Genomic DNA, 118,948 nt, shown 5'->3' on the forward strand with positions numbered 1-118,948 from the left:
GTGGGAAAGGCAGCAGGGCCACCTTAAAATAGGGCATAATTACAGCAAATGCCACCTCGCAGGTTGATGGCAGCTGCAGTTTGTTTAGCGTGCGGGAGAGGCGGTGCCAGGCTGTCTTAGACAGTCCTCTCTGTGCCCTGTTTGCAGGAGGAAGAATGCCGCTTGGAGCCTTGCCCGCAAGCACTCCTGTTCCAGACGACTCCAAGGGCACAGGCGGCGTCACACACAGTCTCAAGGCCCTCCCTGCCTCCTGTGCCACACCGCAGAGCCAAGCACCAAGGCCGGCCCAAGACCTATCCAAAGAGGACAGACTGGGGTCATTGAGGAAACTAAACTCTCTTAATTGGCAGCAAATACACCACTTCCTTTCATGCTAGAGGGTGGGATAAGGCCCAGAAAAGGGCAAATACGTGTCCTTTTACCATAGAAAGCAATGATGGAAGATGGGGGGGGGGGAGAACACACCTTGGCAGTATGAATGAAGATGACAGTACTGGAGCCCGTACCGAGTCCTGTAGCACCCCCTACTCACCTTCCTCCAGTGTGATGACAAACCATGGACAACTACTCATTAGGTGCAGCTTTCTAACCAGTTCCCTATCCACCTAACCATCTGAAAATCCAGTCTGCAGTCCTCCAGTTTACCCATCCGAACATCATGGAGAACCTTGTCAAAAGCCTTACTGAAATCCAGGTAAACAACATCAACTGAGTTTCCACGATCTAGTAGGCCCATCACTCGATCAAATGATCAATTCTGTGCTGCTGCTGAGGTCATAACTTCTGTTTCCGCTGCTGCTCCCCTCACCTTGGTTACTGGCACGTAAAGCAGACAAAGTAAAGGGGAACAGGTTTGCAGAGATCTATGGTGCATCTGCTTCTGCCCCAGCTGGCCTGCATGGTCCTGGTGTAGGAAAGCATGGAAACTATGAAGATACTCCCTCACATTGTTGTTGTATGACAGGGAGAAGCTCAGAGCAGCATACATGGTCCCGAGAAGAGCAGGATGAAAATGTGCCAAACATAAAAAGCCTGTCTTTTTGGCCAACTGGAGATTAAAGTGGATGGGTGGGGCAGGGCAGGAGGGGATTGCAGTGCAGCAGCTTGGCAGGTGAAGGAAACTTTAACTCTTTCTTCAGCGCTGTGGAGCAAGCAGGATTTCACAAGGACCCCCCACAGCTGCCTTTAAGGATCACCTGACACCCCCCACCCTGAGTTCCCCAGATGAAATGCCTGCATCATTTGTCACTTTGGCTCTTGAATGCAGATGTTCAGATCCCGCGTTAAAGCCCTGACATTCAACGAGCGCAGCCTACTGATGCTGCCAAAATAAATGATGCAGAGACCCAACTGCCTGCACTGGCTACACAAGCTCTTTGGAAAGCTTTCCTGTCAGGATGATGCATGTCCTTTTTGAGGAGGCAAGCCTCTGTGCTGGTGGTCATGCTGTGTGTCGGGGGGGGGGGGAGGCTCTGCACTTCTGAGCTCCAACTCCTGGTCGAAGCAGGGCTCAGTGGTAAGAAAACCCAGGGGACCATCCTCATTCCCTCCCCACCCCCTGCTGCAGGTAGGCAGCACTCACCTCCCTTCCCCACTGTCAGGATCAGTGCCTGTTCCTGCCATAAGTTGACATGGGTTTCTCCATGTTTGTTTGCTTTGCCTTTTGCCTTTCCTTTCCTGGGGCCGCTTTGTAACCCAAGGCCCATATATTATGCTTGCATGCCTGAAATCGAAACTGTTTGTTGCATCCTGCTATCTCAGGGAGCTGTGAATTATTTGTCTTTTGAACCTGCTGGCTGGGTCTGCCTTTTGTAACCATAACATCTTATCTTGTCCGGAGACGACCAAGGAAGTGCGAGAAGTAACACTATGGTTTATGGCACCTGGTGCCCCCTCTCCCCCTTCCCTGGGAACTTTCAAGTTTTGGGCAGGAGAACACTATTGAAAAGGGGAGGCAAATGTGGTCTCAGGCAGATTTGACTTTTTTAGCTTAGGTGTATGAAGCAACTTCTCAATAAACGCTTTCTTTATTAAAGAAGCTTGTTGTGAGTTCTTGCAACGCTTGACACCCACCTGTGTTGAGAAGCCCTGACTTGCTCCTCACCCCAGGGGTGGCCAAACCGTGTCTCTTCATATGTCCATATACTGGCAGGGGCTCAAGGGAATTGTAGTCCATGGAGATCTGGAGAGCCACAGTTTGGCCATCCCTGCATAGAAGGAGGAGGCCTGGGCCGCTCTGCCTCCCTGATGGAGGAAACAAGTTTCCTGCCAGTCAAAGCTGGGGATGCCTCCTGAGGCAGATCAGAACATCTTGATGCTTTTGGTGGGCAGCTAAGTATGTGCATGTGTTTGGAGGGGGACAAAGCTTGGTGTAGTGGTTAGGAACACGGACTTCTAATTTGGTGAGCCAGGTTTGATTTCACGCTTCCCTACATGCAGCCAGCTGGGTGACCTTGGGCTTGCCACAGCATTGATAAAGCTGTTCTGACTGAGCAGGAATATCAGGGCTCTCTCAGCCTTGCCTACCTCACAGGGGAGAGGAAAGGGAAGGTGATTGTGAGCCACTTGGAGACTCCTTTGAGCAGTGAAAAGCGGCATCTAAGAACCAACTATTCTTCACTAGGATAATCTAGTGGATGGGCCACCCCTGTTCATGGTTACTGCAAAGGTTCTCCCATGCAAGCAAGAGGATGTAGGGCTGTGCAGTTCAACATCCAGTGGGATGCACAGAGGCCTTGACAAATCAGCCTGAAAGAAGCATCACTTTATCTCCCAGCATTTCTGGGTTTAAGGCTCCTGGCTGATCGTCCTTTTTTTTTCCTGCCACTTTGGCAGGTCTTAATAAAAAGCATTCTGTAGCCTTTTTTTGTTTTGTTTTGTTTTAGGGGGGAGGTCAATCAAACAAAACAAAGACATTGAGCTGATGCATAGTATGGAGGCCCTGCCAGGCATGCATCACCAGGGGAAATATGATCCTGAACCATGCAACTTCTGCTTCCAAAGAGGCCCCCACCCTCTCTCCAACCATATAGCCATCAGTACAAACCACATGTGTGTGATGGACCCTCAGAAGGCATCCATTGCTGGAAGTGGAGACTGGCCAAATTTGGGTTGAAGAATTTACTGTGCTTCTTTTCACAACTCCTCCCCCCCCCCCCCAGAACATGGTCCATTCCATTCCCTTGACACTTGCAGTCATGGGTGAAACCTATTCCTATTTATAGCCTCGCAAAGCAGCAACGGCACAGAAAAATGTGCAAACAGTTCCCATTTTACCCTTTGGGCCTGACTGCCATTTTGTCATTAGCGGATCAAGCATCTTAATAGGAGTTGAAGACAGTACAGCGCAGGGGTCCCCAACATGGCGCTTGTGGGTGCTTGCCTTCCATGTTGCTCGCCATTTTTAGAAAATGGATAGGGTCAAGTGACACTTTTGCCCAGCAAGGCTTCTGACTGGCTACACGGATTTTAAAAAAGCTGCGACCACTATAGCAGGAGGCTCTTCGTTGTGTGAATGCAGGCAAGCTGCAGCAGCCATTTTGTGGCTGGGTCTAGCAAATTGTGTCAGAATTCCAAAGGTGACCGCAGGCTTCAAAAGGTTGAGGACCCTGGTGAAGTGCCTGATTTCTTCAAGAATTTTGTTCCGCTATTAAGCCTGTTTCTACAGATGCCGGCCTCCTGGTGGGACCTGGGATTACTGCTCATCTCCAGACTACAGAGATCAATTTCCTGGGAGGAAACGGAGGCTTTGGAGGGGTGGACTGTATAGCATTGTACCATACTGAGGTTCCTGTCCTCCCCAAGCTCCATAACTAAATCTCTAGCCAATTTCCAGTCTTGATCGAGCAACCCTGCAGCCCCATGCCCTGCCAAAGGCCAATGGACTGAGCAGCTTCAGACTGCAGGTGTAGGATCCCAATGAGGAGGACCCTGTTAAGAACTGCCTGCAAGAGCTGTACGTCTCTGTGTAGGGAACAAAATGGTGAGGAGGGTTACTTCCTGCTGTATTCAGCCTTTATTTGCATGTGTCCTCTTCCCCCCTCCCCCTCGCTCCCCTGGAAGGAACATTCAGAGGTGGAAACAAAAGCTTGTAATCATTTAATCCAGCCAGCCAGCCAGCCACCCCTGTTCTCTGGAAGCAGGGAATTGCTCAAGCTGTGGTCTCCTCATCAGCTTCCTTTCTGGCTGAGTCAAGAAGACTTAAACCCCTGTCATCCACACTAAGTCACATGGGCTGCCCACCATGCTGATGATGTACCCGTTCGGCAAAGGAAGCTCTGACAACACCACTAAGAATCACTTATTCTTGGCCAAGAAGGTGCTACTTGCTCAGTTCTTAATCATCTTTCCTAGCAGCTCCGCCCACCCTCCCTGAAAAGGAATTCACTTAGTAGAGTGGGCACGACTTCAGCTTTAGGGTGGGGGAGTACTTCTCCTGCCCCCCCTCCGCCTTTGCCAGCGCGACAGGATCTAACAGCTGGTGCCAGCTACAAAATAGGTCCCTCAGAGGGCGGAGTCAACCTTTCATAGGGTGGAGCCATATGGTCGGGTAGCTGACAGCACAACTATAAATTCTGCTCTGGACATTTTGGAGATTCCAGCACTAAAGTGATTCCGGAAATGGCGTTATGATCTTACAGGTGAGAAATGGTGAGGCTGAGTGATAAGTGCTTATCCGCCATTTCCTTACCAGGAATGACAATTAGCCTCCTTCCTATAGAGGAGTGGGTTCCCTAAGGACAACCAGACCGGTTGCTATAGAAACGGGCCTGCGCTCACTGGGGAGGGCTCACGGACTCTTAAAGCAGTTTACTACCACTTGAGTTTTGGGCTTTGTTTCAAATGCCCATGGTTGATCTGACAAGCTGGCTCCAATGAGCAAGGTGGCTTCCTTCCTTTCCCTAAAAGTAGCAACCATTTTCTCCCAATGGCACTCATAATCTAGGAGAGCTCAGCATGGAGAATTCCCGACATGGGATGCATGTTCATGTATATATTTTAAGGCAGGAGTAAGTCAACCTGTGGTCCTCCAGATGTCCATGGACTACAATCCCCATGAGCCCCTGCCAGCATTTGCTGGCAGGGGCTCATGGGAATTGTAGTCCATAGACATCTGGAGGACCACAGGTTGACTACTGCTGTTTTAAGGCAGTCTTCTTGACATGCCTACAGCCCAAAGCATCTCATTTTCGACAGGAAGGTACTTATCTCTGCCCCGTCCCGAAAAAGAAGCGCTAAACGTGGAGGCAATCTTTTTCTGAAGGACTTGCCTAAGTGGTAGGATAAAACTCATCCAACCTGCCTCAGACATCACGAACTATATTCTTAACGTATGAAGTGGTCTTGAGCCTAGAACTACAACAATGTTCATACTTCACCAGACTCGGTTGAAATCTTGAGAATCTCTTGTCTTCTGTTTCCACACGACACGGCCAGATCTTGCAACCTTTAAAAGCAGCGTACAGGTTAGCGTTGGAGCAGAGAGGCAGGGGTTCAAATCCCCATTTAGCTGTGAAACTCACCGTACTATCTGGAGCTAGCCTGCCTGATTCCTAATGGTGCCTGGCTGCGGTCTTGTTTTTCTAGAAGCACTGTACAAAGCGGTCCTCGACTCTTTCTGCCCTCCGCAGGACATTTCTTTCCTCTGTGGTCTCCGAAATGACGTTGACTGAGGTGAAATAATTAGTCTGAGGCCTGATTAAGAGGTGATGCTGGTGGAACAGGAGTTACCCATGTGACTTTGTATGAACCTATTAATTCATTTAATGGGCCATCGGTCCACTATGTGGGCAATATTTGCACATTAGAAAGCTGCAGAGCTAGGGTTGCCAATCTCCAGGTGGAATCTGGAGGTCTCTCGCTTTTACAACTGATCTCCAGACTTCAGAGATGGGTTCCCCTGGAGGAAATGGCTGCTTTGAGAGGGGGACTCGATGACATTGTACTATGCTGAGGTCCCTCCCCTCCCTTAACCTCCCCTTCCCCTGGCTCGAACCCCAAAATCTTCAGGTATTCCACATCCCAAAGTAGGCAGCCCTAGGTAAAGCCCAGCAGGGTACCAGACTGGAGTGCAAATACTGTATGCAAAGCAGTCCATCTTGGGGAAAGGAAACCAATCCTTTTGTTTTACATGTTTAAGCCACACCTGGCACATGAAGGGTCTTTTGGTACCCTTTTGGTGAATAATGTTGTAAAGCTCAAAAGCTTGCTACCTCTTGAAAGTACCTTTGGGCCGATTCTCACCTTTGGACTAACGTTTTGCTGCCATCTAGTGGTGTCTGACAAAACAGTAAGAAAAATCCATCTCTTAATTGTCTGGAGGTACATTACTTTAAGATTTTGGGCATCTCACCTGCCCCCAAAGCTTTTTGTTTACAGAAAAGGGCTTTCAGGAAACTTGAAAGATAATTATGTGATATAAGGGAAGTGATCTTTTACTTATACAGATCTCAAGTCCTTTCAAGTGCTTATGTGGGTCACAGGGTTTCCAGCTCTGGGTTGGAAAATATCAGATTTGGGGGATTGAGTTGGGTGTGTGTGGAGCCGGGGTGGTGGTGGAGCCTGGGGAAGGTGGGGCTTGGGGAGGGGACTTCAGCAGGGTACTGTTCAATACAGTCCATTCTCCAAAGTAGCCATTTTATTTATTTTATTAATTATATCTTCTCTGGGGAAACAGATCTTTATAGTCTGGAAATCAATTGTAATACTCGAAGACTGCTTGGTCCCACCTGAAGGTTGGCAACCCTAGAATGCTGCAAGTTTTCTCTGCTTAGATGGCAGAATTGCTGGGCAATTATTATATTCTGCCAGAGCCAGTTTTACCAGAAAGCAGCTACAGCTTGTGAATGCTTGACATATATTTAGTTGCAGTGTGCGGGAACACCACAGGGACATAAATTTAGATTTGAATACCCAAGCTTATGCCAGCAGAGAGTACCCTGGTAAAACCCACGCAGAATGTATTACAGTGCCTTAGCTCTAAGACGGCATGAATGATCAAGCAGATCTGAAATGTCCGGGTCTCGTTCTCTTTGTTCTATATCCTGACCTATCCTGGCATGCCGATCAGGGGGGAATTCATGCTTACTTTCCCTCCAAACAAGCCCCTCCGTCTACTTCTATCTTAAGTAGTAAAATAATTCATTCCTGTACTATTTGTCCTGCTAGTGAAATGGCAATTAAGTCTCAGCTGCTGTTTTGTTCCAGAACAGAGAACAAGATAATGACTCTCTTTCCCTCTTTGCACTCTCTCTCTCTCTCATACAGATTTTAAAAAGGGCACCCTGCTCATTGTGAACAGACCAATTTCAGAATCATGTGCCTTGCATCCTATGGGATGACTGTTGCTACCAGCTAGCTAATAACCTCTGCAGTCTGTCCAACAACCCTGTAAGCAAGGCCAGTACTGTTGCTCTCATATTGCAGGTGGAAGGATTCAGCTGATAGGATGGCTTAAAGAGAGCCACCTATTAAGGCAAAAGCCTTCAATGAGCCTTCTCCCTACAACAGCTAGGGGTCCTTCCAAAAGGAAAGTGTTAGTCTGATCACTGCATGGCAACCACCAGTGTTTCCTGGTTTGCTTCCCTAAGGGAAAGAGCTAATTATAGTTTCCCTCCCTGGAATAGGAGTTGCTTGATTCACCTTTGGGCTGAAGGGAGTGCCCATGCAGAAGCACCTATCTCCATTATAGGAGAGGGCAAAGTATGGAACCTCTTCACATTTGGATGGACCCCGTTGCCTCCATGGCGGCCATTTTGGGATGGGTTGAACGTACCCCAGGGCAGCAGCAACTTGTGGCGTCGACTGCCACCTGTTCTCAAAATCCCCCCAAAAGCTGTGTAAGGCTGGGGCTCCCTTGGCTACACCCTGGTCCTGGTCAGAACTGTACTGAGGAATCTGTTTAATATTACGATTTGGATCAGACCAAAAAGGTGCTGCAGATTTGCTCTCTATAATCTCCACCAAGGAGACTCCTGTACTATTCAGTTACCCTCCAGTCCCATTGTCTTGAGGCTGTGGAATAATACGTGTCGAAATATTGGCACTAAAGTAGGCCTTTGTAACCAAGAGTTAGGGTTGCCAACCTCCAGGTGGAGCCGAACAGAGACTGTTGACCCAAGCCGAAAAGAGAATGGACAATGGCTGTCCGATAAACAGATTATCGATTCTCATTTCAGCTTGCAACCTCCAGGTGGAGCCTGGCCATCTCCCAGTATCACAACTCATTTCTAGACTAGAGATCGGCTCCTGTGGAAAAAAACTGCTTCCTTGGAGGGTGGGCTCTAGGGCTCGAGTCTCTTTCCAGGCTCTGTCCTCCCCAAATCTCCAAGTATTTCCCAACTCAGTCTAAGAGCCCTCATAAACAGCTAAGATTCTTGACTGGGAACTGCCATCAAACGGTTCCCTCAATAGCAATTTTTGTTGTGGCGCTCCTGCTTTTCATGTAAAACTCAAGCCCCTTTCTTGGCTTGCCTGTTGCAAAGAAAGCCTTACACAAGAGTTGCCCTGCTTTTATCCAGTGCCCTGTTTCACAAAGGCCAGATGTCCCGGAAAGCCAGGGCATCTTCCTGCTGTTCCCTTCTAGCTTTCAGGTTTACTGCCTCTGGCTACGGAGGTTCCCTTTAGTCATCATGGCACATAGTCATTCATAGGCCTAAATGCCTTTTAAAACTATTACAGGGCTTGCAAAGCATGGAATGTTATCCTAGATGCTTGTTAGCCAAAGGGCACCGAGAGAGAAACTTAAAAGCAGTTTCCTTGAGCCGGGTGTAGACTGCCATAAGCAAGCAAGGCCAAATTAAGCTGCCGTGGAGAGGCTGGTGGTGTGGTGCGCTGGCGTGCTTACCTGGCAATTTCTCTTGCTGGAATTTCTAAACAGGACATTTGCAACCAAAGCCCACAGACCTTCTGAAAAGACTCCTAGGGCTAAAAGCTACACTGGGCTTTTAAAGCTGATTGGGTTCAGTTAAACAAAAGCCATCCACGCCTGGCCCCAATTTCCATTCTACCCCTGGTTGCTTTTTCTCCAACCCGCAATGCTGAGGATTGACTTTGCAGTCACATAGCTTATTTGCTGGCATATCATCCAAGAGTGGATTTTATCCGCTTCATCAAAGAAATGCAGGCCCAGGGCGTTCTGTTCCAGGTGCAGATGCCTTTTCCTCTTGCAGTTTCTTTCCCCATCCACACCCTGGACATTATCTCTGCTAATTGGTTGGCTTCAAAGAACAAAGGTGCTGCCTAAAATCTGTCTGTTTCCCCTAATGCCCTCTTTAAGTAATGTGAGAAGCACTCATACAAGGTAGATTCAAGTGGATAGCATATCTAGGATGCTGTGACTCTGTTTACTAATTTGCTACTAATTTACCTTCTCCATATCTGTACTCTTAGGATCCTGTTGTCTGAGGAGGAGAGCATGCACACGAAAGCTCACAACTTGGTCTTAAAGGTGCCATTGGACTCAAATTTTGTAGTCATACAAAAATTAAAGATCAGCCCACACCTGCTTCAGGGCAGCAAGGGGGGAGGGGTTGCTCTCTCTTTCCAAGCTTGGCAATTTGCTTCTTAAAGTGAGGAGACATCACCTGTCTTCCTTTGGAAGAAAAGTGACAGAAAACCTGGCATAGAGACTCTGAATCCAGTATATCTATGGTGGTTCACCATAGACTTTGGACCATGTCCCCCCCCCCCCCCTTGCACACATACCCATTACAATAGTTTTTTAAAAGTATTATGCATCCCCTTAACTTTAAAACAAGAAGCACCGAAATGCAAAGCTTGAAGAGAAAGCCCAGTTCTTGCCTGAAACCAATCAACAATTAGCTCAAAGGAGGAGAAAATTTGGATATTTGGAATCCCAGAGACCACCAAGGCAATCTTTTCACTCTGAGGATAAAGCTGCAGAACCATCTTGCAAAGCCCCATCTTCATGGGAAATTCAAAAAGGTTCTGATATACCCTTGGCAGAGATGCTGTCTGGAGGAGGAGGGTATTGCTTACTGTGAATTAGCGAGCCAAGTGACTTGTTACAAGCATAGGCACTGCTCAAGCCATTGTTCCAAAATATTGTCAGCGTCGCATGCTAAGCTGTGAGCTGAACGAAACAGAAGACCGGCTTGTTGTCAGCCAGACTGTGTTGTGGAACCAAAATAAAGAAGTCTGTATGTGTTTGCGGCATGCCCTTCAGGTGGTGTGCTGTCTCAGAATAGGCATGTCCCCTCTCCTACCGGCCCCTGGCTTTGGCCAAGGTTGGACACCAAAAAGACATCAGCAACCACTGGGGGGTCACCAATAAAGCTCCAGTTTACAACAACTCTTCCGGCGGGCACCCTGTTCCAAGCATGTTGTTCCCTCGGCTGAACCAGCAGAGATGCAAATATTATAGAAAAATCTTTATTCACAAGATGGCACACACTTTTTGTATGGCTGGCAGCACACACGGAAGAAAGCTGGGGGACCAAAAGGAACTGGCACTTCTCCCATCAATACCTGGAAGCTGGGCAGATTCAGAGATGGACTTTTTCGATTTTTCTGGGAGAGACAAGCCTCCAGGATGGGCAAGGGGCACGAACAGGCCTCATCCAGAAGGCCAGGAGATGGACACAGAACGGACGCAGGCTTACTGAGACAGGCATGCATCTCTGTATGTGCTGTGCTCTAGTGCAGGGGGAGTCAACCTGTGGTCCTCCAGATGTCCATGGACTACAACTCCCATGAGCCCCTGCCATCTGGAGGACCACAGGTTGACTACCCCTACTCTAGTGGGTGTGGGGACCAATCTCAAGTCACTGCTGCAGCCATCCCTGTCCACCATTCAGTGCAAGGGGGAGAGCCCAAGTGCATTCTCAGGTTGCTACCCGAAGATTACCGAGTAACTCCTGTGATTAGAAGTCACTGCCAGCAACAGGAAAAAGAAGCCAGGCACTTTGTCTGGCACAAAAGCCCAAAAGTTTGGGACTGTTGCTGTATCTGAGCCGATGGATTTGGGGGGGGGGGCGTATGTGGGGTATCAACAGCGCACTGCTAAGGTCGGGAAATCTATTCCGGTGGGCATAGGAGCAGCCATGCAGAAACACGGAGCCGCATTAGGGCTAGAGGACTTGGGGTCGAGACACGACCGACTTGGAACCTTGGCCAGAAAAATGACCAGGAATTCTCTTGGTGCAGCAAAAAGGCCATCACTCCCTGGCAAACCTCAAAGAGCCAACTTGAAGGGCCCACGGAAAGGACGACGTTTGGAGCCGCTCTTCTTAAAACCGCAGTAGTGTATGATCTCTTTTGATAATCAGCGTCAGGCTACTCAGAGCTGTGTGTCTGAATTTGTGCAAACTGGGGAGGAAGCCACTGAAGAGGCATTCCTGCAATCAAACTGGGCACACAGCCCTGCTTCCCCCTTGCTATCTGAGCAGTGAGTTGCCCTTCTACCTAGCAACAGAGGAGGTGCCTGGATAGAAAGCTATGCACAGGTCAGGGGCACTGAGGCACCAGTTAACTGTGGATCCACAGTCTGTGGAAATGCTGGCTCTGCAATGTGGTGAGGAAGGGGGACTTGGGACAAGCCTTTTTCTCTCTGTTGCCTCGCCCAGGAGCCAGAATGCCAAGTGCTCTTTCTTACCTTGCTCCACAGAGCCATTTGCTGGGAAGTGTTAAAAAAAACCCACCCAGAGAACAAGGAAGGTGCCCCAGCTCCAGCAACAGGGCGAGGTATGCCCTCGTGAAGCAGCCCTTACAGAGATACCAGTATGGGGACAGAAAGTGGACCTTCGGCTAGTTAGAAACCTAAGTCCATGTGTGCAAATGTTCCTCCAAAGTACGGCTGATCTAGTGAAATGTAAGTAAACATTATGGAAGGAAGACAGTGAGCGGGACAAAGTTGGAAGCATCTGCCTGGTGGTCAGCAAACAAAATGTGCAACCAGACCATACATAATTTTTTTAAAGGCTGCCCCTTAAGGTAGCCAAACGAGGCAGTTGGCCCTGATGTGGAATTACAATCAAGGACAGAGGCAAATCTAAGTGTCTTAGTTTCTTTGCAGATGATATTGACTGGTGGAAACCCAATGAATTTTCATAATTACTAAGGGTGACAATGACCTTGCCCACAGCACTGGGGAACGGCAGCCAAACACAACCAAAGGGCCCTTTTTAGATAGGGCTGTGATGGCTGCCAGCAGGTTCCAAGGCAAGGTGTGATGCTGTCGATCCGCCAAGGGAGGCAGCTTTTAGAAAACAAGACAGAAGGTCAGTGTCTGGAGTGAGGACAGCCCATCCGTTTCACCGAAGCATCCTTTGTGGAAGAATGCCTGGCTTTGAGGGGCGCATGAATCTCTCTAAGGGCAATGCAAGGCCTCATTGAACAGGGGAGGTGATTGAGAGTGCCAGGCCAGGATTGTCAGTGGTGCTTAAGGAAAGGGAATGGTGTCTCTCACCCTCCCATTGAAGTCCTGTGCTGCTCGAGGATTTGACCAAGAAACAGGAATGCAAAGAACATACCTCTTTCCCTTCAAATCAAATTGGGGATTCAAAAGCAATGTCTGCTTTCCAGCATAAATCTCAGGCTAGAAATGACACGTGCTTTCCCCGGAACCATCAGTCTCAGACAGAAAGGCATTTGGAAGGAAAGGACCAGTCCGTCCGAGGCCCTCGACGCTGAAGGAGTGGAGATGGTGGGGTGGGGCTCGGGAAGGATGTTAAACGTATGCTGGAGTGACATGACATTGTTCCTAAGGCCTGAGCTTGCCAGCATGTGGAAGGAAACGCCAGCATCCTGGAGGAGGGCGATTTACGAGGCAGTTCCTCAGGAGCAAAACGAGAAGTTAATAACAGGGGCCTTAAGTTAGGATGACAAGTTAAGGACAGAGAGAGGAAGTGAGCAGACACACAGACAGACACACACACACACACACGCAGTGTGCTGCAGGACCATTTCCAGGTGTATCTAAGACAAGCCCTTGAAGGAGTCGAGGTTGAAGGCAGTGTCCAACAAGCGCTGCAGTTCCGTCAGGTGATTCTTCTTGTTGCCTGTGGCCGGGGCAGCAGCAGGTTCACGTCCGGCATACCTGGAAGCGGGGATGGAAGGGAGCAGGGGATTCAGCGTCGGCCCAGTCCTCCACCCACCGACCACCAGGAGGACTAGACTGGACTAGATGGGCTTACCAGACTGGCTTTGCACGGTCGATGGTTGTGCGGAGTCTTGGCTTCACGTAGTCATAATATCCTTGGTTTTTGTGCTCCTCCTGACACCAGACCAGGTCGGCATTCGGGTATTTGTGGAATTCTTTTAGCAGGAGGTCAAAAGGGAACGGAGAGAGCTGCAAGCAACGGAGAAGACTTCTGGTTAGGAAACGGTCAGCTGTGGGACCAGCAGGCACCAGACGGACAAAATGCAGTGGGGGAGAATGCTAACTTTGGTCTTTTGGTCCGTGTGGTGAGAAACAGGCACATCCTAGGAGAACTATTTTGTTCTCAGCATTATGATCCAATCTGCAGACTGCAAAACTTTGCGGGGGTGGGGTTGTATCTTGGGGGCTGAACATGTGATGTGCATGCAAACAGTCCCCGCTTCACCCTCTGGTATCAAAGACCTTGGGTTGCAGGTGTTGTGTCTGCATGGAGAGCCGCTTTCAGGGCAGACAGAGCTGAATCAGATGGACAAATGGCCTCTCATTAGGTCTGCATGTGTCTCTAAACCCCTTTCCCAAGCCCCAAAGAGGCTTTCGGTTGGCACAGCGAGCATCCAATTCTCCTGGAGGGAAAGGTGAACTGCAGGCCTTTAACAATCCTGCTGCGTGTATGATCAAAGATGCCGGCAGACCTGTGAAGCTCAAAGGGAATCGTTCATAGCTGCAAAAAATCTCTGCTGACTTAAGTCTCCAGTATTCTTTGAAGTGCCGCTCAGCACAATCAGGGTATGGATTGTGGCTCCCCCCCAGACCCTGCAGTTCAGCTGAGATGCTCAAATGTTCCCTGAGGTGCCTTCACTGTTGGCCCAGGCAAGCAATGGGAAGGTCGGCATTGCCTGGTGTGAGTCTGGTGTGAAACCTGGGGGAGGACTCCGACCTAGAAACCTCTCCTGGTTGAAAACCCTGGATCAGAAATACTGAGTTCCTGGAGTAAGATTGTGCACATGCGGGGGGGAGGGCACTGGGACACAGAAACCATTATACCTGCTCCACTCTTGTAATAGCCACATCTGTTTCCATCTGCCGGGACTTGCGCTCTCGAGTAAGTTCGTAATAGATCTTGCCGGTGCAGAAGAGAACTCGCTTGACTCCCTCTGGATTCTGGGCTGCAGGGCCACTCTCGGGGATGATGCGCTGGAAATGTGTGCCTGCCGGGGAGCACGGATTAGGGTCAATGCAGCAGCCGCTTTTGCAAAAGGACACTGGATCTTGACTCTCACACTTCCTCGAGGCCGTTACAATTGCCCAGATGACACGACCGAGTTCTTTTAAAAACCCCTTAAAACTCCAATGCTGACGGCAAAATCTAAGCAGCCTTTCCAATAAAGCTTGAACGGGTAAGTGTCCCCCTTGAGGCCAGCAGCCTCCCCCCCCCAATCACAGACAAGTAGCAGATCACTTGTGTCTGCTTCAGAGAACATTTCTCGTCAGCATCAAAGGGCAGCAAGAATGAACTTCCCCAAAGCTTTCTGCCCTGCTGGAGGAGGAATCAAGCAGAGGGACTGATCCCCTACTTCCTCTCTTTCTTCCTTCCTTAGAAGAGACACGCCCAGGTCTGAGCGATGCAAACACAGCTGTTTAGCTGAGCTCTTTAGCACAGGGAAAAGGCACAGTGAAAGTGGAGATCTGCAGAATGGGCTGAACCAGACTGAACTTCAGGGTGATGCAGCAATGACTTTGGAGGGAAGACAATCAGCTAAATGTAAAGAGATACCTGTAGAACTATGGGTGGCACGGAGACAGTGGGCAGGGATAAAAGCTTCTCCCCCTCTTATAATACTACAGATCTCTCTCTCTCTCTCTCTCGCAGCAGGAGCCATAGGAGGTACTCAGGGCTCCTTCAGCAGGGAAGCAAGGGTCATTTGCAGTTTGGGGCTTGTTTGCAGTTTGTCTCTGTCTGTCTGTCTCTCTTCCTCGCAGCAGGAGCCAGAGCAGGTAATCAGGGGTCACTTGCGGTTTGGCAGGGGTCTCTGTGTCTCTCTCAGGTGTCAGAGAGCAAAGTGGCTAGCCTCCAGGGAAGCTGGAGTGTCATCCTGTTTGGCCCTATTCCATCTCGGACAGCCAGGACACTCTCCACCCTCAGGGCTGTTTCACAAATATTAAGAGGAACAATGGATAAGGACAAGTCACCCACTGAAGCTGAAGGGTGGTGGGAGGTCCAGGACCAACAAAAGGAAATGCTTCTTCACAGCATGCAGAGTTAAATTGTGGAGCTCAGTGGTATGTGGCGATGGCCGCCAACTTGCAAGGCTTTAAAAGGGGGGAGTACAAATTTGTGGAGGACGGGGCTGTCAGTGGCTACTAGCCATAGTGGATATCAACCCTCTCCAGTACCAAAGGCGGTACATGCCTCTATGTAGCAGTTGCTGGGGAGAACATATGGGGGGGGGGAGATGCTGTTGCAGCCACCCTGCTTGTGGGCTCCCTAGAACCAGTTGATCCGCCACTGTGTGAACAGAAGGCTGGACTAGATGGGCCTTTTATCTGATCCAGCAGGGCTCTTCTCATGTTCTCATTTACTATCACAGGGGTAGTCAAACTGTGGCCCTCCAGATGTCCATGGACTACAATTCCCAGGAGCCCTTGCCAGCGAATGCTGGCAGGGGCTCCTGGGAATTGTAGTCCATGGACATCTGGAGGGCCGCAGTTTGACTACCCCTGTACTATCAGTTCAGTTTCCCATCCTCGTACCTTCTTCCAGCCAGGTGAGACAGAAAACAGGACAAAGTGTTTCACACAGAGGAGGAAGAAGGTCCTATGACAGTCATACAACGCAGTAGTTTTGCAAATATACTTTGCCCAAATATGTTTCTAGCTGCCACATAAGTAGCAGGGAGGATGGGAAATTGTGTGTGTGGAGGGGGGAAATGTAGAAGTTGAAATGTAGAAGTCGGTCTGCAAACTTGCTGGCTTAGGGCATCAGGAAAAACAAACAAATCTGAATGTTCCCAAACTGGGTGAGGTCCTGCCATAGGGCCCAGCTCCCGCCCCCCCCCCCCAATCAAGGATGCCATTTCCAACCCGGATACACGAACTTCCTCCGGAGGTGTTCTATACCTGGCAGCATCTCGTCAAAACTGGACCGAGCTTCAGGGTGACGCAGCAGTGATTTTGGAGTGAAGACAATCAGCTAAATATAAAAAAGAAGTAAAAATAAATACAGCCAGGGTGACAAGCCACCAGGGATGGAAACAGTGCTTGCGTAAGTGCTGAATCACTGATGCTTATGACTCAACAAAGCCCAATCAAACTCACAACAAGGGCTTCATTTTAAGCAGGCACAATCTGACCCAAGGCACTGTCTATACAGAAATGTGCCTTACACATGCACATGGTGGGTGGGTGGGTGAATCAGCTTCTGCCTGTAACTATAGATAATTCAAGTAAAGTAACTGTGAATTGAACTTAACTACATCATTCATACCAAATGACCTATGAACCTGTCCGCCAGTTGCTCTTTTTACGATGCCCCTGGCCGTTTGGGGGTGGGCATCTAAAGGCCAGGCCTGCTTTCTGGAGGTGCCCCAGTTACGGGACTCCCTCTCCGAGCTGATAAACCAGCCAATGACATTATCGTCCTTCAGCCATCCCGCAAAGTCCATCTTATTCTTTTAAGGAAAATTAGTATTAATCTGCTCTTAGCAGCGGTCTAAATATTTTCTTTTTCAGCTGTGGTATTTGATGCACTAGGTTATTTTGTTTGTTTTATTTTATAGCCTTTCAACATGCTCGAAAGCCAAAATCCTAAAAGATAGAAAGGCAGGACAAATATCTCCTAAATGACAAGACGAGGAAACGTGAAGGGCTAAAAGAAACAAAGGAGAAACACGCTGGGCTAACTCAGGGGTAGTCAAACTGCGGCCCTCCAGATGTCCATATAATGCCCATTCGCTGGCATGGGCTCATGGGAATTGTGGTCCATGGACATCTGGAGGGCCGCAGACTACCCCTGGGCTAGCCCGACTGCAGAAGCAATCCAAATGTTCCCTTCAAAGGAAACAGCGTGTGATTCCAGAAGTGGGCCTTAAGAGTCCTTTAGGACAGGGGTAGTCAACCTGTGGTCCTCCAGATGTTCATGGACTACAAACCCTGCTTATATGCTGGCAGGGGCTCATGGGAATTGTAATCCATGAACATCTGGAGGACCACAGGCTGACTAGCCCTGCTTTAGGACCATGCAGATGACGTTCAGGTGAAAATCCTGACAGTTGTGCATGGCTGTGTCACATCTGAAGTTTGTATCCTTCGCAGTGTGGCAAGGAACGCAGGGCTGGTCAGTAGGACAGCCAATTATTTTTGGCCAAGGCTGTCCACAGAAGGCTCTATGTGAAGAACCCTTGTGCAGAGTGGGGCACAGCTAGCACAGAAATCAGGAGGAGACTTGAGTTCAGGTAGTCAGGAAATCCTCAATCTGCTGACCTGGCAGCTGAACTTGGCACAGGCAGGCCTCTCTCCAAGGACGTGGTTCAGCTGCTGACTTGGCCTTTCCAAGGGAACTGAGCACGTACAAGCTGCGCTGATGTTTACCAAAGGGAGCAGCTCAAGGCGTGCAGCTTGCAGAGGAAGTCTCAATTCCATCCACAGGGGTTTAACTATCTGAAAAGTTCACTGGATGGGATGCTCTGCAGGACCAAGCAAGAGCCCTGGGGGAAGGATCAGTATTTTCTCTGTGTTGCAACGCCAACGAAAACGTTGCTTCTGCCTCCAGGTCGTGTTCTGCGTTTCTTTTTAAAAGATGCTTGATTTGAAAATACACAAACTACATACAAAAATATCCAATTGTAGGGAGATAAAAACCTCAAGCGTAAAGAGTACTAGATACATTAAGGACAAGGTAAAATCTCTTGTTCAACATTATGTGATCTATAGATTTATTTCTAGTTTGATGGATACCATTGTTCTGTGAACACTGCTTGCCTACACACACACAGAACACTTTTGTGTCTGCGTGATGCATGGACAAAACGGAACACCGGGGAGGAAAAGAGGCCTGCATGTTCAGAGCTGTTTCCTCCCCGGGGTGTGCTGCTCTCAGCCTGGCTCTGGCCCTTAATTGCTGCTGCATGGCTGTAGTGGGAAGGGGGGAGGGGGACGACGTGCCCGTTCTGTGCTGAGGAAGTCGTTCTTCATACTGACCGGCTTCCGGAAGGGGAGAAGGAGCTGCCTCCGCACAACATGGAAAAAATTTGCCGGACTGGAGCAGTTCACGACAATCCAGTTGCAGTCGTACAGTTGGCGCACATCAAAGTCATCTAGTTTCTGCAGAAGAGGAGGGAGGCCATTTCGAAACTGTTGGAAGAGGCGTGCAGATGTACGGAGACAAGATATCAAAGCAAACAAGCCCAGAACTGCCCCATAAAATCAGTGGTACAATACAGCATTGGGCCACATGCTTCCTTGACTGCTGCCAGACTACCGTCCTCACACAGCAAGAATATCGCTGACAGTCCTGGGCAGGGATAGTCAAACTGCGGCCGTCCAGATGTCCGTGGACTACAATTCCCATGAGCCCCTGCCAGCAAATGCTGGCAGGGGCTCATGGGAATTGTAGTCCACGGACATCTGGAGGGCTGCAGTTGGACTACCCCTGGTCCTGGGTATGGCTTTTCTCATGCTTTGCAGCCATTCCACATGTTACAAGCTCATTTGATGAGAAGGTTTCCAGGAACCCTGTCTCAATGTTTCTCAAGAACAAGCCAAGGGCCTGCAAAAAAATGGAGATGGGGGAGGGACGACACCAATTTGGAAATCCCCACTCATCATTCCCCTCACGAATTCTATCAAGGGCTTGAGCGAACCAATTCCCACCAACCCTCCCTTTGTTTTGCCAGTAACTTACTACCAATTGCTCTCAACATCTTGTGACTTCTGGAACAGGTTCCCCACACACCCTTTTTTGGTTAACTTCACAGAGTCAGATTTTTCCGCATTTCTGAGGAATCCAAGTATGGAAAAATCCCTTTCTTGTTTGTTGGCCTTCTACCCTTCATCATAGCCAGACATTTTTCATAATCAGAAGAATGACAGGATGCTGCAAAGAGGCAGAGAGCCCTTCCTCGCAGTTACGCAACTCACTGGGAAGACATCTGGATCATCGTTGCACATCTGCAGGAATCGCTCTGGTCGGGCAGATGAATGTTCGGGGCCCTGCAAACAAATAAGATTGTTCAGGGATCCAAATTACTTTTCTTCCCTTAACTAAGCAGCACAATATACTAAGTCAGAGACATTTAAGAGTCAGCCTTTTTACGAACAGAAGTTTTGGCCCTTGGCTCTCTTACATTAAGGATATAATAGTACATTACAAAACCCAATGCAGAACTTGCCCAAGGAGTCCTGGCCACCAAAGTCTTTTGTTCCTCCTCACTTCCTGATTGGCTAGGCTCAACCCTGCAATGAAAGTAAGTGTGCCCCCCCCTCCCCAGAAACATGAGCCGTATGTTACAGCAGTTAGAGCAGCTGATTAGCATCTGGGCACCAGGTTTAAATCGCCTCTCTGTAATGGAAGCTTCCTGGCAGCCCTTGGGCCAGACACGCACTCACACAGCCTAACCTACCTCACAGGGTTGTTGTGAAGATAGAATGGAGGAGAGAACTACACTGTAAGCTGCGTTACAGTGGGGAGTGGGGAGAAAGGTGGGATATAAATAAAGCAACTAAACAAAGTAAATGGGGGCAATAATCTACTCCAAACCAGTTCAGATGAACCAAAACCCCCCCAAATTATTTATTTACAGCTGCCCCCACCAGGCCACTGATGTGCTTTGGATGCCACAAACAAGCCCCGGGAAAGATCCATTTAAAGGACCTGGGGCATCCTAGCTGAAGTCCAAACACTTTCAGGCAGGACTTCATAGGCATAAAAGGACTCTAAGCTTGCGTTATTGACAGTTGTGGTCCGTAAGAACCTGAATTCTATCCTGAAGTCTCCGTTCTGCACTTCTATGATTCTTTATCACCTCGACAGGCATACAGCCCTCCAGAGAGTAAACTTGGGACTAATTGGCCAGGTAGGCTTTGTTATGGAGCACATGTGCTTGGGCAGTATCAGGCCTTGACTGCGGGACAGCTGAGAGCCAAATCGGAGGTGGAAAGCCATGGGCTGGGGATAAGGATGGCAGAGAAGTTATGGATAGGCACTTTCCAGTCATGCCAGACTGCTTTCAACAAGGTGTATATTTTACTCAGCTACAATTAAAGAAAATAACCCAGATGAAATCACAGAAATGTTACAAAAATGTGGCTTAAAAGGCACCAAGACCGTATGTAGATGAGCCAGAAGTGAAAAACTCTCAGTACTCAGATTCTGTAAATCCTGAAAACTTTGTAAGCTATTACAGTTGGGGGGGATAAATTAGTCAGTGTGGTGTTGTGGTTAAAGAGCAACGGCCTCTAATTTGGAGAACCAGATTGGATTCCCTACTCCTCCATGCGCAGCCAGCTGAGTGAAGCTGGGCCAGTCACAGTTCTCTTAGAACTGTTCTTGCAGCACAGGTCTGTTAGAGCTCTTAGCCCCACCTACCTCATAAGGTGGGGAGAGGAAAGGAAAGGCATTTGTAAGCTACCTTGGGATTCCTTCAGGTAGCAAAAAGCAGGGTATAAAACAAACAACCGCTCTCTCATTCCCACAAGAAGCAGACTGGGTTTTCCAGAATATGCACGTGAAAGACTTAATACTGCACCCACAGCTCTGATTATGAAGATCAAAGGTTCAAGGGTACACAGTATATTTCTCCACTCTGGATCACTGACCTAGAATGCCCCTTGTGAACCCAGGAGCTGGACATCTGTGAATGGCAAAGGCTCCAGTACCTCCATTCAGCAATTTCAACACAAGCCATGATGTTCCTTCAAAACCCAATGCAGGCAAGGTTCTTGGTTGCCCAAGTCCCAGCCTCTCAGGGGGCCTTTTAAAATTTCATAGATTTTATATGTTCTGTTCCTTGGGCTGTGCCCCCTCGTACCACCAACCAGCAAGGCCCAACAGAAGAGAAAAAACAATGGCATGCTTACCATGCCTTCCATGCCATGAGGAAGCAGCAGGACAATGCCATTTTGTCTCACCCACTTGGCCTGTCCAGAGCAGATGAACTGGTCAATAATGCACTGAGCCGTGTTGTGGAAGTCGCCGAACTGGGCTTCCCACAGAACGAGAGCATTAGGGCTGGCCATGGCGAAGCCCAGCTCAAATCCTGCAAAGACACACAAGTTAGAACATGCGCTCGCTCTTCTGGAATGGCATCAAAGAGACAGCACAGGAATCACTTAATACCTGCAGGGAATGGTAACGTACTCACCGAGGACGCCGTACTCTGAGAGAGAGCTATTGCAGACCGTGTACGGTGCCTGGTTTGGCCACAGGTGGTTCATGGGGATACAAGTCCGCTTGTCCACGTTCTGATCATGCAAGACGTGGTGCCGATGACTGGAAGAGCAATGACAACTATGTTACCCCGAGGGCTACGCAATATTTGCACAAGCTAGTGACAAGATGAAAACAATGAATTCCCTTTCTTCTTGCAATAGCTCGGTTACATGCAGACGATGGTCTCTCGTCACAGGTGATCAAACAAGTGGCTGTTCCAAGCCTGGGTGCTTGATCCTGGAGGTAGGTGTGCCTAAGATCAGCGAGATCGAAGGGCTTCCACATTTCTAATGCTGCACATGAATGCAACTTTAATACATTGATATTACTCTGATCAGGGCGTGTTTGTCAGCCGCTTTAGAATGCCATTTCCTTAAGCACTAGCAGAAGGCCAAGGTACATTGGTACTTTGAACTGTCATGTAAACTTGCACATTTTTGTCAAGTGCAGAAATGCGGGCTGCGTACAAGAAAGTGAACAATGTACCTGAAGGTTCCTCTCTCAACGTCCTGCCCGCTCAGTCGGATATGGATTCCCTCTTTAAGGAGAGAGCCGAATGACATGTACTCAGCAAGGGCCCAATCGACTGTCCGATTAGTAACCATTTCTCCACGAGTTTTCAGAATCCGGCTTAAACCTGCAGAGGGAAACACAGCTTACAGTTTGCCCCCAAAGAAGCTGCAGCGGCTGTTTCTGCAACATAATATGATGCTAGAAGACTCGGGATAGCATCACTCGAACTCACAACCCTAGAGGTCTTTAAAGAACTCCCACCCCAGAAAACACGTAGCATGGGAAGGAGGGATATGACAGAGCTCAAGGTGCCAAAAGGCAAAACAGTCATGGAGGCAGAGAGAAACCAAAGAACTCACAGACTCCTTTACATCTTAATTTTAAAAAATGGCCTGGGATCTATTCTTCATGGAACTGCCACATGGAGACAGAAGGAAGAGAGACAGAAGGAAAAACTGAGGAGTTCAAACAGCTGTAAAAGCTGAATCAAGAAGGAACTTGAACAAGCTGAACAAAGGAAGTTGTGGACATGGAGCTTTCAGAAATTAATTATAATTTTAGTAGGGCAAACGTTGCTGTGTATGCAGCCCTGCCAAGGTCTGAGCTTGAGTTTTGAGGCAGGATCAAGATTTGGAGCCCTGCAGGAGCCAGTAGATTCATATCGGTAGCCGCAGCCTGACTGGTTGGCTCGCAGCAGAAACTTCCGTGGATCCAATCAGTTTAAACTGCTGTGCGTCCAATCACCCAAAGTCACAGGTTTATCTGTAGTTCGCAAACTGCATATATTGGGGGTGTTTGTTCAGGGTATTTTCAGTGAAGTTTTGGTACTCTCTTGGGTATGAACTGTCACCAATAAGGAGCTGAAAGATTGCAGTGACTCCATGTTCTTTGACCCACGGATCCAACCAACACTCTAAAGATTTATCTGTTCTTTGCCTCATGGTACAAGAGTGGTCTTTCCCATGCAAGCTTATCAGCCATCTAGCAGCAACTTCATAAGCTGAGCCTCAGGGGAGGGCGGCATATAAATGTAATAAATAAGTAAGTCGCTTGCTCCACAATTCACCTTCCAGCCTAAGCATTTCCAATTCCTGCAAGAGCCTCAAAGCTTATTGCTCCAATGAGTCCCCTGTTGCCTTTTCTACTGCAAGCTGGCTTCTGTGTTAAAAACAAGCCCCCCCCCCTCTCCAGGACGGAACCCAACTGCTGAGCCAGAAAATCATACCGCCATGAATGGTAAAGTTCTCGACAGGCACTGAGCTCGCCACTTTTCCTATATGGACCAAATCTTCTTCATTCACACCAGTGGAAGGGCAGGACATGCTCCTGGGCTGGCCATCCAGAGTAAAGAAACCTGGGGGAATAAAGGAGAGCGCATTAAGTAAGTCTGACCACTGATGTTGGCTCTAACTAATGGCATAAGTGGTAACACAAACCCATTACCATCTTTGTTGCAAGATGAAAATCTGGCAGAGAAACAACACTACAGGAAGCTACTGGAAACGACGTGCCCTGCCAGATCTCCTGCAGTAGGCCTCCTTCATTGAGGGTCTCTTAATTAAAGAGGCATCGTGTTTACCAATTGGATTTAGTTTCTTGGCTCTTTTAGTAAAAGTCGTAATCCTTTGGCAATGGAAACTCTTCTCAGCTGGGAAGCTGCCGGTCTACATAAACACTGCATGTGAAATTGCCTCATCCTGAGCCAGGCTTTTGGTCTATCAGGGCTGGCACCATTTACTCCAGCTAGTAGTGGCTCTCCAAGGTCTTCAAGGTCAAGGACTTCCCCTTCACCTACTACCTGAGCTTTTGAACTGGAAGAGCTAGGGACTGAGTCTGGGACCTTCCACAGCCAACCAGATGCTCTCCATTGGGTCATGGTCCTACTCACCAGGCCAGGGAGAATCAAGCCAGTGCTTGATGTGAAGGATTTTTTCGTCCTTGGATCGGGCATGGGCCTCTTCACAGATCTTGTCATATTTGGAAATTTCCTCCTGGAAGACAAAGAGGACCAGGACAAGTTAAGTGTGACAACAGGGGAACCTAAGCACAAAATGAAACTGAGCTCATGCTAAGTAATCAGAGCCCTAGAGCAGGGGTAGTCAACCTGTGGTCCTCCAGATGTTCATGGACTACAATTCCAATGAGCCCCTGCCAGCAAACACTGGCAGGGACTCATGGGAATTGTAGTCCATGAACATCTGGAGGACCACAGGTTGACTACCCCTGCCCTAGAGAACTAACCTTCCATCCATCCATCCATCCATCCATCCATCCATCTCACCCACACTTTATCAGCCGAAACAACAATATATCATTGTACAGAACCAAAGTCTGCGGCTAATTAACAAAGACCGTACTCAGGAAAGCCATTTTTCAAACAAGAGTTTTCTGAAAAGGAATCACCACTGAAGCCCTCTTAAAGGCTGTAGAGAAATTCCAAGAAAGATACTGAAAAGGGTCCTCTTCACATTGCAAATAAAGACAATTGCTTCCCAGGACCGTGGATTACTTCTTAACACCTTTCACTCTGCGCTGTTCTCCATCAAGCAACAAAACACCAGAACTGGGCTTCTCTTAGTAAGAGGCAGTCCAAAGCACCAGTAGCTGTGAGACTTCACAATATGAAACCGAATTAAGTCTTAATTGCCAAAAGGTGGGGCGTGTGCTGTGGACATTAGTGGAGAAGACCGTCTGGATCTTCAAGAACCAGAAACATAAGTGGGATGAAACTTTACAAACACAGAAATTAAAAAAAAAATCTTTAGGCAGCATTTGAAGCAGTAACCAGGCGCCCCATTTAAATACCACAGGGATGTTTGCTCATTGCCTCCTCCTTCCCACTCACCTAAATGTGTATTCGGTTTGCTCCCTATTTATCCCTGATCCTGTATCGGGTCATCATTTGGATGCTGCACCTTCTCTCTTGTACACAGTGACAGATGATCTGGCCACACACCAGCACCTTCTACTTTACGCAACCGAACACAGTTTTCAGTCTGCACAGTTTCTGGTCTAGGTTCCCACATTTAATCACTTCCCCAATAGAGGTTTACAAAGGCATCTCTATAGGTTGTGATGGGTCACTGGCTACAGACTGGCTGTCAACCAGAAATTACAGTACCTCATACTCAGGCTGATTTACCACCCCTTGAGAGATCAGTGTCTCGGCATATTTCTGCAGCACGGGCTTCTGCTTTCGGATCTGCTTGTACATTAACGGCTGAGTGAACATCGGCTCATCCATTTCGTTGTGTCCGTTTCGCCTGTAGCACACCTAGAACATTTGAAGGGGGAAAGTGCACTTGAGTTTACCTACATATTCGATCTTTCACAACAAAACACTGGAGGGAGGGAACCTTCTCTGAATGGCTCTTATTAAATATTTAAAGAAGCTTGCTGTAGTAATTGTTTATTGCAAATGGCCAAAGGCCATTAGGCTATTAAGAGTCCTAAACGAAAAAACATGCAAACACATGAAATGCAAATGTTAACAGAAAACAATGATAATGATACAAACTAGTTACAAATAACTGAGTTTGCAATTTGCAAATATTACCGGCCCTCCAAAAGTAACAATAGCTTGAACAATAGGCATAACTTTTAAAACAGATTTTCTTGGTAACCTCAGCATATAAATGCACCATAGGTGAGTTATGTGGTGGAGAGCCAGCTTGGTATGGGGGTTAAGAACAGTGGCCTCTAATCTAGAGAACCAGGTATGATTCCCCATTCCTCCTCCACATGCAACCAGCTGCATGACCTTTCACCAGTCACTGTTCTCTCAGAGCTCTCTCAGCCTCACCTCCCTCACAGGGTGTCTATTGTGGGGAGAGGAAGGGAAGGTGATGGGAAGCTGCTCTGAGACTCCTTCAGGTAATGGAAAATGGGTATAACTCCCCCCCCCCCCCAAAAAAAAAAAAAAAAACCAACCAGCTCTCAACATCAGATCCGTTGTGAAAATGGATTTAGGTGAGCCAAGATTACTGCGAGAAATTTGAAGCTAGGTTCCTGATAAAAGGGGACATATAATGGGGACAAGTCCTCCAAGATGTCTGCTATCAGGAGCTGCTCAAGAAATACATAGGGATTAAACAGGATGTTACAGCAATATAAGCTAGATGAAAGAGCCACTGGAATTTAGTAAATTCCATGTGTAGAGCCAAGGTTAGAAGCACTGACGTCTAATCTGGCAAGCTGTGTTTGATTCCCTGCTCCTCCCCTACATGCAGCCAGCTGGGTGACCCTGAGCTCACTGCAAAACTGATAAAGCTGTTCTGACTGAGCAGTAATATCAGGGCTCTCTCAGCCTCACCCACCTCAGAGGAAAGGGAAGGTGACTGTAAGCCACCTTGAGACTCCTTCTGGTAGAGAAAAGTGGCATATAAGAACTGACTCTTCTTCTTCTAAAACAGGAAATGCTAATGAAGAAATGATGTCTTCTACTCTGAGGGGTTTAATATGGGGCTTACTATATGCTGCACCCTCTGAAGCATTTCCTCACCGTTCCGGTCACAGAGGTATACCTGCATCCCCAACAGAACCACCTACCAGGTCCACCACCACATCTTTGTGGAAAGTACTTCGCCATTCAGCTGCCACATTGCACACATAAACCACTGCCTCGGGATCATCAGCGTTCACGTGGAAAATGGGTGCATTCACCACTCGGGCCACATCAGTCGGGTAGGGAGACGAACGAGCCATACGAGGGTCCGTAGTGAATCCAATCTGGAGAACACAATTAAAAGCCGCTTAATAAGGACCACGACTAAGGAGACTAGTGCATGTTTACCACTGGACTGAACACAACTACGGCTTAGGGCTTAAGAAAACAGGGTCTTAAGAGCTTGGTCTGTTTAGCCTAGAGAGGAAACGACTGAGAGGGGATCTGATAACCATCTTCAAGTATTTAAAAGGGTGCCATATAGAGGATGGAACAGAATTGTTCTCTCTTGGCCCAGAGGTACTCTGGAGCAGGGGTACTCAACCTGTGGTCCTCCAGATGTTCATGGACTACAATTCCCATGAGCCCCTGCCAGCATTTGCTGGGATTTGTAGTCCTTGAACATCTGGAGGACCACAGGTTGACTACCCCTGCTCTGGAGGGTAGACTCTGTGACATTGTGTCCCTCTGAGGTCTCCATCCTCCCTAGGTTCCATCCCCAAATCTCCAGGAATTCCCCAACCTGGATCTGGCAACCCAACCTTCCCACCCCCCGCCAGAGGAGGACTCAGCAACCCTAAAGCACACCCAGTCATAGAACAGCTGCTGCGTCTTATCGTCAGTGACACACTGAGGACCTTTGTGCTCTGATGGCAGCTTGCTGGCAAAGCAATGTTTAAAAAAAGAAAACGTGCAAAGCCAATCAAATCTCTATTGAACAACCTGAAGCCTTGCTGGGTAGAAGCTCCGCCAGGCTCTGCCCACTTTTTCGAAACACTTGCAGGATGCCAGAGAATACTACACTGGAGACCCCTGTCCTGGCAACTCAAGAAGAAAGAGTAAATGGAATTAAGGTCTGTCTTTGTTCTCTCTCAACTTTTTTATCATTGAGAAACCTCTGAAACATTCTTCAGGCTTCAAGACACCCCAAAAGTGGCATGACTGTGCAGAATATGATTGGGAAGCATACCTGTGTACACGCCCAATTGGGGCTTCTCCCCTCCCTACCCCCTCCAGGCCCATCACAGGCCATGGGGGGAGGGCAGGTCGACATGTCTATATATGGTTATATCACCTGATAAATGTTTAGCAAATTTAAAATATATACACAAAACCCTCGTTGAGAAAGGCTGTCTTAGTCTAACAACTAGGTTAAAACAAGAGGGTTATGCTAACAAGCCAGACTATTTCCATAAAGGTTAACGATTGATTAAAAAGACAAGTGTAGGGACTCAGTTACTACATTTCTGACAGTATCCTTTGTACTGCTTGCGTATCCCTTAAATCAGCCCATCTGGACATTTTTCCCAATAACAGTACCACGAAATCTGAGTCAGCATCAGGACTCAGCTGCAGCTGAAAGCTTCAAAATCAAAATGGTAATGGAAGTTCTCACAAGCAATGAGAAGTTAAACTTAGATGCTTTTGGTAGATTAAGTGGAAAAGGATAGAGAGAAAGCATTTGATACTGTAGTCAAGGACCCACATATTACCTGGTTGTTCACCACAACGTGAACAGTCCCGTGTGTTGTATAGGAAGGCAGGTCACTTAAGTGGAATGTCTCATAAACTATACCTTGCCCAGCAAAAGCAGCGTCACCATGCAAAAGAATGGACATCACCTTGAAGGGGAAAAACAACGCAAAACGCTTGTCAGGAATCTGGCAACACAAGCAAGCCAGAATGGTTGTAGCAACACCACCAAAGGACAGATCATGAATCCCAGAAAGAACAAAGCATTTGTGCTAGATTATATTCTGACACTGGGATGAAAAATACTCCCTTCCCTTTGACTAACCATGCGCAAACAACCGTGGAGAAAGATGATCAGCGATCCACATAGGCTGTTCACCCACTTACTTTCTTCCCTTCAGTGTCTCCACAATAGAACTGTTCCGCCTTTGTCTTGCCCTGAACCACGGGGTCGGCAGCCTCCAAGTGAGATGGGTTTGCAACCAAGGAAAGAGTGATGGTCCTGTCAGTGACACGGTTTATCCTTCTGTGGTACATGCCCAAATGATACTTTACATCTCCAGAGCCCTGAGGAAAGAGGTTAAGATTAACTTAATTTTCAGAGCCTCGAGATGACTAATATTCACACTTTGGGTAAGGAAGAAAAAACAGTGCTGTTGTTTTCTACTTGGCTTTGTTTCATCCCTCTCTACCTTCCATTTCTGTGGTTGTAGGAGAAGGTTTTAGGCTTTTAGAGGTGATCAATTTGAGATTTCAAAATATGCCATACTAGCACCTCCATCTCATTTGGAGATGGCCCCAGAAGATACTGTAAAAGATTACTGTGATTTCATATCACAGCTTAACTCAACAGAAGAAGAGTTGGTTCATATATGCCGCTTTTCTCTACCTGAAGGAGTCTCAAAGCGGCTTACAATTGCCTTCCATTTTCTCTCCCCACAACACACACCCTGTAAGGTGGGTGAGGGTGAGAGAGCCCTGATATCGCTGCTTGGTCAGAACAGCTTTATCTGTGCTATGGCGAGCCCAAGGTCACCCAGCTGTCTGCAGGTGGGGGGGGGGTAGGGAATCAAACCCGGCTTGCTAACTTAGAAGTCGGCGCTCCTAACCACTACACCAAGCTAACTCTCTCTATTTTGTTCACAGCTATTGTGAACCCCCTGGAAGATGGCTGAAAATCTCATGCAACTGATCTGATCAAAGCCACTGCCATATAAGAAGGGGAGTAATATGAGATCTTAAATGTCTATCCTAAGTTAATATCCTAAGTTAATATCCAAGTTTAGGTTCATATGAAAAGGGAAGCTTTAAAGCAGTAGGGAATTTACCCAGAAATCCAGTTACAGGGACATTAACAGTATGTCACAATTTTGCCCTAAAGAGAAAGCGACTGAACTCTGAACAACATTTGGAAACTTTCAAGTCAGTCACATGGGCCAAAAAACCCTGGAAGACAGCTTTTGAGTCACACGGGATGATCTCTTAAAAACAGACGTTCAAAAGTTGGATGGGTGGGGAGAGGAAGAATGCCACACAGTAATTGCCATTCAGTGAACAGTAATTCTAGGGAACAGGAAAATATAATCCTGACCCAAACACATTAAATAACTCACCTCATCTGCAGCCTCCAGCTTGGAATCAAACTGGCAGAAAATTTGCTCTAACTCCTTCCTGATCACGTTGGCAAGAACGTTCAGACGCCCCCTGAAAACCAATTACATTTAGCAAGAAACAAATTTTATATCAGTCTGGGCCAGTCTCGACTTAGCTCTTTCTGTTTTGTGGTAAAGGACGATTATGGCATTTTCTGTTAAAAACCACTGGAGGCCCTTATAATTCACCTCACATTCTTTGTATCTGTAGGATAATGACTTGTCATTTCCCCGAGTTTAGGATGGGACACTATGCTCAAAGGGACTTTGCTAAGATCACACAGTAAGAAGTCACTGGCGGAGTGGAACAGTCTCTCCAGCTCTGCTTAAACATGAGTACGGCTCTACCCAGTAGATCTTAGTAATCCTACAAACTTCCCTTCTTCTGGGAATCAGTTTTTCCCGAGAACAAAATTACCTGTGGGGCATCCCCATGATAACATAATCCACTCCCTTCTCGCTTGACTTGTCAATTATTGTCTTCAAGGCAGGTATCAGCACCTCACACCCTTCCAAGCCAAATCTCTTTTCAGAAGACCATTTCCTGTGAAGGAACTCTTCAAATCTGGAAAAGGCAGGGATAAAAGCCATTGGAAGCTCGATAAGTACCAGAGAACCCGCAAGGGTCTTGGAAACCAATACGCTATTATCAAAGTCACCAACACTGTGGAATGCTTAATTCAACAGGACAGAAATGTAGGAACACCCAGATAAGAATATGCATACCAATATTTAAGGGATTAATATAATACGTTTGCCCTGACCTGGATAACTCAGCCTAGCTTGAGTTCCTCAGTCAAGCAGGTTCAGTTCAGGCTAGTGTTTGCATGGGAGACCTCCAAGAAATACCAGGGTCATGCCATGGAAGCAGGCTGTGCAAAATCACCTCTGAACATCTCTTGCCCTGATAACCCTATGGGGTTACCATAAGTGAGCAGTGACTTGATGGTAAAAAATAATAAGAATAAAAAGATGTTTGACTCTTCCCTTAAGAGATCAGCACCAGATGACTACGTGACCGAAAGGAATCATAGCCAAAGAGATTTCAAAAGAAATTTAAGAAGCCACGATGGAGCCCTGAAAGATCAAATCAGAAAGGACATTGCAATACCGTTTTTTGGGGGGAACAAAAGGAGAAAGAAATCTAAGATGGCCAATGGGAGACATCCAACTCCTCCCCATCCCTGTATGCAAGGAATGCAGGGCTACCCTGAAATTCCTCTACATCAGGGGTAGTCAACCTGTGGTCCTCCAGATGTTCATGGACTACAATTCCCATGAGCCCCTGCCAGCAACGCTGGCAGGGCTCATGGGAATTGTAGTCCATGAACATCTGGAGGACCACAGGTTGACTACCCCTGCTCTACATTACCAGCACAAGCATTTATTCCAACATTCTCCTTAAAAGCAGGAGCAAATCTGATGCCAGGGACGGTCGGGATCAGTCTTCTGTATGCCTCAGGCTGGATTTAAATCCTGAGCTTTCCTCTATTTTTTATCACAGCCCATAAGACAATGTGAGGGGTGGATGTTGAGAGTATTTTCATGATCCTTCCTCCTTGATCAGAGCCTCTGTTATGGATCAGTTGTAGCATTATGAATGTGAACAGATAAAATGTATTCAGTGCATTGCACAGGGCAAGAAAAGAAGAATAGTTGTTAGATTGGTTAGATTGATGTAAAAAACATCAGTCTCAAAAGGAAGTAGCGGCATCTAGTCAGGGCACAGCAAGCTCCGTTCTCAAAAGAAAGGCAGTTTCAGAAAAAGAGCATCAAGCAGTAAATCATGATTCTATCCTCCCGGATATCTAAAAATAGCCTGAAGGAAGCACAAGGGAGGCCGGGACACAAGGGAGGCCGGAATAAGAACAGCATGGAGGTCTGCAAGTCACTAGAGATGAATAGGAGATGACAGATTATGACATTTGCACTTATGCAAGCTGGGGCAAGCCAACATCTCAGGGCTTTCCTGAATACATTTAAAAAAATGGACTTCCCACTTGCTCTTGCCAAAATTCAGTCCAGCAGTGACTAATCTTATCTCCCATGTATATAAGTAAAAATACAGTGCAACCTTGCTGGCTCCATCCCACATGTTTTTGCAGAGTCCATACAAGCATGTGCATGCACGCGCACACACACACAAAAGAAAATCCCCTGTACTTCCATTGCATCTGTTTATCTCATCCTGAACTAAGTTTTACATTTTGCCAATCAACTGCAGGCAGTGTCTCACACCCTCCCTAAATGAGCTGTCTATTCTTTGGATTGGATCTGGTTTTGAACTGGCTTCCTTGCAACATCTCCAGCCCCTGCACACAACGTGTGGGACAAGATTTTGCTGTATTAATTATACACTGGGGGCGATATAAGCAGAGCAGAAGACTCTAATGAGTACCAGTTCGTGCAGTCAGAAAAAGGCAGCTGCCAGGAAAACAAACAAACAAATGGTGGAGTGGTTGCTAGCAAAGCTGAACCTTTCACTTAACGTAATGTGTGTGTGTGAAAAACAATCTTCATTTAACCACCATTCACACACAGAGCTCTACACAACATGGGACTTCTGTGTGTTCCCTTTGAGACTCTCTCTCTCTCTGTTTACTTGGGAGGAGACACAGTTACCTGCATAATCAGAAAAAGACACATGCTGTGCACAGCAGTGGCATTTCTCCAGGGAGTGAATACAGTTTGGACGTGCTCCTCTGCATACCAATCTTTAGAGACTACCGCATCACTAATACATGGTTTATTAGAGATGGTCATTTTGGGATCCTTGGCTCCTTATTTACACTTTATGTGGGTCCTTTTTTTATAGATACGCTGTTATGAAGCTTTAAGGCTAAGAGGTTTTGGGTCAAGAGGAACCCCCGACATCTACGAAAGCCAAATGACAACAAACTACATTGCAAACAAACTACATTGGGCCAGACTGATGAAATGTGAAGTACCTGGTTGACCGGACCAGTCTAGCCAGCAGGGTGCGTTTCTCCTCGTTAGTGAACTGCATGATGCCCGGGGTCTCAAATTTCTGTCTTATCCACTGGCACTGCTCCAGGTCGTTGATAAACATGAATTCTACGCCAATGTGCTGGCAGTAAGCCATCTATTTAAACACAGACAAGAAGGACGCGAGATTAAGCTAAAAAATGTGATCATTCACGAACACAAACATGGAGTTGTATGAGCCAATAGTAAAAAAATGTGTCATGCCTTGATACATCTTACTCTTCTGGCACACACTACACGAAGATACACACTGGTTTATCTTATACCAGGGATGGCCAAACTGTGGCTCTCCAGATACCCATGGACTATAATTACCATGAGCCCCTTACAATTTGCTAGCAGGGGCTCATGGTATTTGTAGTCCATGGACATCTGGAGAGCCACAGTTTGGCCACCTGTGTCCTATAGTATCCAGAAGTATACAAGGCCTAAAATCATTATTTATAATTGGCTTCTCAGGGGGACTCAGGACAGATTTTATAGTGCAAGTAAACGCAATTAACAGGATGAGACATCTAATAAGCGGTACAATAGGTTGTGAATTACGTAAGTCTGAAACAAAGCATATAAAGAACTAGACATGATATGTTAAACAATGCAGAAACAACACAGCATGGAGGGCATGATAATATAGCCATGATTTCTCTCCTGTATGCCTCAGGTAGGTAGCTGTATCTAAATCCTGATCTTTCCTCTATTTCCTTTCATAAAAGCGCCCTCCTGAACCATTTTGTTAGTACGGAGGCCAATCAGCTTCATAAAAGTCATCCTCTAAGCCTTAGCTGAGTAGCAAGGTTTTAAACCTCTCGATCATCCATTCATACCGAACCCGCTATCCACTGCATCATGCTGGTTCTTGTTGCTCTTTCATGCTTAGTCATAACCATCTTTACCTGGAAATAAATCCCACTAATGTCAACGAGGCTTATTTCCACATAAAGATGGCATCATGTTAAGGCCATTCGTCACTTTCAGTCTCTCTGTGCACCTGAACCAAATTCTGAGACTTAAAAACATAGTTTTGCATCACTGAAGTCTTCTAAAGAGTAGCAATGTTCCAACAGGTATTAGGGAATACTGGCATTCCTCGGAAACTAATCCGGTTCTTCTCAGAAAGACAAGAAACAGTAGCTAAGCCTTCCTGAAAAGATGCCCTGACCTTCACTACCCTCCTCTTTTCAGCATGGAGCTGCAGTGGGGTGAACATGTTCTGAAACATACCTTGAGCATGCATCTTACATACTCTACACCAGGGGTAGTCAAACTGCGGCCCTCCAGATGTCCATGGACTACAATTCCCAGCACTGGCAGGGGCTCATGGAAATTGTAGTCCATGGAGGGCCGCAGTTTGACTACCCCTGCTCTAGTCTACACAATGGGTTCCCAAACCTTTTTGTGCCTGTGGGCATTTCTGGGATTCTGACACATGGTGGGGGGCACAGCGACAAAATGGCTGCTTTAGGTGGTGCTGGCAGCCACTGTGGTGCCCCCACAGGCACCATGCTGGGGACCCCTGCTCTACACTATAGGGCAGGGAAGGCCAAACTGTGGTTCTCCAGATATTATTATTTTTTTTATTATTATTATTTAATTTTTAGACCGCCCTTCTCCCAATAGGTCTCAGGGCGGTTTACAACATAAATAGTTAAAACATAATAAAATCCCCATAAAAAACCCAATTAAAAGTTACATATAACATATAACATATAGCGGCGGTGGTCACAATTCGGATCTTAGTTCAGCCTGGTGGAGAGAATAATGTTCAGAAGAGGGTGGCACCAATACAATAGATCTAACAATGATCTCGGTGTTAGAGATCTCAATATTGGAGTACAATTCCAATATTGCATAGGCATGGAGTACAATTCCTATGAGCACATGCTAGCAGGGGCTCATGGGAATTGTAGTCCATGGACATCAGGAGAGCCACAGTTTGGCCACCCTTGCTGTACGATGTGCGTCGAGGATGTGGTATGTGGAGAAAGGTTAATGTGGAAAGTGTTCTCTGAGGAAAAAGCCACTGAACAAAGACTTCATAGGAATGATCCCACTGTGTGTTAAGATCAATCATGTGCAGGTTCTAAAACCACTGCAGGAGATGTCAGCGGAGCAGAAAAAGAATGTTTGGCAAAGGGCGGCAAGGCTGGCCTTTAAGCAGCCCTTGCTGGGAATTATTTTTAGACACAGAGCTGACGAAGGCAGAGGACACAAAATTCCATTTCCTTTACCAGAAAGACGGTGGCACTAAGCTTGTGACTTAGCAACCTGTCACTGGCAAGGGACGGGAAGCCTAAGAGGCAGGTGGCAATGAAAGAAAGAACAATGCTGAGATGTCAAGGTGGGGGGGGGGGGAGTTGCTTCCAAGTTTGTGGAGTTCTCTGCTTGGCGTCTATGTGGCCAAGGTACAGCAAAGGCTGGACAGCAGGATGAGTGCCCTTGAGATTTCATCACACCCCCCCCCCACCTTTCTGAGCCAGCTGCTCCTGTCCTTCTGCATTGCTGATCATGAGGCAACCACAGTGGCAAAAGAAACCACACGGTTGCTGGGAAAAGGAGACTTCTGCATCTGTCAGAAATGGCCACTAAAACCTTTCGTTTCTGTATTTATATACTTCCTAGAATCCTGCAGTTATTGGTTCATTGCTCCCATCCTTCCCATTTAGTACAGGGCTGTTTTAGTTCCCGTATCAAACAAGGTCAGTTTTAGCTTTTAGATCCCGTCTGAACACTCCAGTCAGCTTAAACTGAAAGTGACCAACAGCATGCACTGACAGGAAGATCCATTATTTGCATTTGTATGTAAGTTGGGTTTTTTGAAGAGTTTCTTGGTTCAGTTTTGCCTCTTGTGAAACCATCCTGAGATCCTAATAGAGCTGATTGAACTCCCAGTGGTCCTGGCTTCCTTCGAACCCACGGATTTAACACCTACCTTCCCTGAAAAGAATTTGCGTAGGCCTTGAAGCTCATGTTTTGAAAGGGAACTTTGCATTTCAGATTAAGAGTGTGTTAAGTCTAGAACTGGCAGGTCATTTCCATGGGTTTCCACCCGGCATTCCATAAGCAGCTCACTCCTACAGACACCTGCCTCCTTCACAGCCACTGGAAGCAGCACCTGCCACCAGCAGCAACACGGCCACCAATGTCTGTCTGGCTTTTGACCCCTATAAAGGTAAAGGTAAAGGTATCCCCTATGCAAGCACCGAGTCATGTCTGACCCTTGGGGTGACGCCCTCTAGCGTTTTCATGGCAGACTCAATACGGGGTGGTTTGCCAGTGCCTTCCCCAGTCATTACCGTTTACCCCCCAGCAGCAAGCTGGGTACTCATTTTACCGACCTCGGAAGGATGGAAGGCTGAGTCAACCTTGAGCCGGCTGCTGGGATTGAACTCCCAGCCTTATGGGCAAAGCTTTCAGACGGCTGCCTTACCTCTCTGCGCCACAAGAGGCTCATTTGATCCCTATAAAGGGCCCAAAACAAACTGCAATTGGAACAGCATGTGCATCAACTTGCCTGGGCTCATAGGCCGAAAGAGAATTCGTCATTACAACCAGTGGCAGTCTTGTTCCTAATGCTTGCAGCATTGCTTCAAACTGTGTCTCACTGAGAGTGGCTCCATACCCGCTTTTCTCAAAAATCTATGTAGGAAATGTGTGCATGGCAGAACTTGGGAAGTAAGATGCAAGCGGTGATGGATACTTGACCTATGCGCAGGATTAGCTTCAGGAGAGTCAGTTTGGTGTAGTGGTTAGGAGTGTGGACTTCTAATTGGCATGCCGGGTTCGATTCTATGCTCCTCCACATGCAGTCAAGCTGGGTGACCTTGGGCTCACCACAGCACTGATAAAGCTGTTCTGACCGAGCAGGAATATCAGGGCTCTCTCAGCTTCACCCACCTCACAGGGTGTTTGTTGTGGAGAGAGGAAAGGGAAGGAGATTGTAAGCCACTTTGAGACTCCTTTGGGTAGAGAAAAGCATCATATAAGAACCAACCCTTCTTTTTCTCCTTCTTCAGGTGATTACCAGCCTTCATTCTTAAAGCTCTCGTTACAGTCTCAGTTTCTTTTTCTTCGTCCCTACATGAACAAGAACTTATAGCTCACGTCCTTTTGTTGAAGAATGTTTTCCGGATTCTTTGAACACCACGTTAGGAAAAAAAATAACCAACAGTCCAGCTAAGGGGGGTGGTGTGTGATTTAGGGTTATTCAAGAACAATTATGCTTCCTGATTTGGGGGTCTCAAATTGTAGCACATAACAAGTGAGCATTTAGGTAGCCTCCTTCCAATCCTTCTCAACACTCCAGTGCTCTCTGCAGTTCTCTTACCTCTAAACGGTGGATGATTTCCCGCAGAGGAAGAGCAGACTCATTTCCTCCAATGAAAGTGGTCGTAGGCAAATGAAAGACCTTGTCGAGGTCCGCTTCAGCCAGTCCATAAAACCCTGCAGGATTTTTGTGGGTAGGAGAAGCAGAGAAGGAGCAGGGGAGGGTGTTGGACGCAGACAGCAGCGCAGGAACCAGGTTTTTTTGTGAGGAGGGGGAGGGATGAGAAAGCAGCACAAAATAAGCACGGGGAAGGTTTTTGTGAATTAAAACCAAGCAGCAATTAAACAACAGGTAAAGCAAGAACCAAAAGGTTATTTATGAGGCACGCAGGATATAAACACAAATAAATACACTTGCCATGAAAACTGGTAATTAAATCTGATGGAGGAATCAATAAAAATTTCAGATCCACATACATAAAACCAGGATATGTGAAGAACAGAAACAAAACAAAACAAAAATTACAGAGAACGTACATTTCACCACATTTCCCAGGTGTTCAGAATTGAAAGTAAAGTTGAAGCAAGAAACAGGAAATGACCAATTCCCAGATCCAAAGCTAGAAAAGCAGGCAGCTTCACACTTCTGCAGAGGACTCTCCTGAATAGCTCATCCCAGGGAACTAAGATGCACAGTAAAATTAGACTCTCTGCAAACAACAAGGCACATTCGATAGGCCTAACAAAAAGCTACTTCCTAGAAACTGCCCAAAAGTTCTGCCCAAATGAATTTCTAAGGCTACATTCACTGCACAGGATGACAAAACAGGAATATCATGTTTACCACCAATGGCAGATGATGTTCAAATCTAGTAATAAATATTGTAAGCTGCCCTGAGCCTGCTTGCAGGGATGGGCGGCCTGGAAACTAAAGTATAAATATGAAATAAGGAGATTTCAGCTGTAGCTCAACATACAGCAACTACCACTAGGAGACAACACAGAACCTCAGCAAGAACTTTGCAACATTCAAGACAGCCTCTTTGGTAGTTACTTGCTTGACATCCAACGAGTCCTGGCAGCCGATACAGATCAAGGGCATATGGGCATTCTGCTGCTTATCGCAAGCCGATTGCGTGAGCACAAACATAAACTCGCACACAAATGATTTTCCTAAGGAAACTCCATTCCTCACTGAAGTGCAGAACTATGTGTTTCAGGAACAGGTTGGGACAGAATTCCATACAGTGAGCTCATCACCTTAACCCATAGAAGAAGAAGAGTTGGTTCTTATATGCCGCTTTTCTCTACCCGAAGGAGGCTCAAAGCGGCTTTCAGTCGCCTTCCCTTTCCTCTCCCCACAACAGACACCCTGTGAGGTGGGTGAGGCTGAGAGAGCCCTGATATCGCTGCTCGGTCAGATCTCTTTGGATCCCTTCGCAGACTGCTGCAAGGTTGGCAGTGAAGTTGTTTTTAAAAAATTAACCATAAAAGCTTAGAGAAGTTAGGTAAAGTGAGTGGAGGCACAACTTACACAAAAAGCTTCTTTAGCAGCTGTCTGCTTTCCAGCGGCTGTCACCACTTCATTTAACTCTAGAATTTTCTGGTGGCTGCCAGACTACAGAAGTCTGATTTCAGACATTGTTCAAAAAAACTAGACCATTTGCTACATTCAAAATATTTGGAAGTGCGGTAATAAGAGACATCAGATCCCCAAATTACTGAATAAGCAGATGAGCTTACTCAGATCAAGGTCATGGGGCAACATTAAATATGAAGAATACCAATTCTCAGGGGAGCATTAAGGATGAATTATCTTAATGTCCTTCGCTTTCCATTTACCAGCTATGTCTATTACAACATAACTAGCCAAACAGATTAAATTTTATACATTATAGAAGGTTGTGCTCAGGATCCTTGTTCCCTTTTCCTATAAGGGCATAATTTCCCCCTAATACCGCTCCTTTCATTCACAGGGCTAAATTCGTTCCAGGTTTCCAGTTGAGAACGTGGGCTGTTAATTGCCTATCTTTTCTGAAACTGCTCTATGTTACATGAGGGATGACTTAGCAGTGCAGAAAAGCACCAGTCCTAAATATGGTTTCCCCTTTCAGAGCACAAGGTGCTTGGGAGGGTGTAAGTCTGTTCAGGACTGCCATGACGCCTTTTCCTAAATAAATTTAGACGTTCAAGATGAAACATTTAGATGTATGCACAATAAGTGTGCACTGGGCCTAAGTTTCACTGGCACCTGGATGCGCGTGCCGAGGAACAAGCAATCACAATTGTGTTAGCAGATTTTTTTTAAGCTCCTCAATTTAATGATCATGTTTATCCAGCCTTTCACCCAAAACGTTTTTACCCAGTTTTTCCAAGTGAACTTCAGAGTGGCTCACAACCAAAATAAAGCACAGAACGCAATAAGATCACTACAAATAAAACCAGAACAAGCAAACAATGATAATGACTACCACTCTCAATGCAAATGTAAATGTACAAAATCTCGAGAGCATGACTGATGGAAGCGCATGGAACACAGGTATCCATTTCACTTACAACACTTAAAAGTCATGCTGGGGAAAAACGGGGGAGCCAAGGATGGAGACACCGGCTGTCCATAATACGGGCAAGCTGTAACTTTACCGAACCTCTATGTGCCCAGAGTCAACTATTCATAGGAGAGTCCTAATCTCCAGAAGGGTTAAAAGCCCATTATTTGCGTACCTCCTACTGTTAGCACTCTCAGCCGCTCCTTGAATACTGCAAGATCTGGGGAAGGAGGGAAAGGTAGGATGCAGAAAGGAGAAGACAGAGAGACCCAGTCAAAGTTAGTTTTTTTCTTTTAAACCCAAAGACTTTTGAATGTAGTCATGTAAAGAGAAAGACAACTTAAAAAAAAATCAAAAACAGGGGAAAAAAGTATTCTCATATTGTCCAAACCACCGTAGGGGAGAGGGTTAGAGAGGAGGATGACTAAACTATCAAAGGTCGATGAAATCCTCATGGGAATCATTCAGAGCCAGCCAAAATGCAGTGTAGAGAGTAAAAGGCATGAAGGTTACACACCAGACAGCAGTTAAGCTACATAGTTTGAGAGCTCCTCTTTGTTTCCTCAGCTGAAATTGTCAAATGAAAATAATGCAAAAAGTAATAAATCATCTCATGTCTTTTAAGCTTCAAAATTCAAAATTCAAATCCCACTTTGGAAATAAAAAAAAGAGAAAGCCTTAATACAGAGTCTCTTATCGCAGCTACAAATGACATCACTTAACATTGTGTTATTTGTTATTTATTAGATATTTAGCCGGCTCTTGGGGGGGACTCATGGCAGGGTACAATATACAACCCCCAATAAGGCTTAATAAAAAACTCATCCCATAACAGAACAAACAGAGCATGAGCTAAAAAGATGAAGCAAGATTGGCAGTGTAATCTCTCCCACCATCCCAGCAGCTGTTTACCGCACAAGTTGAGGAATACTAAATGCTACCTTGTAGTCTGAGGAGGGGCTCTGTTGTTCCTCGCCCTGACCTCAACCAAAGACCTGGTGGAAGAGCTCCATTCTGATACCTCCATCAGGGCCCTCAGCTTTCCCGGGAGCTCATTCCACCAGGTTGGGGCCAGGCCCGAAAAGGCCCTGGCCTGGGTTGAGGCCAGCCATGCTTCCTTAGGGCCAGGGACCTCCAGTAGATTAGCACCCGCAAGGTGGAGAGCTCTGCGGGGGGCATAAGGAGACAAGTGGTTCCTCAGATAGGCAGGGCCTATCACATTTGTGTCACATTTATCACACTTTTGTCAGACTCTTCTGCCCAAAGCATAGGGCAACAAAAATAAAGTGATCTCCTTATAGCCTTACTACCTCTCTGAAGTTTAGAGTGAAAGAGTGATCTGTCCAGAGCCCGTGTACTTCTTGGCCAAGCGCAACTCCCCATAATCTACGAGCCAATAACACAACCACAGGCTCCTCTGCTCTTAAGTTTACCAAGGCAGGAAACTGTTTGGTCCCTCCTTGTGCTACGACTTTTGCTTGGTTATAAATACTGCTAAGGATGGACAATTTACTGGGAAGACTTCCATCAGCCACTGGCAGCAGTGATGCGATATGGCTTGAGATCTCTTCTTGATTTCCTCAGCTGAAATAATATACCTACTATAGGCCTCAGTGCAAAACAAAACCAGCTAACTTTGTACTCACCATTAAGTTCTCCTTAAACAAACAGGGAAATCACCTTGAGTATAAAAGTCGGGATACAGCCATAGAACAATCTTTTGTACTATGCTTAACTGGACTGATGAGAAAGCTAACTCTTCGGAGGGCATTGAGAAAGGCAGCCTTAATTTACAAAAGAGGCTGCACAGTTCTGTCTTTGTGCTTTAAGACCAAGACCACTTGCTTCTTGGTAATGAGGCCTCATCCTTCCCAGGGGCTCTTCATACTATTTAGTCTTGTTGTGGGACTGTTGCTAAGCTTTGAGGCTTGCTGAGAGAGTGTGCCAAGTACTGTAAAGACAGAAGACTATTGCGTAGCAGGAAAGATACTCAAGCAGACATGAGTGAAATTTGATCCTTTTTTGGGAATGGCACTTGAGAATACCTGAGTGATGCTCAGTGGCTCAGGAGCCACATGTGATTCTTCTGATCACTGATCTCCAACATGGCACATGCACCATGCTCCAGGAAAGTAAGCAAGGCCATAGCATGGTAGGGCTTGTGGCCAACAGTTAGAGCCCGTCTTGAAACAGCCACCACTGGAAGAACTACTCTGAGGTTCAGGCATCATGCCAAGGGAAGAAAGTAAATTTGCCTCTTTTTGGTTGATAGTAATTGTGAACATGGCTCTCTGTGAGCTGTGGAATGAGTGCCTCTGATTTAAATTCCAAGCACATTTTTGTGGATGCTTGATCAGGATCTCTGCACTGTCAGTGCTAATTTAAAAAAGGCACTGATGAAAAACAGTGTGAACACAACACCAGAAGTAAACATGCTAAAATAATTGCCTTAATTATTTTAAATGGGTATGAACGTTCAGAAATGGATTTGCTAATCCTAAAGACTTGTATGCAAAGTCTAAAAGAAAACACACTGCAAAAACAACAACAACAATACAGTGTGTTAGGAGTCACAACTAAAGTCTGGCTGCCAATTACATTTTCCAAGAGAAATTGTGAGCCACGTTCTAGCTCAGGGGTAGTCAAACTGCGGCCCTCCAGATATCCATGGACTACAATTCCCAGGAGCCCCTGCCAGTGAATGCTGGCAGGGGCTCCTGGGAATTGTAGTCCATGGACATCTGGAGGGCCGCAGTTTGACTACCCCTGTAATCTAGCTAATTATCAACGTCCTTGAATCATTGTGATTATTCTCTGGTACTCCCAATGGATCTTTTCATATCTACGGATGTAAGGAGTCTATAGCTACTCAAACGTACAGTTTGGAAGACAGACACAAAAGCAAGTCAACGTTCACCTCTGCAAACCAAACTGTGGCAATGTTTGTGGCAAATATCGTAGAGTTTATTGCTAGGCGAAGAAGCTGCACTTCACAACAGCCTCTTTCCCTCTATTAACCGTTACAACAGCCAATGGGTATCATCCAGCTTTCAGCAGAAAATCCTGCCTTCAGCATAACGCTCACATACCAGCTCAGCACTTCCCAATGTCAAAGGACTCAAGCAATTTTAATTCATTCTTTCAGCTCTCCTAATCAGCAGAAAATGGGCTCCAGTCACTCCAGCACTGCTTCTCAATAAGAGTATTTGACCTTTATCCTGATGCAAAATTCAAATCTAGTTAGTGTTGTTCTAAACACATTACTGAGTTAGAAGCTAATTAGCCACACAGGCAATCCCGGGAGGAGAGCTCAGCTTATCTCTCAAGTCCCCCCCCCCCATAAGGTATTTACTCTCCTGAAAATGAAACACAGACTGCAGAGCTCCACTATACAGAGTGTATAACTTCAGAGGACATCTATCAAGGCAATCGGCTAGTGTCAGCTCACCAAGGCATGGGTAGTCAACCTGTGGTCCTCCAGATGTCCGTGGACTACAATTCTCATGAGCCCCTGTCAGCAAACACTCATGGGAATTGTAGTCCATCTGGAGGACCACAGGTTGACTACCCCTGCACTAAGGGACTAGCTGGCTGTGTGTTTATGAGATAAAGGCACCAAACCTCTGCTCAAGTCAAAACAGTTCTCTGCAAACGGCAACCTCTCAACCCAAAACTAAACTACTGGGAAGTGCTGGCCTCTAAACTGGATTTGCTAAGCTTTGATTCCTCACAGCACACTTTAGTTAAGAGGGAACCCTTCAACACCCGCACACCTCTTTCAAATGGATTCCTAGCCTCTGGGAATGGCTTCTTACTTTTGGTACTCTGAGATGGAGGCACATAACTAAAGTACAGAACATGCACGTTGTATGTATCATTTATATTTGATGCACTAACATCTCTACTCCAAACACACACAAGCAGCTGAGGACAGATATGACTGACTTGTCAGTTCACGTATTTGGGGCAATGCATGCATAGTACATATAGATCTTGTCAAAAGAACATCCAACAGGAATTCAGCAGTGGTTTTACTCACAGCCATAGCTAGCTTCATCTTACTAAAATACTGATGTAACAATGTTTGCTCAGGTCAACATGGGCATTTTAGCAATTCTCCACATTTAGAGAAAAGCTAACCGTGACTGCAGTAATAGCATCCTGGATCACTCAAGGACAAATTCAATCTCCAGTGTGCAGAACTAACCTGATGTGGATGACAGATTCAAGGCCCTTTGCTGTGCTCAAAGCTAGTAAAAACTGCATTTGGTAAAATCCTTCAAACGACCGAAATAGCAAGAAAGACTTTCATGTTAGAGCTGCAAATTTTCTGTAATGCGTAACCTTAATGGAGTCAAGGCCACATTAGAGAAAATGAAAAGGCACAGTTTTGTAAGGTAAAGGTATCCCCTGTGCAAGCACCGGGTCATGTCTGACCCTTGGGGTGACACCCTCTAGCGTTTTCATGGCAGACTCAATACGGGGTGGTTAGCCAGTGCCTTCCCTAGTCATTACCGTTTACCCCCAGCAAGCTGGGTACTCATTTTACCAGCCTCAGAAGGATGGAAGGTTGAGTCAACCTTGAGCTGGCTGCTGGGATTGAACTCCCAGCCTCATGGGCAGAGCTTTCAGACTGCATGTCTGCTGCCTTACCACTCTGCACCACAAGAGTTTTGTACTGGGTAGCTATTCCCAGGGCTGGCTACTTCACTGCCTGTATGAGCCACGCATAAATTCTTCGTTCAGAATTATGATGCATCATAAGACTATTTCATTTTTTACTTAAATGCCAGACACCCTTAGGGCAGCAAAAGGAAGCTGGGAAGGAGATGGCTAACGCCTAGTGAATCTCACAAGCTGAAGTGAGAGCAGACAGGAGGAGAAGATGGCTGAGCAGTCCCAGAGGGGCCCGGATACTCAATGTCAAAGTGAAATCATGCATACATTTGTGTGCTCTGCAAGAGATGTGGGATTTTAGTGATCTGCGTAATGTAGTTCGACAGCTCTGCTCCACTAACCGATCCCCAATGGAGAAGAGGCAAGGAATCCAGAACTCCAGCTGTGCCAAATACAGCGGTTTTACTGGGTGACGAGTGCACTGAGAGATGTTCTCAGACACTTTACCGAAGAGGTACTCCAAAGTAGCGATCCCCTACCTGTGGGCCGCGGATTACATGTGATCCTTTGACTAATTGGAGGTGGGCCCCGAAGGACGCCTTCTCCCCCCCCCCCGGCCCTTTACTTCATCACCCTCAGCCCTTTACAACACACTTCATTGTTGTGGGGTGGCTGTATCTTATTTTGAAGGGATGTTTAAACATTACCATGGCGATCAGAGAGCGCTAGGGCAGTGGTTGAGAGTAGAGGAGTAAACTACCCTCCCCCACCGGGCCTCAGTAAAAGGCGTTGAGTGGTCCCCGGTGAGTGGTCCCTGGCGTTGAGTGGTCCCCGGTGATAAAAAGGTTGGGGACCACTGCTCCAAAGAACAAGAACCACCACGGTTATTTTGTCGTCTTTCTTCGCCCTTCGCGGCACCCAAAGACATCCCAAGAGCATATCAATACCGAACACCCTTATTTGCATACAGTTCATGCACCAACATTCTAATCACATTTTCAACCTTGTTAGTGGTAATTATAATTGCTCTATTCTAAGTTAGAAGCATGCTACTTAGAAGCACTTGCAGAGCCAGGTTCATTCACCTGTGGAAAGCACCAGCAATCGATAGAGCTCAGCCACCATAACTTCGTCCTACACTCAAAAAATGCTACGGTGATCACAGTTAGGAGAAGATTGGCGTATACTAGAAAACTGAACTGCAACCACAACCACACACGCACACCCTCACTGGAACAGATATAGGCACACACACTCTTTCTAGCTAAAGGCCCTGTCGTTTCAGCCTCTCGATTAGATGTGGGAATGCATTCCAAAGCTTCCTCGTCATGATCACCAACGGTCATTTGCTAGAATTTAAACTAGGTATTCAAACTCCTCTTTGGATACTAAGGCACACTTCATAACTCAGGAATGTAACTGAATGGATCTGAGGAAATGCCACTCAGACTTTTTTTGGAGATATTTGTATCCCTCCCCCACCATCTCTGTAGAACTTCATGATGGTGAAGCAAATCACCATGTCCCTAAGCAAGAGCCCTACAAATCTTTAGAATGATGTTGTGGGTGGGTGGGTGGGGGGCTGTCATCAAGGAATGCTAGAAGGAAGGAAGTCTGAGCATTCCATAACTCGTACATTTCCCCCTGGAAGGCAAATAATTTTCATTACCAGCCTACTTAAAACCACTTACAACTGAACTCAAATAAACAAGAACCGATCGGAGAAGAGAGCTAGCGGTTTTGTATGCTTGTGTGTATATATCAAAATAAATTCTGGCTACACTAGTAAAAAAAGGACAGACTACTGTTGCGGCTGTTCAAATTTTGTTTTGAAAGAAAGTGATCATTCTGAAGGAAACTTAAGACTTTTCCCTTTGGGCTTTAGTGAAGCAATCTACCTAGAAGCTGTGAAAGTGAGAGAGGAGCTCAAGCAATGCGGCACTAACTGCTCTCGGAGCCCTCACCCAGTTTGTCTGCGGAAGTGATAATATCGGCTGGAACGGAAGAGTCCAAATCAGCATCCAAGATGCCCAGGGGGTCCAGCTGTGCTACATGATGCCCTCGAATCTATGAAATGGGCCAGGAATGAAAGAAGAAGGAGGATACCAAAAGAAAGGAGGGAGGGGGGGAGGGGGGTTGGGCAGAAAGGAAAGGGATATAAAAATTAAAATTACATTATAATTAATTTGCAGAGTAATTCTCACCGACGTTTGGAGAATCGGATACTGCCGAATCATCAAAATTTACACAACTAATGCCGAGAGGATCAAGCTTGGCATGGTGGTGACCCCTGACCTAGAAGCAACAACAGAATTAGTCAGCACAAAGTTGGTTAACAGGCATCTTCTTCCTGCATCCTTTTTGTACGATCTCACGTGCCTGTCGACCAGCACTATTTCACGCTAAACACTGAACCCAGCCTGCATCACAAGTTAGAAAGCGAACTCATTTTATCTTGTTATCTGGGCCGTGTTATCTTAGTAAAAACACAAACTCTTGGGGAAATGAGACCCACTGTAAATATTTTAAAGACGAATTCAGAAATGGGGCAAGGATACCAGCAAGCTTTATACAAGTTCTCCCTAGCAGCGCCTAGTGTGTTAGCATACTCAAATACGTCTGTTGAGTGTTTAGTCAATAAATTCCTAGAAGACAGCTTCACACGGAAGAATTCAGCTTTTCTTTATATTAGACTCCATGACTTTGATTTTCATGACATTTTCTGGGCTGGATAAAATGTTGCTTTCACATCAGCAGCCAGCTTCAGCGAGATTTTCACGTCCTTAACCTGTTTTACTGCCCATTAGATAACATATTCCTTTGAAATGCTTCAGTATCCTTAGCTGCTCAGGTATACAGATTTCCCCCAGACAAAGGCTGATGCTATAGCCGAGGCTGTGCCTTCAAGCTCAGGCTATGCAAACTTACAGGCTAGCCAAAACTGCAAACTTAGACATTAATTTCTATAGATTTGTGTTCTGGGATATAGCCAAACCAACTTGAGGCTTCTGGGACTCTGGGATTAAGCATCACCTACATCAGAGTTTTATGCCAGTCAAGTGACCACATATCGTTTAACTGTAGTCATATCAAAAATTCCACAGATCTGCAAATGCCATTCTGGGGCGACAGCTTTATTTAGGTTTCAAAAACAATGTTAATTGCATTCATATGACCAAACCTCGTTTGGCTGGTCAAATGCTCAACCTTACTCCGCACTATGATAGAGCATTTTTTTCAAGAGATTGTTTGTCCTTTAGTTTCATATTTAAAAACACAATACAAAACAGATGTATTTACTTTTAAGGATTTAAAGCTTCTCGCCATTTACACGCCAAAACAACACTGACCGTTTTCCATGTGAAGGTGGAGCTAGTGGAGACAGCTTAAAAACTAGCATTCAGGTTCCTAATAAAAGCTAAAATGCTTTTTTGGAGATATTTGCATCCCTCCCCCACCATCTCTGTAGAACTTCATGATGGTGAAGCAAATCACCATCACCCTAAGCAAGAGCCCTACAAATCTTTAGAATGATGTTGTGGGGTGATGCTTGTTTGGTGGGGTGATGTTTATTCTTATTTGCAGACTAGGATGAGCCATTGGTACAGTATATTTCAACCCAAGGCCTACTGGTTGGGGACTGCCGTAGAAACATATGCCCCACTCCCCCATTTTCTTCAAACCCCCAGATCTCAATGTCCTGTTTTATTCATATCTCCATAATCAATGCAATGTATGTTAAAAATGTCAGGTGTCAATGCAGCTAAGACATTGCAGTATGGCATCAATGTGCAACAGGGCAATTTGTTTTTATGGTTAGGTTACTGTCTCTAGCTATTATGAGGAATCTTCAACATCAGTTAGATGTTTCAAAGTCTTTAAAAGTTTGGACTTTGCTCAACAGTTGTCCAAGGCAGCATACTAAAAAAAAAGTCTTATTGAGTTATCCTCAGTAGCATCAGTCCGGTTCATCCGGTGATACGTCCTTCAAACCAAGTGATCATGTAGTAATGATAAAGCCAGTGTTGTCAATAAAATAGATTAGTTATGAAATCTGAACCTTAAAACTTCAATTGAAGGATACAATTGTCCCCTATGAAACAAGAGTGATTGTAGTGTATAGATAATATCTTTAAAGGGAAACTATTCTCTGACCTATAGATTTTTCATTTTATGACTGTCTTTGACAAATGTAATTACATAGTATAACTCTTTATCTCCCCCCCTTTTCTGTTCCTTCACTGTTTTCCTAATGTTGAAAATAATAAAACGGTAGTATCTGTACAGTGAAGGCATCCTGACTTACCAGTTTGTTTTATAGTTGAAGTGCTACAAACATGCAAAAGTTTAAAATAGAGAGATTAAAATGATCAGAGATATCCCCGGGGAGGCAGGGTATAACCCTGTGAAGGATGCAGTCTTTTCACTGGATTCTTTCCATTAGTACATTCCCTTCTCCTTCAGACATATCAGTAAACAATCCTGCACACATAATTGTGTGATAACCTAAAAGCAGGAAGTTCATTTGCAGCAGGAGAATATTCTTAACTATTAAACGTTTTGCCAAGCTTTCATGAAAATGACCACTTAGGCTTTGGCTCCTTCAACAGTTCTGTAGGGTCTGCAAGACGCAGCTGTTCCGCCAGGCCTATGGTTGAGGCCAGGAAATTAACACCAAGAAAAAACTGGTCTCCCTCCTTGCAAAACAACAATGCAATACCCAGCACCGATTGCCCAACAGAAATGGAGTTCCCCTTTATAAGGTTTAATTAGTGGGGGGCAGTTTGATAATATTACTTAATATTCTAAATTCAAATTTAATTTAAAACATTTAATAACTGTTTATCGATGTAGCTTTATGACTTATATATGCCTTGTTGTTACCTGCCCTGAGCCAACTGGGAAGGGCAGGCTATAAAAAATAAATTTTTTGTTGTTATTCTTGGGGACCCAGTAAGATCAACGGGAGCATTCTGAAGACAGGGCAAAACAAAAAGTACAACATTTCCAGTCATCCACAAGGGCTAAGTCCTATTTTAATAACAAGATGCAATTTCCATTCTTGTTGCAAAAGTTTTGAAGCAAAGGGCCGGGCAAATAAGCTAGTACAGGCCAGTACAAAGCACTAGCAACAAAGGGATTGAAGTGGTAGCTCTCATCTCCTGCTTTGAAATCTTCAATAGAGATGGTATCACTAAGTTACTTTCACCCCAGTTGAAAGACAGCAGATTGCTACAGGCCACACAGTTATCCTCCCCCATTCCTTCAGCCTGGCTTTCTAGGGAGAAGTTCTGACAGAAATGTTTGGAAACTGATTAACAGACTCTAAATCCATTTTTATTTTGCATGCAAACACTCAGGAGACATTGCTGAGATACCGTTTCCAGTTATTAAACCAATCTGAAGTCTGCATGAGACTGTTCTAGAAACTACAGTTTCACATATCATCAGAGTTACTGTAGACTAGCCAAATTTAATATCTGAAAAAATGTGGGCTTTTAACTACCCAAAATGACATAGCATATATGCTGGCAAACCACAAAACCTACTTTAAGTTTTGAACAAGCGCATTAAATGCACCAAGATGTTAGAACAGTCCTAGATGTTTCAACAATTTTGTTATACGCTAAGTTCTAGTACTTAAATGGCTGGGGGTGGGATCATGTTTGGAATTCAAGCAACAGCACACTAATGAGAGAGACATTTTGCATGCCCTGGATTGGCCCATGTCGCTTAAGCATCACACTGAGAATGCCTTCACCCTGTGCCATGGTACAAGTGATTAAGCTTGTGGAACCATCAGGTGAGATCTGCTTGGCATTTCAATCCATCTCTCCAACCACTCGGATCAAATGACATGGAAGCAGTCTACCATAATCTTATTCTAGTCTTCTTTAAACAAAATCCAAAAAGGAGGGGGGAAAATGGAACTGGAGCTATACTGCCTCTGGCACTGTGCTCCACCAAGAAAGACAGCATAAGTCTCTCTAGAACTGCAGTGGATGAAAGGAATGCCCAGTTTTCCCATCCATCCCCAGGAGAAAAGAAAAGCAAAGGTAGCCTTACCTGATATGCCCTAATGAGTGACTGGACGGCAAGGTGATCTTCCACCAGTTTATCTACATTTGGCTGTGCTTGAAGCAAAGACTGTGCGTGTGTCAGAGTCGACAGGCTGGTACTTAATGGAGGGGGGCTTTGGTAAGCAGTACCTGGAGCAGCTCCAGCATTGGCATTGCGAAAGAATATGTCCCATGACTGAAAAATAAAAGCGAGAACAAAAGTTTGCTTACAGGGAAATCACCAAGTCATTCCAAATCCAATACCTGCTTTCCAACATTGTCAACAGTTGAGGGTTTCCTCTACCACAATTAAGTGTTGCTGGCAGGGGCTCATGGGAATTGTAGTCCTTGGACATCTGGAGGGGCGCAGTTTGGCTACCCCTGTTATATAGAACACTAGAGAATTGCCAGCAGATGAAGTCTTGTATTCTCTCCCCCTTATCACTAAGCACTGCCTTATAGTCATGAGATGAATGGTGGTGAATAAAACCCTCTAAATTACCCCAGGCCTGCTTCTGACATAGGAAAATCCATCGCATCAAATATAAATTGATAGCAATGAAGCAAAGTCAGCAAGCACAGCTTGAGAGCCAGCTTGGTATAGTGGTTAAGAGCAGCAGTCTATAACATGGCAAACCAGGTTTGATTCCCCGCTCTCCCATGTGCAGCAAGCTGGGTGACCCTGGGCTTGCCACAGCACTGATAAAGCTGTTCTGACCAAGCAGGAATATCAGGGCTCTCTCAGCCTCACCTACCTCATAGGGTGTCTGCTTTGGGGAGAGGAAAGGGAAGGGGATTATAAACCACTCTGAGACTCCTCTGGTAGAGAAAAGCAGCATATAAGAACCAATTCTTCTTCTTCACAAGTATATATACACGATGGTCCAGGAGAATGAGCAGTAGATAGAAAATGAAGGAAACATGTTTTCCACTTGATAGTGTTCCAAATGAACACCGCTGTGTAGCAACAGTAGTGCAGACGTGGCTTAGTGGAATTTCAACAAAATTTGCCCCAGCTTGGTGTCACAGTTATGAGTGGCGGCCTCTAATCTGGTGAGCCGGGTATGATTCCCCGTTCCTCCACATGCAGCCAGTTGGGTGACCTTGGGCTAGTCACAGTCCTGTGAGAGCTGTTCTCACAGAGAAGTTTTGTCAGAGCTCTCTCAGCCCCACCTACCAGACAGGGTGTGGGGAGAGGAAGGGAAGGTGATTGTAAGCTGCTTTGAGACTCCTTCAGGGTCTGAAAAGTGGAGACCTGCACTTGGATTCTCAAGACGAAAGACACTGAAAGGCTGGCTAGACTATTACTGAAGTCCTACAGCATATGCAGCATCTCTGGACAAAGAAATAAGCAGAGGTGGCTAAGAAGAAGTGATGCGGGGGGGGGGGGAACAGGCAAATAATGAACCATTCAGACTGCGTTAACACCTCCCACTTCAGTGACCTAAAAGCCAAAGGCATCATACTACGGAATGTGTTCTTTCCTACCCTTCAAGCTTTTATCTCTCAATGAATCAGTAACCAGCACTTTTACCCCATGATCAAAACAACAGAGAATCCGCTCCAAGCAAGAATACTATGTTATTATTGGAGGTATCTATTTCCAAAGAGATGCATGCATACAAGGCCGATAGGGAACAAGTTATTGCGGTTTTTAACAAGGCATAAGCAAGTCCTGCTATAGGAATTTACAGACTGAGCCATGAACCAGGAAGTCTCTAATTTAAAACTACTTTCTGCCATGGCCTTGGATAACCTCTGGTTCCTAGCCTCTCATAGCTGCATCTGCACCTTGGGGATATTAATACTACCTTACAGGCTGTAAAGATAACATGGTAATATATGTGAAATGTTCTATACTCTTGAAGAATAGTCAGTACAGAACAAAACTTGATAACCACTCTAGCCTTATAGGGAAACACACAAAACAAGTCCTTGAACATAGGGAAGTGTACCTTGTGAACTCGCATCATGTGCTACTGTACTAATATCAGTCCTGGTCACATGGCAATGCAGCTATTTCTAGCGTTTCCCATTGCCGTCAACTGTCAATGACACCACGAGATTGAGGAACAGACTTAAGGAAAGATATCTTGAAACAGGCCTGACACAAAGGGCTGTGTTCCCAGCTTCTTTTATAACATAGGTAAAGATAAAGGTATCCCCTGTGCAAGTACCGGGTCATGTCTCACCCTTGGGGTGACGCCCTCTAGCGTTTTCATGGCAGACTCAATACGGGGTGGTTTGCCATTCCCTTCCCCAGTCATTACCATTTACCTCCCAGCAAGCTGGGTACTCATTTTACCGACCTCAGAAGGATGGAAGGCTGAGTCAACCTTGAGCCGACTGCTGGGATTGAACTTCCAGCCTCATGGTCAGAGCTTCAGACTGCATGTCTGCTGCCTTACCACTCTGCGCCACAAGAGGCTCTATAACATAGGCAGTATGCAATATGGCAGCAGGATATGCATCTGCTGCAGCAAGAAACAAGTGAACCACCATAGCGAGCATACCCACCTGGGATCTGGCACACGGCTAACTTTTTTAACTATTAATAACATTTATCAATATAATCAACACCCCAAAACTTATTTCTTTGTCAGGCATTCAGAGCAGCCAAGAGCCTTAGCTCTGTTTTGACGCATACATTTCCCTATTGCACATAGCTAATGTGGTAATATCTGATAAACAGCACTGATAAGCACAAAGGGGCAAAGATTTCTCTCTACTCCTGCCAGTAAGCCTCTTCCCCTGTCCCTAATATTTATCTGCACTCCGTTTAGAAGGTGAGTCAGGATTAACTTTATACAACACAGCAACACAGAACTCCCTGCTTGCGTACACGAAGCCAGCCTTTTCTGGTTTGATAAAACAGGTTAGAGCAGTATTAAGCAAAAGACACCTGAAGCAAGCAAGGGGGGGGGAGAGGTTAATGGAATACCCTGTGGCCACAGACCACAATCATGAAGCTCCATGGATATAGAAGAGCTGGCTTTGCTTTGTATATTAGCTCTCATTGCTGATTTAAAGCACACTGAGAAGACCACGTGGCAGGTAATCAATATTTCTCAGGAGAGAGGAGGTTTGATCTGTGCCCTTTTGGGAAGTCAAATAAATCCTATAATCTCAAGCGAACAACACATGCTGGGATATGGAAGGGCATCTTTAACCAATCGCACAAATTAAGATGACTGAAAATTTACTTTGTCATCAAAAGCGAGTTCTCTATACTGCTGCCAAATTTCCAAATGCTGTGGGAAAGGCTGACTCACTTGGTAGAACATTTGCAAAGAACCACCGCCCGCCCAACCCCAGCCAAAAAACAAACCAACCATCCAACCTGTGGCTACAGTGCGGATAAAGAGAACGGCTTCCATAGTTCCTATGAATTGCATTTAGCACAGCTAACGTGCAGTTCTCAACTGCTGTATGATGTTGCTTCTGACTAGTGAATGGAGAGAAAGATTGCAAAGCATTGTTGTTAACAGTAGTCGTTATAATAGAGCAAATCAAAGCCAGAAACCAATGAGCCAGGTTCTGTTCCATTCAAAGGCAACTCAGAAGCTGCCATTTTTCACCTTACGCTCAATTGCCCGGTGCTCTAAGACTTCCCAAATCAGACTAGGTTCCTAGATATCTGAAACAACTTCATTTTCAGGGTTGCACAAATGGCAGCCTCATCCCATCACAGTACTGTAAGATATCCTGTTCCCATGTAGTGGACTGGGATGGCAGGAGGAACTCCTGCCACAGAAAGGCCAGGTCCCTGCCCTCGCTGTCCTGTCCCCTCTTCTGCCCTGCCTCCTCCCTTCTATTTCCCACTACTTGCCCAGCACATATGATTAGAAAACCCAACTGGGAAAGATGCAGGGTGAGGCTGTATTATAAAAGCAGTGGATATATAAGGGTGAAGCATCACTGCTTCTCATCTGCCGCTGTGTTTTACTTGGACACTGAAAGCTAACATGGGATTGAGAATCCTATGACACCTGCCAAATGTTGAGGTCTCCCTTCACCCTGTTATACTTGCAGCAGCATTAGAAGTCAGAGAATAATGAAACCGTGTTATTAACAGCTGAAACCTCAGGAATGTGAAAGTCACTCAGCAGTTTTCTTTGCAGGTCATTTGCAATACTCAACACGATCCAAGCTGAGCAGATGTAACAAAAGCAACTAATTATAGATGTTGCATTGAAATTTTCAAACAGATTTCATCCTGTGGCTGCAATCCAGAGATCTCTTCAGGCATACGCAGGGCCCTTGTGCTCGCAAAACAGCATTTCTGGTCAGGCCCTGAACCACCCATGGTTTTGAAATTCCCCTGTGTGTGTTTTCTTTTCTTTCTTTTTTAAAAAGCAACAACCCCAAACAAAATCAAGGTTCCAAAGGGGGCTCCTGTTCAAGAACAGACATATCTAAATAAAACTCCTCTTTAGATCATGGAAATACTTTCACAGTTCCTTGGATCCTGGCCCATACTTCTAACAAGCTTGGCTAAATCTTTCCTGCTATACCACATCTCCTTTAAAGATGGTTTTACCCTTGGCAACAGTTGGTGTTCAGCACATCAGCAGCCTGAGACATAATGTAAAGGAACAGAAAAAATGTAGTTCTACAGAATGTAGTTCTACAGAAGCCTAATTCTTTGTAGTATACGATTTAGGTACGCCATTTCCACATAATGTGTCTGTGAAAGATGCACACAACACTCCTGAAGGATATCCTGGGGTTTTAAAAGCATGAACATAAAGGCCTAATTACAAACACTGAAGCTGAAGATCAGCAGATAAGGACTCCAAATCTCTTTCCCCTCATCTGCCAAAAACTTTCCTTCAAGGACGGATGTAAAGCAATTGATATAAAAAAAAACTTGATATGAACCACAGCAGCTGAACACAGGATGTTTCTAATGGAAAAACTTAGAAATTCCTTTGGCAGAGATTACCCCTACATGACCCTGGCATAAATCTAGAATAACACAGATAAGATTAATTTTGTAAATTAATGGCCCCTGGAACATTCACCTGGGCTTTTCAGCCCTGCTGGAATGAGCTCCCAGAAATGCTAAGGGCCCTGACGGAGCTAACAAGGTTCTGCAGGGCCTGTAAGATGGAGGATTTCCACCGGGCATTTGGTTGAGGCTAGGAGAATGCCCGGAGTTATGAACTGGGGTCCTGCCCAACAATAAGCACTGAACATCTGGCACGGAAGATCTGAGCTTGAGTGAGATCGGTTTATGTAGATGCAACAGAAGATTGTAACAACTGACTGGACTAGAGGGCAATTGTTTTTACCGCCATCTGTGTTGTTATATGGTTGTTATATGGAATTTGTTGCTTTTAACATTTTATGGAGTTTTATGGGCTATACTGTTTTAGTTTTGTAAGCCATCTTGAGATGACCTAGTCTAGAGAGGTGGGATATAAATCCAATTATAAATAAATTGCTATAAAAAGGTACGTGCCTCTCATTATAACTTACAGAGAAAGCGAAGTAATGAGGGTGGATGGCAACCCAGTTGCACCTCCATTTAGTAGATGGGGCAGTCTACCTTCCTGATGCTCTAGATCTTCTGCTCATAGTCATTATAGGACTAAAATGTATGAGATAATCACACATCGATGTGACCATGCCTGGAAACCAAATGAAAAACTCCACCCTCCACCAAGTGAGCCTAAACCACATGGTTGCCTCATTGACTGTAGTGACATCAAGTATACTCAGGTTTTTCACTGCAAGAAATATCTGACTTCATGTGAATACACTGGCTGGGATACAGCCAGCTTTTCCACTCAGTATCACCCAGTTTCCTCCCCCTACTCTATAGCCTCTATCCCACATGGATTTTGTGCCTAGTGGTCTTATGATTCTTTCTGCCTGATTCTTTTTTGCCTGGAAGAAAAGCTAGTTGCATCCAATCCATTATATGTAGGTTTATGTCTACTGTACTGACACTGTGGCGAAGCTCTTTCCTTCCTCACTCATAATTTGCAACATCATCAGTTTCCAAAGGAAATGCCTTTTAATTTCATGAGTGCTCAACCTATTCACTGCACTGGAAGATTTAGCCAAGTAGGGAGCATCTAGGATATGAATAAATGGTATAAGATCTGTTCATTACCAGAGACTGGCCTAGCAATCTCTCTGAGGCAGAGCTAAACCACTCCGCCACACTACCAGGCAGAGCTACCCTTCACTCTATCTGCTCTTCTTCTGAGACAGACCTAAATTCTAACTGCTCTCTTCTTGGGGCAGAACTCAACTCCCTCTGTGTTCTCCTGAATTAACCTCCTGCTATGTTTCCGTCCAATATTAAACCCCCTTCTGAAAGGTGATGCTGAAGCTGCTCTCCCATAGGCTTAAGTAAGTGGCTGTTTCCTGGGGCAAGATAGCCTCCGGTCCATCACAATCACCTCCTTGGAGACCTGCAGCTCACAACTATATTGTGTGGTGGGTTGGACTAGATGACCCTGGAAATCCCCTCCTACTCTACAATTCTATGATTCTAAAATGATAAATAAATCCAAACAAGCATAAAACAAACACTGATTTGCCCACATTGGTATATTGCATTCAATAAATAATCCTAAAGCTAAAAATCAGACCAGCTAAGAAATGAACCCAGGCTTCAAAGAAATAATTTAGGCCGGTGCCAACAGGAAACTAAGGTGGGAGTCAGTTAAGCTTCAATCAGGGCATTCTGAAGGTGACACGTCACCACCAAAAAAGCCCAGGTCACCACCTGACTCACCTTTGCAGAAAGGGACACAGAGATATGGAAGGGTATAAGAAAAGCAGGTACCAGTCAAAAGGGGAAATTTCTACTGCAGCGATCAATAAATCATTTCAGTGGACAATTCCCCTTGTCTGACTTTCCATTTCTTATCGTAAACAAGCTCACATTCATAGCACTAACCCAGATCTTCCTCATATTCCCCTTGTTTTTTCTGCAGGCTTTGGCTCCCTTGATCTTGGCTGGGCATAAATCTACTTTATGGCGATTCTCAGAAAGCAAAACCATCCCTTCCTATCACCGTTGCAAAATAATACATATTCAGTAGCTCCTCAGTAACTATTTTGCATGGGGCAGGCAGCACAGGAGGAAGATGAAGCCATCAAGGAAACAAATACCAAATTGCAAACAGTCTGTTTAAACCTGTTCTCAGTGACTGACATTTGGTCCTTACTGAAGAAGCTATGCTGCTGAGTGACACTTCAGTTTAAATTAAAAGCCACCGCCCAATGAAATCTTCTGCTCTCTTTGTAGTCCACATGCTTATATACATATATATATATATATATGTTGATAATCAGGCAGTTTAGTATTCTATTTTATGAGCCAGCTTCATAAACAAACACAGGTATGTTTGCCTACAGACCTGTAGTATAACGGAATAGACTGAGAGGTCACTTTTATAAGGCAATCGGATTGCAGTCTATTACAAAGTTTATGGTATATATTACCATGCTTTTACTACACTGTCATACTTTTGAAATAAACTTTCTGCGCTAGATGTCACACCTTAGGCCGTGTTCCGATTGCATTGCTTTATAAAATATTTTTAGAAAAAAATAGATGCACTGGGAAACCAATATGGCAATAAAATATCCAAACTGGACTTATATAGAGTCTTCTCTCTTCAGTTACAGTATTTGCTGGTGTATAAGACGACTTTTAGCCCCTGAAAAACATGCCTCCAAGTGGGGGGGGGGGTGTCGTCCTATAAGTCAGGTGCACTTCAGTTGGGATAGACCCATAGTGGCCCATAGTACTGTAATGTAACGTAACAAACTCTATATTTTGAGTCGAAATGTTGGGGGGGGTTGTTTTATACGCCGGCAAATACGGTAATTCTTTATTCTTATTATTTCACACAAGTCCTGACACATTTCGCCTTAGAGTTTTTTCAAGGGACAATGGTTTTTATATTTAAGGACCAATTTCAACTTATTAAGAAATCTCTTGATGGAGTATAAGTTCATGCTAACAATAGCTAAACTTAGCTTGTGGCGCTCCAGACCCCAATTATAAAATATTTTGTCATCTGCCTTGAGCCTAAGTGAGCAAGGCAAGCCATTCAAACATTTTGTTATTAACTTCATTACTTCTGCTTTTCTCCCCAGTGGGGGCCCAGAATGACTTACATCATCCCCCCCCCCCTTCATTTCATCCTCAGGATAACCTGTGAAGTGGAGTAGGCTGAGAGTGTTTGAATGGGACACGGTCACCCAGCAAGCTTCCTTGACAGAGCGGGGACCCAAACTGGGATCTTCCAGATCCTAGTCTGACACACTCACTGCAATGCCATGCTGGCTGAAGTAAAGAAAGAGTAAGATACTCTTGCAAATAACCACAGAGGAAAATATTTCTAGATTAAAAATCAGCTGCCATAGGTATACGCAGCAAAGTGTGCTGGTAAAAATGGACTGCAGCTGCCTCTTTGCATTACACTCATCTAAGATCACAGATGTCAATAGGGCTTAGTAGGGCAGGGGTAGTCAACCTGTGGTCCTCCGGATGTCCATGGACTACAATTCCTATGAGCCCCTGCCAGCGTTTGCTGGCAGGGGGTCATGGGAACTGTAGTGCATGGACATCTGGAGGACCACAGATTGACTACCTCTGTAGTAGGGTATAACAGTGGTTAGGTGGGCTACCTAGTTTCAACACTCGAGGATGATCAACTAGATTCTCAGACCCAACTGGGCCAAAGAAGTACCTACCAGACCCATTTCCAGAGGCATTCGTTTCTTACCTTTCAGGGGGGACATATATTCTGTCCTGCATCTCTGAAATTAAACATACCTTTGGGAAAGGCCCTTGGCTATAAGACCTAGCATGTCACAGCATAATTAGAATCGACTGGGAACTCCTGAGCTTTCTGAACTTTGACTTGCCGAGGGTTCACAAGTCAGGAGAGCTGCACTAGCACAAAGACTTTCTAAACTTCTGAGAGGAAATAACTCCAGCTTGTTGAGATAAGAAAAAAGTGAAAGCCAGGTGACCATTTGAAGGTCGGTGCGCACTGGCACATAAACCGGATCAGCTGGCTTAGGGCAGAGCAGGACAGTTACCAAGACAACACCATCCCTTTATCAGGTTGAAGGAAGGTTTGGCAGGAGGCCAGGCCCGAGGTGGGACAAGGACAAGAGCAACTTTAGTGCTCCATGGAAGCACAGCGGTCAAATAGTTCAGTGAGCTTGAAAATAGCTTGGGAAGACAAACAAATGCAACTGCAGACTGCTTTACATGTGGAGTTGAAACGTACAGTCTATAAATTCCAGCTTGCACCTTCACTAATAACTCTTGAAACTGTGTGGCCAAGCTCTTATTAAACTGCTCCATATTGCTCATGCCTTGGGTGGCAGAATCCCAGTAAACGAAGGAATTCATGGTAGAGCTATATACAGGAAGCCCAGCTGCTGCACTGGATTCTGAAATAATGGTACACCCATCAAATACCTGTGTTTATGCATGCTTCGCATGTTTGTGGGAGACATCAGCAAGAAGGTCATGTTTTCCCCTAGGAGTCATACTGCCTAGCTCTGCGTTGAATTTCATAAATCTTTCAAAACAAACTTTCATGGCTTTGAACGGCTGTAATAAAGCCATGCACTTTGAACCATGTATTCATATGAATCCATATAGAATTTCACCTGGAGAATTTTACTTTCTGAGAATTTCAGTGTGTTCTTACAGTAAGTATCCAGTCAAGATTAATACAGCTAAAAGGAATATGAAAAAGATCTTTAAATGGTCCGGGATTACAGCGTCTGTGTTCCGCAGCTGTTTGCTGCTCTTAATCTGAAACTGTCACCTGAGCAGATCTCACTTTACTTTCTGCTAGACCAGCCCTAACGCCAAAACAAACAAAAAGATCCAGCTCCTGCATTACTTTCCCTAGTTTACTCTCTCAAAAGTCTGTGCAATAGATTTTGGGCTGCCATCAGCAGATTCACCCATTTTTTCCACAAGCATCAGCTTGGTTTACTTCACGTTTGCGGTTTTCCAAACACACGGTTTGGACCCATTAGATTAAAAAGATGACTTTGTAAGGTTGAAATAAGCTTACCCAACATTTTAGCACTGTTCACAAGAGAAAAGATGATCATACAAAATCTCCATGTTCACGTTTACAGAAAACCTATGTCGGTACTAGTTTTGCATGCTGACTGCCTCTGCAAGAGAGATCCCACCGAGACATCCTGCAGACAGCAGAGAAATCAGAAGTGGGCAAACTTTGGCAGAACTACTGTATAACTTCCGATGGGAAGTAAGTGGTGGTCTGAAGCAGCAGAACAAATTTTGGGATCAGTGGCACCTTTAAGACCAACACAATTTGCATTTGACCCTCCATTTTTCTAAACATGGCAGTTTTGAAAAGTTTGTTTAATGCTGGATTATGCAGCAAAAGCTTGAGAACTGTTTTTAACTCGGCAAGCAGCTTCCACGGTGTGGACTGTCTTCCCCCACGTTCAGCTGGTTTGCCCGCTGCAGCTTCTTCTGGAAAGGAGTGATCTTATCTCAGCCACCCATCTTCCAGTAACATCTAGGCTCCACTTCTAAAATTTATCAAGCATGGTTTTTGGAATCTTTTAGAATACATTACTTAGGAACCTTTAGAATACATTTCTTAGGTTATTAACCAGAACATGTTTTAATAAGCACATAACATACTATACTAGGGGGTGGCCAGACTATGGCAATTCCAAGTGTCCATGGACTACAATTCTCATGAGCCCGTGCCAGCAACAGTACTCCATTTATATCCAGAGAGCCACAGTTTGGCAATCCCTGCAAAATACTATGAGGCTTTCACTGGCTTGCAGCTTGTTTCTCAGAAAAATTCAAAGTGCTGGTTTTGACTACTGAGGCCAGGCTAGAAAGTCTGGGAGGGGAAGGAGATATCCAAAGAGCTGCCAACTCCTCCTTCCCAAGCTTGCCTACGTGCCAAGATTATCCTTCAAGACTTTTATTTGTACACTCCATCTCCTGAGATAACACTGACAGCAACCATGAAACGGCTGTTGTACCACCTTTAAGAAACTCCTTAAGCTTCGTAAGGGAGATCAGCACGGTTCTTTCTCTGTCTGAGCAGCAGGCAAAGTCTTTATCACAAAAGGAGAGGTTCTCTTTGCAATCCAAGGTTTTATTTGCTGTTGGCTTTTCAGCCATTTCCTATTTTGCATTAATTCAGCTGTTGCCTGTTCTTGGCTGAGTTTAAGACACTCAACAGTATTTTCAATCTATGGAGATCTATAAGGATTTTCAGTTATTGCTGTCACATCTCTAATAGTGATGGGAGGCCATGGTGTGCAGATTAAGAAATATAAGGGGGAATCCCCCCAGAGGTAAGGCTCTGCCATCTTCCAAACTAAAACATTTCTCCAGATATGTTGACACTGTCTGCACCACAGAGCTAAGCCAGGATTCTGTTTTGCCAAAAATCTATATATCCTAAGTGTAATTACAAGCACTTATTGCTACCATGGCAGGAATGTTCAGGTGGTATCCCTTATTGACAGTCCATGGCTTAAGAGAAATGTGTATCTATGGCTTCAATCCCATTGAAGTCCTAAATGACTTACAGGTCAGGACTTTGTTGTTGTTTCAAACTCACTGCAGCAAACACAGTCACATGTAATTTTATCACAGCAGAAAGCAAAGATACCCCCCATCAAGGTCATCCCTGAAGTACCACTGGACAATACAAGCCACTACCGGTTATAGTAAACCCTGAACTGCCAAGTAAACAGATATGACCAAAGTTAAAACAGAAACCCAGAACTTAAAGCTGCCAGACTTTGAACGTCGACTGCATTTACATAATGGTAGAGCCAATCTTACAGCCTCTTTCCTATCCAAAAGGGCCAATTCCAGTTACTGCAAACGGGATAATCAACAGCAGTTCTTCAATGGACACCCTCAAGATGCAGCTCCTCTTCATTGGTATCCATGCCGAAGCCAGGAAATCATTCCTCAGAGGAAGCAGCTATAAACTTGCCAAATGAATTCCAGGGTCGACTATCACAGGAGTGTTGTCCTCTGTCAATCAAAGGCTTTTCGTTTTTGCAAGCTGAGTGGATTCATAACAACTCCAGGATCCTTGGCCAGCTGGACTCCACACTGAGAATACCTGTACTTACCTGAAAAAAACAGTGCTCGTATTTGCACACCAGCATGTGAGAGAAAGCTCTCGTAGAGAGGCTGCTCCTTACCTTATGTACACTTTTGGGATTTTCCAACCAAGCATAGTACATTTCCTCCACATAGTTCGAACTAGTCCCACTCAAAAATGGCTCAGCAGCAACAGGCGCACTATAGCACCTGATTTGTTGAAACGTCCTTGGTGCTGCTGGCTTGTTTTGAGAAATTGTCTTAACAGTCTGCGAGGCTGTCAGAGGCCTCAATTTAGTAGCACAAGTCCTTAAGTGAAACATTTTTGTTCTGCAGCAACAGACAGGCTCCTGTAGGGAAAGAAAGAAGAACTTAGTTACTGAAGAAAAATTCACAAATTGCAAGGATGCAATTGTATCTGATTTCTACCGTTTGCTTCCATAGCTTATTTCTACCTCACTTACCAGCTACTTAGGTGGAACAAGTCAAAACCTGATGCTGTTGCAAAAGGAATGACGGCCACAATCTATTGCAGAGCCGAGCTCTTCTGAACTGTGCCTGATAAACGATGCAGTGAATGCTTCAGTAGTTTGACTGCTAGATTGTGAAGAACACACTGTTGGTGAAACTAATTGAAATCAATGGCCCCGGACAAAGCCCAGACAGTTGGAAACTACAAAGCTAAATGATAACATTTAATCCCTCTTTTGAAATAAACTGTGGCAAATGTTGCCCAGGTGTAACCTGAGACAAATCCCACTTGACCAGACCAGGTCAGCACATTTTTCCAATTGTGGTCGATCATGTTGTCTCACTGAATATAAATCAGAGGTATTGATTCCTCTACACCAGCACTGTTTGGTCTCACTGGCATCAATTATTATAGGTTGTAGGCAGATATTATCCCAGGGCCATCTTAACTGGAGTTGCCAGCAACTGAACCCAAGATTTTTACACAGGCAATATATCCCTGTAGTAGTGCAGAAGCAGTTACCAAATTTTTCTCCCGGTGCTAGTCTGAATTTTCCCAGCAAAGGAACTATATAAATCAAATGACTATATAGATCAAATGACTATATAAATGGATCAAATGACTATATACAATTTTGCGGCATAAGCATGGTTGTTCCCTGCATGAACCAGCAGAGTAATTAAAATGTCACACTTTGGAAAATCAGCTTCTTCGATTTAATGTATGCTAAAGTACACAGAGTACTGGATTAACCAGAATTATACTTTAACCAACAACTACTATAAAACTCAGTCCCTTCTTCCTGACAAAGCCTGATTTTTTCTACAGCTAAATATACCAATGTTTGTAGAGGTCAAAAGTGTCAAAGAAGGTCAAAATTGGATGCAAATTAGCTGTGAAGATTTATTTCTTTTAAAAAGCTCTCTGCTGTCTCCCCCCCAAAGACTTACACTAATAGCTTCTTCAAAAAAAGTTATCATGCAAGAATTAAGGTAACGTAACAGAATATGAGCCTCTTGTGGCGCAGAGTGGTAAGGCAGCAGACATGCAGTCTGAAAGCTCTGCCCATGAGGCTGGGAGTTCAATCCCAGCAGCTGGCTCAAGGTTGACTCAGCCTTCCATTCTTCCGAGGTCGGTAAAATGAGTACCCAGCTTGCTGGGGGGTAAACGGTAATGGCTGGGGAAGGCACTGGCAAACCACCCCGTATTGAGTCTGCCATGAAAACGCTAGAGGGCGTCACCCCAAGGGTCAGACATGACCCGGTGCTTGCACAGGGGATACCTTCACCTTTAACACTTCAGATAACTTCACTGCAAACTAAGATATTTTCTATCAGTAATCTTCCTTAAATAGTAACTTAGGGAACTGCAACATGGAAGTTACGCTAACACAGGATGTTGGAAAAATAGAACAGCCAAGGAAGTCTGTAACTTGTAGAATAAAAACAAAAACAACCACTTCCTATAAGAGACTAGATTCTAATCTACAGGCAGTATGATACAATAGCTAAAGAATCTGGGAAAGTTGGGGTACAAATTAAGTAAAATAAATTAAATAAATAAAATAGCTTCCTGACCAATCTCAGATGAAACCAGCAAGCTCAATATGTTGCCCAATGTTACTGGACGATTTATAAAAGTCCAACTGTATAAACCAATATTGGAGACATTACCTTTTACATTTTTCCTATTGAGCAAAAACTAACAAGCGTGATCAGTACCGTATTTCCCCACCCTTGAAGTCAATTCTGGCTGCAAAGTAATTACACAGGACCTAATTCTGTCTAAGAACTGCAGACCCATCTAATCCCTTTGAGTCAGACCACAGAACTATTTGTTAAAGCTGCATTCAGATACAAACAAACAAACCTCTGTTTGCAAGGAAAAAGAATTTGGCTTTTTGCTGTGCTTATATGCTGTCTCCTCCTTCCCCTCATTGGTGCCACACAGCTCACAGCTTTCTGGTTTCAGAAACCCCCCATCTGTCACAATGTCCTAATGAGGACAAGAGGGCAAACTGGTATTTCCTTCCTCCTCACAAAGGTGAATTCTATGACAGTGGTCCCCAACCTTTTTATCACCAGGGGCCGGTCAACGCTTGACAATTTTACTGAGGTCCTGGGGGGGGGGGTAGTCTTTTGCTGAGGGATGTTGCCGCCTGAGCCCCTGCTCCACTTGCTTTCCTGCCGGTGCCCCTGACTTCCCGCCACCCACTGGGGGGCGCTGACATGGCAGCTGCGCAGTGCCACACCGAGGGGGAGCCCCTGCTATGGCGGCTGCTGGAGAGCACCAAAGTTGAGCCGGCGGCAGAGTGGCAGGGCAGCCCCCGAGGCAGCAGCCAGGGAGGAGGACGAAGAGGAGCCGCGGCCCGGTACCGACTGATCCACGGACCGGTCCCGGTCTTCAGAGCGGGGGTTGGGGATCACTGTTCTATAACACCCACTTTCCAGGTCCCTAGGAAGACTGAATACTTCCCAAACCAGGAAGCCTTTAACTGTGCTACATATCTGTTGAACAGGAGAAAATGAGTAAGCATGGTAGCATTCTGGTAACAGTCCAAATATGACTACAGATTTCATTAAGGAGACCTAGTGAGAACAGAGCAACTAGAATTCTTTTAAACAGAATGGTGAAAGATAGTCCACATGCTTCACCAATTCCAGAGATAAGGTCCCGATGAAAGGAATCAGATCAAAGGCATCAGGCACCTACCTTAGCCCCTGCCAATTACTCTTGCAGCTCATTTATCCCAACTGGTAATTTGCCTAAGCTTTAAATTCTACCTTCTTACATACATGAAAAGGCATTATTGCATAATGTCTTCCAAAAAGGGCACATGCTTGAGAAATAAGTCGCTATGATAGAAAATCTGCATGGTAAGGAATTTCGTTAAAGGATGGAGAAGAAGGATTTTAAAAAAAAGGTTTATGGTCCGAAGAAGAGAGGATGCAGTTTGCAACAAGAAGACCTCAAGTTATTGAAAGAACTGAAAGACCTACCAGCAGGTGTGCACATAAAAGGACAACTAGGGACTGCCTCTCCCACGAAATCCTTCTGGGTGGTAAGAATATCTGAAAAGTTTCTGCTTAAAAACTAGTTAAATGAACTTCATTATGCTACTAGAAGTGAAGTCCTGATCAGAATTTTACCTTTCTAAGCCAACTGACTTCAGTAGATTTGTAGAGGTGTAAGTCTGCTTAGGATTGCATTGTTAGTAATATTAGAGCCTTCTTATAAGTAGCAAACGGTAATGACTGGGGAAGGCACTGGCAAGGCCACCCCGTATTGAGTCTGCCAAGAAAACACTGGAGGGCGTCACTCCAAGGGTCAGACATGACCCGGTGCTTGCGCAGGGGATACCTTTACCTTTATATGGAGAGAACTAGTTCTTTATCAAGTAAGGAAGGGCAGTTCAAAGTCTGAGAGAATAAGAATGAGGTTTCTTTTAAAGCAATGCTAAAGATGCACAAACAAAACAGTCAGTTTAGTTACCAACAAGCACAACATGCTTCCTTGACAGACCAGCCATCACTGGTCCTCTCAATTCAAGAGTTTTTATCCATGACGTTTCTTCAACTGCATCCTATCACTTCAGCTCTAAACAGCTTTCAGAGTTATTTAAACAAGAGAAAATCACTAGCGCAGGCTTTCTCAACCAGGGTTTTATATCAGGTGATATGACCATAAGTAGTCATGTCGACCCCACCCCCAATGGCCAATGATGGGCGTGGATGGGGTGGGAAACGAAGGGGTCCTGGCCATATGAATCCTGCTGGCCAAAGCTCATTGCATGTGGTAATGACTGGAGTCCAGAGAAGTAAATACTCTCATTTTAACTCAACTGTGAGGGAGGGAGCAATGGAACAGCATAGGCCTCCTTTGGCCCTGTTTCTGGAGTTGGGGTGCATGTGGAGGTGACGGAGCAGGATAGGCCTGTCCCAGCTGTGTTTCTGCAGGCTCCCTTTGATAAAAAGGAGCAAACTGGTAGCCAGGTCAGAGTATAGTTCTGTTCACAAATCATATGAAAAAAATGTCACTTCCTGTGCTGTGGGAGTGGCCTGGTCATGTTACATTTGGTGGTAGTGATTGGGTGATGGCAGTTTTGGTGACAAGTGACTTCCAGGGGCATGGCAGGATGGAGTAGCCTGTTGGAATCACTTCTGTGGTTTCTCAAAGCCTGGATAATGTTTCTGGGGTTTCTCAATGGTAAAACGGTTTAGAGCAGCTGCTCTGGTGATTACCCTATTTGAAGAGTGCTAAGTGGCTATTGCTATTCATAATGCACAGAATTAATATGGGAATTTCTATTTTCTGAATGTGGCTATTATACCATAGTCATTTACATCATGTCTGGCACCCAAATAGCTTTATGCATCATAATTTTAGAACTATTACGTCTTTCAGACAGGATTCCCGCTGTATTCTTTACTGACAACAATTTTTGTGATTTCTTGTTATTTGTTTAATATCCAGCCTGAAATCCCAAAGCTACGGAATGTATCATTGTGCAACTTTTAACTGATCATAATAAAAGCCTTATGGCATGGCTGTTGTTCGGACTGGTCTTGAATGAGCCAGCCCCGTTGTCAAGGTTTGGGATCTTCTAGAAGACTTCAGCAGCCAACTCTTCAAAGCTATTACAGAGCACTAAATCATGCAGAAGCCCCTCTTGCACCCAACTGCCAGCTGACCTGGCAGTACTTGGAACCTGGTTGTTTCAAGGGCCTTCCCGGACCCTGCATTGCTCCTAAATAAAAATGAGAGAGCTCATGTGTGACCTGATTTCTGCTGTCCTACGGAGGAAAAGATTGTTGCTCGTTATTTATAGCTGATGACACCCAATGCAATTAAAAAAAAAGTAGTCAGCCACTTACATAAGAGTGACTTTGGTTTCACTGAGTATCTGCTATTATGCAAGGTCAAATAATTATCAGCCTACTGACCAGCAACCCAACCCTAAGTTGTCTTCAGCTAGCATCCCAAAGGATGGAAACAGCCATTCTTTTATCATTTTACACTAAACATTATATATGTATATGTGTGTATGTGTGTGTATGTACACCCCCCCATATATTTCTCAATAGTAACTAAATAGTGGGGAGATGTCAAGAAATTCTTAATTTATGGCAAAATCATGATTCCCCTGCTCCTATCCAACTTAAGTTACTTTCAAGTGGTAGCTGTATTGGTCTGAAGCAGTGGAACAAATTTTGAATCCAGACCTTGAATAAAACTTCGTTGGTCTTAAAGGTGCCACAGGGACTCAAAATTTGTTCTGCTCAGGAAGCACAACTGTTACGGGTACAGTGGAATTTTCCAGCAGAAAATATGGGAATATGAACATCCAGAAAAATATATGTTGTTCACATTTCAGTCTCTGCAGTAAAAAATATAGTCACAGCAATTGTGACTGGAACATAATGTATGGAACCACTCCTACAGAGAGAAGTGGTTGCTTCACATGTAGTTTCATGTATTTATGGTTTTACTTCCAGATGTGCCCAATTCAATCTGCAACTAAGTTCTTTTCTGCAGGCCAATAACTAGCAAATGTGTCTTACAAGAAGTTTCTTGTAAAATGTGCCTTACAACATATGCGAGGGACTTCAACTGTTCAGCCTGCAAAGAATTACTTTAATCTAGAGCAAATTTATGTTTAACATATGGTATGAAGCACAACTACTTTTATTTATTTGTCATCAAGTTGCAGGTGACTTACGGCAACCCTGCAGGATTTTCAAGGCAAGAGACGTTTCAAGACGGTTTGTCATTGCTTGGCTGTGCATCACAACCCTGGCCTTCCTTGGTATATTCCCTTCCAAATATTAACCAGGGGCGACTCTCCTTGGCTTCCGAGATCTGATGAGATGCGGCTAGCCTAGGCTATTCAGGTCAGAGCATAACTGCTTGTGTCACAAGTTAAACATTCCACGTCCGGGTGTATCTGCTCAGGCAGGACATACACATTATACTGAGTCATTATAGGCCAGTTGTATACTATTAACAACAATCATTATATATAATGGATACTGCCTGCAAGCTATAACTTAGTTCAGTTTTGTATAATCAACATTTCTAATCTTAAGGTACCTGCTAAGGCTAGCAGGAAACATTCCTGAAAGCCCTGCATTTGTTTATATGCAATAACTGGAGCCACATAACAGGAAGAAAACAAGACATCAGAGCAAGTCTTGCTAAATTAACTGAGCATACTCTAGCCGCAGAATATGCACATAGAAATGGTGGAAATATTTCTGCTGAAGGTGGAAAGAGCATCTCAGTTGATAAGCCTGCATGACAAAGATCTCAATAGGTCTGAGTACACATGAAGTATTTTGGAAGCTTGTTGGCAATTTGTACTGTAGCATGGAACGAATTGGGTTTCTCTCTACTGCTGAAAAACTGGTACAAGCAGCAATAGTATGGGACAAGCAGCAATATCCAAAGAGGATCTTGAATTCAGAACATAGTAATTATTTACAAAGCACACTATATAAGCACTCTCCAATATGTTACCTATGGGTGAAACAACATGTGCTGATGTGTTTCTCCTGTACTGTCCCTCCTTCAGAGCTTTTCAAGTCCCCTAGTTCTTGGCCTTTCAATCACATCCCCTTTTTATCACCTTCCTTTACCCCCAGCAGCCTGTGCCCTCTGCCATTTCTGAAGATGACATCAAGATCTTGCTGAAAACACTATAAGAATGGATTAGAGGCACTCAGATTGGTGGTGATGGGAGCAGGGCTTTGTACGAAGTAGTCACAGCTGGGGCAATAGGCTCCAATTTTCTTTATTATTTGATTAAAATTTAGACCAGAACAGCTCCATCACAGCAGGAAGAAAGGAGGATATAGGAAAAGCCCTACTTTGAAAAGTGAAAGTAAATACCAGAAGAAACACAGAATAGGAAACAAAAGGAAAACAGAATGGTTACCCTCAGCCACAGGGACTCATCCTACCCTCCTGGCACCAGCCAGATGCAGAATACTGAAATGAACACAGATGCTTCCCTCTGTCAAATGTTCTGAAAATCTGTCTCATGTGTATATAAAACAAGGTACACCGAGTATAGCCAGCAAAGATTTGTTGAAGGCGTGAGCTTTCGAGTGCAAGCACCAGCTCACTCTTACCCTTAGACCTTTTCGAACCTAGCTCATTGTGCAAGTGGCTGGCCTACTGCAGGGGTCCTTGCAACCTGAGAACAGCTCCTCAAAGTCCCCTGGCCCAGCAAGGCTTGAGAATGGCCGATCTAGACCGAGGAAAACGTGACCCTCAAGACCTGGAAGCCGGCACCCGAGGAAAGCAAGCCCGGAGGAGGAGGGGAGGCCAGGACCCCCTTGCTGCGGCGGCTCGGGGGCGGTGGGAGCCGGTTCCAGCCAGGGAAGACTGCTGCGGCTCCCTCTGCCCTGCCCAGCCCTGGCGGCCGGCTCTCTCCCCCCTTTCGTCCATTGTCAGTTCCGGACAACTGTTGCTAAACACGAGGGCGTCAAGGGGGCGCGGGAAGGAGGGAGAGCGGTCGGTTGGGCTCCCTCCCCACCCAGCGGGGCTCCGCGCCAGCCGCATGGGGACTCCGGCCCACCCGTCCTCCCGCTCCCAAGGACACTCCGGCCCCGGCACTTAGCGGCCCACGGCGGCCACCGTCCCGCGCGCCGGCCTGGCCAGGGGGGGCCGCGCTCCTCCTCCTCCCCCCTCCCGGCGGCGGTTGGCGCTCGCGACCTCCCCGCCCTCCCCTCAGGCCGCTCCTTTACCTGCCAGCGCCCGGACAGCCGTCCCTCTCGCGACGCCGAGCTCCGCTTGACAGCGCCGACCGCGGGCCACGCCCTCTTCGCTCGCCGCCTGGCGTCACCGGCGACGTCATCGCGCACGCCAGCCAACCCGCTTCCCGGACGGTCACGTGAGCGAGAGCGAGCCCTCGCGTCCTGTGGGCGGGCGTAGCGGTAGAAAAAAAAGGCGGCATGATTTCCGGTGTGGTTGGGTGCGCCGCCGAGGCTGGTTTCCCTGCGAACCGGGCCTTGTCCTCTTGGACCGCTCATGGCCCCTCTGCGCTAATCAAGCGGGCCTCGATGCTCCTCTGATGAAGGGAGCCTTGACTCTCGGTTGAAATTAAAAGAATTTTCGGCTAAACGTCCGGAATCTAACGCTCTGGTCTCAGGGCAAGATAAGTGGCCAGCACAGCTTGTCTCTCGCAGGGTTGCTTCCACGCTTGGGTGGAGATGGATGGGCAAGCAGCTCGTCTCTCTGAATTATTTCCTTTCATGGCTGGAAAAGGGGCTGCTATGAATTTCTAACCCGGACAGTTTTGTTTCTCCAATGTTTTTGTGAACTACACCTGAAGTCAAAATGACTGATTTGCAGTTTGCAATGCAAAGGGAGTGCGATTTACAGAACCGTAAGACCCTCAGGGTGTGGCATCCCCCCTTTTCCTTACAACAACCCTGGGAGGTAGGCATCGTACCCAAGTGGGACACCGGCTGGGCCAAGGTGTTGGGAGAGCTGGGGACCTGAACCCACTTTCCCAAAGCCGTCTAGCCGTCACACCGCCCAGGCTGTCACTGAGTGTCGTTTCCGAGTCACCGCCCCGCAAAACTTCATCAGGTCTGACTCGGTAGGTCTCCGCAGAGAGCAAAGGCTTCGCACGCAACCCGGAAACCCGAACTGCAGGCAAAAGAACCGTAGCCTCTTACCGCGGCGGGGCTGGGTGGTCCCAGGTTACCACGTGACACGCCTCTGTCCAGGGACGCGCCCGCTCGTCACGTCACGTGGCCGCCCCCTCGCGCCCGCGGGCAGGAGGGCTCCGGTTGCAAGTGCATGCAGCAACCCGCCTCGCCTGGCTTTGCTTGCCGGCCCGTGGCCAGCCTCCGCGCAGGGGGGATGGGCTGCGCCTTCCACTGAACCCTTCCCCCATGCATGCATGCTGCCGGGGCCGTCCCTTTTCCCGCCGTCCCTTTTCAGCAGTACTAGTGGGAGAGCCGGCTGCAGCGGGACAGGGTACGCACCAGGTTTGGGATATGGGCTGTGATAATGGGGAAACCGAGTTCAGCTCGCCGTTAGGAAGCTTGAACTGGTTTCACCCGCCTTACGGGTTCGTTGCAAGAGCGAGGACTGCCCTCTTACAGTCGCCTTCCCTTTCCTGTCCCCACAACAGACACCCTATGACAGGGGTAGTCAAACTGCGGCCCTCCAGATGTCCATGGACTACAATTCCCAGGAGCCACCATAACAGATTCATAGTATGACAACAATAAAAGCGGCTACACAGAAACCTAACGGATTTTTATTACTGTCTTTCAAGAAGTATGGTGCCTCTGAGCCTGTACAAAGTTCCTTGTCTGAAAATGTGCAGAGTTGAATGGCAGTGTTTTTTTTTATAAGGTACCCAATATTTTTTTTTGTATCTGTGATTGTTAATACAGAAATTGAATGCTGATGGGGAAAAAGCAAAAATGTGTCATGGATGAAAATGTTAAGCCCGATTATTAAATTAGCTAAATCCAAAAGGAAGGCTCAATTTTTTTGTAGTAGCTTGATATAATTGGTGGGCCCCTTTCAAAGTGGGGACCCAGAGACTTCCTCTCCAGAGAACAACCTTGCACACATTCATCATAATATAACAACATTATAAAAAGTACATTTTAAATCCTATCCTTCCTCTAAGGCAAGTCAGTTATTTTCCTGGATTTGTTGTGTCCTCACAATAACCCTGTGAAGTAGGCTTGGTGGAAACTGACTAGCCTAAGTCTATATATTTGCAATGTACTTACAGAAACAAAAGGGATTCATATAGTTAGACACCATCCTATTTCTTCTCCTGAATTTGCTGGACTGGCCCTGTTTACCCTTCAGTGGCTATTTACAACCAACTAGCTGTATGAGATGGCAGTGCAGAAAGCACATGCGTTTGATGCCGGATTGCTGTAGAGGTCACTTTTGTTTGTGTTCAGCATTCATCTGGTCTCTATTTCTTTTCTGATTTTAATGTTCATTTTGCAAGGTTTTTATGATTTCTTAATTTAAACTGCTTATTAGCCACCTTTCTTCATCACAGAGCTCAAGGCAAGCTTACAAACACAAATTCTTTGAAGAAAGCTAGAAGAAGAATTCCATGAATTGTACAGAAACTTCTTGTAACAATAGTACACTATGGATCAGAGTAGTACAGTGGACAGAGTTTCAGATTACAATCTGGGAGACACAAGAAGCTTACTGGTTGACCTTGACCCACACTCACTCTCTGCTTAAACGACCTCACAGGTTTTGTGAGGATAAAACAGAAGAGGGAAATGATGGGAACCAATGGGATGAGTTTAATGTAAAAAAAAAATTCTGTCTAAACATCCGGAAGAAGTTCTTGACAGAGTGGTTTTTCAGTGGAACAGGCTTCCTCGGGAGGTGCTGCCAACCTTGGACATACTTAAACAGAGGCTGGATAGCCATCTGATTCTGTGAAGGTTCAAGGGGGTGGCAGGTTATAGTGGATGGGCAAAAGGGTTGTGAGTGTCCTGCATAGTACAGGGGGTTGGACTAGATGACCCAGGAGGTCCCTTCCAATGCTATAATTCTATGTAAACTACTTTTGGATCCCCATTGGAGAGAAAGGCAGGGTATATATGAAGTATGCATCCCTGGTTACTGCATATAATCGAAAAAGCTGCAGAACTAATAGCAATTAACTTGGCATTTGGGAGATCTAGAGCAGCTTTTTATAAAATTGATCCTCTAGAGGGCGGGAGAGGACCACTTGGATGCAAGTTACTGTGGAACAACGTTTTAGTCCAGTGGCACCTTCTAAGACAACAAAGTTTTATTCAAGGCATAAGCTTTCAAATACACATACATTCAAGCTTATAACTTGAATGAAACTCGGTTGGTCTTAAAGGTGACACTGGGCTCAAACTTTGTTGTGCTGCATCAGGCCAACACGGCTACCCACCTAAACAATTACTGCCGCTGGACTCAATTTTTATTGTGCTACTTCAGATCAACACGGCGACCCACTTGAATCAACCAGTGGGTTTATGTATGCTGAACTGTCACCTGGGCAGCCCTGACTAGGTCTATCTCAGCAGTTCTTGGAAGCTAAGCCCCAGTTAGTATTTGAGTGGGAGGCCACAGGAAGTCCAGAGTCACTGTGCAGAGGCAGGCAATGGGAAGCCACCTTTGGACGCCCCTTCCCTCGAAAACCCTCTGAGGTCGCCATATGTTGGCTTTGAGTTGAAGGCGCTTTTCTTACCATGGACACTTGGCCCTGCTTACCACTGTATTGTATTTATTTGGACACACTTAACTCGCTTTTCTCTATACCAGGGCTAGTCAACTTGTGGTCCTCCAGATGTTTGCTGGCAGGGGCTCATGGGAATTGTAGTCCATGGACATCTGGAGGACCACAGGTTGACTACCCCTGCTCTGTACCATGTGGATAATGAGGCACAAAATATACCAAAGACAATTAAATTCCACAGATAGGCAGAATGAGACATTTTCATCATTATTACTTGCCACTAACAAACTGTAAGGCAGAACAACCAGTCTCTCTCCAGTTAGGGCTTCCTTCATTGTAGATGGTAACCGATACCTTAGTGGTTCTAAAACTCTTGGTTGGGAGCCCAGAGTGCAACTCTTTTGCAGACAGGCTGTGAGACCCCTCTCAGGATGAGCTGAGAGGGAGGTTTGGGGAGGACCGGTGGCAAATCTGGGTTTGCCTCTGCAGAACTGCTTTAAAGAATAAGACAGTTTTCTTGCGAAGATAAACTACTTTTGAGAGTTCTGCCTAACTCTATGATCTCATTCTGTCTGTTGAGGAAAGCAGGGAGGAGCTATGCCCAAAGATGCTCGAAGTCTCCCAACGAGCCAATCAGGACACTGGATTACATTATTCTTTTAAAGATCATTTTGAACTATTTTATTTCAAAGACATCCAGAAGTTCCTAAGCTATGCTAAATGTACATCTTCTCCTATGCCTTATAGGAATTCTTTTTCTACTGTTGATTCATGCACACAACAGTATTCCGAGAGTATGCAGGCATTGTATTGGCACAGGCATGTTTTCCCTAGAAGAGCAACCCTTGGGTGGGGAAGAAACAGCTAAATAATAAAAGTGGGGCAAACATAGAAAAGATCAACCTCTTATCCTCCAATCCAGATAGCCCCTGATTCCATACTGCTATTTACATTTAAAAAAAAAACAGCTACATCCTCCTTAGACTGGATGCAGAGTTGCTCAAGATGGAGATAAGCCAATCTATTGTTACTTCCACACCCAAGACAATTGCTTCTCTTTGGACATGTTCAGATGACACATTTCCTCTCTGTTGCAATGTTGCTGAGAGATCATCAATACAAATAAGTTGCTCTAATGAAACACCCACCTTGGCTATCTTGAATAGAGTATTAATTACCCAGTGATAAACATGCAGTCTTGGTCATGAATAAATCCTGGGGCTACTAGAAGAGACAATTGGGAATTCCGGGAATGGAGCTCACAAATCTTCAAATCTGGGGTGAATCTGCACTGGCCTTTTTATCCCTGGTGATCCCGAATTAAAGAATGTCATCTACACATTATTCGATTTCCATTTTGCTATTTAGTGCTTAAAAATTTTCCTCTGCAACATCTCTGATTGATCTGTGGTGACCCTACCTTTCCCCTGTGATATCAAGGATATAAGTCACTACATTTGAGGAAACTGCTCTGAGAGCCCCAGTATTGTGTTGATGTTCTGCTGGATTAACTTCCTGCCCCGTGCCTCCAACGCTGACATAACGAAGCAGTCTGTTGCTGATTGGCCAGGGTATCAGTTCAAAGCCTACCTAGTTCCCTGTTGCCATTCCCTTGCAAGACTAATTTTTGCCCTCATTTTGGGATCTGTTTTAAAATGACTGCGTTCCAAAAGCCCACAATTCTATGAGCAGAGATTTGCCTCTTGCATTTACTTTCCCCTCCTCATTCTCTATGAGGCTGCTGTCTCCCCACCCTGCTCCTCCAGGAAAAGAAAGATAAGCAGCCTCATGTTTCACTTGCCCCTCCCCCAGCTTGCTTTGGTGTAGACTCCAGAGTCAAAAGGCAGGAAATTAAGCACTCTCTAACCTTGTGCTCCTTCAATGCCAGCTGAAGCTTCACACGACCCCCTCCCCCAATCAAGCGGGAAGGAGACCCAAAATTGGGACAATGCAAATGCAGAAGGGTGACGTCTTAAAAATTGGGGAAAAGGAAGGCTGTATATACGGGTTCAAATTGACCAGAATTCGGCAGTGGAAAAAAATGTACCCTGGAATCAGATCTTATGTTGGATCCGCTACATCTTGAGATTTCATAAATACAGAATTCAAATGTCAAATTTATGATCACCGAATTAAAAAGACACAACGTAGTGCTCTAAGCACCCCCTGTCCAGATGATTGGTGGGAGAAAGGGCTCTCAAGTCCCAGCTTATTTATGACATAATACAGTTTTCAAGACGCGAGGCAAACAAAGGTGGCTCTGACTTTGTATAGCTACCATGGACTTCCCTGTTGGTGATCCGTTTCAGTATTAATCAGGGCCAACCTTGCTAAGTTTCCGAGATCTGACAAGATCAGGCTAGCCTGGGCCAGAATAAAAAATTGGTTTCGGCCAAATTTCCCGTCATTCTCGCTTAGCTGAATCATTATGGGATGGACTACTTACATAATTCACTGACATGAATAATACCTTTGCTAAAGAGAAGAGAGGTTTTCCCTCAGATAGAAAAATACACAGCACGGGAAAACTCTGATGAAGTGGCCAACTTAGGTACTTACAGAGTGGAGCTTAACCTTGAAAAACAGTTGATTTTTACACCCCGCTTTTCATGGCCCAAAGGAGTCTCAAAGTAGCTTACAATCATCCTCCTTTCCTCTCCGTACAACAAACACCTTGTGATGTAGGTGAGGCTGAGAGAGCTCTGAGAGTGATTGCTCTTTGAGAACAGCTTCTAACAGACCTGTAATGAGCCCAAGATCACCCAGCTGGCTGCACATGGAGGAGCGGGGAATCAAGCCCGGTTCACCAGATTAGAAGCCACCACTTTTAACCACTATATCAAGGTCACAAGTATAATTAAAATTAGGCATCATATGTCCTACATACTGCCTATGAATCAAAGAATGGTTAATTAAACTATCCCAGATACCTGGATGAGCCAGGCCACGCACCTCAATTACAGTGGTGGGGGGGGGAGGAGAAACAATCTGGGCGTTGAAGCAAGGATGCCAGTCCCTAGGTGGGGCCTGGGGATCCCCTGGAATTAGTTCATCTCCAGGTGACAGAGATCAGTTCCCCTGGAGAAAATGGCTGCTTTGGAGGACGGACTCCATGGCATTATATTCCACTGAGGTCCTGTCCCAAATCACGTCCACTCCTGGCTCCACCCCCAAAGTCCCCAGGTCTTCTCTACCCAGAGCTGGCAACTCTACCTTGCAGCTAAGCACTTCAGGCTCAACTTGGCATTGACTAGCCATAAGCCAGCATGTACTACTTAGGTGCTCTGGATCTCACGGAGTGACACTGGGAAATGCTGCATTGTCCAAACAAGGAAGGAAGTCTTGCAAGCAATTGGGGAGGGGCTCCGGTGGAAATCCTGACACCTCTGAAAAGAACTTTCACGGCAGGCTTGGTTTTGAAAGATCAACTGCTTGAAGAAATGAAGGCCCAAACTTGATGCCCCAGTTGTTGCCAGTCATTAAGTGTGTCACAATGTAATTGTGAATTAATCGCCAGGTAGGTCGCAATTACTTCTTCGGGGAATTGAGGAAAAGGAGCAGTGACTTTGATACCACGTTAGGGATGAGCTTTATGGGGAGGTCCAAGTGGAGAAACTGACTTGCAAGTCAATTGCACCACCGATGACCCCTACAGAAAGATGAAATGTGGGGGTCTGGGTGAGTCTGGAGACAATTGGGAATTTTTTCACCATAGGATGGTGAAAAAAAAGGAGGGGTCCTAGCTGATTATGGTTGCCAACTTCTCATTGGCACCCGGATAGCTCCCATTATTACAATTGGTGTCCAGATGAATTTCCCGGGATAAAAAGGCTGCTTTGGAGGATAGACTCTTATGACATCATACCCTGCAGAGGTCCCTCTCCACTCCAAACCCCTCCTTCCCCAGGGTCCATTTCAAAAATCTCCAGTATTTCCCAACCCAGAGGTGGCAACTCTGCAGCGGACAGCCTCTTATGCTGGGGATCGTGGAACCTGCATGGACTACAGCCATGTAGGATCGTGGGGAGGTGTAGTAAGGAGAAGTCTCAGTGAAAAAGCTGTCTGGATCCAACTTATAGAGATTAAACTAAAGAAAGGATTCCAAAATTGGAGATTCAACAGCTTAAAAGCATTTTGAATGAAAAATAGTGTGTCTCAGTTGAGGTTGAGAGAGGTTCAGAGCTGGAGGTACCTTGGAATAAAGGCCTGTTCTTTTGGCCGGTGAAATAGCATCAATCCTGACTGCAGCTCACTGAGCCCTGAAGTGCCTTCTAAAATTGGCTGGGATCTCTCTCTAAGACAAATCATGCAGGTATCGCCTCCTTCGAAAACTTTTGCATGAATCAGTTCGAAGGCCCAGTGACTCAGATGCTTAAGCAGTGAAATGTGTTTTGCGCTTGGAGAGCAACCCGCAACAAGGCTTATCACATTTGCGATCCAGAAAACTTTCCTCCCTTGGCATGAAGTCACTCCTCCTGGGTAGCTATAAAGCATCCCACAAACTCCAAAGGAAAGCAGAGAGAGAGAGAACCTTCAGGCCAAGGCGCAAGACTTGCCATTCCAACAAGGTACGGTCTCTTCAGCTTCCTGATTTCTTTCTAGATCTCACTTTCTTCATGCTTGATTGGAGGGAGGCAATCTTTGGGGGGCTGGAGTGCAACAAACCTGCGAGGTCTATCGAGGGACATGTTAGTGAGCCAGCAAAGAAAAGGGCTTGGGAGGGTTGTACTTTGCCAGATGGCCTGGGAACAAGCCAAGACTTAGACTGGTTAGTCTAGCAGGTTAGTCTAGTTAGACCCAGGGGGTCCCTTTGAACTCTATGGTTCTATGGTTCTATGGTTGACAGCCCCTTGGTCCCTTGGACAGAGGGACCATTGGCTTTTTCTCCTGGCCCCAGACGCTTTTATTTTTAACCTGCAGCTTGTGCCCTGGTGTAGTTCTGACACCCGAGGCAGCCCACTCGCTAAACCTGGCCGACTCGCCATTCTGACTTACTTCTTTCACCACACAGTTTCTTCCCAAAACAATTCCCGGGTTCTGTCCTTTGTAACCCTTTGGGTGCTCAGTGTTGATGTAGAAACCCAGCTATGCACTCTTAAACAGAGAGGCAAGTTTTCTAGACACATCGTCTTTACGAAAATGGGGGAAAGGATGGTGGAAGGTCTTACCTTGCAATGGTGGAGGCATCTGCTCTTTCTGCACAAAGAGGGGGTAACTGAATCCTTTCCTGACATGTTCCTGGGCTACAAATAGCTTTCTGACATAGAGCTGGCACAGCTTTCCCCTGCAGTGGAGCAACTAGACCTACTGAATTTCTCCTTGCCATGTAGTTGGTAAAGTCCCAGGAAAAAGCCAGTGTGGTGGAGCGGGTGCTTGTGCCTGAGGACAGAAGAGCACACAGCAGAAATAATGGACCTGCTTCAGCAATGCTTTAGATGAGGCCTTCTTGAACAGGGTTTTGTGAAATCTTGGAGTTTCTGGACGGCCCGGGAAGGGTTTCCTGAATAGGTGGCAGTTAATTAAATTTGTAATACATTAAAAATACTAGCTTCAAAGCCCATTCCTAAGAATGGGCCTTCAAAAGATCCCCTCCCCTGGCCCCCAGCCAGGCAGCTTAAGGTGGTTTTGGGCCACAGTTTGTAACTGGATCAAGTGGGGCAGGTGGGGGCTGCCCAGCTCATTAGCAGGCCCAGGACAGAGCTCCTTAGCAGGCAGTCAGCAGGCCGGGAGGCCCTCGTGAGTAGGCCCAGCCTAGCAGGCCGAGGCACTTGTTAGCAAGCTCTCTACCACGACCCTTTGCCCAGGGCTCTCTCTCCTTACCTGCTGCTGGTTCCAGGCACTGAGGCGCATCTGAGAGCAAAGAGGCTAGAGTCCAGGGACAGAGGGCGGGAGCTGCAGGGGCTGGGCCAATCAGGGTGCAGCCAGCTGCACCCTGATTGGCCCTATTCCAACTTGGACAGCCGGACACGTCCCACCCCCCAGGCTGTTTCACAAATATATAGAGAAACCATGGATAAGAATGTGCTAAACATTTATTGGGTGATATGACCATATATGGTCATGTTGAACCCCCACCCCCAATGGCCAGTGATGGGCCTGGAGGGGGAGGGAAGGGGAGGTGTTCCAGGGGGCCATGTCCACAGCTGTGCTTCCCAACCATATTATGTACAGTCATGCCACTTCTGGGGGTTCTTGGAGCTTGAAGAATATATCGGGGGGTTCTCAGTGGTAAAAAAGTTGAGAAAGGCTGCTTTAGATGTTTGCAAAGTTGACAACTGTAGGTTGTGGCCTGAACTCCAAATTAGGGTTAGGGAAATGCCTTCCTGTGTAGCCTCTCTGTACAGGTGCAGTGCCCCAGTGGGGCAAGTCATGCTGGCACAAGGGAAAGGCTGAAGCCCCCCTTCCCCCCGTCTCAATCTAAATATGGAAGACAAGTTCCCCTACTCTTGATGCCTGACTGTCAGCATCGAAGCCAGTTCGGCAAATCTCTTCACCCTTCATGTTACAAATTGTACTTGCAAATTGTAATGTGTAGTTCAGACCTGAGACGGCCTCCTTTTTAAATAGTTCTTCCCAGGATTTGAACTGCAACAGCAGCCGAAGCAACCAATACAGTATCCCGGACTTATCCTAGAGAAGAATCCCAACTATGGAAGAGGCTGCGAAGATGCTGCACGCAAGGAAGACGGTGGACCAGGAAATGGCAGACTTATTCCGACATTTTGGGAAAGGCGGTAAAAAAAAAGTTTTTCCCCCCTATCAATTAACCCGGAAAAATTCACATATGCCTTTTTTAACAGTATCTGAAGTTTTAACTTTACTGCACAAAAATACAAGCATGCCAACCGAACGCTGAGTCCCCATGGTTATTTCCTACATCGCTAGTCGAACAGAAATAGAGTGATGTCAAGACTCGTAAAGAAAAGCCATGAAACTGAGAATTGCAGAAGCCTGGCTGGTGCCAGAAGGAGCACAAACATGTGGCATAGGCAAGGAAATGTCATACCACTTTGGTAATGCATCAGAAACATGCCCCCCAGTGGGTTGTTGTTGCATGCATGATATCCATGCTTTGAGGCATCAGCTGCTGCTGCTCGTATTCATTGCTCATAGTGCTTTCCTTCCTCTTCTGTTGGATGATGTACGAAGCTAGTCCTCAGGTTTCTGATAAAGCTGAAGGAGATTCAAGAGTGATACTCTCAGGGGATCGGCTGCCTGGTGGGCCAGCGCCCAATGAAGGATGCACCAGGTGGATTCTGAAAGCAAACAGAGCTTTATTTGGAATAGAGGGGATTTCAGGCAGCAAAAGCTCAAGCAATCCCCTTGATTGGCATAAGCATTAATTTTTCATGCCTTTCAATTAACCACATCTCATTGGATATGCAGGACATAACTTCGGACATGTGCAGCCGTCCCTTATGGTAGAAGTTCTACATAAGATATTTATTTTTCCATGCTGATGTTGCAAACACACCCAACATTAACAGCCTATTTTCTTAACCTTGCAACAGAGGCTTTCTTGTTCCCTGTTTTCTCCTCTGTCCCTGCTTTTCAACCGTCTTCCCTGTACCACATCCTCTTTTTCGCTGAGTCTTGTTATGCCTGTCACCGGCAGTAGCTTGCTTCAGTGTAGCAGCGCACAATAATATGCAGGCAAATACTTTTAGCCTTTGTGAACAAGAGTATGGTGTTAGCCTAGTTAGCTTCAGCTGTCTTGAAATGGCTTGCGCCTTAGTCTTACAAGTCTGGTCCTCAGCAGCAGAAGCAAGAGGTGAGGCTGGGAGTCTGTCAGATACAAGGACCGTGGGCAGCTTCCAGTTGGACAAATACATATGGAAATAGTCCCATGTGGACAGCTGCTGACTCCTGGATCACAAATTCCCCAACTCAGGGAGTTCATATTTGAAGTGTGACTGGCTTGGCAAGACATGCAGACAAAAAGTTGAAGTATGAACCTGCACACCTTGGGGTATTGCTACCACTAGTCCTTTTGCTACCCAGTCAGCTGTGTTGGATGTGTTCCAGGTGGATTAAATTCCACTGGTGAGTCCAGATGGCCCGTTAGCACAAGGGCAGCTATATATGTCGCTTATATGCCCATATAGTATTTCTGCCATTTATTGTCTATGTAAACAAAGGAGCAAACTTGGAACATGCCTACTATTTCTTTACAGGGGAATGTTCCGCACAAGGAGGAAACTGAGTGAAAAATGGACACTCAAAAGAGAGAAACAAAATTGAAATGGGGGACACCCAAGCAAAGCCAGCATGCTTGTCTCCTCTCTAGATAGGCAGGGCAATGGTTGTCCAAGCTGTGACACTTAAAGTACTCTGACTAAATTAGAAAAAGAAAAAGAGCTGGTTCTTATATGCAGCTTTTCTCTACCCGAAGGAGTCTCGATCACGACCTAAATAAATTGTCTGTACCTTCTCATGCATTCAGTAGCCATTATTAAGAACAGGGGTGAGTGCATTTTCCATTCATAGAAAGCTTGGGCATGGATCTCCTGAAACTGTACCCATGTGGAAAATATATGAACTTTTCTCATGATCGTACAATGTATGTATTAGGAAGATCTCAGATAATGCGTGCTCCTGTTATGTATGGCTGAAGCATCAAAATCAAACATTTAAGCAGGACTGCTTGGAGCCAAAAGCACTAAAGATATGCTCATTTAGTCATTTGCTACAGATGTTTTCCTGTATGTGATCATGCATGGGTGTGAAGGACTGCTTAATCCCTTATGAATGTACCTGAAAGGCCGCCTACTCCCTCATAAACCTATCAGATCTCTACGGTTGTCTCCCAAGTCCTGCTCCAGATGCCACCACCTTCTCAGGTTAGGGGGGTGGCAGCTGGGAGAGGGCCTTCTCAGTCATGTTGCCAAGATTCAATAATTTCTTTCTCTGAAGAGACTTAACTGTTATCTTCTCTTGACATCTTCTGCCGGTACCGGGCCATGACCCGGTGGTTGGTGAACACTGCTATAAAGTATGTCATTTTCTTTAATAAATCTGTGCTCGGCTTTTCTGCAAATTTGGACTCTGCTAACACTTAATTTGTCAGCTGCCTTGGTGGCCCTGATGAAGGAAGAAAGGCAGGATATAAATGTTGTAAATAAATAAATAAGGTCAACAAGTACATTCCTATTTCCTGCTGCATGCACACAGAATATACAATTTGGTACGTGTGAATGGAGCTACAATGAATTCATTGAGTAAACTGTGCACACCGTTCTCCTGCAATGGAGGAAGGATTGTGGGGTTCTTTTGATCCCTAGCGGGGGATGTGGGGAGAGGGTTGTCAGATCCAGGTCAGGAAAGTCCTAGAGATTCAGGGATGGAGCCTGCAGGGGGCAGGGACCTCAGTGGCCTACAATGTCATTGTAGTCTGAAATAAGCTGTAATTCTGGGGGGGACCCCAGGTGCCTTCTGGAGGCTGACATCCCTAAATGGAGGACACTCCTGGTCTTGCATCAGAAACGAAGACAAATTGGGACTTAGGAAATGTGCCATACCAGCCAGGACACTTGTCATTTCGTGCAACCTCTGCTAAAGCTAAATTCAAGTGGGCAAACTCTGCAAAAACTAAATTCAAGTGGGTAGCCGTGTTGGTCTGAAGCAGCACAGCAAAACAAAATCAGAGTCCAGTGGCACCTTTAAGACCAACAAAGATTTATTCAAGGTGTGAGCTTTCGAGTGCAAGCACTCTTCCTCAGAATTGGTATTAAAGGAGCCACTGGACTCTGATTTGGTTTTGCTTTGCAAAAACTGTCATCATAAAATGGAGACATAACATTTTCATGATGGTGTTCACTGTAGAACAATTTCCTCAGTATCCATTTTCTGTGAAAGTGTGCGTTCGTGCGACTGTATATTTATTTGTGCATATGTTTCCCTACCACCACCAGATGTTACGATTGTGAGTCTAGAAAAACCCTGGCTCTACAAAATTTGGGACACCAGCCAGAAATTCCTCTTTCTGCAGAATGGCTCCTTACTAGCGGCTCCACTAAATTCCAATTCAGAAGGTAACAACAAAGTACTTTTATTTTCGTTGGCACTTCTTATTTCCTTACCTCCACACTCACTAAAGTTACTGGTTTAATCAATTTCCAAGTTCTGGGTAATCAAGATATCAGAAGGACTTTCCTTGGAATTGATCACCATTTCTTTGCTTCTGTACTAGATCCTTAAATCGGAAAGACATTTCCCGAACACCCCCTTCCTTTACCTAACTTCTATTTCTTAAGTGCCCACCCCCCACCTTGCCTAACTACTTTTAAAGCTGCATCTCCTTCTTGTTTGAGCAACTGGTTAATTCTGTGTTCCGGCTATTGATCTTGGCTGCTACCCTTCCTTCCTGTTTGCATCCATACCTGCCTGCTCCTTTGTTCTCATTCCACTGGCATAACTACATGAAGTGCACATGTATATATTTAAGTATTTTTATCCTGCTTTTCTCCCCAGCAGGAACTCAGTGCAGCTTGTGCATGAGCGAGCCATTAAGACATGTGCAGCTCATGGCAACTTTATGAATTAATGACCCTCCCCCCAAACATCTTATTTATTAACAGCCATTCTCAGGCTTCCTTGAGTCCATCCACCGCATGCTGCATCGCCAATTTTTCCTAGCATTATTACCTTTTCCAGTGATTCTTTTTTTCTCATCATTTGACCCGAATATAATAGCCTTAGTTTAGTCCAGGGGTAGTCAAACTGCGGCCCTCCGGATGTCCATGGACTACAATTCCCATGAGCCCCTGCTGGCAGGGCTCATGGGAATTGTAGTCCATGGACACCTGGAGGGCTGCAGTTTAACTACCCCTGTATTAGGCCAATTGAGGCCGGGTTTCAGGGACAACTGGGCCCCCTCCTCTGGCCTTGGCATCTCCTTTTTTCCAGAATTGAGATGTAAATTGTGTGTTTGCACTCTGTGGGTCATTGTTTTGTCTTCCATAATTGTTGTAACAATGTAAAGATTTTTATGAACTCTTGTTTTTGTGACTTAGAATTGTTCCATTGATATCCCATCTACTCCTGGTGATTTTTTTTTCTCCCAATTTATCTTAGTGCATCTTTCACTTCACTTTCTAAAACTGTGCATGCTTCTTCAAAAGATTCTCCTTGTGAGGACTCTGTCATCCTTTCGGCTCTTTTGTATTGTTCCTCAGCGCATTGTATCGTTCTTCAGCTGATATTTCAGCTTGCCTAATTGTGATTTAAATTTCCCTTTGATTTAAATTTCCCTTTGCTCATATATTTCTTAAAAACCCTATGATTGTGGGGTCACCATTAAACAGTTGTAGGGGTAGATCCTGAGGAAGGGAGGTTTTGGGGAAGGGAGGGTCTTCAATGGGGTGTAATATCATAGAGTCCATCTTCCAAGGTGGCCATTTGCTCATGGTCAAGTGATCTATGTCACCTGGAGATCAATTGTAATCATAGGAGATCTTCAGACACCACCTGGAGGTTGGCAACCCTAGCCACTTGTGACTTGATACACAATTATTAATTCCTGGGCTGTTCTAGATGTCCTGAGCATGTGCAGATTAGGTATTAAGGACATTGGGTAAAGTCCTGGGGGCCAACCTATTGGTGTCACCCTAGCCCAGAGAATGGGGTGAACACAAGCTGAAGATGAGGGGAAGGAGGGCTTGCTGCAGCAGAGAATGCACCTTGACTAAGCACCTTCATTTGGGGCCAGCCAGGCAAGCATTCCCTCCTTCCTTTGGGGGAAGAGGGGGCAGACTGGGCTGGGCCCTTTACCAGGACTGAACCCCCTCTCCCCAAAGGTGCCCCAGATACTGCTAATCAGTTATGCAGGCTACAAGATGCAAGATGTAAAATCAGCAATGAGAAAATTAGCCACTGTGGATGTATTTTTAAATTACTGAACCCACAAGCATAGACATGCATTTCCTCTCAACTCTTAATCTGAGGACGGTCATCTGTCAGACTACCAGCTGAGTTGTTGGCCTGTTGTTTCCTTCCAGATCAGCTAATAGCAGTGACTCCAAATCAAGTTCTAGACGAAAGCAAGCGACCAATCTTTATAGGAACCAATGATCAGAAATACATTCTGAATGTGCAGTCAGGTGATCAACCTAAGCTACAGTTAGTGGTGAGTTTCATTGTTGTTTCCTTTAAAATATATATTTTTTACTTAGAGGCTTGTTTCCTTTTCCTCCTATATAACTAAGGCTTATGGGTACTCTAACCATTTGTCTACTGTGCCAAAGTGACTCTCCATCAGGGGAAGAAGAAGAAGAAGAAGAAGAAGAGTTGGTTCTTATATGCTGCTTTTCTCTACCCGAAAGAGGCTCAAAGTGGCTTACAGTCACCTTCCCCTTTCCTGTCCCCACAACAGACACCCTGTGGGATAGGGGAGGCTGAGAGAGCCCTGATATCACTGCTTGTTCAGGGCAGTTTTCTCGGTGCTGTGGCAAGGCCAAGGCCAACCAGCTGGCTGCATGTGGGGGAGTGCAGAATCGAACCCAGCTCGGCAGATTAGAAGTCCGCATTCCTAACCACTACACCAAGCTGGCTCTCTGTAGAAGAGCAGTACTGTAGTTAAGTCACTGGTTTTAATATATAAAATGTATGGCAAGCCAGAATTCAAATACCTCCAAAAGTGAATTGTGCATGCTCCTGAGTGTGAAGGGCAGGGGGTTGTTTTTCCTCATTCAGGAGGGGTGCAGTTTCTAACTTCAGCTTGGGATATTCTTGGAGATATGGATTCAGTGCTTGGGGAGGTTAGAGTTTTGGGGCACGAATAAGTTCAGCCATGACGGATGTCACTGTAGGACTTCTGTTTCTGTTAATCTGCTCTTTGAAGCTGCCCTCTGCCAAAATTTGAGTTTAACCCCTCCAACCTACATGTCCCCTCCAAGCAAACGGACAAGAAGGACAAAACGTGAGAGGCCTCAGCGACTGCTGTCTTAGGCTTGTTCAAGGCCCAGTGAGTTTCTTGAGGAAAGCTCCCAGCTGATCTTCATCTTTAATCCCAACAAATTTATCCACCATGTTGCCATTCTTCAGAGCCAAGACTGTGGGAGAACTGATCTCTGTAATCTGGAGATCTGTCATATTCTGGGAGAACTCCAGGCCTCACACTGAGGTTACTATGCCCCTTAAATATGCCTTCTATTACTATGCCTTCTAAAAAAGGACTATGCATTTTCATGGATGGTGTGCGCAGGGAATGAAAACACAAGCAGGGCCTGCAGATTTTTCATTAATGTGGAGGCAGTGCATTCAGAGACTTTTCTTGCAGAGAGGAGATCCTGTTGAAACCACAGCCCATGTCTAACTACGCCTTCCTGTTTTCTTAGGCAGGAGACATCATGGAACTTTATAAGAAAAAGGAGCAATCCACGGAGTTCACTTTCTACAACCAGACCAAAGGCAGTGAAGTCACATGCGCCTTTGAATCAGCAGCTTCCCCCGGCTGGTTCCTGAGCACGGCTTCTGAGCCAAACAAACCTCTTGGCTTGAGTCAGGGCGGGGGTTCTGAGATCACTCTCTTTTACATTGAAAAAAAGCCTGATGTTACTCCATGATGTTACTCTTGCCGAAGAGAAAGCAGTTAGTACCAATTAGTGTGTCTTTCTGAATTTAGTCTGATACCTTGATAGTTTCAGGCAGGGGTAGTCAAACTGCATCCCTCCAAATGTCCATGGACTATCATTACCATGAGCCCCTGCCAGCATTTGCTGGCAGGGGCTCATGGGAATTGTAGTCCATGGACATCTGGAGGGCCGCAGCTTGGCTACCCCTGGTTTTAGGTGTAAAATCTGGGTGAATGGTGGTGGTCAGGGGACTGAATTGCTGGTGAGGTGTGAGTGGCAATGTGGACGGTGGCCTGCATGCACCAAACCCAAACCACTGCCCGCATAAGCAAGCCAGATCGGCACGTCTCTTGCCCCATTGTCTGATATGGAAAATGTACGTTGGACACGGTCATGGAAAGCAACCCACCCACAACATTCCAAGAAATGCTTACAACTGATGCAAGCTGTTGCTGTGAAGGGTTCATTATTGCAATCATAACACCCACAGCATCTTCACACCTGGCCAGCAAAAGAGACGGCAACAATCGGTTGCCATTGATGATGTAATCGTTGCTTATTGGTTCAGTAAAAGAACGCCTGTGTCTCACGCCATAAAACTGTGTGCAGGTGTGCTTTTTGACAAGTTTTCCTTCACTTCATAAGGAAGGGGCATCCCTTTGATACAGAATGGGCATGTGGTACCACATAAGAGGCAAATTGTGCATTGAGGCCTCCAGGAAGAGTCCTAGTGGCCAGGGGGCACCCCCCCCCCTACTAGGACTGCCCAAATCTGCCAACCATTGGAATCACTCCAGCTTCAAGAGAGGGCTGAGCATCAGCTGAAGTGATGGGTAGGGTTGCTAGTTCTAGCCTTGGAAATCCCTGGATATTTGGGTGGTAGAGACTGGTGAGGGTGAAATCTGGGTAGGGGAGGAACTTCAGTGGGTATAATGTCATAGACGCCACCTTCCAAAGCAGGTGTAGGGAAAGGTTTGCTGCATCCATTCTTGCCCGGCCATATCCTTGCTGCAGTGAAGTGCATCATGGGGAGTGATGAGATGCGCTTGTTCAGCATCACTACCTTGCCCACCTCTGATCAGGAAATTCATAGAGATTTTGGCATTTGGGGAGGGGAGGGGCTTCAGCAGGGAATACTGCCATAGGGTCCATCCTTAAAGCTGTTTTCTTAGGACTGCCAGGTCCCTGGGCAAACAGTTTCAAAAAGGGCTGTGTAAAACAGGCCAACACACACTGAGTAAAGTGACCATATGTGTATATCCAATGCAATATTTATAGTATCACACTACATCTGGTACAGCAGACATTAAATATAATAACCAACATAGTTGCCCCTGAGACAATTAAATTGACAGTGACTACTGCATAACAATTTCTATGGAAACAAACATTAACATACACACACACATATTGTAAAGCTTCATGAATATATTCCTTTTCTCTTCTAGGACAATAGCACAGTGGGGGATACCCACCCCCATTGGTAGGGGCAACTAACATCTCAAAATTTTCTCCGGGGGAACTGATACCTGTCAATCAGTGATTAATTATAATACCAAGAGATCTCCAGGCCCCACCTGGAAGTTGCCATCCCTACATAAATTGGACCCTGTAGGTTGGTCTGCTTCTGCTTCCTCCTGGCTTGGGCTCCCCATGAACACACAGGATCACAACAAAGGAACCCTCATGTTCCTCTTCTCGCCTGAAGTTCCTTTCACCTCTGCTCCCTGGAGGCATAGTAGCCCATTGTAAAATCTGTTAATTTTTGACACTGCGTCCTTTACCAAGAATTTATTTAGGAATGTGACTTTGAAAGCTTTCCAGTCTTTCAAACCACACCTTCAGTCTCCTGCTGGTGGCCAGGGGGGAGCTGGCAACCCTATACTCAACTAAAGTCCCAGGGTCCATCTCCAAACTTCCAAGAGTTCCCCAACCTGAAGCTGGCAACCCTGCCCTCTACCCCCCACTGATGCCCAGAGGGAACCTGGCAACCTTACGTCAATCACAGTTTCAGATGAACACAATTAAATATTTGAACATAAGCAAACAATTTATTGCCATTTGTAAAGCAGGCCACAAGTATGGTAACCACTCACCCACCACGTGGGGCCTAAAGTTTTCCTGGAATTAGTGCTGATCTCCGAACTATAAAGATCAGTTCCCCTGGAGGGAAGGCAGCTTCGGGGGGTGGGTTCTATAACATGGCTTTCCGCGAGCACCCTCCCATGCACCACCTCCAAATCACCAGAGATTTCACAAGCTGGAGTTGACAACTTTCACTTTGGGGTTGGTTTCCAGGCTACAGACAATGAATTATTTGGGGACGGGAATCAACAGAACAAAAAAGCATCTACTTATAGTTGACATAAACGTTAAGTCATAAGGTGTGGCTCAGTCAATGAAAACAAACCAGTCTTCCCAGTGCAACGGGGCGGGTCAGTTGCACATCAGACACACGGTCTGTCCTGAAGACGTGATGATGTCAACAGCAGAATCTCCACCCAGCTGAGCTCCAGCACGGTATTTATCTTTTAACAGGCACATTGCCTTGCTGTACAGGGCTGAAGATGCAAACAGAATCTAAATGAAAGCTAACGGCGTCACTTCACTTGAGGCGCAAAGTGCATCAGGATCAGATCCGTGGATTTGCTTAGTCCTGGGCTTTGTTTCTGTTGCAGGTGAGTCACACAATTAAGGTGTGAATTCGAAAGCACTCCCAACTTCCAACCCCAAATCTGGGTCCCATTGCTGCCACCTTGAGTTGCTCAGAATTCAAATCTGTCATGTGTGCTAGAAAGTCCAAATGTACCCATTCACAGCAGCCATCTGGGCTTTGCTGTGGTCTTTCCCAAAATTTTGGAGCAAAGCAAGTTTGAGAAAGGTCATGTGACAGATCCCTTTCTCATGTCTGACACAGGTTAGGGGCCCCAGATCTAACCACTCCATTATGTATCAAGAGGTAGTCTCTTTTTTAGAAAAAAGATAGATGTCAGAATTTACCCTTTTAAGACCTACTGACTTCGAAGGGTTAAAAGTGAAGTACACTAAACAAGCCTCTTCACATTGATAATCCCGAAAAATCTCCTTCAGTCACACCCACTGAATAGCTATAAAATGTTCTGTAAATGAGAAAGGAGAACTCAGAAAGGGGATCTACAGCCGAAGGTATTGTCTCCTTATCTTCCTATTTCTTTTCTGAGCTTTTCTTTCTTTGCACAAGACATTCTACTCTTTTGTGAGCAGGAGAGTTATTGTATGTCAACGCATTCTCCTGCGTAACTTACCTCGATTTTGTGCTGAGAGCTGGTCTTGTGCGGCTTGACACAAAAGGGAGGTCCACGTCTGAGCCCCGGCTGCCTCACCACTTTCAGTGCAGTTTGCCTAAATTGTTTTCTTGGCCAGCTTTAATCACAGAATCCCTTTCGGCTACAACTCCGGAGTCCTTTCCCCGTTGTTGATGTTGATGCAGGAATGGAAGTACAGGCAAATGAGAACGAAAAGGAGACACCATTTCTCTAGCGATATCCGCTTCAGGGATTTGAAAAAGGGCCAGATTCTTCTACCTATAGCCAAACCCTGAAATAGCAACATTTAGGTCTGCAAAGATGAAATAAAACCTTAGATGATTTCCCTCTTCGAGGATCCTGTAAAATATCTGGGCCTTGGGCAGCCAATCTCTTTATCCCTGGCTCTCTTTGTTTCATCTCACTTCTTTGGTTGAAACTGAACTGCCTTCAGCTCTCCATACCTCCTAGAGCAGGGGTGGGCAAACTGTGGCCCTCAAAAGCGAATGCTGGCAGGGGCTCATGGGAATTGTAGTCCATGGGCATCTGGAAGGCCATAGTTTGTCCACCCCTGTCCTAGAGTATAGCCCCTGCCATTGGAGGGATTTTTTCTTTTTAAATTGACAACCCTTCCCACATTTCCTTCTTTAAAAGAAGACTGGGGTAAGTATCTTTACAATCTTATATCCCTAACTGTCCCCTTTCCAGGTTTCCCCCAGCTTTGATCTGATCTTTGATAGGATCATTTTGGAAATATAGTGCTCAAAGAACAGTGGCACACTATGTGGGGGAGGAGATATGTATTTTTTTGCATGTCTTGCCCACAGTGGTACAGTTCCCCAGACTTTAACCCCCCCCCAACTGCTATTCCCCCCACTGTATCACTGGAGGTCACAGGGGGAGGCATGCGAGTTGCTATAGATTCCTAAGTCTGTTGTCATGATCTACAAGTTCCTATGAATTTCCCAGCTTTAAAAAAAGAGTATTGTTTTTGGTGTAGAGATACATTTTCCCCTTTCACTTAGCAATCCAAAGACCTAGAGAGTTCTTAAAAAAACGCTGGGAATTCAGAGTAGCTGGTAGACTGAGGGAATAAGTTATAATGTGATACAGTAGTCCAATAGCAACTATCATTTTTCAAAAAGCCTGTAAAAAGCCCTCTGATGGCATGTCAACGAGAAAAAGCAGGGCCAATGGCATCCAACCGGAGAATTCCCATACGGCTGGCCTGTTTGACGACCTGAGTGATTCTGTATTTACGGTGGTAATGATAAGGAACTGGAAAATCTTGGCCGAACGGATGCAGCCAGAGGCACCAACGTTGTCACTCTGAGGCCTCAAATATTAACCATGGATCGTCTATTTTTCTAGTCATATTTATGATGCTGACTCTTTCTGTGCTTTCAGCATGGAAACCAGTGCCAAATCCATTCTGCTATGCTTCTAATGTTTGCCCTAATGGGCTACATTTCTATAGCTACACAACCTAGCAACTGTTCAGTGTACCTGTAGAGGTTCTCTTTATCCCATAGATGGGAAAACCAAAGGAAGTTTGGCCAGGAAGGGAGCCATTAGCCCTAGACCTGACACAGATGAAGAAGCATGAGAAAGTACCCTGAGAGTAGGATGTGCACAGTCACTTAAGATTATAAAGCAGATAATACATAGCAGATTGTGGACTTGTAGGCTGGCTATGTTAGTCCATTGCAGCAAAAAGGATAAAGAACTGTATGAGACTGTAATCTATTCCAGCAGATGCTTTGTCAGACAAATAGGAATCATAGACCCCAGCTATTTCTGGTCCTGGAATAGTAGCTAGGCCATTCACAACTGGCATTAACGGTTTCCTTTTCTAGCGGAAAAAAAAGTTGACTCTTTTGAAGTTTTCATTCCCTTTCATAAGCTCCTTGTCCCCCACGAACGGTCTCTTGAACTGCTCCTCATTCTCACATGTTCCAAATGCAAGGACCCTTCTCTTCATTCTACTCTGCTCTAGGTCTTGTTCTTCTTTTTGCTAAACACCCATGATTACAACACTCCATGCATTCCCAGCAATAATTCCACTTGGCTGCTTCTTTCTGAAGATGCAGTAATATATGGGAACAATGAATCTGTTCCAGGAGCGGCTTCATTTACATTTGTTTTGGATGTTTCTGTCAGAAATTATAGCCTATGATGATGACATCCTCTGATAACAGTTCCTTCTGGGATTCCAGCTGTGATTCTGAGATCAGTCAGTTCACGAGAAGGACTGAAGAAAGTGTGGAGATGGAGCCCTGCAAGATGGATGTCTACCAGAAATTGTCAGGCTTATTCCATTCCCATTCAGCAAAACTTTGTAAGAAATAGTTCTTTATAATTATACCTAATACTGAACATTAGCATTTGAGAATGGATCAAAAACGACCACAATGGGGCCATGTAAAGACAGGGGGCATTTGAATGCAAGCCTGAGATACGCCCAAGGTATGAGGAAAAATACGAAATGCAAAAATAAAGGTATGGTTAAAAAAAAACACTCTAAAATCATAGAGTCAATGGCTGCTTCTTATATTTGACTGAGATCTTACAAGACTGTATTGTGATATGTTGGTTGCCATTTTGGGTGTTACCATCAACCAACACTGATGAAGATTCTAAGCTACAGTCAGTGGGTCAAGTCAGTGTGGTGGAGCAGGGGAAAGTGACAGATTTAAAAAGTTCAAGGATAGGAGGAAGAAAAGGCAATGCCGAAGGGAGAAGGAGCAAGGGAAAGGGATGATGGGAGAGGGCAGAATAGTGGATGGATGGCTGAGGGCCTGAAGGTACAGAGGCTGCCAGGGGAGAAAGGGGGGAAGGGAGGGACAGCTGCCTCCGCTAAGGAGGCAAGGAGAAAAATTAAGATGGAGGGAGGGAAATACTCCTCCAAAATACTTCTCCAAAATATTTGCAGGCTCCCCCTCACCCCTTTTTTTTTTTTTTAATTTATTATCCCGGTGAAGTTCTCAAACATGCAGATACTTTAAAACACAAAGATCATGCAAGCACATGTTTTATATGCATTATTGCATCAAAATAAGAAGTATGCCAGCCAAGTGAAGGGATAATTCTGTCACTTTTCCATGTTGACACTTCATAAAACAATGCTGGAAAACAGAAAAAGCCTTAAAGTGGACAAATCCAGAAAGCCGCCTTACCCAAATTAATGCAAAATGTCAAACATACAGAACTGCAAGTGACAAGCTTCAAACTGACCAGTCAGGGATAAAGAATTTATGGATCAGAGGCAAGAAATCTGTTTGTTGCTGATGTTGGCGCGGTTTGTTTGGGTTTTTAACCGGCTATTCTGCATGTGCCACATTTGCATTGTATGCACAATTATTTTTGTTCTGCACAATCAATTTTTTGAAGAACCAGGGGCCCCTGAGCTGTTCTAAGATTTCAGTGGTCAGCATATCTTTCGTAATCTCCTCTCTGATATAGACGGGCCTAGACATGAGGTCTCATGGGGAGGAGAGCAGGAATTAAATAAACAAGAGGCTGATGCTCACACAGAAACAACAACCATTTCTGCAGAGGGAAGTAAACTGTCCTCTGCAGGGCTTGGTCTGAGCCAAAGCAGTTTAAGAGGACCAAATTGTTTTTAGACCTTCTAAGTCAGGGGTAGTCAAACTGTGGCCCTCCAGATGTCCATGGACTACAATTCCCATGCGCCTCATGGGAATTGTAGTCCATGGACACCTGGTGGGCCACAGTTTGACTACCCCTGCTCTTATTCATTGGGGTCATGACATAATAAGATGCAGAAAGTCTTCAGCTCCATAGCTAGGCTAGTTACAGTTGAACACATTCAGTTGGGATGGCATGTTACCTCCTCTTTGTGGTAGAATATTCCCTGTTTTTGTTCCTTGGCTGTGGAAGCCTGAGCCATGCCTTTGTTGAACTGATCATGTGCAGAATGCCTTTTAGTGTCACCCAGGAACATCAGCATTCGGGATATCAACCAGCAAACCATCAGTCTGCTGAACAACATACTGCTTGCGGTCCCACATCATGCCAGTCTACCAGGTAACTGCTGAGGTCTCAGAGCTTCTTTTGCAACCGTTCTCCCTAAAGTTCCCAGTTTAAATTAAATTAAATTTTATTTGGAAGTTACATATGGGTTGGTGATTACTCCTGGCATCAGAACGGATCTTTCAGTTTGGTGATTTGGATTCAGGACCTGCAAAATAACAGCAGTAATAATCAAAATATTTAGCATGCTGCTTAAAAGGTTGACTAGTAGAATATTAGCTAGCCCCAAGGTCATCACAGACGTTGTTTCTTTATGAAGGTAATAATTTTGCATAAAAATCTGTAAGGAGAACACAAATCACAGGGTATGGTGGCTTAACTGGGACACCAGGCAGAACAATTCTTAAGGTAAAAAGTAAAAGTAAAGGTATCCCCTGTGCAAGCACCGAGTCATGTCTGACCCTTGGGGTGACGCCCTCCAGCGTTTTCATGGCAGACTCAGTATGGGGTGGTTTGCCAGTGCCTTCCACAGTCATTACCGTTTACCCCCCAGCAAGCTGGGTGCTTGTTTTACCGACCACGGAAGGATGGAAGGCTGAGTCAACCTTGAGCTGGCTGCTGGGATCGAACTCCCAGCCTCATGGGCAGAGCTTTCAGACTGCATGTCTGCTGCCTTACCACTCTGCGCCACAAGAGGCTCTAATTCTTAACCTTCCTCAAACTGGAATTGGTGTGGTGTCGATACTGATAAACTGGTAATTACATATACTTGCCAACCTCCTGGTCGGACCTGGGAATCTCTCAGAATTATAACTGATTTCCAGAGATCAGTTCCCTTGAGAAAATGGTTGCTTTGGAGGCTGAACTCTCTGGCATTATACTCCACCAAGGTACCACCCCTCCCCACCCTCTGCCCCCAACATTTCCAGGAATTTCCCAATCTGGAGTTGGTAACAATAAGCTAATATCAACAATTATGGTTTAGAAGTGGATTTTCACTCTTGGACCGCTTCTACATGGGGATGTCTAAAGGAAGCCGATATTACTAGTGAACACAGGTCCTCCACCTTTTTGAGCCTTTGGGAACCTTTGGAATTCTCACCCAAGATGGAGGACACAACCACCAAATGGCTGCTACAAGTGGCAGAGCCACCCCCCCACCCCCTCCCAGAAATTCATGTGCAAGGGAGAAGAGTAATTTTAAAAAAACATAGTGGGAAAGATGAGCAAGCAAGAAATAATAAAACTAATACTATGATGGCAGCTGCTGGTGAAGTAGCCATAGGAGATGTTCAAGTGCTCTTATACTGAGACATCTTAGAGGCCCTTTCAGTAGCTTTTAATCTGATTGGCAACTCTCTACAAGTGGATATCTCCTGTACCAGAAAAAGGCTCTTCTGTCTTGTGCAGAACTGGCCATGTTCTTCTCTCTGTTCTCCTCCAGAGCATGTCATAGCTGTGGTCCCAAATCCTGTCCTAGATTCTGAAAAACATCCCATCTTTATGGGCCTTCAGAATGGGACTGAAATGCTGTGCTGTGTGAAGCCTTATGAGGGTCTACCTCAGCTCCAGCTAGTGGTGAGTTGTGTTTGCTCATCCAGATCTTTTAAGCTCTTCTGGTGGTTCATCTGCTTTAAGCTACTGTTTAATATTCTGAGCCAAAATTACTATGTGTCTCAAGAACAGATAAGATAAAGTATGGAAAATGTAACTAGGTATATACTTTCATTAGCATGTGCAGAACTTTAGAGTCATAGCAAGGTCTCTGCCCGATGGAGCATGCAATTTAACATTTGATGGAGGGAAAGTAACAAAGGGAAGAAGGAAGGGATGGGGAAAAGTAAGTGGGAAGAATCAGTTTAGCTAAAAATATTTATGCTAATTCACATATACTTGAACCAATGGCAGTTTGCAGATGCCAAAATGTATGGGGCGGGGGAGGCTAAAACTGCTATTCCCTGTCCACTGTGGTCGCAAACAGAAAAAAAAAATCTGGTGATTATCCAGGAGGCACAAAATGCATACCATGCGTCTGGTGCAAAACCATTGAGGTCTTTCCCAACAAATATGAGGACATCGTAAAGTGTAAATGGGGCCTAAGGCTGGAGATAAAAGCAACAAAGGGTGAAAATGGAAGAGAGCACAAACTATGTAGAAATGGCCAATCTAACTCCAGTTTGATTTTCTCTCTAGGAAATGTTGCCATTTTAATTCCTCAGAGTGTTTCTAACCAAGCCTTCATGTTTCCTTAGAGAGAAGATATTATGGACCTTTATAACAAACAGGAGGAATCACTGGAGTTCACATTCCACCTCCAGGGCAAGGAAAGCAAGACGACTTATTGCTTTGAATCGGCAGCTTTTCCGGGGTGGTTCCTCAGCACATCTCCTGAGCCAAACAAGCCACTTGGTTTAAGCCAGCAAGGAGGCTCAGATACCATCCTCTTTTACTTGAAATGGAAGTAGGATTATGAAGCGTTCGGAGACACAGTTTTTAAAGTGAAGACAATACCCATAATATGGTTCAAGTGGGAAGCTGCATTGGTCTGAAGCAGCAGAACAAATTTAGAGCCCAAGAGCACCTTTAAGGCCAACCAAGTTTTATTCAAGGGATGAGCTTTCGTGCTCACGTGCACTTCCTCACATACAATGTCATGGAATGAAAGCTGTTGTTGTTGCTAGTTGCGAAGTCGTGTCCGACCCATTGCGACCCCATGGACAATGATCCTCCTTCCTGTCCTCTACCTTTCTCCAGAGTCCATTTAAGTTCACACTGACTGCTTCAGTGACTCCATCCAGCCGCCACATTCTCTGTCGTCCCCTTCTTCTTTTGCCCTCGATCGGTCCCAGCATTAGGCTTTTCTCCAGGGAGTCCTTCCTTCTCATGAGGTGGCCAAAGTATTTGAGTTTCATCTTCAGGATCTGGCCTTCTAAGGAGCAGACAGGGCTGATCTCCTCTAGGACTGACCGGTTTGTTCGCCTTGCAGTCCAAGGGACTCGCAAGAGTCTTCTCCAGCACCAGAGTTCAAAAACCTATTTATTCAGTGGACAGTACCAAAAGGAATAAAAAGGTAAAGGTAAAGGTATCCCCTGTGCAAGCACCGAGTCATGTCTGACCCTTGGGGTGACGCCCTCCAGCGTTTTCATGGCAGACTCAATACGGGGTGGTTTGCCAGTGCCTTCCCCAAAAGGAATAGAGAGTACCAAAATCAATGAAAGTAATCTGTTCAAATTTATAAGTAGAGTGTGAGAGTAAATTAACATGCACCATAATGAAAATGGTTAACAGATTTATCTCTGGAATCTGTTAACCATTTTCATTATGCTGTATGTTAATTTCTTCTCATACTCTACTTATAAGTTTGAACGGATTTATTTCTTTCCATGACATTGTATTTGAGGAAATGTGCGTGCCCACGAAAGCTCATTCCTTGAATGAAACTTTGTTGGTCTTAAAGTTGCCCCTGGACTCTAAATTTGTTTCACCCATAATCTGAATCTTCCTAAACTTAATGTATATATTCTTGATAACTTTAGGGTTTAAAATTGAGGGGGTAGGGGTTTGGGTAGCTGAATTTCTGGTAAGGACTGACTGTAGATGTAGGTACTGGCCTATGTTCACCAAGTCTGTTTTCAGCCTGACTGCTGTAAAGAACCAAACCAAACTATTGTCTATGCAGTCAAGCAAGAATAGTATGATTCAACTGCCTGGTATGAGGCCAGATGAGAAAATGGTGTTAGAAAGGGATGTTTTTTCTTTGGCATTACATCTGAGTAGAGCTGAGTCTTAGGAAGGTCAAACAAATCTAAGGAATATAATTATTTAAAGGACCGAACACTGTCTTTGCATTAATCACAACTATGCACGAATACTATCTGGAGCAGGGGTAATCAAACTGCGGCCCTCCAGATGTCCGTGGACTACAATTCCCAGGAGCCCCTGCCAGCATTTGCTGGCAGGGGCTCCTGGGAATTGTAGTCCACGGACATCTGGAGGGCCGCAGTTTGACTACCCCTGATCTGGAGGGTCTCCATACGTAGCCGCCAAAGAAGACACATAGATTTGGTTGTATCCCTAATATAATCATATGCCCATTGATCCAGGAAACAAACAATGTCTGGCAATATGAACTATGTCTATTTTTGGACTATCTGTTTTCCGTCCTGTATACTTTTGTTCAAGCTTATTGGTAAACTGTTTTGAAGGCCTAGATCAGTGATTCCCAAAGTGGGCGCTACCGCCCCCTGGTGGGTGCTGCAGCGATCCAGGGGGGCGGCGATGGGCCACAGGTGCATTTGGGGGCGATGAATAACTACTAAAATAAAATAAAATTAATTAATTTCCAGGGCGCTGAGTAATATTTTTTCGGGAAAGGGGGCGGTAGGCCAGATAAATTTGGGAACCACTGGCCTAGATAGTAGAAAGTTAGGGTGTAATTTAAAACTGAGAAACACACATATGGCCCAGCAGTTCCCAACCTTTTTGGCATAGTGACCCACAAGTACAAATCTACTAGGTATAGCGGCCCATACAGGACCAGGCCAAGGGTTCTTGACCCTCACAGCAACCCATGGGTTTATCACTCATCTAATCCAGCACAGCATTTTCTACATTGGCTAATTAGAGGTTCTTGGGAAAACCCACAAGCCTGGCACAAAGGAAGCAGCTTCCCCTAAGGAACTGGCTCTCCCTTTCCCCCTTCTTCCAGCTGCTATCATAAAGATACCAGCTGCTGGACAGATTTCACGCACACACACCTCTTTGTTGAAAAAGGAGGTAGATGGTAAGAATGTGAGGTGTTGACACCGAGGACAGGAAGAGGAAGAATGACGCAAAGGGCAAGAGTGGCCATTAGGGAGGACTGGCCACTTTCATAGGCTTCATGGTACACTTTATGGTCCCAACCCACAGGTTGGGAAATACCAGGGTCACCTGCCTCCAGGTGGAGCTTGGAGGTCTCCCAGAATTACAGCTCACCTCCAGACTACAGTGATCAGCTCCCCTGGAGAAAATGGCTGTTTTGGAGGGTGGACTTTATGGCACAGTACCCCACTGAATCTGCTGTCCTTCCCGGGCTCCAACTCTAAATCTCCAGGAGTTTTTTCAACCTGGATCTGGACTACTACTCCTTGCCCCCTGCTGGTAGCCAGGAGAGACTGGGCAAGTGCCAACTCTTGGAAACACCGATACAGAAGAAACACTGTCTGGTTTAAAGCTGTAACATGCCTGCTAAGCACGCTTCCTTCTTAGCTGTGACAAATTGTAAATTACCCAGGTGCTTGAGAAGTGAATGAATGATTCTGCAATCCAAGCAACACGGAAGTCTTAGGAAAATATTCAAGGAGTGGTTCAGCAATAATCATTTATCCCGTTCCCAGAGGGATTTGAATTGACATTCTCAAGAAGAGCTTTCAGGGCAGGGTTGTTTTAGGCTAAGGAAGATTCCTGAGAGCCCAAATTACTGCTTTCTTTTAAAGCGAACCACAGGGTAATTGTAGGTTAGTTGCTTGCTATCCTACTAGCACTGAATTCTGGACATCCAAGGAAAAGAATAATAACTTCCTTTTCAGGTAAAGAGTGAGCCTTGTGGTGAACAGGCTGTGACTGGATGCTGCTTCTGGACCCCGCTGGGGGAAGGCGGCAGGTATACATTACAAAAATGAAAAATCATCTCTAGATTTCATTCAGGGTTGAAACATCCCAGTATTATGCACATTCACTTGGAAATAAAATTTCCTGTGTTTAGTGGAACGTACAACATGCAGGCTAATCTGATCTTGACCAATTTTGGTTGTTAAGGAAGGTCAGCCCTAGTTAGGATTTGGATGAGAGACCACCAAGGAAATCCAGGGTCTCTATGCAGAATCAGGCAAGGACAAGCCACCTCTGAACGCATATTTCCTTGGATACTCTATAAGGCTGTCATAAGTGGGGAAAAAAGACTCAGAAACATTGATGGACGTGTGATGATGATGTCATCCGTTCAGTCGTGTCCAACCCGCGGCGATTCTATAGGAAAGTTTTTGCCAGACGTTTCTGTCAATGACTGCTTCTTTTAGATGGAAGTGTAGTTTCTCCTTTATTCCACAGTATGGCACCATTCCTCCACAGGTTATCTTGCCAGGGCCAGTTTATCAAAGTAGCACATGCAGCAAGTGCTAGGGCCTTGCGTTTCCAGGGGCCCCACACAGAGCCTTCACCCACATGAATCAGGGCCATAGCCTCTATCCTCCACCCTTTTCTCTCTTTAAGGACATTCGGAGTGACACCCCTTTCCACTGTGGGGGTTCCCTCTGCCCCCAGTCTGGCTGCTCCCACCAAAATTGTACTGTACTAGGGCCCGCAAACTCTTAAACCACTCTGGCAGAACAACATTGGAGTCCAGTGGTCCCCTTCAAGCCAACAAAATTCTATTCTAGGTATAAGCTTCCATGTGCTTGGACACTTCTTCCGATATCCAGCAGATTTCCACTGCAGACAGATAAAGATCCTTTCTACCCCTCATGTCAGAGTATTACAGTTATATTGCTTTGCCGTGGTCAGCTTTATATTTTTTCTTCTTTGAACATGAAAAAATGGACATGAATTAAAAACAGCAAGTAAATGAGAAAAGTATCTAAAATTACAAACGTAACTAGAAGCTACGGTGAAAAGGAGGAAACTGCCCATAAAAGAAAATTTATGTCTTGTAAAACAAACTGAGATGGATCTTTTTGCCCTCGGGGATACATGCTTGTATCGAGGCTTTTCTTCATTTTATTATTATTTAGTCCGCTGAAATATTTATTGACTCCCTCTCCATTAAAAAGCACTTGCTACAGCTCTTAGCATTAAAAAGCAAAACACAGATCTAAACTAATGATTAGTAAAGTATTTATTGACTATATGCTTATCCTGCGCAGTGGCATACCTATTTCTCGGTTCCCTTTTTGATCTCCACAGCAACCTTAATGGGTTGCCACCTCCAGGTTGGAAATACCTTGTGATTTTGAGGGTGAAGCTCGATGCTGGTGGGGTTTGGGGTGGGGAGGGACTTCAATGGGCTATAAAGGTAAAAGTATCCCCTGTGCAAGCACTGAGTCACGTCTGACCCTTGGGGTGACGCCCTCTAGCGTTTTCATGGCAGACTCAATACGGGGTGGTTTGCCAGTGCCTTCCCCAGTCATGACCGTTTACCCCCCAGCAGCAAGCTGGGTACTCATTTTACCGACCTCGGAAGGATGGAAGGCTGAGTCAACCTTGAGCCGGCTGCTGGGATCGAACTCCCAACCTCATGGGCAAAGCTTTCAGGCGGCTGCCTTACCACTCTGCGCCACAAGAGGCTCTGTCACCTGGAAATCAGTTGTAATTGTAGATCTTCAGCCATCACCTGGGAGTTGGCAACCCATAACCTTGTGAAGTAGGTTTAGCAGAGAGAGAGAATGATTCACAATTACCTAATTCTAATCAAACCACCACGTTCCAACCATAATGATACAACAGCAGTGTCTCAAAATAGGAACACAACAATGAAAGCGCTGAAAAGACAGAGGCTTGCAACAGCAGCTACACCAACAACAGCAACAAAACCCAGCTCATCTAGAGTTTAGCTCGATTTTAGAAGATGCCCCCTAAATGGCTGGTGGTTGTGTGTGTGTTTTAGGCAACTCAGTTAAACACAGAGGATAGGTTGTGTCCTGTTTTGTGCTTGAGAATGCTTAAGGATAGATCCACTGTTTAACCTTTGTGTAAAGGCTTGGCTCATAGGATACCCCCTGTCTTTCTCCCTCTGTGTGGATCAATCACTTTGTGTCTCCTCCCCAGCTTTGTGATCTTGGACAAAACAAAACAGCAAAAGCTACAAATACCATGGGGGAAGGGGACATGAAAGCTGCTTTCTGTTTCAATTGGTACCTCTTCCCTCTCACCTCTGTGGTGACCCCCCCTTCTCTGCCCGTTCCCAGGGGAGCTGGAGTCACGAATCGCTGATGCGATGCACGATTTGTGAAATGCGTTGAGGACGGTATTGGTTTAGCAACCTGAGAAGCTACAAACCGCCTCTTTGACTGCAGTCATTAGAGAGGCCTCCATCACCATTAAAACAGCAAGGTACTTTGCCCCAAGATAGCACCCCCCTCCCCAATTTGGGCACTGGGATGGGGGGGCGGGGGAATGCATACCACTTAAATGAACCTGCAAAACAGGATTTGGCAGCGCACATGCAGATAGATATTAAAACAATGTTGCTGTGCATTGAGCTCTCTTAATTTTTTATTGCTCATTTAACAGTATAAAGAACAGGAAGAACAAAGACGCTTATAGCTTACAATAAATATCAATTTCCCCTCCTCCCTGTACCCACAGGATTGCCAGCTCTGGGTTGGGAAGTTCCTGGAGATTATGGGGGTGGAGTCGGAAGAGGATGGGGTTTGGAGAGGGGAGGGACTTCAGTGAGGTATAATGCCATAGAGTTCACTTTCCTGAGTGGCCATTTTATCCAGGGGATCTGATCTCTGTCACATGATCAGTTGTAATCTTTGGAGATCTCTAGCCACTATTTCATTGAGCCTCTTGTGGCGCATTGAGCCTCTTGTGGCACAGAGTGGTAAGGCGGCCGTCTGAAAGCTCTGCCCATGAGGCTGGGAGCTCAATCCCAGCAGCCGGCTCAAGGTTGACTCAGCCTTCCATCCTTCCGAGGTCGGTAAAATGAGTACCCAGCTTGCTGCTGGGGGGTAAACGGTCATGACTGGGGAAGGCACTGGCAAACCAACCCGTATTGAGTCTGCCAAGAAAACGCTGGAGGGTGTCACCCCAAGGGTCAGACATGACTCGGTGCTTGCACAGAGGATACCTTTTTAGCCACTATCTGGAGGCTGGCAAATCTACCCATCGCATTATGTTGCTTGCTCTTATCACTATTAAGCTCATAAACTGTTACACCATCAGTATAAGACTCCATATTGAGGATGGAGCAGAGTTGTTCTCTCTTGCCCCAGAGGGACGGAGCAGAACCAATGGGATGAAATTAATTCAAAAGAAATTCCGTCTCAATATCCGGAAGAAGTTCCTGACAGTTAGAGCGGTTTCTCAGTGGAACAAGCTTCCTCGGGAGGTGGTGGGTTCTCCATCTTTGAGCAAGAATTTTCATGTGACTCTTCCTGGTCCCAAACCCAACTCCCATTTCGCATGTTTCCCCTTCTCAGTCTGTTTGTTCTTTGTTTTTTCTTTGAAGAAGAGATTGCTGATTGCAGCTGGGAGAGATGTCAATGGGGGTGGTCAAGGCCATGGCTTTATGGGGAGGCAAAAACTAAACCACTAATGACAGCTCACTCTCCTCCCTCTTGCTACTCCAACCTCTGGTCTTATGGGCCAGTGCCATGAATCTTTCTTAGTAGTGCTTCTTCCCTGATCCTTTTGGAAATAAAACAAATTTACTTGGCAGATCAACCTTCCTGCGGTCACAGTCCAAGGGAACTGCACATTGGAAATATTGAAGTAAATTACAAGTTTTAAAAGATGGCAAAACAGAATAGCACATTACCGTTTCCTGAGCCGTTTGGGAGGGCAGTATAAAAATCTAATAAAATCAAATAAATAAAAAAATAAAGATAAGAGCAGGGAACATCCAAGAATTCCATTAAAGTCTGTTACAGTCATGCTGCATATTTTATTTAAAGGAAAATCGTTGCAGATATTGATTAAGCTAATTGTAGGTACACTACTGCCTGGTTCGTGCTGTTTCTGCCAGTAAAAAGAAAAGGCATATTGGACACCACAGAACCTGAGATATCATATCATTTACTGCATTATTTATATACCATATCACTGATATCCAACACATTACTAAATGAGCTGTCATTTTGAATTTGGAGAAAATTAAGAATGCTTCCCTATCTTAATAAGAGCTTTATACCGTCTCCTTTGTTATGTATTCTGATTTAATCACAGCATGCAATTATTTTGGGGAGGAGGGGGGAAGCTGCTGTTTCATAACAATTCTAACCCTCCACTACTTGTTAGTGACCCCTCAGTACCTTTTGGTTGGGTCCAAAACTTTTCTCTTCTGCTGGTGATGGAGTTGGGGTTGACTTTCTCAGATTCTATCCCATCTGAAAGCCCAGAAAGGTAGTCAAGAAGTACTAACAAAGGATTTGCAGAGTGACTCATTAGCATCTCTCCAGGCAAAGCTCCACAAGTGCTACTTAAAACAATGCTGAAGAGAACCTCTGATGAAGTGGTCCTCCTGGCACCATCCTAGCCTTTTATTTTCAGAGGACTGTGAAGGTCCAGGGACCGGACACTCAAGGGGAGATCTGATCTCCTAACCCGATTGACATGAGGGCAGCTGGCTCATAACTCTTGAGAGCTGGATGGCATCTTCCCTCAAGCCTCATCAAGTTGCTAAATGAGCCTGGTTAAGGGGACTTCAAGTTGCCACTTAAACCTGTAATTTCAAAGGAAATTATGTGTCTCGGCATTCCAAAGAATGCGAGGGAAGGGAGCCGATCTAAGCTAGGTAGATCCTGAGCTGTTTTTGTGAAATACACAAATGCTAAACAGCAAGTTCTGTTGGAGCTGGTTTCAATATAAATTGTAGATATTTCCAAAATAAGGGGGTGAGATGGGAAGGCAGCTCTTGCAGCTGGACTTTATCCATGTTGTTTTGCGCCACTAAAATGTGACAGAATAAAAATTAAGCACGTGGGGTTTTAAAAGGCTAAAAATCCAATGGCGACATTTTTAGATTTACCTTTACAACTTGCCGAGTCCCTGAAACAAACGAATTTAGAGCCGTTACGTGCCATCTGTGAGACTATGTAAAAGAAGCATAACGATGCTGCCAAGACAGCTAAAAAGCAAGGTTGCCAGATTAATTTTTCAAAATCATGCATGCTGTACTTGTTAGGACTATTTATAAAACCACCAAGATTGCACTAGGAATAGTGTTTCGAGCCCAACTGTATTCCAGGGTTGGGTGAGTTCCAAAAATCCATTGCAACCTCACCTGTCCCGGTGCCAAATTCTGCAGACTTCACAGATCAGCTGATGCTGTTATTGCAGTTAATATTATTTTTAAAACCTCAAGGCTTGAAAGAGGGGAGGACAATTCAGCAACCAAAGCTGGAGCGGATTGGGGGGTTTTCAGCAAGGCTGCAAAGATATGCACACCGCCATAGGCCACGAGGAACAGAAGGGAATATAAAGGATGAAACAGAAGCAGAAATGCAAATATGCATAATGTACGCCTGATGAGTTACTGTGAGAGAGAACTCTGATGTTTTAGGGCTAAACTAAACATTCTTTGACGCGTGCATTATACCCTGCTGAGATCCTTTCCCAGACCCTATTCGACACCCCTATTTGTACATTATGAATGCATTTCCTCCTATCACATTCCTGACCTGTAATAAAGCCAGAAACGTTTCCCCTTTCCTTGTATTTGAAACACACAATTAACTGGTTGCCTTGTCTAACACTTGACAAAGTCCAAGGTTGCCTTGCCCCATACTGTAGAAATGCACAGCTGTCTCTAGACCCTATGCTCTTAGAGAAGAAAGGGCTCCTGACTCCTGAGCCAGCTTCACATATAAACAGAGAACATTAAATGGGAAAAGATAAAAACCAATTAAAGTCAACAATATGATGAAAAGCAAGCCGTAAATGGAAAAGGACAGCTGCTAAAAACAGTAGAAATAAAAAGTGGCACAGTAAAAGGGTAATATGAAAGAACAGTAAAGCAACCAAGATGAACTCCCTGGTCTTTTGCCACATTTTGCCTTTTGGAGGATCTCTGCCATGAGAGAACAGCTCTTGGCTGGACACAGATGCGCCATCCCAGGTGGCCTATTCTCTTTGTGTGTGTGTTTGTGTGTGTCTGTGTGGCTGTTTCCCAGCGAGGGAGCTGTGAAGCCACACCAGAAGAGCAAGTTTTTACCAGAATGGGAATTGTAGCTTAAAAATACAGTTTAGCCAGCAATGTTGTTGTAGGTATGATAGCAGTAGCTTTTTTGCTGTTCAGGAATTAGGTCGTGCGAGCAATAAAACTGCTGTATAATAACTTTACCTCCCTGTATATGAATCAGCGTTCATCCTCCCAATAGCTCAAACAGGACATTTCCATTTGCACAGAATTATAAAGGATCTTGATAATAATTCGTTATTTTAAGAATCAACTCTCAAGCTTCCAACAGGTTGAACGGGCCCTTTCCCTTTAACAGACTAATTATTATCACGGATACATGCAGTAAAACTCCCAGCTCCTGGTCAGCTCATCCTCCATCCCTTGTTGGCTGCCCGGAAGGAAATAGCAGCCCTACCCTCTAAGTGCAATTTGTGAGGAAAAGGTTTCCCCAGAAATCTTTGTTTCCCTTCAGGTCCCTCCTGCTTCTCCAGGACCATTTATGCACTGGAGGTTTCATGCCAGGCTGCAGGCTGGAGTTTTAGATGTGGCAGGTTGCCCCACCTCTTCCTGCACCCACATGGGGGAACATTTGGCCCAATGTGCCTCATCCACCCCCGATTTGTGCTCCTGCACGGGAGCTGGGGCAGTGAAGTTCCCAGTGCATAAACGGTCCTTGTTCTCTCACAAATTCAACCATAGAACCAAACCTGTAAGGTTACATAAGAATTAGCTTATAGCCTTCCAACAAGTTACAACGGGCAATTTCTTTTTCCCCCTTCTCTTTTCTCCTTGGTCTGGCATCCTCTGGGTGCTTCAGCCAGGAGGCAATATCAGGAGAAGGCCTCAACCTGTTGTTGGCCAGTGTGTGAGGGAAGTTGCTGGACTAGATGGACCATTGGTCTGATCTAGCAGAGTTCTTCTTATGTTCCTAACAGATCTATTAGTAGTAAATCTGCATTATAATTAAGATGACCAGATTTTAACATTGGTAAAGCAGGACACCATTGATGGGGAGGGGGGGGCTTGATTAAAAATTTGGTCTATATGGAGCAACAAAAAGTTTCATAGAACGCACAGAATGCAAAAATAGTATTGTAATATATATATTTTAATTTCAACATAAGTACAATTTGCCAGGTACCCCCAGATGTCCCTCCAGAAGTGGGACAATCTGGTCACCTTAATTATAATACCTTTGTCTTCTGTTATATTATAGGAATTAACTCCTAGCTTGCAAACCCCCCCCCCCCTACTTTAGCAGCTGTTATACAACTAAAGCACAAGTACTGCTTAGGAAAAAAAATCCTCTTCTTTCTTGGGTACATATCTGTTTCTAACCTTTCAGTGCTATATTTGTAGTATTATATGACATTATAAAGAATGATGATGCTAGTTGTATACCCTGCCTTCTTTTGACAGTTGTCAGTTGCAGGGGTTATTAGCAATATTTACTGGATTGCCCCCACATTAAAAAAAATGTTGCAACTGAACACACAAATAAGTCCCATCTGCCTACAACAAGTGCCCTTTGTCCCTTCTTTGTGGGTTATCTAAATATAAAAATGCTAATCTGCTCCTTTTCTTCCATAGATCCCTTTCTGTGCCTTCCCAGGAAATAAATCTGGGCTTAACTATCTGAAATGCAACTATTCTATAATAAGTACAACCCAGTCCGTTGTGAAATTAAATGCCCTGTCAAAGAGAGGTCTGTGTTACGGCCTCGTCTCTAGTAACAGTTTTGTGTTTGTGTTTGTTGTTTTTCACACTGCCAAAGGGACATGCCACCGCAAAGGAAACAGAGATGAGTTATTAGCAGTGTTGTTGGTGGGGCTGGACTACAGCTACTAACTCCAGTTTTGGAGACTCCAGGAACCTCGGTGCACGGATGGGTTTTCTGAAAGGTAACAGAGACTTGCTTTTAGTCAGCGGCTCTGGTCGTTCTGGAGGCAGCGCTGGTGTCGGAACGACCCCAGTCTTTCATTCTTCCACTTGCTTTTAAAAATCCCCAACCCACCTCCACCCCCAGAGTCTGAGAATGGGTCTACCAGCACTTGTGAGATGTTAGGTGCTTGGTTACTATGGGAACCGGGCTATGTGTCTACCTTTCGAGATGGAGAGGATTTGGATAGCTGTGTCAAACAAAGGCGTGGCCTAGCAGTGCTGCTCGACCCAGTTCAGCAGTCTGTTCGGACAAAAGCAGGAGCCAGCCGCACTGTCCAAGGCCAAGCCACCATCCAGAAGATGACCAGCAGATGTCCCAGGACAAAAGCGGTTCCTCAAAGCTCAGCACATTGATGGCTCTTCCTGCATATTCGCCTATTGCCGAAATACTGCAGTGCAAGCCCAACAGGACTGATGCAATTTTAGTCTGTATTTGTTGGTGTTTTATAGTAGCGGGCTTTATGCTGTATTTAAATGAAATCAGATTAAACCTGATAGGACTAAGGTCAAGCCAGGAAAGGGCTATTTGGGGAAATGTCAGGGGCAGGTTCAAAAGTGTATCGAATGGAACCTCCTGCAAGTTACACATGCCAAATGCTCAGGGAATCTCAGCCTGCCACCCACTCTTCTACAGTCTTTCCAAGTTGGGGGAGAATTACGTTTCCTAGTTATGGACTCCCCCCCCCCCCAATAGGTCTTCAGTGGGCTGGCAGGATGGGTTTGGTGCTCGGGGACAGGGGCTGTAGTACGCAGGGGGTGGAGGACTTCTTTCTCTCACAACAAGCACCCTTTGCACCCACTTTCAACCTGAGCCCACACCTGTCATTTCCCCAGAAGGCATCTTCCTGTGGGCATCAGTATAAGGTCTCAGCTACTGTGCCTAGAAATAATATGCCCCCATAATGAGGAAGAATGGTCTGACTCAGGAATTCCTAAGAGACAGTTTCTAGAGCTCCTAAACAGGGATGCAGTGGTCTGTAAGGCCCAGGTTTGACTTCCTACTCTCCCACAAAAGCTGTGTACTCTCATCCTAACCTGGGTTGTTGTGAGGATCAAGCAGAGGCTTAGGAGACTGATGTTGTAAACTCCTTTAGATTCCCATAGAGGAGAAAAGCAAGGCATAAATATCTAGTCCTGGTATATAAATAAATGTGGGGAGAGGCAGCTGGCTGGGTTGTTGTGGGAAGGGGCAATACTGCCAGGGACAGCTCCAGGTTTTGGCAGGTACCATGGGCCCCCCAAACTTTATGGTAATTCCTCACTCCATGCTCTTGCAACCCCTTCTGGGGATTTGTCTCTGGACGGGGCACTGCTCCTTCCCTGCCCTGCCGATGCCTCTTTCCCCGGTTCACTTACTCGGGAGCAAAATTCATTGAACTCAGTGGGCCTTGCTTCCAAGTAACTATACAGTTGCTGTGGCTCACCTGCATCCTTGCCTGCCCAATTACTTGTCTCCCCTATCTCTGCTGGTGAGTCCTTTGCTCAGTTGTGTACCCATTTTGACTTCCTTTACAGTAGATTTTGCACTGTAGATCCTGCAGTAGATCCTGCAAAGAGAACTGAATCCATACAAAGGGGTATAAATGTTCCACTGTTTGGGAAGGGGAACCACAAAACAGTGGGGTGGATCCAGCCTTCCTGCTGCAGATCCTTCTCATGCCATTACTCAAGAATCCTTCTCCACCAGGAGCAGCATTTTATGGAGATCAGTGGGCTGCAGTGGGAGGTGGGAAAGTTTCATTCTGCTGCTAGAAAATTCAGTCTACTCTTACTTTAGTTATGCCAGCCTGCCTATAATTTTTCCCACCTTGGCCATCATTCCAATGGCCACATTTACCTGTCTTTCCCCAGCATTCCATTCTAACCTGGAGTCATCGTTGAGGCCACCTTGTCTGTTGAATCTTGCAGATTAAGCAGGCTGATGGACATCCGCCGCAGGGACAATTTGTCCAATCTGTCCAATTCTCTGTCCAACCTACCTTGCGGTGATTCTCTGTGTCCCATCTTGGTTTGCCAGTTTTATCACTACAAATAGCATCAGTGCAAAAGTAGAGGCCTGCTGCTCATAAAATAGTGAGTGAGACACCAGAGACAAACCTGGGACATGGGAGGGGAAAGATCCAAGTTTCACCTTGCTGGAAGGTCAATAGGCAGGTGCTACAAATGCACTCTCTTGAGGCTATTTCTCCAACTGGCAGATTCTTCTGTTAGCATCCTACCATGCACATGCCTGGTGCATAAATGGAAAGACTCTTCTTATCTCTGTGCAAAATCGTGCACCAAATCTGGGAGCCTTCTGCAGTGTTTGGGTCATCCGATGGACCATGTGCATTACACGTGGGCACTTAAGCTGGACATTACGCTAAGCAAACAGACTGAGATTTCACGGCAGGCAGGCAGCAGGTATCCTGCTAAATGGAACCTGCTGATTCCCCCAGCTGCTGCCCTTACGGGCTTTAAGTCTTAATTTTTGCAAAAGTACCAATTAATGCGGATTGCCCACAGGGTTTGCTCTGCAGCCATCTGATTTCAGCCCCTGGGAGAACCAAGGAGCAGCTGGCTCTTCATTAATGGAACAGGGGAGAACAAACATTAAGCTTACCCCATACCTCCCCAAGGGAGCTGAGGCAGATGTAAGGCAGGGAATACTGCTGAAGGAGAGCAGGGGAGCCGAGGAAATTGGCCAGGGTGTATTTGCATATCAAAAAGTGGGGGAGACAGCCTCTCTTCTGCCTGAGCGCAAGGTGGCTTGCTTTGGCCTTTACTCACTTCCGAGGGCAGCTGTTTTGGGGGATTAGGGAAATCCAGCAAAAGTGCAGGACCAATTCTTGACGGAAGAGAGATAAAAATAAACTGTTGCTTGAAGGTAAAACTGGTCATGACTTTTCTTGTTTATGTGTGTGTGAAGTACGACCAAGTCACTTCCAACTCACAGTGACCCAGCGAATTAAGCCTGCTGGATGACCTTGGGCCAGCCCCAGTTCTCTCAGGACTCTCTTAGCCCCACCTACTTCACAAGGGCCCTTTTTGCATGCACAGCTTAATTTCGATTACTGAATTGAATAATAGAATCATAGAATCATAGAATCATAGAGTTGGAAGGGGCCATACAGGCCATCTAGTCCAACCCCCTGCTCAACGCAGGATCAGCCCTAATTGAAGCTGGTATCCCTTTAATTAACATCCTCTTTGCATCCTGCATTTCCACTATACGTATCTTCTTTCTTGGATTTTTATCCTCCAAATCACAGAGTATCATTTTGCATACTAATGAGAAAAACTGAATTGCTGAGATTTTAAAATTATTTATGAGTGTGCGTGTCACTGATTATTGGTCAGTTTCAGGTAGAGGGGTGTCTTTGAAAGGCAAGGAGAAATTCTTAAAGCTTCTTTCACTTCCGGCTTTCCATCTTGGGTTTCCTGCCTTCATGTTGTCTAAGCTCCTGTATTGAATAAGCAGTTATATTTTTAATAGGCTCTCTTAAGTCTTGTGAGAATCAGGGTTCAGCATTAGTGTCGGAACAAAAGACAAGCCTTTCTTGTCTGTAGCCACTCCCCCCATTTCCTCTCGATATGTACATTACATTGGGGGGGGGAGACATGGGGCAGCCCTCTGTCCTTTCCCCCCTCCATTGTGACCATTTTTTGTTAAATTAAAAGAATGCTGTACAATTGGTTTCCTGATTTTAAAAAAAGTCTAATGAAGCATGACATTTCTTTCTTTAAAAAATGAAAACAAACTCCCATCATAAAAACCATGGTATATTGACTAATCTGCTTCAAACTACCATGCAGACTAGATAGCTGTTAATAAGGCGCCAGTCTGAAGATCACAATGTTGTGGGTTCAAAGCTACCTGTGGGTATTACAAGCAAACAGGATATATTTCTGCTTATATAGGATCAATATATCTCCCCAAATTCAGTAGGGTTAGCATCATTATGGGTAGCCAGTGGAAATCCTGTTCAACGGGATACCTGTTGTGACGATCCTCTTTGGTGTAACACAGGGGAAGTCAAACTGCGGCCCTCCAGATGTCCATGGACTACAATTCCCAGAAGCCCCTGCCAGCGAATGCTGGCAGGGGCTTCTGGGAATTGTAGTTCATGGACATCTGGAGGGCCGCAGTTTGACTACACCTGGTGTAACATCTCACAACTGAGGAGCTGCTCTGTCTTCTTGCCGCTCCTTCGGGTCACAGTGACGAGAAGCAGCACCCCAGAAGTCACACGGAATAGTCCTAAGGATTTCCAGAGATACTAATTTGCTGTCATTTTCAGGAAACCAATTCTGCCCATTAAATATATTCAAGGCTGGATTCTGCTTCAGTTTTCTCCAGTGAATATGCAAATCTGCCTACGCTTTCTGGAAGAGGATCCTTGAAGAGACGGCTCCATCCTCATCGCAGAGCTATGGTTTCCAACATTCCTCCATCAGGAGCCACAACTGCAAAACTACATGCCCATTTTCCTCCCTGCATCATCTCATGGAGCTTCAAAAGAAGTTCACATTTTACTGGAGCCTATTTGAATTGTGACCCAAGAGAGGTGATTCCTTTTGTCAGCTCAGAGACCTACTCAAATCTGTCAAAACTCCCTGGCACTGAGTTCTCAGACTTTTGTCAGTCTCCGATGCTGGTTTTACTCCACTGGGAAAGTAGTCTTCAAAATGGAACTTTACAGGCAGGGACCAAACCGACACATCTGTCCAGTTCTATGATTTGGAAGAGATTATTTACACTGGTTACTTTTAAAAACACCAAGCCTTTGAAACCTTACTGTGTTCATGTATTCCTTACAAACGTAAGGGATGTGGAGGAGGCGGAAGAGCTGCCGTGGGCGGGTGGATGGGTGGGACATCCTGCGTTTTCCTCTTTGCCACCTTCCTTCTGTCTCCCCCTCCCCTTCTACACTGTCTCCTGTTTCTAATGACATATGGCCCAGGAGCCGTCATTCCACGGACTGAGCGGTACAGAGGAGATTGATCGCAGCAGGAAAATTGTCCTGTTATTTTTGGCGACAGTGGTATAATTTCCCCTCTCCTGTCATTTTTATGTGGGCTGCACAGGCTTGATTGCTCATAATTGAGGCTGGGGGGAGGCAACAGGGTCTGTGCACTATGTCAACAAATTCCTGTGACAGGGAGATGGCACAAAATGTGCTCATGCGCATGCTGGTGCACATGCATGCACCTGTAAAGACAGAACAGGTCTGGGGTCAAAGGAGCATCAGGGCATCATTGGCAAGAATCCTCAACGCTTGGCAGATCCTGCTTGGGAACAGTCATTTTGATGGTTAAGATTAGTAAAACAGCAACAACAACAACAGCAAAAACAACAGCATTTTTTCTTTGTATCCCCAATTCTCTGGTCAGCTCAGGATGGGTAACAACAGCTTTTAAAGCATCATACAAGAAATATAAGTATTAAAACATGTTAAAAATTGCTTCCTTTTAATAATAATAATAAATAAAATAGACAGATGCAGATGCTAACAAATAGCCAGTTTGGTGGTCATTACTGGTTTGTAAAATGCATGGGAGAACCCCCCTATAGTAATCTATCTATCTATCTATCTATCTATCTATCTATCTATCTATCTATCTATCTATCTATCTATCTATCTATCTATCATTATTATTATTATTATCAATATTAATAATATAATATAATAATTATTATAATAATATATAATAATTAATAGTAATGAATAACATACTATTTAACTTTATGAACTAGTCCTAACCATGCGTGACAGAAAAGAAACCAAGGGCAGGGAAAGCTTGTGGTTAAGGCTACCCACTGGCCCGTCCCTTTCACAGAGGCTGACCGGGTGGAAATGGGCAGTTGAAGCTTTTAATAGCACGAAGGTAAATAACATCATCTGCCTCTGAGACAGAAAATACTTCTCCAAGCTGGTTGGCAACTTCAGATTGCTTCCTTTGATTTGGAGATGTTAGTGGTGTCTGATGCCTTATCCCAGTAGTTAGACTCTGGTCCTTTCTGCATTCTACAGTCAGGAGGAAGCAACATTTCAAGCATGGTTCCATCCAGCACTAGGAAGTTAACCCTACAACAAAGCCCATAGGGGGGTGAGACATGACTGACCCTGTTGTTATCAAGTCTCAGATTTGCTTGCCTCCCTTCTGATCTCAGCACGGGATCACTATGGGAGGTTGTCCCCATGCATTTTACTAATGGGTAAAGGCTCTGCTGTACTCTGCTCTGGTTCAGAGAACTGTGTTAAGTTTTGGGCACCACAGTTGAAGAGAAAGGCTGATTCTGTGACGGTTCAAGGGGGTGGAAGGTCACAGGGGATAAGCGATAGGGTTGTGAGTGTCCCGCATAGTGCAGGGGGTTGGACTAGATGACCCAGGAGGTCCCTTCCAACTCTATGAATCTATGAGGAATAAAATGACCACTGAACCAACTGTTTGTTGGCATCTGCATCGGTCTATCCACATGTTGTTGTTGTTGTTGGTGCGAAGTCGTGTCCGACCCATCGCGACCCCATGGACAATGATCCTCCAGGCCTTCCTGTCCTCTACCATTCCTCAAAGTCCATTTAACTTTGCACCGACTGCTTCAGTGACTCCATCCAGCCACCTCATTCTCTGTCGTCCCCTTCTTCTTTTGCCCTCGATCGCTCCCAGCATTAGGCTCTTCTCTTCTCTATCCACATGCTTACCTCTAAATAGTCCCATAGTAGCATGGCTCTCCTGTTCTGCACTTTATCCCCACAGCAACCCTGCGAGAGAGGTTAGGTGAACGGAAAGTGTGACCGGCCCAGTGTTATCCAGCAAGCTTCATGGATTTGGATTTGGATTTAAGTCTCCCATCTAGACAATTGAACAACGACACTACAAGGACTCAACCGTCATATACATTGTCAAACTCGTCTTGCCCAACTCCTCCCAATGCAATCTTACTCCACTCTTCACAGTATCTCCAAATGGTATGTCCTTTGGGGTGCCTCAAAAATGACAGCCACATCCCAACATTAGCTGCTGACTAGCAGTAGATAATAAAGCCAGCAGAGATCTTGTGAAACATGACTCCACTGGACATACCCTGAGAATGCTGAGCATTTGCAATGGTTTTCGCAGGCTTGCCATAGGCACACTAAGTGCAACGTACTGGAAACAATGTGGGAAGTGAGCTGCAAGCGTTGTGTTTTCTGCACCCTGCTCCTGGAGGAGATCGCTGCCCGACCCTGGAATCGTTAGGGAACAGCATATGTCCTTTGCATTAAACGATTCCATCAGGCAATCACAAGGCTGTTTACTCCCGGAAGGTTTTACAGGTAGCAGATGGGGTCCCTGATAACGAAGTCACAACTGACACCGGCTGGTAGAATTTTGCAAGGGGGAAAGAATGCGAGGAAGGAATCATGCACACGCATGACCGCACGTGACAAACAGCATCTGCCATTAGCAAATATTCCAATCTGGCTGTCACAGGCAAGACTCAGAAACAAGGGGCAGGAGGAAACCAATAGATCGAGCCTCCCCTGGGCTGCCACTTTCCGCCTTGTTTGAAACTGCAATTGCTGCTTCATTGTTTCACTTGCGCAAGCCGAAGAAGTCCTACTGGGGTGAGGGTCACATCAAACACTGGAAGTCCCTATGGAGTGCATTTGCCCAGTTCCCCATGGCCCCTTTGTTATACACCTGCCCTTTCACAGCAGGATAAGGGGCTTTGTCAGCTGAAGTTGACTTGCAACAACATTTGTGACTCCCGCAGCTGTGATCTGATGTAAAGTCTCAGGGCTGACTGTGAAGATTTGGGGCAACATTAAAAAGGCAGAAAATCTACAGCTACCTTAATGACGATGAGGGGAAGGAGGCCTTTCCTACCCAACAAGGACTGTTCTTTCTGGTTCTCCCTGTATATTTGTCAAGAAGGCAAGGACCCCCCCCCCAAATATAAGACAGCAGGAAACCTGTGGATGGATCTCCCGCATTTCTAGAGAGGATTCCTTGCTTAATGGGATGGATTTTTTTAAAATACAAAAGAAGTGTGGGTAGCAGCCACCACCTTGGAAGAGCCCTTCTGTTTTCTGTGTCATGCAAGAGGGAATGCCTTTCCCATGGTGTGCAATATAATGGAACAGAGTGAAGAGTTCAATAGACTTGGATGGATGTAACTCCACCAAGGACTACGTGATTAAGAGAATGTATACATTTGCATATGAGCCTCTTGTGGCGCAGAGTGGTAAGGCAGCCATCTGAAAGCTTTGCCCATGAGGCTGGGAGTTCAATCCAGCAGCCGGCTCAAGGTTGACTCAGCCTTCCATCCTTCCGAGGTCGGTAAAATGAGGACCCAGCTTGCTGGGGGGTAAACGGTAATGACTGGGGAAGGCACTGGCAAACCACCCCATATTGAGTCTGCCATGAAAACGCTAGAGGGCATCACCCCAAGGGTCAGACATGACTTGGTGCTTGCACAGGGGATACCTTTACCTTTTACCTTATACATTTGCATAGGGACAAAAATATTACTGACATACATGATTGGGAGGGGCTTAGTATTTAGAAGAAGAAGAAGAAGAAGAGTTGGTTCTTATATGCCGCTTTTCTCTGCCCGAAGGAGGCTCAAAGCGGCTTACAGCCGCCTTCCCTTTCCTCTCCCCACAACAGACACCCTGTGGGGTGGGTGAGGCTGAGAGAGCCCTGATATCACTGCTCGGTCAGAACAGTTTTATCAGTGCCGTGGCGAGCCCAAGGTCACCCAGCTGGCTGCATGTGGGGGAGTGCAGAATCGAACCTGGCATGCCAGATTAGAAGTCCGCACTCCTAACCACTGCACCAAACTGGCTCAATTTACTTATTGTATGGCATGTGTGTATACTAAATAAGCCCCTTCCACTCATGCATGTCAGTAATATTATTTGTAATGCGAATATATACAGGAAATCCTAGGATAGTCTGCCAGCCAGGCAAGAGATATTTGTCATAACTCTAGAAATCCTGGGAGGTCACCCATCTAAATGCTAGCCAGGGTCAATCCTCCTTAGTTTCTGAGATCTGGCAAGCCAGGGTTATCAGTGGCAGAGCATCTGCTTGACTTGCAGAAAATCTCAGGTTCAATCCCTAGTATCTCAAGTTAAGGATCAGGGAGTAGGTGAAGTGAAAGACCTCCGCCCTGGACAGCTGCTGCTACTCTGAGCAGAAAATACTGACTCAATGACCCAGTGATCTGCTTGAGGATCAGGTGTGTTCATGTGTGACTGGGCCCTGATTTAAATGTGATGCCACTAAAGCGAAAGAAGGCACTACTTATGCATCTCTGCTTGCTCTCAAGTTGTCTCATTCATCCTGGGCTGCCAGGGGTCCAGATCTCTAGCAAGCTAAAAGTGCCACTGTGGCTGCATGGGGGCAGGTATCAGCCCAAGCCAATGGAGATGAGCAAAGCCACAGAGCTAAGTTCTTCCATCTCATTCATGGCCTATCTAAAATTGTCTTAATCGTGTGCCAGCCCATTCATGGGCTCTAGTGTCTCCCACTGGTCCTACCATCCCTGGAGGCCTGGCAGATCAGAGGAGGCAGGGTCAAGGGTCTAATTGGTCGTGGGTTTGGGGAACTTCAGGGATTTTATGTATTTTATACTGTTTTATATGTTATCTGCTGTATTATTTTTTATTTGATGTTCACTGCTACAAGCCGACAGGTTGGGAGTAGTGACCCATAAGTAGAATCATAGAATAACAGAGTTGGAAGGGAGTTCAATCCCAGCAGCTGGCTCAAGGTTGACTCAGCCTTCCATCCTTTCGAGGTCAGTAAAATGAGTACCCAGCTTGCTGGGGGGTAAACGGTCATGACTGGGGAAGGCACTGGCAAACCACCCCATATTCAGTCTGCCATGAAAACGCTGGAGGGCGTCACCCCAAGGGTCAGACATGACTCGGTGCTTGCACAGGGGATACCTTTACCTTTACCAATCCAGAAAATGTAAGAAAAGAAAAACACTCAAGAGCATAACTCTGGTTTTTACAAATTTTATTTATACATAAAAACATAGAATCCATTTATATCATTCACCAGAAATAACATTAAAAATATTAAAAACTGCCAAGAACAACATTAAAATGTCCGTGTGTGTGTGTGGGGTGGGTGGGAAGACAATGTTAATA

At 45.5% G+C, this 118,948-nt stretch overlaps 3 protein-coding genes across 13 annotated transcripts; 2 read left to right on the top strand and 1 right to left on the bottom strand.

The window, feature by feature from the left end:
• Nucleotides 1–10,376: 10,376 nt before the first annotated feature.
• On the bottom strand, nt 10,377–70,827 carry OGDH (oxoglutarate dehydrogenase). Of its 8 annotated transcripts, none has more exons than XM_077306899.1 (24): nt 70,679–70,827; nt 62,560–62,808; nt 50,348–50,536; nt 46,246–46,348; nt 39,840–39,884; nt 37,177–37,292; nt 32,795–32,949; nt 30,265–30,411; nt 29,808–29,898; nt 28,582–28,761; nt 28,215–28,343; nt 26,607–26,786; nt 25,180–25,332; nt 23,947–24,049; nt 23,284–23,412; nt 22,032–22,182; nt 21,478–21,605; nt 21,194–21,372; nt 19,256–19,327; nt 18,317–18,439; nt 16,238–16,310; nt 14,165–14,328; nt 13,155–13,309; nt 10,377–13,057 (listed from the first exon to the last, which is right to left on the bottom strand). In XM_077306899.1, the coding sequence occupies exons 2-24, from the start codon at nt 62,779–62,781 to the stop codon at nt 12,937–12,939; spliced, it is 3,108 nt and encodes a 1,035-aa protein (XP_077163014.1). In that variant the 5' UTR covers nt 62,782–62,808; nt 70,679–70,827; the 3' UTR covers nt 10,377–12,936. The 8 variants fall into 8 exon arrangements, with proteins under 8 accessions (XP_077163014.1, XP_077163012.1, XP_077163015.1 ...); XM_077306897.1 differs by having other exon boundaries at nt 18,317–18,469; XM_077306900.1 differs by lacking the exon at nt 46,246–46,348 and adding an exon at nt 46,486–46,576.
• A 6,581-nt stretch (nt 70,828–77,408) lies between these two features.
• Nucleotides 77,409–88,303, top strand: LOC143821584 (interleukin-36 receptor antagonist protein-like). Of its 3 annotated transcripts, XM_077305716.1 has the most exons (6): nt 77,719–77,826; nt 78,448–78,716; nt 80,716–80,882; nt 84,060–84,179; nt 86,145–86,272; nt 87,483–88,303. In XM_077305716.1, the coding sequence occupies exons 3-6, from the start codon at nt 80,798–80,800 to the stop codon at nt 87,708–87,710; spliced, it is 561 nt and encodes a 186-aa protein (XP_077161831.1). In that variant the 5' UTR covers nt 77,719–77,826; nt 78,448–78,716; nt 80,716–80,797; the 3' UTR covers nt 87,711–88,303. The 3 variants fall into 3 exon arrangements, with proteins under 3 accessions (XP_077161832.1, XP_077161833.1, XP_077161831.1); XM_077305717.1 differs by lacking the exons at nt 77,719–77,826; nt 78,448–78,716 and adding an exon at nt 77,409–77,665; XM_077305718.1 differs by lacking the exons at nt 77,719–77,826; nt 78,448–78,716 and adding an exon at nt 77,409–77,665 and having other exon boundaries at nt 80,726–80,882.
• A 4,866-nt stretch (nt 88,304–93,169) lies between these two features.
• LOC143821845 (interleukin-36 receptor antagonist protein-like) lies at nt 93,170–98,321 on the top strand. 2 transcript variants are annotated; one of them, XR_013225934.1, is made up of 5 exons: nt 93,170–93,341; nt 94,952–95,050; nt 96,441–96,574; nt 97,249–98,066; nt 98,197–98,321. XR_013225934.1 is itself a non-coding variant. In XM_077306269.1 (4 exons), exons 1-4 carry the CDS (start codon nt 93,176–93,178, stop codon nt 97,459–97,461), a joined length of 612 nt encoding a protein of 203 aa, XP_077162384.1. In that variant the 5' UTR covers nt 93,170–93,175; the 3' UTR covers nt 97,462–98,244. The 2 variants fall into 2 exon arrangements, 1 of the variants encoding a protein (XP_077162384.1); XM_077306269.1 differs by having other exon boundaries at nt 97,249–98,244.
• Nucleotides 98,322–118,948: the final 20,627 nt, after the last annotated feature.

The sequence above is a fragment of the Paroedura picta genome, chromosome 12 (assembly GCF_049243985.1).
Source record: "Paroedura picta isolate Pp20150507F chromosome 12, Ppicta_v3.0, whole genome shotgun sequence".
Classification (NCBI taxonomy): domain Eukaryota; kingdom Metazoa; phylum Chordata; class Lepidosauria; order Squamata; family Gekkonidae; genus Paroedura; species Paroedura picta.

What these genes read in the sequence shown, in the direction of transcription:
- LOC143821584 (XM_077305717.1), top strand. Translation starts at nt 80,798, where the DNA reads ATGGAAGAGGCTGCGAAGATGCTGCACGCAAGGAAGACGGTGGACCAG. An exon ending in CCGACATTTTGGGAAAGGCG is followed by an intron (nt 80,883 to 84,059) that starts GTAAAAAAAAAG and finishes TACCACCACCAG; the next exon opens with ATGTTACGATTGTGAGTCTA. An exon ending in AACCTAAGCTACAGTTAGTG is followed by an intron (nt 86,273 to 87,482) that starts GTGAGTTTCATT and finishes CTGTTTTCTTAG; the next exon opens with GCAGGAGACATCATGGAACT.
- OGDH (XM_077306897.1), bottom strand. Translation starts at nt 62,781, where the DNA reads ATGTTTCACTTAAGGACTTGTGCTACTAAATTGAGGCCTCTGACAGCC. An exon ending in CACTCATTAGGGCATATCAG is followed by an intron (nt 46,349 to 50,347) that starts GTAAGGCTACCT and finishes CCCATTTCATAG; the next exon opens with ATTCGAGGGCATCATGTAGC. An exon ending in GAACTTTACCATTCATGGCG is followed by an intron (nt 22,183 to 23,283) that starts GTATGATTTTCT and finishes TTCCCTCTGCAG; the next exon opens with GTTTAAGCCGGATTCTGAAA.
- LOC143821845 (XM_077306269.1), top strand. Translation starts at nt 93,176, where the DNA reads ATGATGATGACATCCTCTGATAACAGTTCCTTCTGGGATTCCAGCTGT. An exon ending in ACATCATGCCAGTCTACCAG is followed by an intron (nt 95,051 to 96,440) that starts GTAACTGCTGAG and finishes GTTCTCCTCCAG; the next exon opens with AGCATGTCATAGCTGTGGTC. An exon ending in TACCTCAGCTCCAGCTAGTG is followed by an intron (nt 96,575 to 97,248) that starts GTGAGTTGTGTT and finishes ATGTTTCCTTAG; the next exon opens with AGAGAAGATATTATGGACCT.